Here is a 144,179-nt window from a genome sequence, read left to right on the forward strand (position 1 = left end):
GACAGTATATTATTGAAGTAAAGTACCTTGACATCACATAAAAGAAATGAGGTAGCTTAAACTGCAACTTTCTCCAATACATCTTATTCAAAGCAGAATATTTCAGTAAAATATATAAAAATATACACTATAACTGTAATGCTTTTTTGTAAAGCAGTATTGTCAAAAAGATCTGAGCTAACTAATTAATCTTAGAGGTAATGGCTGAGATGACTCTATTCACTGTTTATAATACTGGATTCACTTTCAGAATAGTTCTAATAATTACCACTACAATTTCAGGAAAGAAACCCAACACCACAGAATTTCTATCCTGTTGTGAATTTTTCTGACTTTTCACGTATACTTCTAGTGTGCTTCAAGAGGATTTTACCACGTGGCTATTAGTATAATTTCTGAGTTTCACAGTCAAATCCACAAGGCTCAAACAGTAAATTCACCTCTTGTGTTGTTGTAATGTAGTTTCCCATGAAGTAGCTGCCCTACTGTCATATTTAGCAAAACCCCAACCAAAGAAAAAAAACAAGCCAAAAAAAAAAGAAAGAGAGGCTAGAGATGATCACAGTTGTTTCACAAGAGACCTATCAATGTTTTGAGTGTAGAGTCACAATCATTTCCAAATTTACTTCACTTTAGTTTTCACAGAAGTAATTTGTGCATGGCAAAGCACTAGAGTCTCTGGCAAACACTGATGGGTTCTTTTGAAGATAGCTCGCTATGTGATGGTGTATGTTTTCTTCAGAAAATAACCTGTGATGGAGTTGGAACAACTAAATCTGTTGCAAATACATTGTTTTATGAAGAGACAGTAAGTATGTATTGAAGCATTCAGAAGAGGGATATGCAAGCCCTTCTCATCCGGCAGTGTGTTATGACAGCCCTAAAGAGAAGAAGTGTGAATACCAGTAAGCTGTTTTCTAGATGATAGTTTAGAAGTACGACTGTCATTCAAGGAGAAAGATTAAAGCTTTCAGAACAGGATTTTCTAACTGATGTGGTAAATTCCCACAGAGCATGCAAATTCCCATGTTTCATCCAGGGAGCATTGTCAATGAATCATCAGGAAACTTGACTTCAGCAGAAATAAGGAGAAAAAATTTTTTGAGGAGTCTACTGATGAAGAATTAATGTACAGAGCTCCCCATCTACATGTTATGGAGCAATTTCTTGAGCAAGCCTCTCATCTTCTACATTAACTGTCACCAAGTCTAGCAATCAGCTTTGCATGATTTAAGTTCAGGCCTGTTGGGAAGTGATCAGGCTATATAAGAATTTTTAATGTTTTTAGCTATTACTTACATCATCATATAATTAATAATCTTATTTTAAAGATTTAGTTTCATGCATTTTTTGTTTGTACTTATCTGAGGGTCATTGTTAGCCAAATTAGGATAGTGGCATAGCTGGTGCCCTAGTTCAGGTTTCTCTGGTTTTAAACTTCTGTTGGTGGCAGTTAAACAATGGGTATCCTTTGCAAAAGAACATGATTTTATTTCTAATTCTTAAGACTGTCACTTAAAACCACGGCTTGTTATGTTCTAAAGTCTTTTCTCAAGTTTCACCTGTCTCAAAATGTAAAAATAAATGAAACTGAAGAAATGTTAGTATGTATCCATTGGTTTGTGCCATTTTCAGGTTTCTGGTAAGTAGATGCACAACCTGGTGAGTATAAAAGAGCTGGAGATACCATTGGACTCCTGAGTCATAAAGATTCATCATATGTGCTTGTTTCAATAAATGCACCAGTTCCCATCAAATTTTATATTTTTTTTGTAGTTCATATATAGACAATTTCTTGGGTTTAAGTGTATTTTGAGGCTTTAACCTTCATTTGTTCCATTAGCATTTCCTGCTGATAGAACAGAATTTTTGAAAGAATATTGAACCACAATTTTCAAAAGAAACTGAAGCTGATGGCAGTGCTGCCCTAAGACAAATACTTATATTAGTGTATGCTGCCAGCTTGTTCCTGTCCAAGTAGTCCTGGCATGTTAAAATCATAGCAGACTGCTTTGTCATAGTCAGGGCAGTCCTATGATAATACTCTATGGATCTTCTTTTATTTATATTAAATGATATGTGAAGATATGTTGAGGCTAATTGGCTTCCTTTGAGAAATAGGTTCAGATGATTAAAGGAAGGTGTAAATTATTAAAAATACAAAGATTTTAGGTAGATCTAACAGCCAGGAATAACTCATTTCATCTGAAGTGTTAAAAGCACATAACAGCTTTTAACCTGAGTGATTATTCTCTTGAGGTTTCTGTTTGGAAGAATATATTCTTTCCAAAAGACCTTGCTAATAATAATGTGTCATTAGATCTGCACCTCAACACAGAGATGCAGGTTAAAAAGTTATTAGCATTACTTCCATGCACCCCTTAATGAAGGAAAGATGCATAGATATGCTGAAGGCTACAGAATTCAGGTTCAGTCTGTATAATCATGAAGAAACTCTGTCAAATCAAAAACAGTGTTTATCTGCCGGAAACACACTCTTCTCCACAGATCGTTGATTACTCTTTTCTAATGAGAGCTGGGAAAAAATACTGTTTTCTTCACTGAAAGTTTAAATAAAAGCAGTAAATGTCTTAATTCAAATCCATTTATGGTGGTCCTTTCTGATTCCTTACTTTTCACTACCAAGGATGCTTGTGGGAGAATATGATCTTGCCATGACCTCAGTGTGGATATGAACATCTGCTATTTGATGCTGGACATTTAGCAAGGGCTAAGTTCATAGGCATCATCTGTGGAAGGCTGAAATCAGCATGCAGAGAGCCCCTGTATGGTAACAGTGGAGGCAGAGTTACCATATTAAAAAATGTAATTTAAAATCATGTGAGATTCACCTAAGATCTTAGTGTTCTGCACCTGCTTGCTTTCCTATAATGAAAATACAGAGGTAGTCTGAGATAATTATCTTATTTAAATGAATACCATTTTTCAATCACTTTAAATGTGTGTTTTTCTAGTGGCTTTCTGTAAAAATGAGAAAATTATCCTAAAGAAGGTTGTTTATAAGGTGCTTTAAATGAACGTAGTGCCTAATAAAATAAAAGAGCAGGATGTTTAAGTCTATTGGTCTTTCTGCACGGGAGTATTACTGCTGTTTATATTTGTCTGCTTTGACTTCTGTTAATGTGTACCATCCATGTCTTTCACTGATATTCAGTATATTGCTGCTTTCACAATACCTATTAATGCTTTGCCAAATGTACCTTTCTCTTGTAGCTAACATTTTTTACAGATAATTTCATTGATCAGACTTTTTAAATTAGTTGCTGGTTTGATTGGGTTTTTTTAGGTTGCCGCCTAAATCATCTAATGGTCTCCTCTGCAAAAATGGAAGATAGCTAGGAATACATTTGAACATAGTTCTACACTTTATAGCACCTTACGACAAGAATGTGCTATGTTACTTTTTACACGCTGGTATTATATAGGTGCAAAGGGAATTTAAACCATGCATGTATGTATAAAACATATTATGAAGAACAGAACTCAAATGACTGTCAAACAGTGTAGGTGTCGGGACCTCAGCAGGAGCCTTTGCTCTACAAAGCTGCTCCTATTGAGCTTTACTAATGCTATGCATACTGAAGGACCTGTGCTTACAAAATCCCTTTCTTCTAAAGCAGTAAATTATGAATGACTTGGGCCTTGGCAGAGCTGTGAGGAAATGTGACCAGGGACAGCTTTTCATTGCCAGCCCATAACCAGAACAACCTTGATGAGCCCGGTTGTATCCTCCAAAGCCTCATAAACTAGAAATTGCCTCTCCATGACTCAGTCAGTTTCAAATAATGAGATACCTGACAGTTTTCGTCCATTGGTCTCCATGTACAATGTCCTGGTGAGCTTAGGACATTGGCTCGGTTTGTTATACAAGTTAAGGTAACTCTCTTCAGCAGTCCTAGAACTAGTACTGTTATCTCTATAGCATCTTCATCCTACTGTTATTCTACAGCACCTTCATATGTGAAGGCCCTGCAAAGTGACTGTCCTCTTGTGCACCCTCAGAAATATTCTCAGCAATTCTGCTGTAATAGTCCTCTACAGCCAGATGCTGAGCTTTGAGAATTATAGTCCTTTTACACACCTTAGAGTGGCCGGAGTAAGGGACAAGAATTTAACAGGAGATATGGCATAAACAAGATGATAGATGGGAGAATTATGTTTGAATGTTGAATGCACGGAATTTTAGTAGGTGAGTAAATGTCTTCACAGATAGATTTGCAGGTGTCAGAAGATCTGAGAAAAGCACATCCCGAACTTTCAAGGTTAGTCTGACAATACCACTTGTTAGTGAGTACTGGTTTAAACTCTCTATTATTCACTTCCTTTTATATGTACACGTGCTTGTGTACTTGCTGAATTTAGGTGAAGGCGACATGGTGTCAGAAATCCCAACTAGATTATTTACCTTGCATGTGTCAGAATCACAGAGTCGTTGAGGTTGGAAAGGACCTCTCGAGATCATCTAGTCCAATCTCTATTTTTTAAAAAACAAAGTTACTAAGTTTTATAAATGTAAAAGTTGCAAACATTTCCAAAGAACAAAGTCTTTAGAACATGGAATTTACAGACACTTTCACAGAACTCATGTTTTTCTGTTGCCCTTTGTTGCATCCTGTTGAACAAGGGTTGTGATTCACAGACTGAAAATTAGCAAGCAGCAATTTTTCAGGTAGTATTTGAGTCAGTGTGGAACACTTTTTTTTTTTTTTTTTTGCTAGGAGCAATCTATGTCAAAGAAAAAATAATTTACATGGTTGCAAAATCAGAAGGGTTTGAAGAGAAAAAAGATGATTTCTGTGCTAACTAGTTCTATTTTTTAATCTAGTGTTAAAAAGTCAAAACTGAAGGTTTCCCATCTATAAATTCAATTTAAAATATCAGAATGAAAGGCATTCCTCCATAATCATTACTTTTGAACACTCGGTAATATATATTGGCTGAAAAAATACAGAGAGCACAAATAATTATTTCAGCAGATCACTACATTACTGAAACTCCAAAAGGTTCAAATTAAAGTGTTTGAAAGCCATCCTGTAGGCTAATTGTGTTTCCTCAAGCCCCAAGGCAACTCATGATGTCTCCATGGCAACTGTTCTTTACTTTTTTTATTTAGAAAAGTGTTTATGCTTCATACTTCACATATTATTGGGTATAAAGAAAACCTAATACTGGAGAAGTTTAACAGTCAGCAGCTTTTCCTTTTGCAGTATTTCTCTTAGTGCAGATATCACAGTTGTGTTTCTGATCTTAACTAGATTTTTATAATCAAGTGATCACTTGATTACACTGGAAAATACTTATTTGATAACAAAGAAAATGATGTCATATTTTCTTACATTATTGTAGTGGCAATTCAGCAGATTCTAACTGCCATTTATTTGTGTGCCATTTTCATATTAATTTAGCAGAGGTATCACAGCTGATGATAGTGATTAACATCAATACCAAATCTGAGCATAACGAACCAGATTCTTTTTGGTTTTTCAGTCCATACCATATGATTAGTACCTGGCTATTTTACTGACTATAAACTGGTGCAGAATTAGGGGTAATACACTGAAATTGAAAAAGGAACCCAAATTACTGAGAGTGAATAGGAACCTGCAAAATCTCTGCCCGATGTTCAGGCTAGCATATTCAGGAGATGAACAGCTAGAGTATATTTGCCTTCCAAAATGAACTTGCTAAATGACTGCAGACAACTTATTTCACTCTGTAACTCAGTTCCTGCATCTGCAGGTGGTATTAATGATTAGTTTTTTCAAAACACTGCAACATCTGCACTTTTGAAAAGAGATTAATTATAGCTCAAAGCTTTTCACTCACAGTCAATATTAACCAACTTGCTTTCTGGAAATATTTTGCCATTGTCATTTCTTGCCCATTAGTGTTTATTTATGTTAATGATAACAGGACTCTGTGGCCATTTCAGTCACCTGCACAGCTTTTGTAGTTGCAGTCATTCTAGAGAGCTACTCAGCAATTTGAGTTCTGGCTTCCTGCTCGTTTTTGTCAATGCAGTACTTTTGCGAGGGCTACCTAATTGTATTTCTTCATATTTGACAAAGGTGTGGTTGGAGAGCTTTTGGGCAGCTGTTACTACCTGTACTTTTACTTCACAGGTAAAATTTGTGCCAACATAGCTCATATCATGTGGGGTTAAAGTGATTGGGAAGGATTCTATCTTCTGTGTGTGGTCTTCTGGAAGGGACCGTGAACTGAATAAAGAGGGAACTGAGAGTGACTCCTCGTCTTGTAATGGTTCTGGAGCTCATAACAGGACTCAATTCAAAAATCAGTTTGGGGAAGCAGTGGCAGTGAGACCTGTGAGTAGTTCTGCGCAAACATCTGTCAAGGATGTTTTAGATATGGTTGATTCTCTTGTATAAATGAGGGTGGGCAAGAGATCTCTTTGACCTGTTGGGGTCCCCTCCACACCTATTTCTTCAGTTTTATGGTACTTTTCAATAAGGTATAATTTTTTTTCTTTCAAATTTTTTCTTTTTGATTTTTAAAATTCTTGCTTTAGTATTTTAGTATTTACTGAGAGCTTTTTTTTTTTCTTTCAGTGATTTGAGTTTAAATTTGCTGTGAGTATAACTCCACTTAATGGCAGGCTTAAATGTAAACACTTATTTAGATGCTTTATCGAATTGAAGCCTGTCCTCTCAGTGTCCCATTCTGCCTTCTTCACCCTCTCCCTGAGAAATATGAGACCAGCATGGTGATGACTAATCCTGCTGCTATTGTGGTAGTGTTTAAATGCATCAGTGAGGAATATTTTTAAGAACATTTCCTATTGTTTGAATTAATCTTTAATAAATCAGGGAACAGCAAAACTGCTGTGTGACCTTGACCAAAAATAACACACTTCAGATACCCAATATAGAGGAAGCAGTTCCCAAACAGCTTAGAGAGTATAAATTGTTGACCCAGAGTAATCATCCAGTAATGATCACATATATAAAGAATTTCTAATTTGTTTTTATGGAAAATATACAAACAACACCCTTCTTCTAACTGTCATAGTAATAATTAATTTATCAGTAGCAGCTTGATAATAACAAACTGCATTCTGTATTCTAGCTTGTACTAATAAGAAACTTCTGTCTCCTGTGCTAGTCCTAGAGAAGGATAGCAGAAATCAGAATTAGATATGCATTGTGTATGCCTGAATGCCACTTGATTACAATACTTCCATTAAAGCAGCTAAACAACTTGCTTGTGGCTTTTCTTTGCATATATAGCACAGTTATAAATGTGTACGTTTCTGTGAAACTGAACACAAACTAGTTGTTAAACAGTTGGCAGGAGAGAAAAGTGTTGGCTTAAAACATGTTTATTGTAGTCTTTTTTGATTTGTATTTCTAATAGCAGTAATAAGCAAGAACGTACTATAGAGTGTATGTGTACCATTCATAATGGCATTGCTTTTTCTAAAACCTAGTAGCAATAGCCTGGGTGGTATTTACTTAATGTTTGCATTTAATAGCACCAAAAATTAGCTCTAATGTTCTAGGAATATTACAATTATGTAATAAAAAACAGTCCCTGCTTGAGACTCTCAGATGATCTATTTAATCTAATCATGATTTGTTCATATGCCTTATTTATTACAAGTGATTTTTCTTATATTTGACATCTCTATCTCTAAAGTCTTCCTCTACATCAGGAGCATTCAGTGCTAAGGCTTGAGCTTTTGTTTTTATCAAAAAAATAAAGCATGATCTGCTGTAGGAGCTTTTGGGCCTCCTAAAGAAGCCCAAAGAGAACAGGGAATTGCACATTATTTGTCAGATGGATAGCTGTAGAGATCATGTTACTAACTATACCCCTCCTGAAGACTCATTTCTGCAGACACAAAACCTGGTAGAAAAAAATCTGGCTGCTTTCTGGTGCATTCTCAGTGCTCCTATGGCACAGGAGAATCTGCCTTCAGACTGAATAGTAATATCCCTTTTAGATATTTTTAGCAATCCTAATGGAGTCTACATCTATAGAAATGCTGGGGTTTGGCCCTTATATTATACAGGATATTTCCAAAAAGAAAGAAAAAATGAAACAGAAATTAAAATGAAAAGCATTCAAGAATGCGTAATCCTCTCCTAATAACAATTTTAACTCCTTTGGCGAAAGTCCAGTCTCAGAAACACAGACGTTGACTTCAGTAAGCATTTTGAGCATGGCTCTTACATTGTGTTGAGCCCTCTAGGCTTAATTTGAAATGAATAAAAGTTGAATAGTCAGTGGAAATCTCTCTTTCTTAAGTAATATTTGTATCAGGTAGGATGTTTCAAATTAAGAATTTAGATACCAATTAAAACATAAATATGCAGGGCACAAGCAGCAATCATCATTGACCAATAATGTAAATATAAAATGATGGGATTGGGGTTAGACATACTGAATAAATTAAAATGATCCTAAATAAGAATATAACCTCCTTTTTTCCTAAGCAAAAACTTATGTAAAATAGAAACAAACAAACAAACAGTTAATCAGCATTCATTTGGTAATAGTCATCATCTGGAGGTCTTTGTATAATTTGTTTACAGCCCCAGGTGCCCTTAACTGTTAAAAGTCTCAAAGTCAGTTTAAAAAAAAACTCAACAAAAACCGTAAACCATGTTGTCAGTAATGTCTAACATAGGTTGGTGTTTTTATTTTTTTACAGAGCTTGAATATAAACAAAAATCAGAAAGTTTTGCTGGCACAAACATCAAAATAGTAGATCTCACATGCAGTATCTACTTCATTATATTGACTAGTGCTATATTGACCTGATTTATTGGTACAGCACTAAATTTTGGGGTAGTAATTGTGGGAGGGTTGTAAAAGATGGAAACAAAGGAAAATACAGAAAATGGAGAACAAGGGGGTACAATTTCTTTTCTTCATCATGTTATTAGTTTTCCATTCTTTTTGTCCATGTACTAAAATGATGAGATAATTTGTATGATTGCCATTAATTCACTTAACTTTAAAATAAAAAAGACTCGTTAATGTTAGGTATAAGAGGAAGTTTATGGAAGAAACATCTGGGTGTTAGCTTGAAAGAAGAACCCCTGCTGGACCTTCAGTTTTATTGCTTCTACCCCGTATAATTAATGGGTGCAGAAATACCATGTAACAGGGATTGCAACCAAAGATAAGGAAGGAGCAGTAGGAATAGATGAACTCGTAGAAAAAAAATCTAGTTTCTATAAAAAGACCTTAATTAAAAAAAAGAGTAGGGAAGGGGGAGGAAAGGAAACACAGAACTCACAGAAACAGATTGCTTTTTATGGCTGTATTTTTAGCACTTTTCAAGGGTGACAATTACTGTGGAAAAAGAGCTTTTCTAATACTTTTTCCAATATTGAGTATGGTACAGTCTGTGTGTGAGTACAAATATACATAGATACAACGCTAATATTGAAAGATTTTTAGCATGGATTCAGTTGTGTAGTACATATATTAATTCCTATTTAAACTTTATCTGATCTCATCTTTTAAAGCTAAATTTCTTTATAAAGGTAATGGAAAATAACCTGTATTGTTTTTTCATTACTTACAAATATCATCTGCTAATTTAAATCTACCTGGTTGGTTATTCTGTAGCATAGAGGCACATAAAAGCAGATGTGATTATCAGAGAAATAAGCACGTTCCTCTTGGGTAAAGAAAGAAGGGTATTCCTTCTGATACGCCTGAGGATGTAATGAAGTATGAGAAGACCCAGTCAATCCCACATTCCTTTGATGGTGCTGCATCATCCTGATGTGGGTCAGGGTTCAAGGACCACAGCAGAGTCCCCAACACATGATTTGCACTTTTTACTTCTGATACGTTCTTCTTTGGTATTGTAGATATATTGATTACAACTGATGATATTAAGAAAACATTCCTTCTGCTCACCAGCATGGGCATAAGCCACACATGCACATGCGCTCACATGTACACACACTTACTGTATGTATTGCAGTTAAATGGAGTAATTAATCAACTTCATTGTATCCAAGAAAGATGGAAAGTCTAACATTATTATGGTTTCTTAGCATCAGAGACCATGGAAGCTAAGAAAATTTTCCAGGAGGAACAGACTGGAGAAATTTTGATGCAGGTTCATCTTTAGAACCAATACAGACTGCAGATGTGAGAAACTAAAGGAGCATTTCATAAACACCATTTTTAGTTTATTAGGTAGAGTAGTTTGATTTTGGCATCCTGAAAAAACAGATGAGATACTCTGCTCCATTTTCCTTTCTGTATATATTTATATGGCTCTGCTTTTTTGTTTCATTTGTTTTGGAGCTTTTGGCAATCTTCCTTGACGACCCATTAAAGTTGTCAGGATTTTTTCTACATCATTGCCTTTAATTCTAGTCCTGTCTCATTTTTTCCATCATATTCTCCTCTCCTCTCCTCTCCTCTCCTCTCCTCTCCTCTCCTCTCCTCTCCTCTCCTCTCCTCTCCTCTCCTCTCCTCTCCTCTCCTCTCCTCTCCTCTCCTCTCCTCTCCTCTCCTCTCCTCTCCTCTCCTCTCCTCTCCTCTCCTCTCCTCTCCTCTCCTCTCCTCTCCTCTCCTCTCCTCTCCTCTCCTCTCCTCTCCTCTCCTCTCCTCTCCTCTCCTCTCCTCTCCTCTCCTCTCCTCTCCTCTCTGTCTCTCTTGTTGTCTTTTTTTTTTTCTTTTTTTTTTTCCCCAGCTCTCTTGATGCTTTGCCTTCTGATTCATTATTGGTAGTAATTTTTTTCTCTATATAATGACGAATCACAGGCATGATTTACATGATATGTGCTTTCTTCAAATACAGACATTCCAAATTGTGGGCAGGAGCTTCTGAGTAATGTGGTATAAGAGTATCTGTTGAATCCCTGGAGTTTCAGCAGAACATTGATTACTACTCTGATAATGTTGTTCAGAGTTTAAAAGACTGTCAGTGATGTAGAAACGAAAAGATAAGTGGTAAGACCGTTCTGAATTTGATATGAGGAGAAAGCACACTGGAACAAAATAAAATCCCTTAATAGCAAAGCCTTGTAAAAATAAACAAGGCTTAAAGCTGGGGGTGTATTATGGCATGTGTTGCAGAAGCTCAACACTTAGATATTTTTACTCACGATCTCTTGAATAACTGGGAAATACACCAAATAGATACTGTTTATGTATAATATAGACAGAGAGATAGATTTAAAATGTCTCGAGCAACAGGAGCTGTTTAAAAATCATGCCCCTGAAATTGTTGCACTTAGATGGGACAAGATTTTCAGAAGTGATGAGTAACCTTGAGTGTCTATGTTCTTGTGTTGCAAAGGACGTTTGCTAAGCCCTTGCTGCAAATTATATTTATCTCTTCCACTAAGTATATTCCCAGCTGGGCACCAAAAATGGAAGCACACTGAATCAGTAAAAACTATTAATTTTGCTTTAAAAGGAATTCTGATAGAATTCTCATCCTCTTCACCTGGGGGCTTCTGATGCAGAAAGGTCAAGAAGATAGGAGGTTTTATAATGAGAGAACAAGACTAGTAAGAAGAATCGTTAGCAGTATTAATTACTACTTCTTCTGTGGTGTCCATGGACTGGCTTGGCAGGATATGGGCAAAATGTTTCCACTTAATAATGTGTTATCAATAGGATAAATGGACAAGAAGGTTCTGCGGTATAGTCTTCATATGATTGCAATGTAACTTGTCTGAAAACACAAGTGAGTTAATTGTAGAATGACTGCTTAGTAGTAACAGAGCTGTTTTCATTAGATTGCATGATAAGTAACATTTGCTAACTCAGGAATGCTAAGCCTGTGGGAAAGTTGTTAATTTGTTGTTGAACACTGTCATTCCAGTCTCTGATGGCCTGAGGCAACAGAATATAGATGTTGAATGGTTAAAAATGTGAGGTGGCAAGAATTGCCTGTGGTTCATGATGGATCTGACAGGGACTATTAATACTTTCCTTTGCTTCCATCTAGTCATTCTACTTCTATTCTGACATCCATGAGTGCAACATATCCTTCTAAAAAGGGTGGCTTGCACACTACCAAATTAATAACACCAAGTTAATAATATCCTTAAACAAGGATTTATTTTTTTAATACTGTTCAGGTCCTTGTATTTTATGTATAAAAATAAATGAACAGATATGCACCATGTTAAGCAAATTGTTGACTTAGTATTTTCTAAACTGAAGTATATATTAAACTAGGTATTCTTTTTTCTCACTGTAGTCAATGGCAATATTCCCAGTAGTGTTAGTGAGTGCAAGAATAGGCCAGAAAGCTGTTTTCGCTTGAGTTAAATGAGGGTACAATATTCTTTCAAGAAGTTGGAGCCTATTTTAAAAAAAATTGTGTTTGGGTTTTTTTTGGGTTTTTTGATGTGGTTTTTTTTGGTTTGGTTTGGTTATTTTTTTATGAGAGCAACATGCAGTCATTGTTTGCATGAAAAATGCATTAAAACTTGACTAAAATGTTTTAATGAGTCACGGAGGGACTGTACTAATGCCTTCATCTGTTAGATTATATGCAAAATGAAGGACTGTATCATTCAAGCTCAGTGCTCTGAAATAGGATGTAAATCTCTAACAGGGACTGTTCACTGCAATTAGGAAGCAGCAACAGTTGTTTGAAAGACAGAGACTCCATGTTAGTCTAGATTAAAGGCCTTCTAGCAAAGATAATGGAAAGCTTCTTTCAGAAGCTAGATGGAGTCAGTAGCACTTTGTGGTTTTTCAGTTTCTCGGCAGGTGGTCAGAAGGTGTCCAAAAACTAAGTAAGAAAGAAGAGCTTTGATTCTGCCATTTCAGACTTGCCATTTCAGTTACGACTGTGACAAGGTTACAGCACAGCCTGAGAGCACCACGGAATCCACTGTGAGAGCTCCACGCCCATGGGATACATAAAACTATGCAAACAGAAAAGCCAAATTTTATTAGACAGTCACAAATTCAAAAATCATAGGTCATGTGAATATCGCATGAAAATCACTTGAAGTCTAGAAGTGACTAATATGGATGTGTATTAAATTATTACTCTCCGATTTCTAAACACACAAAGTTCTTTAGGTACCTTCTCAGAAAGTAAGTGAAAGCCGAGATATTCATTCAGTATCTTGGTTCTACCTTGATTTTAAGGAAAAATGCTGAACATGTAACACTGGTGAAAAATTGTGGTGTTTTGTGCCACTAATGAAAACGCACATACCTGGAGAAAACCTTCCATGTGTGTGCAGTCAAAGGAGTTACAGGAAGGCAAAGGATAAAATTGCTTGTAAAAGGATGAATGAAGTAAGATTATTTTAGAGATGCGAAATAGACCTACACAGTAGTTATCTTAGTATTTCGCAGGTTATGTCCTGCGGTTTTCATTTTATTGGCTTAAGGGAAATAAATTTAGCTTTTATTTCCAGAATAAAAATCATGGCACAGAAGAGGAATGTCCAGAGCAGGTAGCGCAAAAGAAAATGTTAGGGACCAAAAGCATGATACTCAGATTGTATTCATTTGTCTGAAGTGATGCTGGAATTCATTCATCCAGTTCAGCAAAACCCAAATCTTTGTCGTTCAGAGATGTAGTACAAGGCTTTTTTCAGAGACGTGGGGAATGGCACGAGGATGCGTGATGCAAGTAGGTCACCTTCCCTGACTTGATTTGTCCAGTGTCCTCTACATAATCAGTAGCGATGTCCATCACTAATGACGCCAAGAGGTTGAAAATGGATTTATAACTGATGTAATTAAAAAAGATAACATTAAAGAGAACTTGTTTATAGGATTACCTAACAAATAAAGGTTATGATTAATAGTTAAAGATAGACCAAAGGAAATACTACAAAGCCCTGAGGTCTCTGTATTGCTGGTACTTACTGGAAATGGGGCATTACTTTGTGTCCCTGCTGTTGTTGTGACTCGTGCATTCTGCCAGAATGCTAGTCCCCTTCAGTGATGCCACGTAAACATATATGTTGTGGGAGCACTCAGATACTTCAGATTTGAAAGATCAAAAATGTTACCTCTATTATTACCTTTATCATTAATAGCTAATCCTAGACAGATTCATCACTCTTTGGGAAAAAATGAGTGAAGAGGAAATCTGCTGATGTTCTGAGTGCCCAGCTTTGGAGTCTTCACAGTGGGTTCTTATTCAGTGATATTTGTCCCAGTGTACAGGAAATCCCGATGTAAATGGAACTGTAGCAAGCTGAAACTTTCTGTTTGTAGATCTAGAGGAAAAATAAAAGAAAACAAAACACCCATGTACAGTACAAGGGATGGATGTACTTTTTTTTTTTTTTTAAAAAAAAAAAGAACAGCCTACCATAACCCTGGCCACTTTATCGGTTTTTGGGTGAGTATCTCAGAGTGACTCAGATTAAAAGGACTAGGCATGTTGGATCCATGGTTCATGACTATTAATGGCCACTGATGGTGCAGGCTGATATGCACATATTCTTGTCCCCTGAAAAATGATCCAGAGTTAGGTGGTTCTTGGCCATACCATAAAAGTTAAAATCACAGTCTCAGTCATTTCTCCATGTGCAGGTAAGTAGCCAGTGTCTCTTCCTATTTGTGTTATCCAAACCTCACTCTCTCACTCACTTTCCAGATGTTTTCAGAGCTAGTGCTCTGAAAGAAGTCAGGCATTTTTGTAATGCCTAACATAGTAGGCCTCTCAGAATTACCAGAACATAAGCACTGAATAAAAATAATAATAATCATGTGAAGTTAGAAATATCCTGAAGCTTTTTGATCTCTTACTAAATGAGGACACAGCTGTAAATGAAATTGTCAGTTCTTTTGAGCATGGGCCAGGCTATACATAGTAAGTGAGCATTAGTTAACTGCTGCTTTTAGAAGTAAATCTGATTTCTGTTCATATTTCTGTTGTTGAGAGGTGTGCTTTTCAAGTATCTATGCAGATCACTGGAGAACATCTGATGTAAGTAGTAAAATGGATCAGAATAACATTTCTTCAAAGATAGATACGCAGTCCCTGGTTTCTGTTGAAGTAGCTTTGTGACAATAAGGCAGTTTTGCCAGCTGACAGGCAACAGAAATTTAGTGACTTCAACAATGCTATACTTAATAATTATTCTTCTTCCTTAGCTGTACAACATGGGTCAGGTAGCTGAAAACCCAGACCAGTTGGCTGGCTGACTTCCCAGGCTCTCTTTTTCATGTTGTTGAAAAGTAAACAAAGTAGCTAGGGTTATCTTAAGTGAATTAATAAAATGCCTGCACAGCTGAATGTTTTTGACAGGTTTCTTTCCACAATCTAATTGCAGCAAAATTGGAGTAAGCAGAATGACACTAAGGGAAATTGGACAATAGTTTCCTTTCTAGATACCTTCCTTTGGCCATCAGTAAAGGGATGAAGAATTTTTTACATTGGAGAAAAATAAAATCTTTGTATCAAAGACAATCTGTATTTAAGACATTGCAGCATAAGGGAAAAAATTGCAAAAAAAAAGGTCTCACACAGCTTTCCCAGCAGCTTTGAGGCACTGAGAGTGTTGTAAAGGCTTTAAAGGCTCATCAGAGAAGAATAAATACCTCCTCCACCTACTCTAGTCTGGTGGTTCTTTCCACAAGTTCTCCAAAAGGGAACACTGAGTTCTCTGCTGACTCCCTGCAGAGCATCCCTGGCATTATGCTGCTTTTGAGCTGTCACATTTGGCATAGAAACTGTGTCAGTAGGTGGAAGGAGATCAAGAAGAGACCAAGCATATTTTTTAGGCTCTTCAAATATGTACCAGTCCTCTGAGTTTGTCTGACATACAGCCCTGGGCAGCGCAAAGATGATGTGTGTTTCTGCTACTGTTCTACTGTCCTTTTCCTTTGGTAAGCATATCAGAATGAAGAATTGGTCTCAAAAGTTTTATGAGTGTCAGATATGTGTGGTTAGCTGCAGGAAAAAAAGATTGACACTAGTGAAGGTAGAAACTGAGAAGTCTGGGAAAAATTCTGGAGTAAAAAAGCTGTGCTGACAGACTGAAGTTGTAATGGCAGATGCAGCTGGGATTGTTGTGGTACCCTACAAAACTCAACATTGCACATAGGTTTGAGTTGAATTGGCCTTTATCCCACCTACCTGCAGTGGATAAACAATACTTGATTTTACCCCTCAATTAGCAACTTAGCAACTGTATGTCCTTTCATTGAGAAAAAGAGATAAAAGACTCTACTTGCAGCCCCGATCTCCACAGAATGATACTTTTCTTATGTCATTCAATAAATGTGGTAATCTTTCACTTGGAAGCAAATTTTTGTAGGTTCAGGAATTTGGAAATCTGTGAAATTCTATGTATGAGCAGGATTAGATGGTAATGATTTAATTGATGGTTGAGCATGCGGACAAACTATGCATCCAGGATCTTTTCAGTAATTATATCTTTGCATGGAGCGACAGGTTTTTGCAATTTAGGTCTCAGACAGTAATTACAAACCAGATGCTATTTTAGGCGCAGTCTGCAGTACACCCATGGTACTTATTTTGAAATTCAAAACAAACACAAAGACACTGTTGGAGCACTTAAGGCAGAAAGATGAATTAAAGTCACTTAAGGTAATGTGGCATCATGCACAGATACATGAATTGCTATAAGAGTACTATATGAATTATAATAATCTTTATTTGGGTTCACTGTCATGGAGTATGACAGTGGTTTTGGTGGAATTATTATTTTTAAGTTTTGTGTTGAATCTTATGGGTCAAAAAGCTCAGGTTTCATTTGCAGACTCTTGCATAAAAATCACTGTCTGTCATATTAGAGGGCTTGGAAGAGTCAGGGTGAATTGTTTCCTGATGAAAACTGACACACTGTGAAAGCCATTCCTGTAACAGTATGTTAGGAGAGTCTGGATAAGAGACATGGTGCAGTTTAGGAACAAGATAATGTCATACTCTACCTCTGCTCCCCACACTCCTGCCATATTCAAAGCAGACTGCATTCTCTGGAATAATGAAGGATGTGTGGTAATCAGTTGTGTATTAGAATGCTGCCTTGTTTGTTGAGGCAGCAGGAAGGCTATGGTACATCAGGCTGGGAGTTCCTCAAAGAGAAAGGCGGGTCTCCTGGCTGCAGGTAGTAACTTGGGTGTGCTTCTCTGTGCCTGCTTTTCCCAAAGAGTTTCTATATTTATGTAAATTTATGTTGCAGATTTCATGATTCATCACACCTTGTATTGTGTCTGTGTCCAGAGTAATTTCTTTAGAGGGAGGATAGTGAACACTTAACACAGCATCTGGGCTTGTTCGGAACTCTATTTTGAGGAAATAACCTGCTCCATGATGCTTAATATTGCAAACCCACACCCATAGTTTTTGAATTGGCACCTGAATGAATATGTTAATATTATTTTCTCTGTGCTCCTGCACTCCATATATAAAACAGATGATATATCAAGGTACTTTCATCCTTCCTTTACAGAAGATCATTTTGTACCTATTGCTTTGAGTACAGGACAAGTAAAGTGAAACCTGTGTTGTGGAGAGTCATGCAGGAGAATTCTCTCAGAATGTGCTATAGAAATTTGTTATGAACTTAAAAGGCAGATTGTTTCTGTGCTGTTGAGGCTGATCGTAGAGTCAGCTCATGTGGGACTGGCTTTAAATGTCTTTCTTTCTATTGGCTTACTCTACATGGGAGAGAATTGAGGGGAAGCTAATCCAACATGCCAGCTGCTAAGGGGGTAGGAAGATTTTCTTTCACTCCTGTATCTGGCTTCACTGTCATCTGCTCTGAATGATGTGGAAAGAAACTACCAAGATGCATTTTTCTTTATAGTAATATGTTTCTATCTGTAAAACAGAGGACTAAGTGACAGGAGATGTGAGCAAAGGTCTGATACTATATTTATGTTCCTAGAAGAAACCAATTTAGGAGCGAAGGGCAGTGGTGACTGTAAGGTGGTTTAATGTTTCTCATATTATACAGGAGCTATAGTTGTGTCCTGAGCAAAACAGACTCGGCCTTCCTGACTTGGGATTTCCCTGGTTCTGTTTGCCATGGTTTACTATGTATCTGAATATTTCTCTGATGTACCTATGGGGTGTTCTCTTTGTATGGCATATGAACATGCATATTGTACATATGCTGTTTCCATGCATGTTTTCAAGAAGTTATTCAGAAGGGTTTACCTAAAAGGATGTATGATGGGATCTTGACAGCAGAAAATGAGCTAATTCTTCTAGTTCTGTGAGTAGCTAGCAATCATTAGTACTAAATGCATGATGTTTTGCATTCCTCACATATTGAAGGGCTGCTGACTCATCTTACCCCCTGAAATGCGCTTTTTACTCTAACATCCCAAACAAATCATGGTTTAGAGATTTCAGGGTTTTTGCTTTGTCTCATGTTATTACCCTTTTTGAAATAGTTCATAGAAGGTGCAGGATGTGGCAAAGTGGAAAGGAACTTAATATAGAGCAGTAAATCCAAATCTACTTTCTTTAGAGGTCCTTTCTCTTAAGGACAGTAACATTAGAAGTTTGCTGTGCCTTTGGTTTAAATAAAACTTCCAGAAGGTGTTTCTTAATGAATCGTTGTTATTTGCGCAGTTGGATAGAGTGTTGTCAGTTCACCTGAATCCTATGGTAAAACATTTTCTCAACACAGCTCTCTTGCCTGTCCATTTGCTTTCTGTGTTCCTGAACATTACTTTTGGACAAGTGTCAGAATGCTCTGACATTTCAGGCTATGTTATGCCCTGAAACATTTTATTAATACACTTTTTCAAACTGCACGTGTATTGACAAATGTTTGATGTCTTTAGGAACAGACATGAGTAGCTATTGATTTTGTGATTTGTTGTCACCTTGGATTTTGCAGCATTCATCAAAAGTGTTTCAGGCCTGGCTATTACTATTAACTCATTAAATTGCAGTCTGGCATTCTGTAGCAGCCCCTATGTCCCTACACTTTTTGCCTATTACCTGAAGACAAAATACACACCTTTCTAATGAAAATGTTACTGCTGTGAGGTAATAGCAGACAAAACATGAGTAAAGGTTGAAACAGCTCATTTCCAGGCTTGTCTGTTGGACCTGGTCTCACTGGTAAAACTGCAGGAGAAATCAATGTGTTCAGGGAAGTTTTCTTATACATGAAGATTGAGAATGATTGAAGCCATCTGTCTACTAAAAATCACTGAGGGGAAGATGATTGGGAAATATTCTGAGGAAAGAATAGGAGAAGAAGAAAAGACAGATATCAGAAGTGAAAAAAAAAAGTAAAAACAGTTAGACAATTAAAATGAAAATCTATTAGGCATCCATCTAGGTGCAACTTAGATGTTATTTTAACTTGCAATGGAATTTCCAAGGCAAAATATCTTAGATGTTGTCTGAAAAGCTCCAGAACTTTTGAAGGTGTAGCTGAAATGTGCTGTTCTGCCTTAGCAGGGTGATAGCAGAAAAGGGAGTGGGAGAGAATGGCACTCCAGTTCTCAGATTGAAGGAAACAAAAAAGCGATTCAGCAGAGCCCCGCTCCCAAATCTAGGATGTCCCTGATGAAAGGAAGGAATTTCTTTTTTGAGTGAGCTCAACCTATTATTTGGCAGTGACTGGAACAATGAATTTTAATTTTAAGTGGATTTAAAATAAGAGTAGGAGGAAATAACTTCCTGTCCATTCTCACAGAGAGGGGATTCAGTTCCAGTGTCATACTCCTTCCATTTCAATGCTCTTTAACTTTTCAAGCAGATCAAGCAGTAGAGAAAGAGAAGTCATCTTGGGACATTTACTAACAACTGGATAAAGATGCAAGAAATGAAATAATTTAGGAAAATATGACAGAAAGCCTTAGCTCCTGCTACCAATAACAAGAAAACCATCCACAGTAGTAAAATATTTGTTCCCAATTACTGTTGTTGGAACTGCGTGGTACTGAACAGAGAATAACCACCATCCCAGGTGTACAGTAGGCTTCTGCTAGTTTTGACGCATAGTACCACTTTAGGGAGTCTTTTACTGCTTACAATGGCCTAAACTTATTTTATTTATTGACCAAAAGTGTATCTGTTTTTAACTGGTGCAGCAATAAGACTTACAGATGTTTGCAGTTCATGTAGCTCCCAAATTCCTTTTCCATTAGATTCAAAAGATTTATTTATTTATAAGATTTTGGTAACAAAATTCAAAATTAAGCAGAATATCTTAAAAAAGTTATTTGAACTTCACAATTATGTGTGTTGTTTCATGGCCCAAGCTAGACACTGGTGAGATTCCTCAAGGGTAACTGAGGAGAGGGGACCAGGGCCAGACTTAGCAAAGACTTTTTGTATACTTAATGTTCTTTTCCTGAAACATGCTATATATTAAAACACTTTGAACTGAAAGTAAAATGATGTCATGTTTGGAGAGCTGAGGTTTTGAAGTGAGGAAATACCAGTAGTGTGATCAAAAGATTGTTTTCTGGAAGACGGAAGAGGTATTTCTACTAGAACAGTAAATATTTGAAATTGAGTTTCACTAAGATACAAGAACTGATTGATGAGTTTGGAATTGTTTTTTAGGCTAAGTTATGTCATTATCCATCAAATGTTATTTAGTGATTTATTTTTTTATTTTATGTTGTGAACTATCACCTTTTTTTTTTTTAAAGCAGAAGTCATTCAAAAGGTTCAAAACCACTGCATTTTTAAAAAGTGTTTTTTAAAATTATATTTTTTTGTGTGTCCTAATGTAGCTGAACTCTATTAATCTATTGTTTTAAGAATGTTTTTGTGTCAGTAAACAAATTATATGGCTTCACTAAGGGCAAATCGTGCCTGATGAGTTTGGTGCCCTTCTACGATGGGGTTACAGTGCTGGTGAATAAGGAAATAGCAACTGCTGTCATCTACTTGGACTTGTGCAAAGCTTTTGACACTGTCCCGCACAACATCCTTGCCTCTAATTTGGAAAAACATGGATTTGATGGATGGACCATTCGGTGGATAAGGAATTGGCGGGATGGTCACACTCAAAGAGTTGTGATGAACAGCTCGATGTCCAAGTGGAGAGTGGTGATCAGTGGTGTTCCTCAGGGGGGTCAGTGTTGGGACTGGCACTGTTTAAAATCTTTGTTGACATGGACAATGGGATCGAGTGCACCCTCAGCAAGTTTGCTGACATGAAGCTGTGTGGTGCCGTCAACAGGCTGGAGGGAAGGGATGTGCCATCCAGAGGGACCTGGACAGGCTGGAGAGGTGGGCCTGTGTGAACCTCATGGAGTTCAGCAAGGCCAAGTGCAAGGTCCTGCACATGGGTCGGGGCAATCCCAAGCAGAAATGCAGGCTGGGTGATGAGTGGATTGAGAGCAGCCCTGGGGAGAAGGACTTGGGGGTATTAGTGGATGGAAAACTGACTGTGAGCCAGCAATGTGTGCTCACAGCCCAGAAAGCCAACTGTGTCCTGGGCTGCATCAAGAGAAGTGTGGCCAGCAGGTTGAGGGAGGGGATTCTCCCCCTCCACTCCACTCTCGTGAGACCACACCTGCAGTGCTGTGTCCAGCTCTGGGGCCCCTGACATCAGAAGGACATGGACCTGCTTGCACAGGTCTAGAGGAGGCCATGAAGATGATCGGGGGCTGGAGTACCTCCCTGATGAGGACAGGCTGAGAGAGTTGGGGTTGTTCAGCCTGGAGAAGAGAAGGCTCCAGGGAGACCTTACAGTGGCCTTCCAGTACTTAAAGGGGCTACAGGAAAGATGGGGAGGGACTCTTGACAAAGGGAGTGTAGGGATAGAATGAGGGGTAACTTTTAAACTGACTGAGGGTAGATTTAGATTAGCTATAAGGAAGAAATTCTTCCCTGTGAGGGTGGTGAGACCCTGGCACAGGTTGCCCAGAGAAGCTGTGGCTGCCCCCTCCCTGGAAGGGTTCAAGGCCAGGTTGAACGGGGCTTTGGGCAACCTGGGCTAGTGGAAGGTGTCCCTGCCCATGGCAGGGGGGTTGGAACTAGATGATCTTTAAGGTCCCTTCCAACCCAAACCATTCTGTGATTCTGTGATTCTATGGTTATAGTAACATTAGAAACAGAATTCTGCCTGCTAAACTGAAAATTACAAAACTTTATAAATGTTCAGTATATAATTTTGTTGTTATTTTTAAGAATGGTTTCCCCAACAAAGATATTTTTTACTGACAGTTTTTCCTTTGGGTAAGGATCTAACACTAACTGGCTTATTGACTTTTTTCACACTTGTAAATGATTTTTTTAATATTAAAGGTGCTTTAGTTAGGCTGTTTGACCCAGACTGCTTGTTCAGACACATCTTACATTATGGAACGTTTACAAATTTCCCTACTTGTGCTTGTATTGGAACATAAATTCACTGAATGTTATTTGCAAGTTATTCAGTGGTTTAAGGCCATGACCTTTCGGATGGTGTGGTGGACCAGACTGAAGTGTGTGGTTAATTAATTTGGAAATGATAAATGCATAAGTATAGCCAGCGAATTATTTGATGCTGTTTAAAGGGCAATATTAGAATACCATCCAGGGTGATAAAAGCAGTGGCTTGAAATAGACTTTGTTCTTGTCACTATGAAGCGACAATTTTGGCTCTCAGTGCTGAGTGCTGGAACTCCCTATTTGCACAACCAATGCAGGGGAAGAGAACCCCAATCAATCCACTGATTTCTGTTTCAAGGCAGAGAGGTAGATTTTTATTTTTCTTAGAATTTACACTACAAGCCTTATAAAAATTTTCATATTGTTTATATTAGAAACGTCTATTAGGACCCACCATGACAAGTTTAAGTGACAATATTGTCAGACATGAATGGAATTAGTTTGCAGTTCAAAACACTACATGATTTCCTTCCCTGGAATGGTTGCTTTTGGAGTTACAAAGTTTGCCAACCTGATTGTATCTTTAGACGCAGAGGTTAGTCCCTATTCTGCACCTCTGCCCCTTTCTGGGTTACTGATTTCTTACTGTACCAGCCCGTGTCTTCAGCTCTTTAGGGAATCACTCTGCACTCACACTCCTGTCACTTCAGGTGCTTTTTAGACAGTTGCATGTCCTCACTAGGCATTCCCCCTGTGGGAAGTCATAGTCAGCTGCTAGTAAAGCTTGCTATTAACAAGGTATCTCCCTTAATTTTCATCTCACTGGATATTAGCTGTGCAGGATCACTAGGCTCCTCGGGTTTAATGTTATGTGGGATGTTTTATTTGCTATTGATGAGACTTTTTCAGTGAGGATTCTCAACCTTTGGCTTCTCACTGTCAGTTTATTAACAGGCTTCTGCAATCAGTCTTACAGCTGTCCCAGTCTTAATGGAGTTTTGTTTCAAGTCTGTAGGCTACGTATAAAGACTTAAAGGGTGATTCTGCTGGAAAAGTGTCTTGAAAGGAGAGATGTGTGGGCCTGTTTTGACAGAGGAAAAGGCTTTTGCTTGCTTTTTAATAAAGAAATAGAAACATGCAAAACAGTATTTTTGGAAGACATTAAAAACAGTTTTGAAGTTCATACACCTCCTCTGCTGTAGTATAGTTTATAGTGATTTATGTGACAGAAAGGGATAATTAGTGCTATGTTCATTGCCAGGGATAAAATGCCTATCTATGTGTTCTTTGTTAATTTTCCATCTCTCTTGTTATTGTAGCACACCAGCGGTCTGGAGCACCATTTACAGGTACCTGTATGTGATGCAGAAAAACAGGAGTCTACATAGGGCCTAAAGGTGTTAACACTATTAAAGACAGTATCAATTTCAAAACTACAGGCCTGTTCTCATTTCTTTTCCATGCATCTGTGATATCAAATAGTCCCAAGAAGAAAACAGAACTATATTAAATTCTTTCCTAGTTGCGTGAAATTATTGTTTTGTGCCACATTTTGTATGTCAGCAGCCCTTTATTAATGTGGTATGTGCAAGGAGGCTAGATCTTCTAAATGAGAAGAGACTGAGCTTATGCCTAAAGAGAGAGAGAAACTCTTACTTAATTAGATGTCATGCACACCTAGAACCCTTGCTGACAGATACGTAATTTCAGTAGGTGTGAAAAAAGACAAGAAAAAAGGACAAGAATATTGCCTTTTTAGGTGCAGTTTGTGTGGTCATACCAGATACATCTGTGCTTTCTTTTCCATTTGTTTCTGGGCTCTGCCAGGGGACCCCTGGGAATTTCCCTGAGCTATGTGTCAGGTGTTGACAGAAGGATTGCTAATTTTGCTAGCCTGCCATGCTAAATTTTGGTAATTTAACACACTGTCACTTGGTAGAAGCACTTCTGTAGCTTCTTGATTTTCTTCTTAATATTAAATATATGAGAGATTCGTGTTTGGTATCTCTAAAAATCTTTCTGTAATGATGATTGTGGCCATGGGATAAACCAAGGAGGTTTCAGTATCCAAACCCCCCAAATTATGTTTGAGTGTTGTAAAGTAACTGTCATGCTTTGTCTCTCTGGTTTCATTTATTTTACCAAAACACAACATCTATGGAGAAAAATTGAGTTAAAACATTTCCAAAGTGTTTGCTGACTTTCTGGATAATGAATTGAACTTTAATACATTAAATACAAAATAGTAATAAATTACAATTGCACAATTTCTTACAGAGTTTTTATTAAGATCAAAACTTATTTGTTCAGACTAGATTTATATAAATAAATCACAGTACATTTTTACTTGTGTTCAGAAGATTGTAATACATATTATAAAATTAAGAAATTTTTTGTCCCTCAAACCATCACTGCAAAAGGAATCATGCATTATTTCTACTAAACAAACAAAATGCCCACCTAATTGAGAGAGCCTTGATACAGGTATGGCTCTACTCTCCAAAATTAGACATGAAACATAGAGATACCAGGACTATTTATTGAACAAGAAATAATAAAGTATAGTACAATGTTCATGTGTTATTAAAAACAAAAGTATACCAAAACAACACACCTCTCTTCACACACCTTTGCAATGGGTATTAAAAATGACAGCTGGCCAGCATGCAACTGAGTAAAACATTCCAGTTTTACAATGTCTACGTTTGAGCAAAAGAAGGAGGAACTAAAAAACCCAGACAAAACAAACATACAAAGGAACAGCCCAGATGCTTACAAGTCCTCATGTCCTCTTCCCCTCTGTGCCATATGTGCTGTGTTCGGTCAGCAGTTGAGGTATGCCCTGATGATACCTTTCCTGAATAGTGTCCATCACTGCATCTGGATTAGTACACTTCACGGGCCTTCAAGGAGATGGAGGTCCTTTCAGAGAACTGCAGGAGCCTGGAGAACTTCCAGCTGTAGTTCCTTGTCCAACCCACTGTATCAGAAATTAACTGTAAATGCAGCTCTTGAAACTACTCAGCCTTGAATGTGCAGTGCCCTTACAAGATAATTCACACCTTGCACAGCTTGGTTCATGTATTGTAAGGCTGTCACTTCAGAACAGAATTATGGTTGCAAGCAAGGCCTTGCACTAATTACAGCAAGATTCAAGGTGACACTGTTATGAAGTGTGTCCTGCTGCCATTTTCCCCAGCACAGAGGGCTTCTATTATATTCTACAGTATTGTGGATTACTTTCTTCACATCTTTTTTCCTTCTAGATAACAAAGCCATTGTTTTCTCACTTGATACTGAGATGTAATCATTTGACAATGCACTGTTCTAAAGGGAAGAAAGCATTTAATTGACGACACTTCAGACTGAGTCACCTAGTCTATGTTTTTTCACTTCTTTCTGTTCAAACAAAATGCATTAATAGTAATTTCAGATAGATTTCTAACTGGGTCAAACAGATTTTTCAACTGAATTTCCAGTCTCTCTCTTCCTTTCCAACTATTGTATGTTACTTTTAAACTAAAAGAGAGTCTGCAGCTATTTTTTTTTCAATGGCAAATAGGCCCCCTCAGTGCTCGAATGTTGCCAAGTGATAAACATGTAAATATGTGTTTTGTACCCCTGACTTTGGGCGCTCATGTTAATATAGCTACATGTCATGTTTGGTGTTTAAAAACAAGCAAATTAAACCAAACCAAACCAAAAAACCCAACAACAAAACCAACAAAAACCCCCTCCTCCAACAACCATCCCCTCAAGCCAAGAAGGGTGGACTAAAATAAACTCTTATTTTTCATTCTTTTGCATTGCCCTTTGCTGTTGTTTCACTTTGTATTGAACCAGCAGTTCCCCTACTGGTAGTTAAATTGGGCCTCTTTATAACAAGTTTCTCATATGTACTGCTTTGGTGTTTATGGATCTACTGGCATAGAAAGCTGAAATGTGCATTGACTGGTAGGAACAGTTTGAGCACTAGGTCTTTTATACTACATGTTTTCTTTCTGTTCTTGTGGTCCCTGCTTCCCCAGGGATGGGAGAATTGATTGAGATGCGTGTGTGTTTGTCCACTGCCAGGATTATTTACAGAGAAAAATGAAACAAAAGAGAACAGAAATGCTTTTAATGTCTTGTGATTTCAGTGGAAACAGATAAAGAAATATTTGAGCACTCAACTGCAAAAGGGTTGTAGTGTGAGTATTTTGGCATGGGAATATCACACAACTGCCCGTTGTACTCTGCCTCGGTGTCAGTAGTTTGGAAGGCTTTCCCATTGACACTCACTGTTTTTTTCAAATAACAACATCTGAAATGGTGGCTTGTTATGGAAAACTAAAAGTAACATTTTAATAGCACATTGTTAATGAGTGAAGTGGGATTAAAATCTTGCTGAGATGCATTTCTAAGGGATTGCCTTTTCTATTTTAGAATTATGATACTTATTGTACAGCATAATTATGCATTCACAGGAAACAAGAAAACAAATGAAGGCTGCAGCTTTGAAATTATTCTTGTGAGCCTTCTACTAATTTACCTCTGAGAATCAGTTCAGAAAAGAAAGATAGAACAGTACTGGGATTATAGTTTTCTCTGGGTTTCCAGGTGATTTTGTAGCAGTATGTCCTCTGTTCCTTCCAATATGATGTTGTATTGTTGTACTACAGTCCAAAGACAGCAGCAGTCTACTGGTCCACCAGAACCATAATGTGAAAATATTTCAGGTCTAGGGAATGACATTGGTTAAGTGGAGTATAAAGGTGAAGAGTGAAGTATCCAAATATAGAAAATAGCTATCATTCCATATATGCACTGCTATAATAAGGCAGATATTTGTAAAAAGCACATAGTAACAGTTTGCAAGTCATGAGTCAGCAAGAATTAGGGGAATTTAATAAAAAATTAGGTTTTCTTCCTCATCCCTAAGCCTTTGAGGTGTGCTGGATTCCACTTTAAATGCTCACTGAACAGAGATTTCTTCTTTTTTTTTTTTTTTTTTTTAATAGAGCTGCATTCAAAATCATTCTCTTGATGCCAGACTCTTAAGCATTAAATAAACTGAGTATGGTAATAAAATAAATAACCACTGGCAATTATGATACTACTTTTCAGTTGATGTCCCCTTGAGTTGCTAGAGTCAAATCTTGGCAAGGCTTCTGCACTCTGCCGAGGACACAGAATGAGCCTGCTGAAGAGGTGTTTTCCTTTTTACAGCAGTTACTGTTGCTAACATTGCAGTGGGAAAGCGCGCAGCTGCCAGCTCTGCGTTCCAGGCAGGGATGCATGTATAATGATTTGTCCTGGAAATCAAAGAACTCTACTCCAAAGGAAGAGGTCCTCCTTCTCTGCTCATGCTCATCTCCCCATGTTGACTCCTGGGAGATGAGCTTGGGTAAAGAGTGCAGGATTTTGCCTGAAGTGAGGATCATGCATGAACAGATATGAACATCGTATTGTATCACTGGCCTGCTGATACAAAGCTTCAATTGAAAGTGTAGTGAACTAGTTTTGCCAGGGCAACTTTGTATTTTTCATTCTGGAAATGCGCAGTTACCATCTGAAATTTTGCTTGGGCAGGTTTTGAAGAGTTGTTTAGTTTGCCTTGTGTATGGTAGCTGTATTCTCCATAGCATGGCATGAGATTTTTGAAATCTATTGTACTTTACAGGACTTCTGCTTCATAGCTGCAGCACACATTTACAACAGACCCAAGATTTCCTGCAAGTGCCAAGCTGTACTTTACCCACTAGCAATTCTGATTTTCTGGAAAATCCTCATTGATAGGTTATAAAACTAACTTTTTCAGATTTTGGATCAAAATTTTAAATATTTTCTTCAATCTGTGCATGCATATTTGTGTCAACAAAATTGCAAATCCAAAATGTGAGAATTCAACACATGCAAGACATGAAGTGATGTGTGTGCACATAAGCTTATCTGAACTATATATAAAGACCAGGGCTCCCTATCTGTAAGTACATAGCAGGCAACTAGATTGTATAAAATACCCATATTTTGGATTTGTGTTTTTTAAATAAAAATCCCCGTGTAAAAACTTCAATCAAATTCTCTCTAGAAAAGTTTGAAGGAAGAGAGAACTCCATACATGGCTAAATAAGTGGCAAAAATTTACCCCAGGGGCTCTTGTTCCAGGGCGTAGATTTCAGCATGTGAAAGAGTTCAGTGGTTGGTTTTTTTTTTTTTTAATGGTCAGAATTTTTCAGCATTTACAATATACCATCATGTAAAATAGCCCTATTAATTCTACTACAAGTAATAAAGAAAGTCTTCACAGGCACTATATGTTAGGAACAGCATTTTAAAATGACATTGTGTGTGTGTGTGTGCACATGCATGCACATGTGTGTGCTTGTTTGTATGATAAAGCATAGCCACCTGTGATATGCTTTCAATTTTTGCAGCATCATGGACACAACTAAGAAACATTGACTGGAAAATCATCTACAAAGGTTGAGGACTAACAGCCTCCATGTTATACAGATGGTTATCTTCTTTCTAAAGAACATACTGTCATTACAAATACCATATGTATCTTGTTCTCACCCAACAGAACTTTTTTTCAGTTTTTCAGATCTGAAGGATTTCTGCAAAGAACCATATTAATTTGTTATCATGTAAGGGTAAGGAGGCACCAACTGAGACTGAGGACACAACTTGTCATCAAAAAAATAAATGTCTGATGACAATCATTCTTGAAAAAAAATGATTTAGAAAGCTATCCATTCAAAATACTGCACCTTTTTCACAAATACAAGAACTCTATTAGTTGCTTCTCAAATTTGTTGGTTTTCATTGCCATCACGTTGCTTGTAAAACCTGGGTTATTCTAATGAACAGAGATTACGACTTGAATTTGGGTAATGCTTACGACCATACAAATAATCTATCAGTAGCAATAGTGTCAGCTGGAGAATTAATGCCACAAGTGGATAACATTACGCTACTTGAAACCAATAGTTCTTCACAGAGTAGAAGACTGAGGGTCCTATTCAGCAAATATTCAGGGTCCTATGGATGTGGCCACAGAGGTTCCAGAAGCTCCCACTGAGTCTAATCCTGATTCAGGAACCAAAATGATATGCTGTGTATATATTTCTCTGCACAGCCTGGATGCGCTGGACACCCTCCCCCACTTGATTCCTGGGAAGGAAAAAAAATATGTCTGTTTAGCTCAGTGACATGAAAAGCAATCCATAGTAATGAAATCTAAAGAAGTTAGCCAGGCATGTATGAAAAGAACAGGATGCCTGTAAAAAGGGAAGAGCTGTCAAAACCTAATTGTGGGCTCTGGCTGCAATAAAATCTATCAAAGAGGGAAGACAGGTTGGATATAAGGATGTAGACAACTTCTGCTAAGAGACACTTCTTGTATTCAGGGAAATGGTAACCGTTACACTACTCCTCACATGCTTTGTCATTCCTATCAGTGCTTGGCTACAACTGAGAGCTTGGTGATGTGTTTTCTAAACCCAGCTCCCAAATGCCCAGGTAGGCATTTCAAGGGTGGCACTTCAGCCAGTAGCTAGCTTGTCATTGAGGGCACAAACATATAGGCAGAGCTCCCCCACTTAACTCAATCTTCTTTCATAGCCTACTTGCATTTTGGCAGTGCCCATGCTCTGAAAAGGCATGGTGCCTTCCCACTGCAACAGAGCCTGTGAGCACTCAAAGGTCTCCCTGCTGAAACTGCGCTGCTGTGGTCCCCAGGCACCATTAAACAGACATAGGACAAGACTGTGGTATTTTTGCCATTTTGAGCATCTTCCTATTGCCTGACAATTATTTATGGAACTACCTAGGGTTAGTGCTTACAACCAAGTAGGTAGAGTCCTCAGTTGCATTCTGATAACACGGCTGCACTCTGATGCATAAAGTATACTCAGAGAGGCTGCAAACTGCCTGCCTCTGCATGTTAAGTGCTTACGGCATCATTTGTGGCTTGATATGAATACTACGGTCTTTTGTGTCTTTCAGCATTGGGAGTAACATCGTGGCTGTTCATAAACATAGTAGTTCCTTTTCACTGGGATTACTGCCTGACTTTAGCCAGCGACAGAAACAATAAAAGTAAGTCATGGTAACTCTTAGGAAGCAATTTAGTTAGGTCTTTGATGAATTCTTGTGTCTCATGAATCAGGATTAGTATTCCCTGTATTGGGGAGAGGATTAGACAGAGGGATTAAAAGGACATCTTTACCCCACTGGACTCTGTGGAATAGCCCCTGAGGATATGGCTAAGAAAGAGTTCAACAGGAATGCCAAATTTCTGCTGAATAGGTTAAAAGGGTGAGGAAGCCTCTTCGGCAGCCATCCAAGCGCAGAAGACCTGCATAACATTTCTGCTGAATAGGGCCCTAAAGACAAAAAACAAAACAAAACAAAACAAAAAAAACATAGGAACCTTGAAAAGCTTTTCGGATTGTGTCGCTTCTTATCAGGGCCTCAGATCTCCAGAAACACTTAAACATTTTTTTTCAGTGTGGTTAGGCATCCTTTGAGATGTGGTAGTGGTATGGATGATATATTGTTACAAGAGAAGAAGTAAAATTTAGTTACTATATATAAAAAGAATAGGTCTTGGTTGTTCTGAAACAAGGTCCATTCCTTTATATCAATTATCAGTGAAAGTTACCCAAGATCTTATTGAAAAAACAAAACCAAACCCTTAATTCAGTGTATAATGTTTGGTGTGTTCATGTATATATTAAAGACATTAATTACTTTCTGTCTCCCTAAAATTGAAAGGAGCAGACTTAACTTGCATGTTATATTTGACTTTTAATATCAGTGTTTCCGAGCCCTTTTCTAGGATTTAGTGCATGCATGTGGATCTTGGTTTTGTTCATAAAATGTTATCCAACTTCTAATGCCATATGGAGGAATATTCACAATTACAGTAATGGGGAAGCAAGAAATAAAAGTCTTACCTCTGCAAGAGGATGCCAGTGAGCAATGGGTTTCCGAGGGTATGAGAGCATTTCATTCCAGTGGTCCCGACCTAGACTTTCTGCATCGTTGCCTACTTGACATACTCCAATGACCTCATTGTGACCTACACTGTGAAAATGTTCCATATTTTTTTCTTAAAATTTTACCTTTAGAACCATACCATATATATATTTCATTAGAAACATTAATCATGGATTTTTAGAATTAATTCTTGCCTGAAAAATATAATGAACTATAAAATATGTAGGTTTGCTATTTGCATTTCCCACTAATCAGAATAATTTCATATTTTCCCCATTATAGCATACACTGTGTGTCTGTGTGCATTTGTTTCTTGTTTTTGCATGAAGAATGTAAAAAGTTCTTTGCTTGTGTTCTGTAATTAGTTGCAAACACAAGTAAACACTAAGCCATAATTTTAGAAACAGAGGCATGTGTCTAAGGGGTTAGCGTAATTGTGCACGAACAGAACATCAGTGCGTGGACTGGCTGATTATATGTTCAGTTACTTCAGTGCTGGCAAATATATATGCAGCTTAGTTATGTCAGTTATGGATGCAAATCTAGATTTTAAAATTTAGAAAGAAAATTCTGCCTGACAATACAAGAAATTTTAGCTTTCTACCAAAGTCAACATGACATTAATTTCCCATTTATTGGGGAAAAAGGTAACTTTGTTTCTGGATGCAAATCTACTGTGCAAGATTTTATAAGCCAATAGATGACGTTATTTTACAGCTACAGGTATCTCACCGGTCATAATCCATAACAGCTATCGACAAGTTAATTTGGTCAATGTTTTCTGGAGGGACGTCAAAGACTATGGCTTCATTGTAAACGGGATTAAGGGTATTCCTCTTGGTGGAAGTTTTTCTTTTCTTTAGTCGCCTTCCTTCACACATTAAAGAAACCTTCACGTAGGGATCTGTGTGAATCATAAGAACAACGTTGGTTTTCTTTTGTTGTTTTTAAGCAAACATAAATGGAAAGTGAAGGGAGCAGCCTTCTTGTATGCCCATACCTGCTTGCGGCATTAGTCGCTTGGACCTGACTGGAATTTGAGCTTCTTTATTACCATGGAATGCCTGGGAGGCAGTGGAGCTTTGAAAGCTTTGCCTGGTTCACTGCTTATAATGAGCAATTTAGGTTCAAGAAGCTCCTTGCTGTGTACCAACTTCTCAAAGGGTATTAAAATATCCACTGAACCGTGTTATACATGACTGTTTTATACAGCAACCTGTGTATCAGCCTATTTATAACAGCCTAATTACTTGTACATATTTGTAGGACAGACAGAAGATAACAGTATTTTACATGGTGGAATTTACTGATGTATGGTTAAATATAATTCAAAGTGTAACAATTAGTGGCTTATACTTCTCAAGAGAATTATAATTATTCTTGAACTCCTGAATGTAATAAAAAACCCTATTTCTTTGTAGCTCCTTTCTGGGAGCTCTACAACTCCCTGCTAGCACTTACATCTATCTATGAACTCCTATTTAAATTAGTTTTTTGTTTTCATCATCAAATTTTGAAAGGGTTGCTGAAAGGAGTCTGGGATGATCACTGTTTTGTCCATATGCCAACAACAGCAGAATTGGCTCAGAGGCTCTTGGAGACCGTCAGAGAGGGTCGGTCTGCCTCTGTGCCATAGCCGTAACAAATAGTCTGCTGTACAAACAAATTCCCAGTGTTATGAACGCAGTTTGGCCGACTCAGAATCACAGAATCATCTAGGTTGGAAAGGACCTTGAAGATCATCTAGTCCAACTGTTAACGTAGCACTGACAGTTCCCAACTACACCGTATCCCTCAGCGCCCTAACTCATGCTATTCTGAATCACAGTGGCTTTAGAAATAATAATCTTGCAGTCTTTTTAAGAGCAGATTATTTTAAACTGTTGGTTGCAACCGAGTAAACTAAAATATATTATTTATTTCTCAGAAAATCCTGTACTCAAGTAACTCAAGAACTCTCAGTATAAGAACCCTCTTCTCAAAAATCATTCTGGGATTTGACAGTGCTGAATTCTGTGTCTCAGGAGGGAAATGGGACAGAAATCCACATTGAGCATTAAATTCATTCCTACCTGATGCTCCTGTGATATCCATTGCCTTTAAATTTCTTGCCTTTATTATTGTAATAGTTAGTCTACCAGCTGTTGGAAGGTAGCAGAGTGAAAACATCAGGTCACCAAGATCCACGTTATCCTGTTCCAAGGAAAGAGAGGTAATGTGAAGCAATAATAACAATTTTCCCTACCCATAACAGGAGCTAAAGATAAAAATATACCTTTGGGGATCTACAGTTATACAAGCAAAAGCTGAATTCTCATTCTGAAACATATCTGAAAAAACAGACATCCATCTGCATGGAAGATTCAAGTTGCTACAGTTGTTGCTAGACCACCAAAGTTCTCAAGCATAAATGTGGTTATAGTTTCTAGCACTCAGTCCTTGGAGATGAAACACATTTATGTGCTGAGGTACAGAATGAGACACTGATATGCCTTTTTTCTATTTTATGTTTTGTAGTGATTTGTGTGTATCATTGACAAGCTGCAACAGACCTCTGTGCCTTTCCTTCTGGTCTGCAGAAGTATACCCATAGAGAATTTCACCCAAAAAAACATTGGTTGCGCGGGGCAAAGTTTTATGCAACTCTCAAGCTTGCATAAACTCAGGTGTGATAGGTATGGTCACGATAGTAATGGGGCAGTCTCCACTAGAAGTAGAGGAAGGACACTACTTCCTGTGCATTGTGCAGACAAGCTCACTCAAGAATGCTTATCCACCTGTTTCATTGATAGAATGATTTGCAACCCTTTCCTGTGTCAATGGCATCAGGGTTTCAGAAAAGTAGAAAATGAGCAAACCCTCTTTACATCTATAAAGCATTGGTCTTTTTTATTATTTTTTTTTTTAGAAAATCCAGCTCTTTTATGAAAAATATGGTGAATAAGTATAGTATTAAATGATTTCCGGGATCTGAGTTTCATTTTTTTGACTGAGCAGTGAACTGATACTTTCATAGACCTGTCTCCTGTAACCTAATATTTAATTCTTGACTAAAAAAAATTATCCTGGTGAGCAAATTCAAAGCTAAGTTTTAGGTTTTATAGGGAAGGGAAATACAGCTGTTGTGGAATATAGGTATCTTGCCCACTTAGTTTTGTGCAATAGTTTCTCTCCTTTCCCAGGTTGGCTACTTCCATGTCACCCACCAAAAAATCAAGGGTGGTGGATGACAATAGGTGAGTGAAAATACTTTGAAACAGCACGTAAGAGATTAGTGTTTGTCTATGAGCTAGCTGCTGTATAGACCAATGCCCAGAACCTATGCTGTCCCTTTACACAGCTTCATGAATTAGCAGGGAAGACATGCAGGACAGAATGAAATGCTGTCATGGAGCTGTAGAAAAACGTTATGTCAAAAGGGTTTGCTAGAGGTCACTTGATCCAACCCCTTGCTCAAGAGAGGCATCTTCGCTTTAGTTCTCAGCTCATGCAAGAAAAAAAAAGATCATGTACATTCATTCAGAAATATGTCCTTTCCTTGTGCAGTTATTGGAGAAAGATGCTGTCAAAGAAGGACAAAGGTGATATTATGGGCCCTTTGTCAGTAATAACTAGCTTTTAACCCTGACTTGACTTCATCAACTATTATCTTTTCCATTCTAAAGATCAGTGTTTCACGGTAGCTGTAAAGCTAATAAAGGTTGTGACAGTATCATGATCACTGATATGACTCACCCTGTTTAGTGTCTCTTGATGGCTCATACTTAGAGGCAGACCTGCTGCAACAAACCCTGTGTCACTGACTCACTTCAGCTGTGGGAGGATCAAAGTGCTGTTTGAGAAGGTGATGCTGTAAGAAGTCCTGCAGGCTAAAGTGATGTCAGCACATACAGGAGAAATTTCTCTTGACTAACACCTGCACTTAACATTACAGGAGGAATAACCGATCTCTGAAATTTTCCCAGCGGTCAGCTAGACCTTGATACCTATAACCTGGGGAACAGGAAGCCAAGATTTCACTTATCCTTCCCATTGTGAGGAAGAACAACTTTCAGCATTTAAATGTGCTTCCCCAGCTCTGAGGTGCTGATATTCGTAGCTGTGGAATTCTCTCTCATGCTGCAACTCTGAAGGGAGCAGAATTTCTTAAGCCACTTAAAGAAATTATTGAGTGAAGCCACCTTTTGGCAATTTGGGGAATTTGTCAGTCTGGCAAATTTTGATTAAGAGGTTATTTTTCATGAATTGGTCACAAACTTTTAAGAGAAGATACCATTGTTGAATCACTCATGTTTTCCCTGACCATAAAGAAGCCCATCAGGCACCTGTTGTTTTAACTGTGTATCTTGGTATTAGATACCGTCAACCATGGCAAAGTCATTCTGTACTCAGCTCCCGCGCTCCACATGGTGACTACGTAATTCATTATGTGATACTGTAAAGGCTTTACTGTTACTACCAAATACAAGAGTTTCCATTCCAGAGTTGATCACCCTGAATGAACATTTAAAACCTTTTATCAATTCTTATCAAGAAGTTAATAGGTAAATGAATTACTATACAATTGTTTTAGATACAAACACCAATAAAAATGTTAACCGTCTGCATAAATGAACTGGTTAGGAAAGAATGGATCACGTGTGTTGAATGCAGTATTAGGAATTATGCCATAATATATTTATCCACAAGCTTTGCCTTACGTTTGAAAAATAATCGTCACCTACACTGTGACGTATTTTTTAGCAAATGCTGCAATGACAATAATACTTTGTTAGTGGTTTTTCAAAAATTGCACTGGGCATTATACAGGAAAAACATTGTTAAACTGGAAACAGAGCCTGTAATTTCTTCAGTCTTCGCCAGTTGTAGAAGTTGTAGGTGTTGTAGCAATACATCACAGATGACTGTGAGATTCAGCTTGTTTGTAAGCCAATGCTAGTAGTAACCTAACCGTGGCAGTCTCAGAATATAGTTGAAGGAAAGCTTGCAGGCAGCAGCAGGAAAGAGAAACTTTTTGGCATGCAAATCCTTCTCTTAGTCTGAAAAAGAAGGCCTGTCTTCTCACACTTTTGTTTTGATTTGTAGGGAATTAACTACTGCTCCATAATACTGGTTACTTGTAAATGTTTTCTTAATTTTGGAAAGCTAGATTTTCTAAGAGTGAGACTTTCCCAGTGCCCTGGCTATTCCACCCTGCTTACCCCTATTTTCTGTAATCGAAGGGCAATATTTTTAATTGTTCCAAACATTTAAATTTTGCTGCTGTGGCTTCAAGGTTCAATTTAATGGAAGAATGTTCTTCAAAGAGTACCACAAACCATGACTGCACCACAGAATTTGCATGTGTGTGTTCATCTGTCTGGGTAACTGCAGGGGAACAGGCAACATGCCCTGACTGGAAATCAGTGGTGTCACAGGCATGACCATTACATCCAGAAAACACAGGGCCTTACTATAAATTCAGTTTCTTAACACAACCAAGGTCTATGTAATAGAGCACAGAGAGGATTATTGCACATCATCACTAGTTTAAAATCACTGAGCCACATGGCTTAAGCCATGGCTTGTCACTAAAGGTGTACTGTATTATCAAGAAATAGCTTTAAGGACCATAATTAACAAGCATAGAGGGTAAGATCTTCTGCAAGGATTATGCTTCTGTTTGAATTGAATACTTATGCGTTACTATGTATGCTTGACAAAATGTGGCAATATAAATATTACACTGCCAGAGACATTTTGAAATTCCTGCTTAGGAAAGATTTCATAATATTGTAGGTTAGCAAGTCATGCATCTTGTACGTTCCAAATTTGGTTCTAACTTTATTTAGTGTGGTAGTAACACCATACTGTGCATGTAACAGTTCAACCAGGACAACCCTACTATAACCAGACCAAAAGGCTGGTTAATAGTATGAATAACTTAAAAGAAAATATTCAGAAGATAAATAAATTACAATAATAATTTATTTATATGAGTATGGCATATATTATTTTTCTCTCGGTCCTATTCAGCAGGAAGCATATTGTAAGAACTGAATAAACATGCTGTAATAAACATACCTAAGGTCCAAACTTCTCTCCCATTATCCTCAAAAACCATCTACATTCAGAGGAAGAAAGCACCGCCTCCATTTTTAATCTATAACCTACTTATTCCTGTATTCTAAAAAAGGTAGAACAAGATTGGTGTCTGCTTTGCTCTTCCAGTGTCCCAGGCTTCAGCTTCAGGCTTGGGGTGATGGCTGAGTGCCTTGATGTTGTTAGCTGTGGCTTACAGTGAGCCGCACAACCTATCTGTTTCTGATCATCCCGCCTAGATTTGTCTCTGAGCCCTTGTTCTGTCCTTTATTCAACAGGGCAAGAGCATAAAGTTTCTTCCTTAAAAAATTTCCCAGTGTTACCTGGGAGAGTTAGATGCATTCAGTACTGGGTAAGCAGTCAGCTGAAGAGTTCAAACCAGAGGTGTAAATCACAATGTTTGCCTGAAAACTGTACCTTCACACAGGGAACGAATCCCTTACTGGAACCTCAAGACAAGGAAGACCCTTTAATTGCTGTTAGGAACATGGAAATACGAACTCCCTCACATTATGCTTCCTCCTTGTTCTATTGTGGAAATACTTGATATATCATAAAAATCATATTATTTGAATTAATTTTCACTGGCTTCTACTGAAAGGTTTATTGTTCCTGCTTTTCCCAGAAAACTTTTCCGGTTTCCCCCCTGTAAAATTAACATAAAATTAATATATCTTTTAAAATGCTGAATTCCAATACTAATGTTAATAGCTTGTTAGTCTATAGTCACACAGTATTTATAGATTTTAATATTATTAATTCCGTTAGAGATTAGCCTGCAGGATAAATCATTCCCTAGTACTATGTCAACAGCTCCATGATGGTGCTTAGGTGAGTGTAATTCAGCATATTAAACAGGCAGATGTGTAATCTTAAAGAAGACTGTGACAACGGGCCCTTAAATGGTTCAGCTTTGATTCCTTGGAGGCTGCGTTAAGAAGCTCAGGCTGGATCAAACCTTCTCAGTGAAACCTGTATGTTACCTGGTAGTTAGTGAGTTTCTGACAAATCGGGATGACATTTGGGATCAGATTTCTCCTCTCCCTTCTCATAAATACATTTGGGTGCAGAGAATGGGTATGTAACATCATGCAAAACAGGCAGCAAGGGATGGAAGGAAACAAGACAAATTATAGGTTACAACTTCTGCTTTTGCCTCTGGTCTAGAAGATACACTGTCCTTGAGTTAGGCAGTCATAAGTTTTATGCCCATTTCTTCTGAAACTTGCATTTTGTATTTCTGGAGCAGACAAGCTGTGGTAGGCCTTCTATTAGAGTGCCTGTGCCACTCTAATTAAAGCATATGTCTCAATTATACCAGGTTGCTCAGTTCCCCACCTATAAAAAGACAGACACTGCTTTTTTACTTTTCTGTATGTTGCAAAAATAATGCTAATTATGGATTGTAGGTGCTAAGAGGTATTTTTATGCATCTCATCAACTTACCATTAATGGGAGCACTTACAGGCAGTGATGCCCTTGCTTATTTCTTTAAAAGTTGCTAATTGTTGAAAGAGGTTTTCAAGGCACTAGTGATTTTAGAGATTTTTTAAATTCTTATTGCTATGTCAGAGCTGTGCAGCTCAGGCAATGGTAACTTTGCATACTATCTCCTTTAGCAGTTTTACATGTCTACAAAGGTCACTGGAAAACTGAAGAATAGCAGAAGTTGCAGAAACACAGCTTTTGAAACACAGAAAGGATTGATTATCAGTATTCAATTCTCTCTTTTTTCTCCCCTTCTAGCTGAGGAGTATTAGTTGTATTTTAAACAAAAAAAAAATATATTCCTAGTTATTTAATAGTCTTTCCTGGAATTAATGGAATTATACTTCTGCAATGCAAGGCAAATTTCACTGTACATCATTCTAATATTTGATAATGTGGGGTTTTGAATTTTGAAAGGATTTATTTTACAGGAGGTTTACTCTGCTAAGATGAGGATAATTTAAGTATACTAGATATATGTGTTAAGTCTAAATGAATTAAAAATACTTTAAGATATGTTATCTGCTTTTTGGGATATACTTTTATTAAATTGTTCATCTGTGTTGAGAAGTCTGGATTCAGATCTGAGTGAGCTAAGATACTAATTCAGTTCAGGTGTGTGTCCAGAACACAAATATTATGCAAATACCATATAAACAATTTGAGACTCTAACCTGTTTGGGAATGATAGCAAATCTAAAGTATCTGACATGATGAATTCATGAAGTTAGCTCTAGTTTTTTGATTATTTCATCGCAGAATTATTTTGAGTTATATATATGAGAAATGTATATTGAGAAAAACTCTTTAGAAATGTTTAACTGAATTTGCACATGACTATAAGAGTGCCAGCTGCTTTCTCATTACACATTTTAAGATGAATAGAGAAGATATGACTGGAAAATTGTATTTTCCTAACATCTTAAATCAAAGAAGTAAACTCTAGTAAAGTAGGTATTTATTAATGCCTCAATCAAACTATATCTACAGAGATATGATTAAGTAAAGTTTGTGGAAAATGGGAATGGCTTATTTTCTTACAATTATTCTTTCGATACATCAATGTCAGGCTATATTTCATGTTTTAAGTTAATTTGCAAATTGTATTATTTTCTCAGTGTGACTCATTTTTTGCATTTCATTGTCTTTATTTCTTTTATTCATGGTTTTCTTAAAAAATGAAAGCAAATAAGTACAGGAGCTTTTAGAACTTGGTATGCAAAAATGAGTCTGATTTCAATTATTAGGAAAGAATGTTAAAAAAAAAAAATCTGTTTGCATGTAATCCACTCTGGATTTTATACTGCTTTGGGTACACAATATAATTTTCATGTCAAGTCACAGACTGGCTATCAGCTTTTATGCCTATACAGCTATACAAAGTGTATATATAGAAGCTAGTCTGATGGGATGCACAAAAAGGCAGGATAAGAAAGTGCAGCTTTGAATCCCTCGTACTCTCTCCATGGGCTTGTCTGTGGCATAGCATTTGCTACTTGGCACACATGGATAAAAATGCTGGACCTGAGGGATTCTTGCATGACTAATACAGTGAAAAGTATCATCAGCTAAAGAATCCAAGCAAAAAACCCTTACAAGGGGGAAAGAAAGCACTTAGGTGAGCCAGCCAACAGAAAGTGTTGCGTGTTCTAATTTAAAACAAAAATAAATCCTCTGACAGCTAAGTTCAACTTTGCTGCTTAACTATGTAGCTTGATTTTTCTCTATTAGGATTTATATTAGTAATGCCAAGATGATACCACAACAGAGTTTCTACCACCTTTTCTCTGAGGAATTCTGGAGCACCTTATAGTCAGACAGACATCTTGCCCAGCAGACCAACTCTGAATACCACAACTTTGTGCTGTACTTTGCAGGGACTGAAAGAAGTAGGAACCCTTCCTGCAGGCTGGGTTGTACAGAGCCACTGTGATTATCAGCTCAGGGAGTTGATAATCATAGTCTATCAAATTGGGTGCTATTTACATCGGTAGATATTGTACATGTCTTTGTTAGTCAATCACATACAGTTGTAAGTTCTTAACTGTTATAATTGTAGTTGTACTCTGTAATGAGTACAACTTCTTATTTTAACTTACTCATAGTTTTGCCTAGCATCTTGGCAACTTCTATATAAAGACAGTATCAAAAGTAAAGCATCCAGCAGATAGCATATCCTCCGTTTCCACTTCAGAGCCTGAAGATCTTTTGATATGGATTTTTTTTTCTTTTGTTTCCATCATCCTTGTGTCATGAGTACTTTTCTTTAAGACAGATTACTGTAGTCCACATAAGGAGGGTCCTCCAGACATGACTTTGTGTTGTGCCAGTCAGTCAAGATATCTTAGAATGTGTGTAGCTGGAGTCAAAGCATAAGCCTTTCGCCTTCATATGTTTCAGAACAAATCCAGTTAACGTCTTTGAGAAGAACATACACGTAACTTCCTCTTGCCACAATGTCCTTAGTAAGTCAAGGACAGAGGCCTTTTCCTGTAGGCAATCACTGTACTTACCTCTCTAAAGACACAACATCCCATTGTCACAATTTATATGCTATAAATAGGATGGCAGTGATTAACTGAAACTGCCTTTCTAACTGGTTAGCTGCATATTGTCCTCAGTTACATGAATGCACTTACAGAATATATTTGTTCTTACTGAGTCATTTAAGACTTTATTGATAAATTATTCTGTAATAAGATCCTTACTTTAAAAAAGCTTCCATTCAGTAAAGATAAACTTCTTACACATATTTATTTTTAAACATGTGCTTAAATCATATGGATTTTACTGGCTTTGAATCCTTTACATAGATTTTCAATTCCCAACAACTAAAGTGTTTTGCTGAATCTGGGCCTAAGGGTGAATCTAATGAATTATCCAGTAACTATCAAGATAGAGATAATGTCTTAATTTGTTCCAAACTAAACTGATGAACTGGGGAGATAGTCTGGATTGAGCTAACGGAAATTAGTAGAGACATGATTGGAAAAGCTTGAGTACTTGTCCTGTTTATGTGTGTGTGGCCACAGGAAAACAGAAATGAGGCATTCTGAAAATGAAACTTCTGTAGAAAGTTAATGTAAATAATTTTTAACTTCCTCATCAGTTATTAAGAGGGGGAAAGAGTGTGTACAGAGTTGTTTCTGAAGGCTTGCTCTATGGCATTGTTGGTCAGAGAAAGAAGTTAATTAAAGTTTATTTTCTTCTTGCAAGTTAAACTGTTCCCCTGAAAACTACTCTGTTTTCTTGAATTGTTACTGCTTTTTGCAATTCTTCTATGACTTGTTGCTTTCTATAAAATATAAAGTTCAGTATAGAGTTAATAATACAAAAATGTCTGCCCCGACTTTGTCTTTGCAATGCAAAGGCATTGCAGGCTGCCTTTTATCATTTTGATTGTCACTGGAAGGCAGGGGGTGCATGTGTGTGTGTAGAATAGGGAATGCTTGAGAGCTAGAGAAAATAATTGCATCTTCCTGATCTAGTATTTAAAAATTAAAATGCCATAACCTGTAAGATGTCAGTTTACAAGCAAGGTGCTGTGGGCACACTTTTTTCCAGTATATCCCACTTCAGTGTATCCCACCTTGCCAGTGTTTACAGGTTGCCACCTTTGGTATTGTGCTTCAAATGTCTTTTGAAAGGGAAGGTGGGTTTGATTTCACAATGCTAAAGCTTTAAAGGAGAGTACTTTAGCACAGAGCTGACTCCAACCTTTCCCTCTGCAGAGATGGCAGTGGTGCTTTAGAATTGTTGACAATCTTGGGAACAGCAATGAAATGTAAATTTTTCTATACAGGAATGGACATTTGGAGGGCAACTGTTTTCTTGAAAGGAAACGTAAGGGAGAGCTTCAGCTGCGAAACAGAAAAGTTTTGATGTTAGGTAGAGATGGTAAAAATGTAAGGACAAGTAGGTCAGACAGACAGGGGATGCCTCACAGAAGGCAGTTTCACAAAACAATCTAACAGTGCAATCTGGAAAAATGGACAGCAGTTTCCCAAAGTGAGGACCAAAGCTTTTAATGAATGTCCATCAATATCTGTCATGTTAAACCCAATAATTTTTTTAACAGGCTGTAATCAATTTGGAATAGACTTCAATTTTTTGTGAAATACTGAGATTGAAAAAACAAAGAACAGAGGTTAATGACATTGTAGGGTGCAGTATTTTACCATACAAGCTAATCTGGGTGGACAACCTTTCTGACTTAAAAGAAAACTCTTGGTGAACATCATGCAGATAGAAAGAGATGAGAAAATAAACCCTCATGGTTTCAAGGCTAAATGCTAGCTTGTTGTAAGAAGGGGAGGCTAAATTACGTGTTAAGTGTTCACTATCTCTAAGCAAACGTGAGCTTGAAGAAAATGAAGAAGCAAATACATTCTAATGCATAAAATTATTTCTACCATGAATTATTTGCCAGTTACCTCTTTCTTCCATTCTGACATAAGGTGAAAGTAATGCTTAATTATCTCAATATCCCACTAATAATGAAAATCTCAAATACATCCAAGAAAAATTGCAAGGGAGGAAGCTGGTTTTAAAAATAAGTTAACTAATCAAAATGTTTTAATCCAAAATGTCTTGCCTGTTAATTTTTTTTTTCCTAGTGTGTTAAAATGAAAATGTCAATTTGAAGTAAATCTGTATGCAAATTAATGGATTGGCCTTTTACTCTACCTTGAGTTACAATGGCTGCATGTGAACTTACAGCTCCACTAAAATAGAGAAACATACTCTATCTTCGAACCCCACTCAACTCTCTGTTCATGCACAGGGACTGGAAGCAATCAGTATGTCAGGGCTCCAAGGGCATTAACAGGCCTTACTGGCCCTGACCACCCCTAGGGCTTCCCCCCACCCTGCCCACGGCCCAGGTCCCCATTCCAGCCCTGCCCGGCCATGGGCCCCACTGTGCCAGGCCCCGCCATGGGCCCACATCCCGGCCTGGCTTGACCCATCCCCAGGGAGCTGGCTGATGCCAGGGGCTGCCCCCTGGCTCCCTGGCCTGCCCCGCTCCCTGGCTGGGGTGGTGGGATGGGACCTGCCTGGCGAGGTCCTGCCCAGCAGCACCAGGGTCCCCCACTGCTCCTGGCGTCCCAGCCCATGGGGAGCTGCCAGCCCTGGTGCCCTGCTGACACAGTCTTGATTAAGGATAAAGTCTCACAGAGTGGCCATTCTGTATAAAAGAATGCTAATATAGACATGCTGCTGAAATGAGATGATATTAAAGCTTTGGACACTACTAGCAGTTCCTCACCTCTGCTGAGCACTGAATGACATTCTCAGTGCAGGCATTTTGTGTTGTGTACAGCAGCCATCTCTTATATCATGCATTCTGAGCACATCATTCTGAAAAGGAGAGAAACTAAGTATCTGGGTAGTGCTGAAAAAAGATGAAGAGTCACAGTATCAGGAAAAAACTGTGTGCTTTCCCATCTGCGTAAGCACCTATAGTGTTGTGTGGATGTATTCATTATATTTGCATTAGGTGTTCTGTAGTGACTTCCTTGCTACTCAGGCTTAGCACAGGTTGTACACAAAATGGGTAATAAAGGCCATAAATCTGAATCTACTTTTAGTCTATGTAAACATTAGCTCTACAATTTTGGTTTTGAAGAAGTTGATATGAAAAAGAGAATGGTCCAAATAATAGTGTACTTGAAAAATAGAAAACTAATGTCAAACTCTATGTTGCAGTAGCATGTCTTTCTTGCCATTCCAGAGCTTTTATCTGAGATATGTTTAATTGCTTGGTTTTTTTTAAATCAGATATCTCTTGTTGGATTTTGCCATCTGCTGCATAATTTCATCCCATATCTAATTTAAGTAGAGAAGATATGGTGGTCTGCTCTACACGTACCTGTGTACGTGCCCTGGGAAGGCCAGGAGGGGTTCATTCTGTTCAGGGCTCTAGCATAATGCATGCAGAAGCTGGAGAAGCACATGTGTATTGTTCATTGTAAACAGACAGCAAAGAAGCACTCCGCCCCTAGATTTTGACCACTTGAATATAATGAGCTCCTTTCACAGACTGCTAAAATAACTATTAGTGAAGAGTGTATTGCCATTAATCTAAACTCTGTCTAATCATTTAAAAATTCTTGTGATATCTGGAAATCAAATCCAAGTTCAATGAAATCCCTCATGTGCCCTTTCTCTCTCTCTTTCTGATCTTTCTTGGCTTCTCATCCCACTAAAAAGTAATAAAAGAATTATTACCTCTGTTAATAAGGTATATCTAAGGCAGACTTCTCAAAAGTAATAAACTCAAAAGTATAATTTGTGCAGTTCCCTTTAAGTTCAGTGCCCATTTAGCAGGAAGGGAAAGAAGCATGGTTTTATGAATCTATTTCTCATTTTTTTCTATGATTTGCACAGAGATTTTCTTCATCCTGATTTAGATGAAGGTTATTTTTTCTTTCAGATAGGTACCTTTCCTGGGTTTCCTTGTGATTTTAAAGCCAAGGATCAAGTATCTTTCTACTGAAGTTTCTCCACGTGCTTTGTTTCTCTAGAGACGATTATGTTGTGTCGTGTCATGTCATGTACCTCCTCAGGTCAGGAACCACTGAGAATATTTCATGGTTTTTTTGGTAAAAAGTAACTTTTTTTTCTAGAACTCCCCAGTGTTGAAATCCTGTTACCTTTGAAGTTGACTTGATTATTATTAAGTGGTGCAACTAAATACAAAAAGTGGGCTTGTGATCTGTCACCTGTATAAACAATAACACTGGTGCCCTGCCAGACTCAAATGCACCATCCACAGAAAGTATCAATGTAAGAGAAACTGTAAAAAGGGATCATTATGGCTTAAAAACATGTCTGAGAGCATTCCACATAACCTTCCATTAGACTGAATGCACAACTAAATTTCACAACATGCATTTTACTAGTAACACTTCTCTATAAAATCACCCACTTTTAACATTAGAAAATCAATTTCCATAGAAGTTTCATTTACTTCTTAGTAAATTATTTAAATGGGTCATATAGGAAAGAAAATCACTGCAAATTTCAAAACAAAGCAGCCAAGGTAAAGAGACTACTTCACTAATAAGCAATATTCTGTTAATGGATTGGGTGAAAAGGTGTGCAGTTGTACTGTGTTGACTGTCCTTGCACAGCAATTCCGTTTTAATTGCAAGTTAAATGGAGGAATATAATCATGGACACTAAGGTTAATCCAACAAAACACATGTATTAAATATGTCAAAATAGACAAACCCCCTAAATCTTATTTTATACCTTAGAATCTCTCTGGTTTTCAAATACAAAATGAATTAAAATAATAGAAGGAAGAAGGAAGAATGAGCATGACAATAAAATTAATGATAACAAGACAGCATCGTTCCAGAAAAGGAAGACTGCTTTCATCCTTTATTTCTCAAACCATGCTACAAGGAAAACTTCACATTTGAATCAGGAGAGGAGTTGGGGGTTTGGTGGTTCTTTTTCCAGGGTGGAGGTGGAAACATGGGAGAGAAAGTAGGCTCTTCTGTTTCCTCCCAGAGATGCTACTGACAATTTTCATAACAGACTGCTATGTAAAATTTGCCAACCGCATAACATGCTGATATGCTGTTGGTATCTAACACTCTGAGGGCAAGCCTCCCTGGCACCTCCTGAATCAATGCTGTGGAATCTGTGGTGGCATCTAACAACAACAGGTTACTTTTACCACTTCTGTTTGGCAATACCAGGAACATTTCAGTGTTTCTCAGTATCTTAATTGCTGATGCCACCCAAAAGCTCATGCAAATCCAGCTACCTTCTTTTCTTCAGAGACAGTTCTGGACTATCACCATTAGGACACTTAGGCTATGCAGATCTGGTGAAGGAGAATTTATGTTGTTGCTGTGTATCATTCATCTACCTTGCAAATAAATAATATTTTCATCTTGAAGCTGCTAGGCAGTTTACCAATCCAATACTACATCTACTTAGGAGCTGTACAGAAAAAACATCTTTAAAATAAAAGACTGTGAGGAAGCTGAAGGAAGGGGAAGGAGGAGGACAGAAATCCATTTTAGAAAATGCAGACTCTGAAATCAAGTGTATCATCCAGGTGTCTACAGCATGAGCAGGGGAAGATGTGATTGTGCAGAGTGTGATAACAGTTCTTTTTCTGTAATACTTGTTCTCTATCAGATATGCTTGTGCCTCCCGATTATATTTAGAGGTGTACTGCAGGCAATTTTAGGACCACTTTAGTGAGCATGTTTTCTCTATTAAAGAATGCACAGAGGGTAGTGTAAGATGCAAGATAAAGAGAGCACTAAATATAGAAGTGCCTTAGTGCTTTAAGTCCATAAAAGTGAGTCAACAGAACTTCCTCCTCTTAGATGACTTTTCTTCTAACTTGTTTTACTTTACACATGCTACATGTGAAATGTACCTAGAGAGGAAAATTATTTTTTTCTGTGGCTTGTTTTAGTCTCTTCCTCATGGCATCATGTGCATTCGTGTGAGGAGAGTCTGGTGAGCTGCCCAGACTTTTACCTTGTTATGTTTATATTCCAAATAACTAGTGTTATTAAGTACATACTAGCCTCTGGGTAGGAAAAAAAGCATTTTCAGAAAGACTGTGAGTGATTTAGTAAACAGTATCTCACAGTCACTTAGATGCCTTCTCAAATTTTCAGTTTAGTTGCTTATAATTTAAATAATTTCATAGTTTTGAAATGAGATCAAAGTTGTGAGTTGATGTCCTAAATGGTGAGTTCACTTTAGAACACTGTTACTTTGAGAATGATCAATGTTTCTGAGTACTCAACTGGACACCTTAAAAGGGCCTGGCTTCAGTTTTTTGGAAGAAAGTATGATTTTGAAAGAATTTAGTGTAGTTATCTCTGACCATCCTGACTCATAACTTTGGGAGCAAGACTGTCTGAAAAGAAGGATAGTATCCTTTTATTTTGTGCTGCTTTAGCACTAAAAGGCTTCCTGAAATAAATTATTTTTGAGAAGAACATGAGAGTGGCTGGATGGAGGTGAAGAGAGTGAGCATCTTCTGCTATATCTACTGGTTTGTTTTTAAAAAAATACCTATATTCTGATGAAAAAAGAATTACGGTTATAGATAGGATGAAAAGCTTTTTATATGTTGTTTTATAATAAAAGCTTTGTGTTGAATGAAGTGTTTGTCATGGCTTTCCCAAGAATGCTGACACTATATACTGAGTATAGTGAAGAATTTGGAAAAGGAGCTGGCAAATGAGAAATGCTACTGAGCTACTGAAAGAAAGGGGTCAGGAGTCCTCACTGCAGAAGCGTTGAGGGAGATGAATCTATACTGTTTTCATTCTGTTAGGACTGCTGCAGCCAGTCAAAAGTTGAAGTTGTGGATGTAGAACTCAGGTAATTTCTGATGGAGAGATTTCTGTCTGCTTTCTCCAGCACCAGATTTGATAGCTCACTCATATTTTAGCCATCAAATTTTGGGGGAGGGAGAGGAGAAGATTCAAAACTTTGTTGAGCAGGTCATTGTCATGTATTTATTTTGCAGAGAGGAACAAAAGTATGGTAATTTGCTTGTTCTGCTGTTCTAGTGAATTTTCTGATGTACATCTCAAGTTATTTGTTTACATTATTTCATGTGGCTTTTTGTACTGATTACAAGATACCGTTTCCAAACTACAGCAAGAGGATATGCATGAAATCTGAGCTTCAGTGGGAATTCTTTCCCTGGCTTTACAGTAGAGTCAAGATCTCATCCTGAGTACTACTCATTTCTACCTGCATAAAATGTTGCGGTCCCAATAGAGTGAAGTTTATTGTTAGATTAGCATTTACTGTAAGATTCTGTGCTCAGTAAATACAGACATTGAAAGGTTTTCATTATTTTAAAGTGATTCCTTTCTTCCTGATGATCATAAATAACTCTCTAGGGGGCTTGAAACCAAAGTCTGCTGTTTTCTTCCCATCTTTTTTGTACACACTTTTGTGTCCCTTTACTGCATACATATTTATTTTATTGTTGAGGTTGTGGAGAAGAGTTATCCTAATGTAGATCAGATGGTTGATTAAACCACAGCTGGCTTTTAAAAATATTTATAAAACCCCAGCATGCTTTTAAAAAGAAAACACATAAAGAGTTCTATGAATTCTGAAAACAAATATAAAAAATACAGAATGGGTAATTGTTCTTTTGCTCTTCTGTGTTAACTTTCATAGTGTTTGGCTAGCAGTGTTGATATGAATAGAAAATACTAGGTATTGGATGATATGGCTAATCTCCTATTCACTGCTCCTTTTAAAATAATTTTACTGCAGGAAATGGAAGAGAAAATGTTAGGTAGGAGGAGCGGTGGATTTAAGCCACTCGTATTGTTGCTGTTAGTAATTGGTTGCCTGGCAAGCAAGGTTATGTTTTCTGATGTTATGATAAACTGCTATTTTTAAGATCCCGGATTTGGCCCAAGAATCTGAGTGGGGAATTTTATCCCAATAGTTCATATAATCAACTGTGAAAACCTCCAGCTGTCAGTTGTTTTCTGCTTCCCTGCCCATCACAAGCAAGATGCCATCACTAGTCAGAAATCTTCTTCCAGATGCTGTATGTAGCTTTAATTCTGAGTTTGATGAAAGGAGTAGTGAATGATTAAGCACTCACTAAGGTAAGCTGTAGCTTGTGACTACTGTTTTCTTGAGTAAATAGAGCAAGGTGTTTAATCAAGCAATGCAGTGCCAGAAACATGTAGCTATACAAATCTCAAATGTCACGATACCATAGATGTTCCTAATGCAGTTGTGTCATTTGAGCCTGTCACTTCACCAAAGTACATGGTGTGAAATACTCATTCTAATTTTCTGCTAGGGAGCCATAGGAAGGCTCAGACACTACAAAAGACTGTATGCTTCATTTACCCCTGTGAATACCTCCAGTGACTTCAGTGAAACTAACTACAGAAGTTACTATATCCATAATTCTAGAATTTGAGTGTGCATTGCAAACTGCCTTTCGGTGTTTGTAAGGACTGGTGGAGAATTGAGAGGTCTGCATGTGTTTGTCATTTAATCCTACCCAGGCAAGCACAAAGTGATGTTGCAGTAGCCTGTTGGATTTTTTCAGGAAACACTACACTTTATATGTTGTTCCTGATACACATACCTTTCTCAATGTTTAGAGAAATGTGTATGCATGAGGAGAAATTAAATGAAAGAGTGATATAAATTGAAGATCTCTTCTGTAAAAAGGTAGCAAACTCAGGACTGATAAATCTTGATGAAAAAGCTTTTTCAGGTTATAGGCTCTCAGTTTTGCTATTGTTTCTTTAGCTCCACTGTCAGAAAAATAGCTCACTTACCATGAAAAAGTGATGCCTTTGTATCCCTATTCCCTCAGATAGTTTGGCTGCCAACTAATCTATTTTTTACAACGTGAAAGAATGGAAGAGCATAGCTATGTATCTTTCTGCAATGATCTGAGCAAGGTTCTCTACAGAGCCTCGGAAGTGGCCCCTCATGCTCTGAAGGGCTGGGGATTGAAGAGAGAAAAGCTGTCACATGCATCTCTCAAGCCTCCTAAGGACAATTAGGGCCTTTACAATATCTGGAATTATTCTTGTGGACCATATAACCAAATCTTAGCAAAATGTATGGTGTGTCTTAAAGTTTCTACTCTCATTTATGGCAGTTCAGTTGTCTCACCTTTTATTTCTTTCAAACTACATGATGAGCTGTTAAAGTCTCCTAGACCAGGAGAAAAGCTAGAAAACTATAGATGCATATATAGGACATAGTGTTCCCACAATATGTCTTTCTCCACCAGTAAACTCAAACTTTTGTTTGTAAACTCAAAAAGCTGCAACTTTTAATGTTTCCCCCCCTCCAAAGGCAGTGGGGAGGTCTAAGAGAGCCCTCATGATTATTTAGCAAATGGTATAGCCTTATCTTAATTTTGGTAAGCTCTAGAATTCAGCCTGTAAGCACAAAAAACATGCCTCCAAAGCACTACAGTTATGATCCAGTAATTTCTTCCTTCTGTACAGATGATGTTTTGTCCTCTGTAACAGGACTCTGGAAAGATCCTGGAATCCTGAATGGTTAAAGTGTGAGACAGGTTACATCCTCTGACAAGAACTTGAAAGGGGACAGACAAATCTTTTGGTGAGAAGAGCCTGTATATAGTGACACTTTCTTTTCTACCTAATTAGCTGGGGCACAGGTGTACTAGAAAAGATGAAGTCAAGACTGTACCCCAGCAAGCACACATTTTAGGTAGTGTTAGGATGCCAGCCTGTTGGGCATGGTGTGTAGGAGGTACTTCCCAAGTAGCTAGGCTATCCCCTGCACAAATATCCACTATGTCTTGGTAAGAGTTCGGAGCACAGTTACTGTTAATCCCTAAATAAATAATACACAATAACAAAAAAGTCTACTTACTGCTTAAATATAAGACCATAGGAAAATAACATGAGAACTGGGTAAACAGACTGTACACAGAAGAAAATTGTAAAACTCTGAAATACCCTGTTTGGTGGAGAAAGATGCCTGATGGCTGCGATATCTTGTGGGGATTAAAGACTAAAAATGTCTTGAGGCTTTTCACAAAAGCACAGTATGTTCAGAGGGAAGAATACTTTCAAGTTTGGCTCCAAATATTGAAACTAAATTTAAAGAGTAGGATTTTTCAGAAATTTTGATGAATCCATAAGCTATTGAAATACTTTCCGTGACCTCTGCTAGAAAAAAATACAAAGTAAGCATTCCCAAAACCATTCGATAATTAAATGAATGTTTGAAGTAATTTTTTTCCCTGCCTGGCTAAATACATGTTTAAATTGAAAGTTATATAACCCTGTAGAAAAAAAGCTATGGCACAGTCTAATCTTGAATTATGTGCAGAATGGTTGTGGCCAAGATCACCTTAATACAGCTATTTTAGCCTTAACGCTGTGCGAGTGCTCTTTGCTCATCTTGAAGAATTGCTGCCTATGAATTGTAAAATACTAGAGCAATTTTTTTGTGTTTGCGGCTACCACTAACAATTTTGGATAGTATAATTGAAGGACAGGCTTGGCTGACCAGGATCACATTTTCGCTTTTCTTTGTGTACAGTGTGTATGTTATTGTGAGCTGTTTCACTGAAGGCTATTTCCAAGAGCCTTGTTTAGAGAGAGGTTTCTGGAAAAAAAGAATTGGCAGAGGAGGGTGAGAAGAAAGGAGAAGGGCGATGTGTAGAACAGGGATAGTTACAGACCCTTCCACTAATCTAGAAAAACAGGAATTTAGGATTGGGTCTAACCTTTTTTAGCATGTGGCTAATGTGTGGAGGAAAATGTTCTTCATACACTCTTGCTGTTCTGGGGCTGTTGCGCCAGGGAAGTATGGATGACAGAAAGACAAAAGAGAGAGCTCAAGAATATGCAGCATTGATGGACAGGGGAAGAACCAGTGTGGAAACCAGAATTTTAATTTCGGAAGGAATTTTGAGTTATTTCCATTTTGAAGCAGAATATCCCTTACTTGACTTGAAACATTTTGCTTTGATAAAAAACAGGATTTTTGTTCCTATTTCAACTATCAAAATATTTAAAAATATTGCAATAGAAAGCCATTCCAAATGAGAAATCAAACATCTTATTCTGAAATTTCAGTCTTCTCAAAATGTCGACTTAAAAAAATTTTTTTTCTTTTAAAGTCTTTAACTGAAATGGTCCCATTTCTGCTGCATTTATTTTTTTGTCTGCTTTAGCTTTGACTTTGTTTCTTTTTGTTTGCTTGTATGTATGTTTTTTGTAGAGAAATATCCAGACTGAAAAACTCACTTGGAAACTCTCATGGCCATACTCCAGGTTCTGTAAACTTCAATTGGTAAATACACATATACACAATTCTCTGAATTATCATTTTCTTAAACTAGTCCCAAAATCCCAGTAAATGTTAGCTGAGGCTTCTGTGATATTACAAGATCCATCCTGTTTCTGACCATGCCTGCGGAGCTACCAGGCTTTTGGTAATAACTTTTCAGTGAATAGTCACCATTATTTTTCAGCCAAGTTTGGAGTGCTTGTACTTGGACTGGACTTGGGACCAGCCTAGCTGCATTTCAAACCATTGCTCTTCAAGGCATTTGACTTTTTCTTACTTCAGACCCTTCCCAAGTTTTATTTAATATTCTCACAGTTACCCAATTGTTCCAAACAGAATTAGGCATCTTGTGTCTTTAAGTTTTCTGAAAACATGTCAATATTTTATCTCTGCCCTATATAATTGTACATAACTGTATCTGTCCTTTGTTTAGCCATGCTGAGTGCTGTCTCCTAATCATTTAAACATATGTGATTTCTGACAAATCTTCTCCTACAAAGTAATTAGCAAAATCATTAGACTAAAAAAGAAAACACAAAAAGACAAGAGGAAAAACCCAGTTTTGAAAATTAACCCATTGAAATATGTGGTTATTAAAAAATGTAAAAACTGTCGGAAAAACAGTCTGCAGCTGTTCTCCACTGTACAATGACTACTATATCTGTTGTGCTGCTGCTGAAGGCTACTTTGTTTTTCATTCTTACTGTGGTGATCCTTAAAAATCTAAGGATTAAATATCTATGACTTTTTGGCATCTTTTTGCTATGAAATGATTCATTACACATGGACTTTTATTTTTTCTGTACATTTGATTAAGAAGAGTGACCTTTGTGACTTAGGAGAAGATGAATATCCACTGATCTGCCTCATGAGGCAATTAGGCTTTCTGTATTTTTTTGAGTACTTCTGGGTTTCATTGTGATTTTTTGTTTTTTTTGAGATGAGTCTTGACTCTTGTGTTTACTGCCTTGTTTTGTCTAGCCATGAAATAATTGTTGTTGCTCTTTAAGACATACAGGTTTGCAAATCTATCTCTTCTAGAGACATTTGCATATGCAAATCAATTAAATAAGTACATGTCCACATCAACAACTGATTGCCTCCCTGATGCCAAAGCCTACTCATTTTAAACAAATGGAATATCAAGTTAATACCAGATATGTTTTCTGTATTACAAAAAAAATCAGCTAGTGTTTCCCATTTACTGCTACAGCCCTAAAAAGTAGATATGTTGCTTAACATTGACGGTTTGGATTCAAATTCATACATAGACCCAGAGATTTGGTTTGTTTCTGTTCCTTCTCAAAGTGTTGACTCAAAAATTTTTGTTAACCATTTTAAACACTTTAAATGCTTTTCTGAGATCTTGCTCAATGTCATTGCTCTCCTAAACACAGCAACTTGCCAGAACAGGAATTTTAGAAATACTAGCTAAAACATCTTGACAAGCTAAACATTTTTTAAAAGGGGAGTAGGTGGACTGAGTTGACTTACTGCCAGCTACAGTATCTGTACACTGTCGAAGAAGATAAGCAGTGCTGCATAGAGTGGATTAAGGCTGGTGCCAGGAATCTGCAGATTCTGGACCTGGTCTCACTTCTGCTATTAAGTAGCATCATGTCTTGAGCAAGTCACATCCTTTTTGTCCGAGTCTGTTCCACTGTCCATGAATTGGGGACAGTATTTACCTACTTCTTTCAAAGAAGGAAGTTTATTTTCTTTAAGTTTTGAGGATGTAAACCCTAAGGATTATGATCTGCATGTGCATTTGGCACACATTAAATTGCTCACAACCTTTTAGCAGGAATGGTTCTGAGCAATGCATCCTTTCAGGGAGTTGTTTTCAGTTTGAGGACAGAATAGTTTGGAACTGCAAAAAATCTGGTAGGTTTGGTCAGGTTTCAAAATTGTAAGACTTTTATGCTTTCCATAAACAACTGACTGAAATAATTTAGTCTCTTTTTGTCTCTCTTCCTCACGTACTGTGTTGGCATTAACATCTCTGAAACGGGGAACTTGAAACTTCCTTCTGGTGATGTTACGATTCCAGTTGCATCTCAGTTATACAACATAAATGGCTAAAAATATGAATTCTCAAATCTTTCTTTCTTGGGCAAACTTGAGAACAACAGCAGTGAACAATTAGCAATTCTGGATTACAGAATTTCAAGTACTTAATAACTGTCCTACTTTTTAACTCTCTCTTTGTCAAAACACTAGCACGTATACCAGCATGCAACTTAAATTCATTATTTTTTAAAAAAAATATGGTTTTGTTTACTGCTTCTGTGCAAAAAGAATTCAGCATTATCTGACAGACCGTTGTATTCTTGACCACTACATATACTCTAAAAGAGCTTGAAGATTCTGCTTTGCAACTTTTAGCATGTGCTGGCTCGTTCTGGATGTCAGAGTAAACAACTTGACGTATAGCTTGTGTTTCTTTATAGCTTCGAATTATCCATAACTATCTTTTGGATTTTCAGCAAACCATGTACATTCTCTAAAGTCTCTGACACGTTACTTCTCAACTTCTCCATGTTATTACCCAGGGTTTTCTTTCTGTAATCTCTTCTCTCTTTCTTTCAGAAATGTTTTTCTTTTACATTTCCACTCTCCTTTTGTACCCTGATATATTGTTTTATAACTCTGGGGGCTGGATGCTACCCTCTTCAATGCTCAGCTAGAAACAAAAGCAGAAGTAGTTCAAAATAGCCATATTCAAACCAGAGTAACCTTTTGAATCCTTTCTAGTACTCTGAGTGATTGCAGACAAAGAATAAACCATGGTTTGAATCTGACTAACTGCTTTCACCTGTATCAGAGTTTCAATTTCCTTCACACCTTTGAAGGAGGTACATACAGGAAAGAGCCTCAAAGGAACCACGAGATAAGGATAATGGTAGCAGTCAATATGGTAGCTACAATTTATAGAATATAAGGTGCATAATCACTGCAAATCTTGTTGTAAATATCCTTTGAGAATAGAATGTTATAGAAAGATTCACGAAAACAGTTTAGTCTGGGATGTTCAGCCACGGTGAGATGAGAGAAAGGTGCCAATGGGGTGTTATGAATAAGATTTTTTTTAATGTGCAAATATAAGCTTAGACATTCAGAAAAAGAACAGTTTTCATTGTACCATGCCTAGATCTCAAGTATAACTATATCTGACAACTGAAAAGATAGCATCAGTGTCAAAGGCTATATATATTATAAGACCAAAGTCCCAAATTTGCCTCCTAAGATGAGTAGTCATTTTGGAAAATGCTGGCTCAGCTAAGAATGGAAATTTACATTGTTCTTTCTTACTCTGATTATCTCCCTGCTATAAGTGAAGGTGACTTTTAAATACTCCTTTTGTCTAGAAAAATCACCTGCTTAGCAAGTGACAAAGGCTGAGCTTTTTGAGAATCCAAACAGCCAGTATGAACCAGAGCTAGATTTCCAGTTCACAGAAGTCCTTCTCTCTGCCCTGTAGCTGCCTGGTGATGTTTAACAAACAGTTACTGAGATTTTCCTTTCTGGGTACACAACAAGTTATGCAAGTGGATACTTAGCATCTTCTGAAAGAAAAGGTTCTCCTTTATCTGAAATGGACTGACAGCTTCCTGTCCATCATAGTTATTTTATTTTGTGACAAAGCCATGTATCTTTGCCTGATCACATTTGAGTTTGAACATGGCAACCAAGGAAATATTAACAAACTCTTTTCTCTTCAAAACACGCCATCAGTCTGTGAACATTACAAAAACAAACAAAAGAACCCCACCCCAAACCCTGAATGTTTTAGAGGCTACTAAACAAAACACACCAACTACTAAAACACAGTCTAAAAATAAAGAGCATCTTTTTTTCTTGATGAGCCAGAAACCAGTGTAATCTGTCTGGTAGATATACAAAAAGCTTATCTAGTTCATTTCATGTTCATCTAAAGCTGATCTACTTAATTATTTCTTCCATTAAACAGCCCTTCCATTAAACTGCTGCTTTTTTCTGGTTGGAAAAAGTGTCAGTGTTACAGGAGAGAGATTTTATGCTCAGAGGACCTGGGATTAGAAGATCATTTTTATATTGGAGATCTGTGTTTGGAGGCAGATTACTTTTGAGCATGGAGAAAATTTTTATGCTGACATGCATCTGTGTTATGAAATAATTCCAAACTCTGGGATGGTAGCAGATGTTATAGTTCACAGAATCAAAATGTTGGTTTTGGATAAAAAAATCTTCCAGTGTTATTAGAAAACAGAAGAAAGCACATAGCCTAATAGGTTAATTTAATGGCATTGTTTGCAGTAAAGCTGACATTTCGGGCATAATCTCCATTGCTCACTTGAAGTAGGCCATTTTGCAGGGCAGAGAAGGATTTGATACATTCTTTTATATTACTGTGTCAAATTGGATTAGAACATAATAAAATGGAGGATGTAAAATAAAGGCCTTTGGGAGTGCTGGTTATGCAGTGTAGTAAGACACACAAGGAATTAAAATGAATGTACTCTTCAGAAGACAAACTTGTCATGTGTAGTTGTGTGGACCTTCCCTCTTCCTAGTATGTTTCCTTGGTTTATCCCTCCTGTGCTGCACTCTTTGTTGATCTACACTGAGTGATTTTCCTTCAGTAAGTTTGCCCAGCATTTGTCTGGTTTGTAATTATTATTATTTGGACATTAACAGGACATTCAAAGATAAAATGATTGAAAACTTGCTACAGTTAATACAGTTTCTGCAACCATACACTGACCAACAGTGCTCAAAACTTTGCTAAAATTTGTTTCAGAGATTCACTACTACTGCATGTTGGCCTGGTTTGGAGTGCAGCCACAGGAGTATTCACTTCAGCAGCTTCACCGAGTAGCCCGTAGGATTCAGCTTCTGCTGTCAGTCTGCAAGATATCTAAACTACACAGACCAGAAAATGTGCTGAAGCTTGGTTTCTTAAATGATGCTTGGGGGGTTTCTCATAACTTTTTGGAGTATGCTCTAACCTTTGAAATTTTGGAAATATTAATTAGTAAGCTGAGTTACTCCACACTTTCATTTATCTGATACTCTTATCTCAGGACTCACATTAGCCAAAATTGGATTGTGTCTTCTATGTACTGAGTCATTTGCTTTGAAAAGATCTCTGTTAGCTGAAAACCCAGTGACAAGTCTAGATGGCAGGTCATGTGTTCTGTTTGGATAAACAGGGTTACACTTCACACAGGTATTAATATTAGTAGAAATTAATAAATGACTCATGTTACAGTCTGGAATTTAATTTTAGAGATTACAGAAAATCTGAATACAAACTAAATGCCACATCGCTTTTGAAATTTGGAAGGGGAAGTGATTAAAAAGAATGTACCAGAGTCGATCTTTTGCTTAAATTAAAGCATGGAGAAAGGACTAGTACATATCCAGTGTGCATGTGCATTCAACTCTCAGTTGATTCTAAAACTGAAAAGTTGAGCTTGGGACACTTAATGCTGTACGAAGACAGGCTTTCACTTGGAATCACTGTCATCTGCTCTGTCAGATTCTTACTTTTCCCTTGCAGTTGAAGAGCAGTAACTTTTCATAGAAAAGCCAGGTTCATCCTTCTCTGACACTGAGTGTCCATGCCCCTGCCTGCACCTTGAGTGAGGTAACTGCTAGTGCTGCTGCTGCAGTTCCATCCTAGTGTGGAAGAGGATTGTGCAGTGGGTGCACAGCACGTTCCACACATGAATATGTAGCGCTGACTTAGAACGCTGAGAAATCGCCTTAAAACAAGGACAGTATCAATTTGCAAAAAGAAATTCCAAACAAAAAAATGGGTTTAATCAGTTTGGTCTGTAATATGGGCATGCTACCTGACCACAGAGGTGAGAGTCTGAATTCAGATAAGTATTTGTCTCAGAACATCCTTTACTTTTCAACAGCTTCTTACACTCAGCTTAGCATATGCTTAAATGCTTTCCTGAACTGAGATCTAACAAACTTGCACTTTGATCTTACTGTTAATGATGTTTGGTCTAAAATATGCATTCTATTTGAGTATGGTTTGACACAGCAAATGAAATATTTACTGACTCTTGGCACTAGTACCTTCACCTTTGTGGATTTCTGTAATGTATCATTCTCATTGAAGGTCTGTTCTCCATAGGATGTGCATGATTCATTTCTAATGGCATTACAAGGAGGTTAGCTCATGCTTTGAGAAGAAAGCTCTTTCTTTTCTAAAAGTAATTTTTGTGGCTTTGTACCTAATCACTAATTGGATTCCTGCATAGAATTTGATACCAGACACTTTGGGATAATGGAAATACAGACTTATAAGTTTTCCATTTCCCTATGTAACAAAGTGATGCCAAACAAAGAGTTAAACCAATTAAGCATGTTTCATTGCTTTCATGGAAAGCACTGCCTGGATTCTGTTTGCCTGGATTATATATGTGGTGTTATCTCACTTTATGAGAATATAGTCTTTTGAAGGACTGAAGATCACTATATAGGAAATCTTGACTCTGCAGTTCTGGCTGATTAGTATGCTGTAATTTATGTAGCAGATCATGCAAAGCACAGAAAGACAGGCAAAATAAAAAAAGTAGTATTTCCTTAAGTAAATTTTAGATTAAGCAAGATTAAGAGAAAAACATTCTCCAGCTTTTCTACCCTATCAGCAGGGCAACGACTAAACCCACTATCTCCTACATAAGACATTCTTTAATTTATCCAAAGAACAAGAAATTAGGACTGAAAATGTACTGTCAATTTCCTTGGATTAAGGTCAAATCTTGAGAAAGAAAGAGAATATTTTCCTTCATAAATTTATCAGTCAATTTCAGTTATAACCAGATTAAGGAAATAAAATCAGAAACAAAAAAACTTCAGAAAGAAAAATTAGAATACTTACATTGGTGACATATTCAATATCCTTCCAAATATTACATTCCCTGGGAAAATCTGCCAAATCTAAAAAATTATCCACTATCACTTGGCCAATCAAGTCATGCCTGGAGAATCTGTCAAAGTCATACACAGAGAAATGGAGTTTCCTTGCGTTCAGATCATTGTATGGGACAGTAAATAAAAAAACTTCATCAAATACTGGGTTTAGGGTTTTTCTGTGCACTTTAGTCTGGTGTTTTGTTTTCCTATCAGGAAGTAGATATATCTTCACGTATGGATCTGAAGTTCCAGAGAAGTCCTTTGCTGGCAGGTTGATGGCCTTGTGTATCTTCACTATCAGCTGTTCTAAATCACAATCATATTTCAGAATAAAGTTCAGTTTTCCACATGCCTTGCTATTACTCCTCCGGCCATCGTCTGTGTCCACTGATCTTTGTTTATATAGCTCTGGCTTAATGCGGCCAATCCCCGTCAGTTGCTCCTGTTTCTGAACCTGCTGGATGTTGAAGTCGGGGTTGGAGAGGTTGAGCTGTCTTCGTATTGAATTATGCCTTAAGTGAAAACAAAGGAATTGAAACAAATTGTGTTGAAGATGGTAAGAATCTGGTCGCACACACTAAAGATTCTGTTCTCACTTGACATATTTTTGTAATGTAAAATGGGGTCAGACTTTTACTCACATAAAGTGATAAAGCATGATGCCCAACAGCTGTAAGAGCTCACCTTAAGCATTAGACTGCTACTATCACATAATTTTCTGTTCCTATGTCCCAAGCTAGTGGTATGCACTCTCAAAACCTGGCTGAAGAAATGCAAATTAATGGCCATTGCAAATCCAAAGGGTCTGCCTTATTAGCAAGTATCATGTGATATGATAAGAACTGTAGCTGTTCTTATCAGTTACCATTTTCAACTGAATCCTCTGGATTAATGCCTATGAAATTAGTTATATTATGTAAATGGCAGCAGGATCTGGCCTATTATGCCAGCTGAGCTTGCTGATTTATGGTTCTAAGGTAAAGCTGGACAAAGGAGGATACTTACTGACATCTCTGCATTTTAATTACTTGTTGATCTCTACAACTACTTCACTTACAAGTGAGCTGTTCTGATCTGAAATGGTTTGTTGACCACCCCACCAGCAATTGTTTTTTTCTCTCATACCTGATGTAATAAACTCTGTTTACTTTGGTTGAAAAGCTCCTTTAGTTTCATTACTCCAAGGAAAGAAAGTTGCTTTTAGCTTTGGTCCAGTGAAATGTATTACCTGGAGTCACTCAGTTATTGTGATTGAAATTTCCACTTCACGAGATGGTAACAGAAATCAAATTTGCAAAACCTGTCGGGGTAGCGGGATGTGAAAGTTGGATTAGGTAAAATCCTAATCTTGTATGACTTGGATTCCACCTTTTTGTCCTATTCATATACAGCAATCATTCAGTGTATTGGAGTGCCACGAGCTGTGGTTGAACATACTTTTATATACTATCCTTTTTTTCCTCTTGTTGCATAACAAATACATAATTTTATAGGTATACATTAGTCATTTCCATGATAAAATATTATCATGTCACAAAAAAAGATTTTTATTGTTCAGCCCTTAAGCTCCTTATCACAGTGAGAGGTGCAGAATATCCTGGGAGGGAATAAAAAGGAGGGCACTGGGGAGTCAGCTTATCAAGGATTGTAGCAGGGGCAGGTGCCTGCTCTCTGTGGCCACAGAGGAAAGCCACAGCTGGCTACCCCGTCATGCCAGCAAGCAGCAGAGACAAAGGTGAACAAACAAAGGATGCAGAGCAAGGAAGATGGGCCCCTCTGCTCAGTGAAAGAGTCCTCTGGAGAAGAAGCTGGTAAAAGTAAGGGGCAATGAAAGAGAGGAGTACAGAGCAAAGCCTCTATCACCCATGGTATAGGGTAGGGGTGGGACCTGGACAGGTCATGCCCTCGTGGACACAGCCAGTGTTACACTTGCTGAAGAGAGCTGGCCTGGGAACAGTTGCCAGAAGCACTCAGGATGCTGAGGCAAATTCTTTTAGCGATTGGGATTGCTGCTGCTTCTTGTGAGATGACTATGCTGTGGTGATACTGTGCATTTGTTGTTTGGTTATCAGAATTGCTGCCCTGTTGTAGCAGAGAAAGCCTGTATGTGACTCAATACTTTCACAATATTGAAGACACATGAGAGCTCTTGGTGTTAGATGTCAGATATGAATCTTCTGTTGTTAATCTCATGACATGCTTATTTCCCAGCAGTTTGAAAGCACAGCAGCACCAGCCCTGTGCTGTACTTCTGGGCTATTAGTCCTTAGTTGGAATTCAGCCTTGCAAGTGGTAGGCTGCAAGCTTCGGTATCTATATAATTATGGCTCTGACCTGCCCATATATTCCTACAATGTAAGACCATTCTTATGCAAATCCAAGGAGGAAGGGCACCCGAAGTTTATGCTGCATAGCGCTCATAATATACTGAGGATTTCTCAAATTCTTTCTGAGATGTTTTGGACAACTGACAATTACTGAACTGGCTGCTAGCTGCTGTCATCTTACCCATGTTCAGGTGTGCTTGAAGCCAAGAATCTTGGCTTAACTTGCTCTCCCAGATGGTCAGAAGTGAGGCTAGCAAAGAGCAATCAGACTAGTGCTGTACCTTCTCCAGCTGAAGTGCATCTGCTTTGACTCAGAAATTTACTGGCTCTTCACATGCTGATCCTTTTATCGCCTGTCCCTGCACACTCTCACACTCCCTCTTTCCTCTTCCCTCCTGTACTGATTCTCCAGTTCCCCTGGAGACCTCACTGACTCTTGTTCAGTCACTTCTCCCCTCACAGTCATGACTGTGGCTAAAATCTATGATTTTTAATCCTATTTCTAATTCTTGCAAGTGTTTCATTAGCTTGCCCTACTTTTCTTCTTTGGCTGTTTTAAAAATCTTTGAGGAGATATTACTGAGTGTTTAGCATCAGTGCTAAGTACAAATGAATATGCTTTACAAGCTAAATCTAGGCTCTTCTGGTGCTTTAAGCGACACACAGTGCTCTGCCTTGTCCAGCTTCTGAGGGAGAGGCACAAATGAGACAGTAGTTGATAGAAGAGTGTAATAGCATTGTGATCCTGTCCTTTTAACCAAAGAGGTTTGTGCAGCTCAAAGAATAACTTTTGTGTGATTTTTTTTAAAAAAGAATGTGTCAAGTAAATTATGCATTTTTAATAGATTAGTGTACTGGATAATCAAGCTGTGCTCTTTTGACTGTATCTGTATTCATTAATATCAGAGAGAAATTGGAGTTACTGACCGAGCAGAAGAAGTTGGTTCAGTGATCTGACGATGCATTCGCACATTGTGTACGCAGTTCTCCTTCGTTCCTGCCTGAGCATCTAATGGAATATCAGGGGAGGTGTGGCTGATCTTCATGGAGGACTCTGGATAGGCTGTAGGCTGACCAAGATAATCCTCACTGTAGTCATGGTCATTGGTCTCTGTATCTGTGTAGTTCAGTGATTCTTGTTTGTTGTCTTTGTTCCCAAATGGCAGACCACGCTCTCGCCAAGGGATCCAACAAAGCTTCCAGGAGACGAACAGAGAGACACCAAACAGAGCAAGACCACAGGCTGTGACAACTAAGGAGAGCAAGCTTATTGAGATATCTGCAAACAAGAAAAACACACGCATGTCACATCTTTGTGCTCTTTGGAGCTCTGCACCTCCAGGGCATACAATATGGGAAGTAGATATCTCTGGATTGCAGATCTGCAAAAATTAAATTCTGGACCCAGAACAACAACTTATAATGACAACATACATGACTGACAACATACATGACTGACAACAGTCATATAATAAAAACATATTCTTTTTTTTCCCCCCAAGAAAAAAATGTAATCTTGTTTGGAATTCAGTATAAGGCTTATCTTCATAGAACTTGGTTTATATTTTCCCTCCATGGGTGGGATGAAGGGTCATTCTAAATATGAAAAGGGCTTGTTCACTGTTCACTCAACTTTCTACTGACAAAAGAGCAGTGCCTGCAGTACATTTTGTCTTTTCTTTATTTTCCTTTTATGTAGTGCAGTTTCCTCCACCTCCTTTACCAGATCTTACTGTCTTCTCTTCCAGAGACTGTATTATACTTAAACACCATGAAAATATGCACACATGCATATACGTGATATGAATTTTTTTTAGGTATTCAACTGAAATATCTTGTTTCATTGTTTTAATTCCCTTCTTTCTAATCTTAAGACTCATTCTTATCTCTGCAAATTATTTTGGACTATCAATACACGGCTTGCTATTCATAATTTAGTTTAGATACCAGTATCTCTTTGAAACTGAGATTTTTCTATTTTTTAACTCCAAAGGCTCTTTTTCTGTTTTCAAACAGAAGTTGAGTTTTTGGTTGTTTTTCCCCACATTCCTATCATTATCCTACTCCATAATCATATCAACACAAATAAGTTACAACTGGGAGAGGCTTTTTCTCTGTTTTGCTTTGTTTTAAGTTGCACGTTGGGAAAATGACTCAGTGGAACAGCTGTTTTTATGGTTACAGTGTTTTTGAAACGAGTTTCTCTGTGGATTATACACTACATCATGCCTTAAACACAATTAGTAAAAATTCTATTTTACTGCCTCAAATTATAAACACAACCTGATCAAAGCAATTTTTCACACTGCGTATAGGTTCAGAATGTCAGGGTGCATCTCTCTAGCTAACAGCTAGCCTGAATTTTCAAAGGATGGCATGAGGTTGAAACGTACTGCTCCTACTAGGACAATTATTTAAGAATGAGAATTCAGATGAAACAGCCTCAGTCAATCTGAAAAAAAAAAAAAAAAAGAGTATTTTTTTAAAAAGTGGAAAAGTCAATACCTTCTACCCCTGCTGTGAGTCTCATTCTCACTAGCCAGACAGATTAAATTTCCACAGAGGGGAGAGTGACACTACAATCAGTTTCACGCAGGAGCTGTCCAGTTTATTTTGCATGCTGAAAACCAATTTTAAACAATTTTAGTCATCATGGCCCTTTCTGTCCTTCTCCCAGTCATATGAAGGCAAAGCTCATTAACAGTGGGGACAGCACAGCAGCTGTTTGGAATTATAGCAAAGAGTTTCAGAGGAGAAATTAATTAAAGAAATTCCTCCTGTGCATAAAAGGCAATTGGGGAGAAAGTAGAATGGTGGTTCTTGATATTTTTGGAATATTTACTGTTAAACAAGTCTGGTAGTGGAGGCAGAGAACAGCCTCACTATTTGATTAAAAAGCAGAGGAACTGGCATGCAGTAGTGAAAGAACACCTTTAGAATAAAGCAACTTGTCTTGGATTTCCTGGAGGAGAAGGAAAGAAATCATCAGAAGTCTGCAAAAGGGTCACTTTTTCAAAGAACTGATTCAAGTAAATGATCCAGCATTGAAAGAAATGAGGAACTGAGAGCTGTCAGAACCAGCCAGAAGATTACAAGGTGAGAACTGGAGACTGCCCAATGCCAAGGATGTGTGAAGGTGAGGAACAATTTGAAACGTAGACCAACAGTTCCCTACCTTGAGAGTGACTTTAGCAGAGGACAGAGTCATCTAGAGAACTGAAATAATGAGAAAAAATACATGAGAGCAGTATGAACTACTTTTCATTTGGAGAGTTTGAAGGGCTTTCATAATATACCTCTGCATTTAATAACATAGCACCCTTATCTCACAGCTTACTTTCAGAGAAGCTGGGTGATAAACAGTTCAGGTAACTTGCCAAATCGCAGAATAAGAAGGGATTATTTTTCATCACCTTGGTTTACTTCTTTCTGACTCCTTAGGAACCATTTTTGTGTGAAATTTTTGTTTCTGTGAGTGGAAAAAGGAGAATCATGCATCTGTCTTACTTCTATGAAAGACAGTGGGGCTAAACAGCAGTGGTCAAACCCGTTACCTTTCACTGGACAGTAGTTTTCATATACTACACTTCCGGCTGGCAATTTTCAGCAACTGGGCAGATCCCCTGTGAATAGCTGGGGGGAGTGCAGTCCTGAGTGAAGAGACTTTTGGCTGCATCCTGGAGCTGCTTTTATATTAACCATTTGTGCTGTTACATACTGTATTTTTGGTATAATTTTTATTCCATCTTTCCAGATGTCTCAGTTTTTCTAAGCCTGTTTATCTGCATTCCCATGTGGTAGCAGTACTCATCTGATGCCAGCGATTTCCTCTGCTTTGTAATGAGAGCAGGGTAAATCTCTACTTGTTTGTCCTTACAAAAATCAGAGATCTGCAGCACAGAGAGTGTTCCTCAAAAATCCAGCTGCTTCTCAATTCACTCTGCTTTCACAAGAATTAGAGCAATGTGTTTTCAGAGCAGCATCTAACGTAAGTCTAAACTGCAACTGTGAATCAAAGTGCAGGCAAGCACTATAGGCAAGGCTGAGCAGTTTACAGGCAGGCATGGGCTTTGGGAGCAGTGAGGAAAGGTGCTGACCATTTCAGAAGGAACAGAGTTTTTGAGTAGCATTGCAACATATAAATTCAGTGTGTACATTTTTGCCATGTTTTAGATGATCACCTGCGCTCACTTTCAGCATTTGGCCAGTTCCATTAGTGACTAGCTAATATATCTACTCTCTGTACCTACTCTGCATTGATACGAGCTTGCGATGCTCTGCAATGGAGAATCTCACGAACACAAGGCAGGCCCCTGTGCCACTGATCTCTTCCTTGGTGCAACCACGATGCCAGCCAAGTGTCTTGAGGTATTGCTATGAATCCAAGTCAAAATTTCATAACTATAGCTTCTTGATCATGGCTGCAGTGACCTGAGCTTGCAAAATCCAGCATGTCAGAATATCTGGACAGTATTATAGCATGTTGATAATGGGTAATTTGTTCCATAGAAAGTAAGCCTAGATTTTTTATTAAAAACATGTACTTTTAAAATCAATGCAATTGCATATACTTACAGTTAATTTTTATCTGCAATGTGCTTTCACACACCAGTAAAGGATGCCTTTTGACAGACAAAATAAGAAGACTGATCTTCAGGGTGGCCCCAGATTAAACACTCAAGACTAGGGAGCTTCATCTAATTTTTTGTCTATTAAGACTATAACATCATTGTTAGATGACTTGGAAGTCACAGACGTTATTTCCATGCAGTTGTAACAACTCAGGTGCTCAGCCATCATTTGCAGTAAGGCCACGGACACATAGGCTTTCTAAATATCTTGCTCATGGCATGTCTTACAGATATTTTGATGTACTAATCAATTTTTGAGCAGGTATTCATGTTTGAATCCTTTTTACTCTACTGACTTTCAATTTCTTAACTATCTGCTATGCTTATCAGCATAATTAGCGCAGTTGTTCATTTTTTGGTAGCAGTCACCAGGTTAAAAACAATGCAGAAATAGCAAATGAAACAGAATTTTCTACCTATGGAGTACATCATCAGTTATTATCACAGACTGGAGAAATGAGCATGGTCTTTCTCTCTGTGACAGATTTTATTACAATCAGTTCTGTGGCAGCTTTATCAAAAAGACTCAGTTTGGTTATGGAGTCATTGCTAGATCTTTTTAAAATTTTTAACTTGCATTTTAAAGTAGATCTGTTATACAAAAAAGAAAAATCCCACTCTATGTCAAGAGAATCTACGATAGGAATATAAATTCTCTTTTCTGTTAAATTCTATTAAAAAGAATCACCAAATTGTTGTGGAAGGGACCCTCCACATGATCTCGTTCAAGACCCTGCTCAAGCAAGGTCACCTACAGTAGGCTGCTCAACACCATGCCCAGACAAAATTTCTCCAAAGATGGAGACTCCACAGCCTCTGTGGGCAGCCTATTGCAATGTTTGACCACACTCAAATAGGATAGTAACATAATTTTATTTTGGTAGGGATGAGATGCTAAGTGGGTAACATTTTTTTGGATCACAATACAAAAATATCAATAAAGCTCTAACTGCACTTTGTAGATTATCTAGTAAAAAAGGCAATAAAATTGTGCCTCTATGGCACAGGTTTTTAGTATGTATCTACTGAACATAAGCTTTTATATTGGCTTTGAATGAAATCATAGATTGTTCCAAAATAATTTGAGTTAGTGTTGAATTTATACATACATATTGCATATTTCTTGTTCAGTATTGAAGGCTGTAAGACCAGAGATAAATGTATAATGGTTCCATTTAAATTCTGACAGCACAAAACTGCATGCCTGTGACTTGTTTTTTTCTGGCATAAATGGTGGTGCCCTACCCTCTAAAACTGATGTTGAAAAAACTTACCAAAAATTAGACGTGAAATACAGAAATAATAGTGGTGGTTTTGTCTGTTCATGTGTGAAACAAGGGATGAAATACATTTTTTTCCTTCTTGCTTTCATTAAGTTACCATTTGGATTGCTAAATATTATACAAAATCAAATATATAAATTAGCCAACAATGGGAGAGATCAATAGCTAACGCAATCAATGCATGTGTCCAGATATGCAATTGCAGTTACAGAGGCAAAAGGCACAAACTAAACTGTTCGCAATCATCTGACTCTAAGAACAAACATATGAAGAAGGAAAAACAGCCAGGAATTTCTGATCAACCAGGCATAGACAGGACACTTGATCAAAAGAACTGCTGATCAATAATATAATTATTTGGCTAATGAAGTTGTTGGTTACCTGGATGTGACTGGTTTCTATCAAATGAACTCCTTTTCCACCAAACTGTAATCTGGTTTAACTTAAGCTGAAAGAGTTTTACTGGAAATCTTAACTGGGAGAGTTCTTTTAACAAGTTCTTACTGAAATAAAACAAGCTTTCTTCTCTATGTTTATCTACTTTTCTCTTTTTATTAAAATGAGTATTCAGATATTCCAGCATTATTGTAATATACACAATGATCTATTATGTGAAGTTTGGCTAGCAAGAAGTGAAATAAATCTTAACAATATAAATCTTACAATACAGATATTTTTAGTCCAATACAAGTAATCTTTTCTGATTTTAAAAAGCAACAAATTTCAAAAGGCATTCAATTAAAATGGTAAAATTAACTTGTTCTGAGTAATCACGTTACTAAACTTCAGGATGTATTGGGGCAGATCAGTCTTTGTGAATACGAATCTGTCCAAATTCAATGGCAATTTCAAGATTTTATTTCCTGAGGAAATAAAATGTTCCTCCTTTCATTAAGTTTTGTTGCTTAGGGGGAGATTTTAAAGAAGTGGTTAGACATCTAACTTCTTGAAAAACAATGGAAACATCAGTGCCTATTGCTTAAATCCTAGCTGTGCTTTTGAAAACCTAATTTCTTTCTTTCATGCAAATATATCTATGGAGGGTAAGCCATAATTCAGCCCAGTAGTTGTACTGTAAAAACAACTTTTTTTAACCCGAGAAGTCTAAGACCCTAACTTTTCCAGAGAAATGTTGCTAGGATGAAGTATCTGAAGTACTGAAGCAGTCTTAACCTAATATTGCAGTGTAGTTTTGTTTGTGCTTCATAAGTTTTTCTTAATTAGCATAGCTGGCACTTGTTCAGGATGAAAAGTGCTTCTTGCAAAGAATCCTGAGACAAAGGAATAATCCTCAGCTTATATATTCTTCTCTGAAATATTCCTGAACACAGTTAATTATACTTAATACTGTGTTTAGAAACTTTCTGGGAAATTCTTTAAAGTAAGGCAGCTGAAAACCAAAGGAATGAATCTTGTATTAAAATCATTTTATTACACATACATACTCCAGCTCTTTTGTCTGACCCTGAAATTTATGCATGTGGACCAACAAAACAGGCCTAAGTGAGATCAGTGTCAGGGCTCCATATAATAATAACATTTTCCATGATCTAAAAATGTGTTTGTAACTGGGCTTCACTAGTATTTGAGGCTGTTGTTAGCTTTTAGTGACTTTTTTTCAAGCTATGTGTTCTACATTTTATAGGTAGGCCTTAGGGTATGTAAAGCTCTTGTGTTGGTTAAGAAACTCTTCTAATCCTGAGTGACTTGCATATACTTTTATTCCTAAATAGTGTTACAATTCCAGTTTCTCAGTGTATGCTTTCTCTTCATTTGCTTTGCCTGGGTTACAAGTTTTTGTAATGTTTTCCAGGTACTGCTTAAAATTAACTAAGTTTCATAAATTAACTAGATCAATGAAATATAATACTTAATTATCAATTTTCAATTAGTTCAAATGCACATAAATTCCATAGCACAATTTCATTATGAAACCAGAATTACTAAATGGCCATACAAAATACAACTAAGAGTGCATGATCAACAGAGATTTGTTTGCTCAGAATATCTGTCCAGCAGCAATTGTTGTGATATAATTCAAAACTGACACAAGATTGAGTTAATAGTTTATTGGTAAAATCACAAAAATAGAGCTTGAAACAAAAATAAATTAAAGCAAATTGTTCATGGACATTCAAAAACAGGAAAAAAGGACTCAAAACATTTTTTTCAGCAGAAAGATTTTAGTTTTGCTTATTAAGAATAAAATTTATGTAAGCAGACTGTTTTGTTTGTAATTCAGGTAAGGTGATTTCATCCTGAGATAATTTTGATTGCAATTAATAAACTGCATGTGAACACAACACTCAAAAGTATACTTGCTGAAGAAAATTAATCAGTCTCCATGACAAAGCTTAACATCTGTAATCCAGTAAATTAAACTCATTCCAAGAAGAATTTATTCTTGTTTGTACATCTATTTCCTCTTAATATATTTAGTCTACATTAATGCAAATTTTCTTGACAACTTAGCTGACATGTAATATTCTTCTAGAGTTTGTAAGTGACAAAAAATGTCTTTACTAATCAGACTAATCAGGCTGAATGAGCAGGGATTCTTAAAGACACAGTTGAGAGGAGTCATATGTTCAAGGGCTTGCATTTTTGTTTCTGACGTCTTGCAGTAGTATCTACTGACAAAGAATTACATTGTTCCTCTTGCAAAAACTAAAGCCTCTGTTTCACAAGCAACATGGATGCTAACAAAGCATAGTAGAAAATAAAATTTGTCTGTCATGACTGCGTATACACAACTGTAATAAGATTTACTCAGGTTCCCATGCCTCAGACTTGGTTCTTTTGGGTTATTACCATATTCTCTTTGAATACATACTTCGCACAGCTGACAAAATATGAAAATTTAATGCATTCATTTGGTCTTCTAATATCCAGTGAAAAGTATTATACAGTATAATCTGGGGAAAAAAGGCATAAATAATAATAGAAGAGAGGACACAAATTTTAAAGATATCATGCCAGGTTGTCAGGTACTCTGTGTAACATGACATGGAGATAGCTTAAATGGCTCCATTTCATCTGGTTAGGCAGAATCAGTTAGGGTGCTACATTTGCAGGACAGGACATGTAGCTGGAGCAAATGAGTATGAAGTCTTCTAAAAGCCATTTGGCACTTGAGACGCGTTTGTAGCTTGTTAGCTAAAAGAGCAAGCTGGTGATATGCTGAGTGGGAAAGAAATTTTGGGGGTATACATTTATACTGCAAATTCATATGACCATCAGGCCTGTTAGGTCCTTCATAGTGCAAAACCCGAGTAGCTGTGCTTTGTAAGAGTTACAGTTCCCATGACTGTAGTTAAGAGCTGTAATGCATATTTCCACCCACCTACTTTCTCAGCTACTTCTTGGGATATGTTAAATAGAATCAAATTAATTATTTGCTTGGAATAAATAATATGATACACTTAAGACTTTTTCTTGTAGGATCATTCACAAAGTGAACTGAGTTGCTAATTAATAATTTGCAAATGTTTATCCTGGGTTTTCTAGGGGATGGAAAATAGGAGTTCATAGGGTTACTGAAGAATTTAACTTCTCATCTAGTCGTAGAAAGTGACTAGTCACATTTGGCAAATACTGTGTATGTTCCCTCATTGGCAGATTGCAAGGTTTCAATAGAGAAATAAATGATGAAGAATGAATATAGAACAACCATGCTTTCTAGTAGGAATTTTTGGACAAATTGTGTGTGTTAAAAAGTATGAAACTTTCAGGACTTGTGAACATTTTCATGAATAAGCCATCAGAGCATGCATTAATCTTGAATGTTATGACCCCATGAATAATAATGAAGAGAAATTGCCATTTATTTCAGCAATATATAGCCAGTAGCAGGAAGTCCCCAGGTTATGGAAGAAGAGCAAAAAGCTTATTTGAACCATGCCAATAAGCTTTAAATTCCATTATAGTCCTTGAAAGCCCAGTAAGTTGCAATAAATTGTAAAGAAGTGTTTGAGAGCACTAAAAGAAATGACAGAGAAGCATTTAATTTCCCACTTGTATAAAACTGTGCAGTAATATTGTACCAAAGTGCTCAAAACAATAGTTACAGAGATGTTATACAAAATAATAATGAAGTAGCAACATTTTCTGAAATTTTTTAACAAATTCCTTTTAATTTTGATCCCCTTTAGGGCACAATCTTCCCAGGGGAAAACAAAACAAAACAAAAAATCAAAGTACTTACCAAATGTTTTATTGAATGACTTTATTTTGGTGGGCAAATTTGTGGAATTAAATTACTTTAAAGGACCACGGGAGGCATGGACAGACCACTGAAGTGTTTAAAGAGCTGTTTGAGCTTTAGCAAAATTTAAGTTTCACATTCATATCTAAAGACATGTATATGTAAATATATATATACACATCTGTAACGTATCAATATGATGTAATATGATGAAAAAATACTTTCACAGAACTAGCCATAATAATTAATAGGAGTTGCGTCGCTCATATAGTTCTAGAACAAATCTATATAACATTTTTCTTTCAAATTTCTATTTTCTTTTCTACTGGAAGCATTGAATTTCATCTACCAGTTGGCTACTTGTCCTTTTAATTTTCTTAAGTCCAGTGGAAACCATTAGCCTTTGTGATTTTGAATAATCTAAAAAATTATCTATTTTGAACCTTACTTCCTTAATTTTAGGGGTTTTTTTAGGAAATAAATATGTAAGAGATAAGAAGACAGCATTGCTCTTCTGGGCAATTTATGTAGAATAAAAGTGCAAGCTTCTCTTTAAAGTCAGATTGCTTGGAATGGAAATGAGGTCAATTATTTCATTAGCTTCCTTTTCAGAATCAAGTACTCTAAGCCTGTATTATGGGAGTTTGGCACATCACAGTGGTTCAATATTTACAATCCTTGCTTTACATTTACAGAAGAGCCAAAATTCATTTGCTTTCTGTATACTGGCAGATCATAAAAAGGTTGCCACAAGTGTTGAAACCTCACAAGGGACTTCAGGAAAGTTGCCTGCATAGACTGATATGGATAAAGAAGAAATTTATTACTTATTTGACCTTCATGAACCTAATGAGATGTTTATATCTATTTTTCAGTTTGGCTGGTCTTTTTTTTTTTTTTTTTTTTTTTCCTTTCCTGAATGACTGCACTCTAATCCCTATGTAATATCTAGACTAGAACGATACTTTACAATATTTTCAAACTGCTCTGGTAGGACTTCTTCACATTAACTGATTGTCCTGGACTCATTGCACAGTGTTTGTCCTGAAAAGTAAACTATCACAAACCACTAGCATCTTAATGTAATGCTCACACCAACTTTTTTTAAAGAAAGTATTTCAGAAAATCAGTCACAGTGAATGTATTATGTATCTGTTGCTCTTTGTGAACTTAGGATTCCCATTTTATAAAACGAAGCTTTTTGGTCTGATCCATATGTATTAGGGTGTGATGGAAGTCTTACTGACAGGGCTATTTACAACTAGGAAAAGGAATGAATTAGTAATATACAATCAGATGAACTTTACTAGGAATGCACTGTTAGAAAAAATATACAGAATACACTTACTTCCCATTCACACACACCCCTGCATCTCTAGAGAGCAAAAGAAACATGTTCAAGGCTTCTACAGACTTGTGAGTAATTCTGGAAATCCTGCCTGTCTAAAATACTGTCTAAGAAAAAACTGTAGAACAGACATGAAAACAGAGAAACTAAGAGCAGAAAATCAAGAGAAAGCTAAAGTAAAACAGCTTAATGTAACAGCTAAAGAATAGAATTAAGAAACAGATTTGATAAAAAAATTATCATTCAGACTGCTCTTCTGCTTTTTCATTCCTAGTAAGTGATTATTTTAAAGCTGAGATGCTCTTGGAAGCCTTCCTAATTTTGGCAAATCCAAATACAAAGAACTTCAACTTGCTTATTTTTGTGAAACATATACTAAATAATGTATAATTTGAGTAAGAATTGAACATACCTGCATTTCTGCCTTCCTGGGTGTAACTGTACAGTCATGCAAGACATTCCTTATATTAAAAAGAATCTGTAAAAAGAACTACTAGCAACAACTCTTTGAAGTTTTCTTATGAACTACACAATTTCATTTTGTACTTAGTTGTGAACGTAAAATTGAAACTGGACAGCTTGAGGGTTTTTTCTTCTTGTGCTTGACTAGTTTTATGGAGAGAAAAGCTGATATGCTGTAATTATGACCAACAAAGCGAATATTAAACACCAGGTAGTAGTGACAGATGCCCACCCATCCCAGATTAATGGACCCACCCAGATCAATATTTGTTACCGAGAAGAAAGCAGTAGAGTCTAATCCTGTTGTTCCAGTGAGTGTACCCAAACTGTGCACCGGGTTACAGAAATGAATGCACTGAAGTTTTGATACTGAGAAGGATGGTAATAGTCTTCATGCCCAACAGTTACTTTCTGAGGGTTGTCAGTATTCTTACTCCCTGTCATGCAGGAGGCATTGAAATTTGTGGCTTTCTCACTGAATAGCAATCTGGCAGGCAGCTTGCTGTAATACAGTTGACTGTAGGGATAAATTTAGAGCTTTGTACAGTTGCTGATCTAAGCACTTTTGTTGAGCTATAACAGATTTAAAAAAGAAAAAAATCAAGAATAGAACAGAACAGTGCATTTTGGCATCAGTGAAGTAACCATGGGATTGCTACTCTTCAAAATCTAGATGTCAGAGTTCACAGATGTGAAGCAAACTGTTGTCAGTCTCTGGTGAAGATTAATGTATTAATGTGCCCTTAAATTCCTGCAGTAAAACTGGGCAGTTATACCTGGAGAGATGTGTCTCTCCCACATGGTCAAAGGGGCATACTCAACAGATCAGTTACTGTGAAAGGTCAGGAGTTTCTGAGAACCTGGGATTCACAGGGAAAACAAATCTTTAGAAGGAGACAGGTGGGGGACAAGGGACAAAGATGGAAGCTTGATATAACCCTACGTGCTGCTAACTTCTAAATTTGCCAATCCCTCTTGTACCTTCCTGTCCACAATACCCATAGCTGTGTACTATAGAAACAATCAGATTATAATAAAATATAAATGCCAAAGAACAGTATCAATAACTAGTTCATTAAGGCTAGAAATCCTGGCAACTGTTAAGATGTTTCGGCTTTTATGGAAAACAGCTTATTTTTGCCCTTACACCTATATGTAAAAACAGAGACATTTTCTAACAAACACAATCCTTCAGAAAGCCTTGCTGACTCAGAAGTTAATTTGTTTTTCATTCATCTTGACATAAAGGTCAAGATACTAACGCTTCAGCATTTCAGGGTTCTAAGGCTGATAGTAACTTAATTGAATACATTAGCTTTGCATCTGTCTGGAGGTTTCAAAAGTTGCAAGGGGCCTCATGGTGCATTCTGCACCTAAGAAAAGCAGGAAGTATGTTTTTATTTTAGATATTTAAGAAACACTGTGAGCCTTTTTGCACCAATAATGAAACATCCACTTGTGAGCACCAGAGACTTTAAGGTCTCAGAAGCTCCTATATTTCATACAAGTAGTTATTTATAGCAATGACTGCCTGTGGAACCCTATTTACCAGTATCAACTACTGTGAAGAAGTGTGTTACTTCAATGCCTCTGACAATGTTCAGCGATTAAAAAATTAACAGTTAATATTTTAAAAGTCTCCTTAAGATTTTGATCTACTTACCTCAATGATAATGAACAGGAGTAGTTCATACACTCCATTTTTCAAACACTGCAGACTCAGGCAGATGGCTCCACACTGATTTACATTGGTTTGTATGTTCAAAGGTTTTTCCTTTGCTTTCTGTTCTTCCCCCTCACTCCATCCCTCCCCTCCGATACACATACTCACATGTGTACATCCCAAATCTAAGATGTATCAGCATGTATGGAAAGCTAAGATTCTGCAGTATATATTAAATTCATAGAAAGTGACCACTGACATAAGCTTAAGAAATGATGTTGCCTCTAGGGCTTTGGTGTTTCCAAAAATTACTTAAGTTCTGATGAGTAAAATAGATATTAAGAGGGAAAACAACTCTCAGATGTGTAAGGCTGGAGCCACATTGTACTGTAGGGACCTCACTCCGTTTTGACTGAGTTGTGATGAGTTGTGTGAAAAAGCATTGCCAAATGCAAGCTTCCCTCCTTGATCACACAGGTACTGAGTCACCACCCCTGGAGGTACGTGTAGATGTGGAGCTTAGGGACATGGTTTAGCGGTGGACTTGGCAGTGTTAGGTTTACAGTTGGACTCGATGATCTTAAGGGTCTTTTCCAACCTAAATGATTTTATGAAAATGTCATCAGTTGGTGACTCATCACACTGACCTCAGAATTACAAAAATAAATTCTCTGTGCACCTATGATACCCTGATCTTTACTAGCACGTAGATACAGGCTTAGTGTATGCCCAGGAGTGTAACTGTTCAGAAGTGATTAAGATAAGGGGTTGTCTGAAACCCTTCTTGTCAAAGTTTTCAGGCTACCTCTCTGATGCAGGATGCATTCATCATTAATGTCCCTCATCTAACAGTATGCCTCCCACCCTCTTCAAGGATGACGAGAAGGTCCATTCAAAATAAATATTTCCCTCTAGTAATTTCAAATATATGAATGGGAAAGGAAATGCAAATCCAGATTTTTAAGAGAAAGATGTTATTTAGAAGATTTTTAAGAGAAATTTGCAAGCTATCTTTTCTTAGATTTTGTCTTTAATTAACAGCTTAGTGACCTCTGGGACATAAATGACAGCCTTCTGTCCTTATTTAACTAATTAGTAATGTTACCATTGTTGATAGGATGCGTAAATTATTTTTTTTTAAAATCAAGGTTTATTCATGAAAGCTGCTAGAAAGCATTAAAATTTTGCATGTGTTCCTTCCCAGTGTCTGGGCATGCACAGTTAAAACCATTGGGAGTAAATCTGGATCTGACAACTGTTAATGGAATGTAAACAGTGCAACAAATGTGTTTAGAAACCCTAATGGATATTTGAAGAATTGTTTGTAGTATTTTTCTATCCACACTATCAAGTAGCTTGTAGAACAAAGCTGTTAAATTAAAACAATTATTAAAATGTTTGTCACTAAGTAGCTTTTTCTCTCCTTTTATAAATGTCAAAGTTATTTAAATGTCTTTTTACAAATAGGCAACAGAAACCAAGATGCAGCACAGTTGCTCAAGGTGAAATTAAGTAAATCAGTTGAAAAGTTAAAAATGGAACCTGGATCTTCTCACTTCTAATTTTGACTCTAGCAACTTTCCAGTTGCTTCTAGTGAAACAGCATGCAACTAAATAGAAAGGATGCAGGGAGTTTAATAAGCATTGCTTAGCACACAAGCAAGATTTTGACCACTAAACAGATGGTATGGCTTCTTCAAATAATCTAGTTATAAATGAGTTAATTAAATAATTGAGTTCTGAGAAAGCTGTCATCTCTCTGAATGCACCTGCTTTCTGTGGGACAGCAGGCATATTGCCAACATGTAAAGCACCAACTGACACAATGAACAGACATTTGCAGAAAGAAAGTGGTACAGACAACTGAAAAGCCGTGTCACCATACTCCGCAGCATAAAGGGACTGCTGAGCATCAATTCCTAGGTTGCAAAACAAAAGAATTTTTTTTTTCAGATTAGATCCCAAGAAGTCTGAAATGCCACAAAAAGCAATTATGATCAACATCTGTAATAAAAATAAACACAGATTTTGATAAATGTAACAATGCTGGAAGATCCAAGGAGAAAATCCAAGCAACGGTATTTATGTACAATCCTAACTAGTTACTACAGTAAAGATTTGTAGTAGTCTTCCATACCCCATGTAATATATCCCATCTTCTTGTGGCATGTACATGTACGTGTAACTGCTATCAAAGTTAACAGCCTCTTTTAACTTGGAATGCTGCAGATTTCAATCTTGCTATGCTTTCTTCTAAGGCAAACTCTGCAGTATTTCTTTTATAATCTTTTATTATCTAAACACCATTTTATATATTATACAAGAACTTTAATCTGACAATTAATTGAATGCAGAATAGCAAAATAATTAACTGGATTAAAAGTAAGCTCCAAGATAGTTTGAATGCGCTGGAATCAGTCCATGATATTTAGGCTTGTCCTTTCACTTGCAGTAGGTAAAACAAATGCAAATCAAATAGTCTCTGTTTTCATCCTGCATTCTGACAGAAGATACTTCTAATATTTTAGATGTACAATTATTGTCATTATTTGACATCCAGACTCTTGGGGAGATTTTGTCCTTGCTGCAAGTAAGAATCTACACTCTCATTCTACTGGATTTGCATTTTCTTTAATTAAGTTAATTTAGCTAGATCTGTATCTTATCTCCTGAAATTATTTTCTCCAGAAAAATTAGAACAGCTGGTTTCTTAATATGAGGAACTCAGTAGTATCCTCTGTTTTAACAAGGACAGCAAGGACACTTAAGATTAGCTGTTCCTTGAACAGTCCACTATGAAATGAAAAGAGCAGGTGCTTGAAAAAGAGACCAATGCTCCAACATCCAAACCCCGGGTGATATCAGGAGACAATGTAGCTTTCCATTCCTGCGAGGAAAATTTTGCAGACTCCTGTCCTTTATCTGTACTAAGGGCTTCACTTTTTTTGCTACCCTAGACTGCTTCTTGGCAAAGCTCTTTTTTTTTAATTGAGGTTTCTAGACAGTCCATGTTAATTCTGGAGCTTTGGCTCTTTAAATAGAAAATATTGCCAGGCTAAACTGGCAGATGAATTCATGTGAGCAGTGCTTCTACCTTTTAACCTAGAATATGAGCAGGAAATATATTCAAGAATCACTGTACAGTTCCATATGCAGAAAACAATTGCCCAGTCTTACAGACAGCATAACAATTTGTTTCAGCACCTTTAGTCAGAGTCTTCCTAAATAACACAGGATGTGTCCACGTGAGTGATTTAACATTGGAAGAGGGAGGGGGAGGATTCTTTTTGCTGCATCTTTGCCTCGGATCTATACTTGGAGCCTGGCAGTACTCACTTGAGTGAGACACACCACTGGTGGGTGTGTTTGAAGCAGTTTTCCTCCTGGTGAAACCAACATTGAAGCTAAACTCCAGGGTTTGCAATGTGGACGCGGGGTCCTCCCGCAGTTAGTGCTCTCAGCTTGCCTGATGCGTGCCTTGAACTAGCAACTGGCTCAAGTTCCACTGCTGGTAGCAGCACAACGGGGACATTCGGTCCTGTATCTAGAATGGTGTGCAGCAAATCAAACTCCTCTCGTGCCACACAAGTTGGTAATGTAGATTTACTTGTGTCCTTATGCACAAGTTACTCTCCCTGAAGTTAGTAAGGTGTCAAGTACAGGAGGACTATAAATTTGGAACATGAATTATGTTAAAATCTTCATCTTTTTCTATTCTGAAAAAAAAATCCCTCACCACAAAGATCCCCTTATTTTGAATTGTATTTTTGTAAGCAATTAACTCCCCAATTTTCAGATCCAAACAACAAAAGAGTAATGTATTGTGCACTTTAGAATAAATACAGTATAGCAATTACAGTTAATTGCATATGAGATTCTCAATGAGACCTAGGATGAAACAAAGGTGACAAGCAATTTACTAGACTACACTTTCAGTGCCAAAATCAATTAGGACATTCCAAATCCTGTAAACATTAATAGTAATTAGTAAGCTATGTGTCACTGTGCATCTTTGACTGATGTCCAGCATGTACTGTCTTGTGTTTAGCTACAGGGAAGACTTACTAACAAATCTTTTAAGAGACATTCTACAGCATACATTTACAGAGGGAGAACAAAATATCCGCAGTTATATATACTGCTGCTGCCACCGCCAGCAGCTTGAGTGTGTTTAGACCAGCCTCTGGATGTCACTGATAGCATAAATATGGACTAATAATGAATTACTAGGCAATGCTAACTAAAACAGAATGAGGCTGAATACGAAGCTGTGTTTATAGCACTGAGCTTATTATTCAGTTTGGCTCACTATTAGATGATGTTAGTATCAGGGGATTACAGATCCCTTCAGGGGTTATTCTGCAGTGAAATACCACCAGTTGCACAGCATCTTACTTCTAAAACATAATTTCAAATGTATTAGGTTCACTCAAGCAATAAATAAGAAAAAGAGGATAAACAACCTTACCAGAGAGAGAAATTATAATCATGGTATATGGCATCGGTTTTTTTAAGACTAGTTCAATTATAACCAGTGACATACCGTCCATGCTATACTCCATGTTATATGTCTCCTCAGGTGGGTGTACATAAACAAATGGCATGTAGAGAATGGACCATCGTAACGTTCTTCTCGCAGACTCATGTCTGCTCTTCCTCTGGCCTGTTCCAAGGGGACAACAACTGCTCTCCTTACCTCCCTCTCACAATTACAAAGGGAGTGTAAAGAAGAAAATGTTGGCAGCAGCCCCTTGTTCCCAGAAACCATAATACCACAGCAGTGGGATACTTAAGAAAACAGTGTGGAAACACTAAGCCACAGCTTTCATGTCTACTCTCCTCCCCCAAGAATTGCTCAGCTGAATTGCTCTCAGGTCTGGGGAATTCCTTGGGTTTTGAACAACTCCCAAGAATTCTGCTACTTCTCAGGGAAAACCAAACATACATAACAGAGTAAACTGATGGCAAATTTCTAGCCACTGTTTTTCCATCTTCTGGTCTCTACATTTTTTATTCCTGGCCAGAAAAAAAATGCAACTAAAAATAGTTATTGGGGTTTCTTCTCAGCTCCCCAGAGACAGCTACAACCCACTTTCCTTGCTGACTGGAATGCACTGATGGGATGTGCTAATTTTTCAGCTACTTCAGCTGAATGATTTTAGGATAATTTTTTGAACACTTGGTACTTTTTTCTTTGTCATCCAACATCCTTAGGTAGATAAGGCACCCACCAATTTTCACTGCTTATCCTGGTCCCACATGGCCCCCCAGATAAATAAAGAAAATGAGATTAAAAAAAGAAATCACACTTCTGATAGTTTGACTTTATGATGAAAAAATATACCTAAAACTATATTACATGAACATTATTTTAAATCTTCTCTTTAGAATCAGGTGCTTGTATACATTCTTCCCTCAGGAAATGTCTGTGATCCTGTTTCCTTTAAATTAACACTATTCCCACCATTGGGTTGACATTAAACAACCTGTATTTGCCTCAGTTAGCAAAATTACCTTTCACACTGTAAATTTCTAACTTTTGCTGACAGTTCATAGCATTGAGGGGAAAACTGACCACATTCTTAAGGAAGACTTTGTTAATTCTTGTAATTACGCTTGTTATAGCATACATTCATTATTCAAGTAAGACAAAATGGAATAAATGAGATGAAATCATTCAAAATGGATCACTGTAACACTGGGATAAGTATTTTGGACAGAAACAGTCATTTCTTATTTTATGCAATCACAAACTACAAGCTTGGATGGTAAAAAATATGTGAAGGGCTTATATATCAAATTTGCACTCAGTTTCAGTAGGGTATGAGTAGTTTCACCCGTGTATGTTTCTTTGAAAATTTTACTCAGAGATTATTCTGAGTGAAAGTAGTACTACAGAAGTCATAAGGTCAGATTTAGCGGCTCTGGTTTAGCTGATTTTGAAATCTGACTGAGAGCAGGATTAAGTTTTGCCCCAAAATTATAAACACTCAGAAAAATGTAGGAAAAAGAGAATTTTTTGAATGACTAAAAAGTGAATGTTAAGAAGACAGAAAACATTTCACTTGTAAGCATAAGATTATATTTACTTAAGAAAAAAACTGACAAAAAGGAAGAAAAAGGGAAGGGCAAAGGAAGAAGGGCAAAGGACCATACACTTTAAAGAGCTGCACTTCCAAAACTCCAGACTTGTGAAAGTTGGGCTGTTAGTGGGTTGCCGAGTAGAGTTACCCCACTGGTAAACAATTTCTCTAGAGGACATTCAGCTAAGGGGTGAGTGTTTTGTTTTATAAATTTCCTAAACATGAGCAAAACATGCATTTTGAGCTATACTGAAATTAATAAAGAAATATATATCCTTAATAACAAGTAAATTGAGTCAGTAACAATACACTGTTTAATCCCAAGCGGGGGGGGGGGGGGGAACTGGAGGATGGGGGCACGCTAAAAAGTCCTCTCCCTCCAAGAAACATATGTGTATTATGCATTTCTGCTACAATAATGTGAACAGGATTACCACTGTAGTAGTCCTTTCAGTTTCAGTCTCAAATGGTATCATGCTGAGATGTGCATTTGTAGTCTAACCCAGGCCATGAAAGTAAATGTTTGAAACTCTTATGACAAAAAAGGGCCCATAAATGCAAAATGCAGGGATATGCAAAAGATAACTAAAAGTCACCCTGTTAGTACTGTTGCACAGTCAGATGCAGGCTAGAGTATGGGGTGGGATTTAGGTTTGAAAACATAAATCTAAGCTTGCAAACATATCATGAATAAATTCCATAGCTAAACATTCAGATTAAGCCCAGCACAGAAATAGATGTTTTGAAATCCTCCTTATGCTTTTATTTATTCCCATTTGAATGTGTATGCTACCAAATCTCTGCCTCTCAATTATGGCTTCCTTGCTGGTAACAGAGGCACATTTCTATTTGCTAACCTACACAGGAGGAAAATATATTCTGTTTATTATTTATAAGAGTAAAGTGCTGAGAGGCCCCAACAAAGCAGAGGCTCTTGTTGCCTGTTCACTACGAGAACAGAGAGTGCCATATTCAGGAAGACTATTTCCCACTTAAGGCCCTGGGCCCACCGTTTTCTCTTGGCTGCTTTTTAGGCAGTTTTCTGCTCAGTGCTTTACTGACATCATGCTTGAGACATGCCCTGCTTTCTCTGCTGATTATGGACAGGGGATTAGCTGGAATTTTAACTGCTATCAGTACTGAAAAGGCAACTGAAAGGACAGGGGAAAAGCAGCACTGAGATTTCTCCAAGATAACACCCCAAGTGACTGGCACAGTTAAGAAAGAGCCTTAGTTTTCATAGTTCCCAATTCGTAATCTATTCCAGTCAACTAAACCATACTACTGTCTCTAAACAACATCCCTGAATCAAACAAGTTTGTATTAACATATTGTAGAGTAGTATTTGATTCGCAGGATTTACAGCCAGACACCTCCTATGCTGTTTTGTGTGTCCATAGTCCTCCTTAGCTGGGGCTGAGGCCTCCCATTACCTTGAACCAAGCGCGTCAGCCTCGTTCCTTTCTCTGAATTGCTGAGTCAGGAAATTCTCTGTGAAAGCTTGCGCTTTTTTCCTTCTTTTTTCCAAAGACTAATAGGTAAAAGAATAAGCAACATTAGGGTTTTTAAACTCAACTATATTATCTCAGAAGTACTTAAGGACTTAGCAGCCATTTGCTGTCATTTACTGGGAACAGTACTGCTTGAAACATTGTAAAAGGGGTCCTTCCTTGTTAATCAAGGGCTAGTTATGCAACACTTCTGTATCTAACATTTTTTCGTCTCCTAAGAAAACTATTTTTATTTATTAGCAACATTTCCAGATTTAATAACCCTGGCATGTGCTATTCATTTACAATGAATGCAAGATCTTAGGTGAATACGCACTTTGAGGTGATGTTTCTTTTAACATCAATGATGTTATGATTGCAGAAAATACACTGGAATGGCTGCCAACCATGTTTCAAACTGCCAGGACTGCTACAGAAAAGTAAGAATTGTTCCTCTTTTACAGCTTTGGACATTTTATACTGTTGGAGTCCAAGGACTTGTGTATTTCCCAGATGCAGCTGGCTGTTCTTGCTGTCATACATTCCACTACATTTCTTTACTGATTGCTTTATCACATCTAGTTTGCTCATATATCTTTGAGATAGCATTTTAAGGCACTAATTTTACAGCTTTTTAATCTGCCTTGCTTACTGAGAAAATAAAAAGGGATTTTTGCATGGTAAATGTACTAGGTCTTGATGCAGCAGTGATGATTCGAGAAAGGGAAATAGCAGAGGGTGGAGGGACTGCACAATTTCTTTGCTCTTCCATCTACTATACAGCATACGTCATACTAGATAGTGTTAACAGGGTTGGGGAGAAGGAACAGAGAACAGAGAGAGAAAGCGAAGGGAAGAGAGGGGGCTGAACTCCTTTCTGTACACTGTTAAATTTACTCTTGGCAAAAACATCTCACAAAGTCAGCAAGATTGTCCTGAGAGAAAATCCAGTGTGGGAGACAATTAGGGATGCTGCTCAAGAAAAAAGGGCCTGGTGAAATAAAAGGCAGTACTGATTCGGAGTTTAGAATTCCCTAATTCCCCTCCCCTCGTCCCTGGCTCTCATGATTTTGAATGAAACATTAATACTGCTTCAGATGCTTCTTTCCTCCAAGGCCAATCAGCTGCTCGGCAGGGCGTGAAGCGGTTGTTCATTTGAACAGCTAACGAGGGAGTGGAAGGACAGAGCTAATTCTAAGGCTTTTCAAGCACTGCTGAAGCTCACATTTGCCTTGACACACAGGGAATGACTTGAAGAGCCTCTCTCTGCTTTCGAATAAGAGAAGTGGTGCTGTATTAGTTCTGCGTAACAAGCTGGGCTTGTCAGAAGAGATAGTTTTTCTTGATACGACCATAAACATAGTTTTAAGATTGGAGTAGACACCTCATCCTGCTTAGTACCACGGCCAAAACTACCACTAGAAATCTTTCCCATAAAGAGGGGTACAGAAAAAAAGGAGGTAAAACAGCCAAACCACTGAAAACTTCAAATCCCAAGACTTCCATTTTGACAAATTTCTGTTCCTTCTTCCCTCGGTGCACAGAGTCTTTAGGATGAGAAGTGAATTCGGAAATTGAATTTTAGATGTTCCTGAAGGTGAAAAATTGCTTCTACCCGATTTGGGAAGGAAAAAAGGTTGAGGTGGCTGAAGGTGTTGCTGGTTCTGTTGCTATTAAGGTCTGTTCTAGTTTCCAGCTCCCAAGAAAAACAGAAAAGAAGGAAGAAAAATACATCAAAGGAAGAAAGAGCAGTTTTTGTTCACAGTGCTGGGTCTCACTTGTAACACGATACCACAGAAGGACAGATACAGTAATTACTATCAAATTGCTGTGGCAAACCTATACCTGTGCACAGCTATTTTGGGCACTGCTTTTAGCTATTTTATCGTCACTGGCTCATAGCAGCAGTATGAAAGAAATCACCTTGACTCGTCAAATCACTCTTTATAACATAACGACAACAGAACAAGAGACAGGTAAAGAATGAATAAGGTAGGCAGGAACAAGACATTAACTTGAGAATGAGAGCAGATATAAAAACGTTACACCTTCTGCAGTTAACAGAAGCTGGCAGGAACAGTGATGCTGCTGCATAGGAAAGAGCCCAGGTGACAGGTTTTCTTTATGAGGTGAAGCCACAATGGCCAAGGTTTCTCTTTCCTGCTTAGCCACAGCCCTACTGTCAGTGTCAAATCATGCGTTCTCAGACAGCCTTACCAAACCGTGAACCCTCAAAAAAAAAAAAAAAAAAAAAAAAAAGCAATGAGGATCTAATCAGACCCCATGACATGCAAAGCATTTGGAAAGATCTGCTTTTATCTTTTTCTACAGAGAACTCTCCAAAGAAGCTCAAAAGGCTTTTAAATTCAGGAAAAGGGCAAATTTTAGTGTAATATAAAACAAATATAAATTCTTACAACAGAGGTATAACAAGGTATATCCACAACTTTTCCTGTCTACTATGTCCTTGTAGGTAGGTCCTCAAAATCCCAGGCTTCATTAACACTGATTTCCAAGTGGCAGTGAATCTGCTTGGTGCTCTTTGCCCCTTAGGAACGCAAGTGATGTCTCTCCCTTCAGAGGTCTGGCTGCCTGTTCTGCTCCTCATGTCCATCTCCTGAGCAGCACAAGCGACAGGCTTCATACTCATAGCTGCTGCACCATGAGGTTTCACCCCTCTTTCTTTTGGAACAGCTATAAATTTAGAACAAACAAAATCCAATTAAAAAAAAAAAATAGGTCAAGCCCTTACCTTTCTGTTTACCAGCCAAGCCTAATTTCTGGTCTCCATATTTGTTTTTTGACTCATCAATCATCATTAATATTTGTCAATTTAAAAAAAAAAAAAAAAAAAAAAAGATGAAAAGTTTAAGTTAGACTTTTGTTACTCTGGATGCCTTAGTGGCATCTGCAGAAATAGGAGCCTTTCCTGATGGCATGATCTACTGCAGAAGAGAGGACAATCATAGAATTAAACAAAATTGGAGCTATTAGTTTAGATTTGTGTCTTATATTACCCCAAGCAAATTGGTAAAACTTAAAAAAAATAGTACTGATAAGAGAATTTTCTGTTCAGAGCTTTCCGTATTTTTTTAAGTAATACCAGATCTGTTTTCTCTTGTATTTGGTTGCTAATGGACTAAAAGCTCTTTTCAGCAGGTGAGAATTGCCATAATGCCACTGCTACATATCCTACATCAGCCCTACTATGGGGAATAGAACAGCACTCAGCGAGAGCAAACTCAATACCTGCTTTATTTCCCTGTAGCCAGGCTCAGGAAACACACGCTTCCTTTACGCTGTGCAGAGAGACCTTCGCATAATGAATACCTGAGATCACCCTATTTATGGTAGGCTTCCCTAAAATAATAGGCTAACTAGGCATTGAGTTTATCTATTAAACTTCTTTAGGGGAAAAAAAATATTATCTTTTAAATGGGTAAAATGTCTGCTACAAATGGACACAGAAGATTTTAAGACTGTTGGTCTCATTGATCATTTTCTAATTAGCATTGTACATTCTGTATATTATAGTAGGATAATTCTTACTGAATTACAACATCTAATTATTTATATAATTTGATAGATGTGAGAAACACCTTTTGTAATATCTTAATATGTCTTTGTGAAACCATTAACTCCATAGACATGAACCTTTTGCAAATTACAAAGTAGAAAGTTTTAAAATGGAACTCTAAAGAGAACTTTATACAGCTGTGGCCAGATGCCCAATGAGATAATCTGTGTGTAAAATGGGTCAAACATTATAATTGATTGATTAAACAGCACTATAATTACATTCTGAAATTACACTAAATGCAAGGAGAAAACAAACTGTACTGTTGAGGTCAGAGACTTAAACACAGATGAATTAAAGATATTAGAAATATGGGCAGTAAATAAAAGGAGATGCTGCTTGAGAAATGGAGTAGGAGCACCCAGATGAAAAAACATCTGAAACACAGGTATATAAACACACAATCTAGAAAACCAATGGAGAAACCAGACACAAAGTAACCTGGGTGGGAATGATGATGACTGGTTTACAAGAAGAAATTTTAAAAGACAAATATTTAGTGTTTCGTATACACACAAAAAACATCCATCACGTAAGGAAGGGAAATATTTGGGGTGCTTCACAGACAGTAAGATAGAATTAAGAAATTTTGAACAAACTTTCTGATGGAAATGTAGCAAACTGAGGAAACATATTTCCAAGGGAAGTCAGTAAGGCGTTCTTTTTGTGTGCATGTAAAACTAAACTAGAAGAGAAAAAAGTGAGAAAGTATACTGGAAGGAATGATCCTATTTCAAATCCTAATTCTTAATATTTTACATGCCCTTTGAAAGTTTTAACTCCAAAATCATTAGTGCCTGACTTTTTTGGTTAGTATTGTGGATTTACATCAATAATCTAAAACCTTATTCTGACAGATTATGTATTCTTGGAATCTTCCAATGTTTATCTTTGGTAGACACACATCAACTGTAAATTGGCTCAAGACATACAGACGTATAGGCCAGTTTCAACTGCAGCCACTGAATTTCTGAATTCCCACTAACTATAGGAAGTTTACAAAATAAAATCCTGTAGCAGACATGTCTGCTGAAGGAAACCAAACTGATTTTATTTGGCTGATGAATATCTAAAATTCCCGAAAAATGCAGCTGAATGTATCAAGCAACTTAAACCACACCAGATTCAGTGTGATTACAATAGCTAATGTAACAAATGTGCAAACCACCAGCTGTTATATATAACATTTTCTTTATGTGACAGCATTTTTTCTGTACTCTCCAGATAAATGGATCAATTATTCACTACTTAACAGTACTACCGAACATGCAAAAAAGATTTATCTTGTAAGATGATGAACTTTAGGAATCACAGATTTTACAAGTTGCAACTGACAGCATTTTAATGAAAAATCCTTCCTTCTGTAATTAATTGTTCTAAATTCTTATCCCTTGAACTAAAATTTTGTTAGCAATATGAAAGGGACATACAGCTTTAGACCAAAATAATCTCTCTTTATCTCTTTGGTCTAAACAAAGCCAGAAAAGAGCTTAAATTAATGACAAAATGTAGCAAAAGATGCACAATACAATGTTCTTAAGTACAGCTTTGCACTAAACCAACAACGATCATTATTTTTACTGGGGGAAGAACTAAAACCTAGAAGTGTGGTTTCAAACATAAATACATAAATTACAGTTTATGTCCAACCTCTACTTGCTACACACCCAAGATGCTATAGTGCAGCACAGCCTCAAGACTGAATTTAACCAGATCAGCTGTTATGACAGCAGTAATTTTGGACTTACATTTCCAGGTCTCTGAACTGTTGGTGTACTTAAACTCTCACAAATTTGGAAAGGAAATTTCCAGAAAGCTATCTGCTGTGGCCGATCATTTGTACTTGGGTCACTAAATGTATGGATCATTGAAAAATGGCGTTATTGTAACACAGGTTCATATTTATTGAAGAATTAATGACCTATAAATCTATCACAGTAACACCTCTACTTAAGTGATCAGAGCTTTGTGCCTCCAAATGTAAACTGTTATACCTGCAGAAAGTTTATGGATATTTCTTAGGAAACTATAATTAGCAAATTCTTTCCCCTCTCCTTCCCTGTCTAGGAGGAATGTGCAAATCCCATTGAAATAAAGAGTTATGACAAATGCAGTGATAAAGTTTTAGTGGCAACTACAGTCATATGTACAAGGGCTAAATTTAGCCTACTGTTTTTCATCAGCAAAACTGGCATTTAAGATAAGAATTCAGGTGTAAGAAAAACGGTATGCTATTTAGCCATGCTTATTTTTAAAAGGTTGATGTTTTTGTCATTACTCTTTAGCTATTTTCAGTGATATATATTTTTGTTACTCAGAGTTCAAAATAACAATTTTCTTTAGTGTTCACCACACATTTGGAAAAGACTTGCATAAACTGTGGGATGACTGTAGAGATAACTGACTTCTAACTCAACTGGTATGTTATTCTAGTTTTTAGGAATACTTCACAAATCTGCTTGCGATGACTTCAGTAAAGAAGTATTATTTTTATATATACAATGAATATAGTATATGAGTAAACTTACTTTTTTTCATTAAATACAAAGGGACACTTTGGTTCTCAAAACCCAAAGCAACTTGGGCCTCACGCTTCATTCAGTTGACATCATGTCAGTGAATATGATTCATTCTTGTTCTCTGTCTTGCAAAGAGTTTTGCTCTAGCATGACATACAGAATACTATCAATTTGGAGTGGCAGCATTTTACACTCATTTTGTAGGGGGAAAGTGAAATTAAAATACAGAAAGCAATGGCTCATATTGAGTAAAATAAAAATAAAAAACATACTGAAAGTTATTTCACCCACTCAAATCTTTTTCATGTCTTTACAACTTCTAAATGCTTTTTGCATTTATCTAGATAAATCTAGACGTACTTAGCATCTTGATGAAACTCTGCAGCCTGATACGTTCCTGAAAGTTTGCGGGGGGGTGGTGGATAAATCAATAAGTCATTTGAGTTACAAAAATTTAAAAATACCCTCTTAAGAAATTAAGCCACTTTCTGAAGACAGGTTTTGTTTTTAAACACAGTTCTGAATTAAAGGGAAGCTTGCTGGGATACTATTTAATTGCAAGTATTAGCTTCCTAGGAAATGACCAGTCTATCGGAATGATACTCTCCACAGAAAACCTTGGCTCTCACATTCCACCTGTGGGCTGGGAGGCCACACTTACATCAGTCCATTTTGTTTCTTTGTGCTTTTCTCTCTCCTGAAATTGGAAGTATACATTAAGAAATAAAGTACTGATTCATAAGATTCTTAAATTCTACTGCAAGATCATAACTGCACCTTCTCATACATTGTGTCATCCATCACATTTCCATGCCCACATTTTTTAGTTTCTTGACTGTCAACTATCTTTACCTCCATTAAGTACTAAAATCTAACTTTCTGTCACTGTACAGTATCAATCTCATCCTTATGACCTGTAGCATACTTTATGCCCAATGGCCATCGCTATACCCACAATATTCACCATGTAGTCTGTTTTAGCATCTATTGGTCAATTTTAAAGCACGTAATTAAGAATATTTTAGGACCTTACTGGCTCATCCTCAAGATGTGCAATCTAACACAACAGAAAAGGAGAGCAAACTTTACTTTTTATTTCTGTTCATTTTTCCACTACGAAATTAATGAAATTCATTATGATTAATGACCTAGAGTTTTTTTATATCCTTCATCTTTGTAAGCATCTTTTTTATCCAGTCCTCAGGTTCACAACAGCTTCCTCTGACCTTTTTTAATATTTCATTCCAAGTTTTTAAGGGTTGCCTACTTTTTAACTAAAGGAAGAAAAATTCAATCTGTAGAATTGTGCTAAGCAGATGAAGTTTTGTGTAAGACAATCTCAGTGTGCAACTCTTTTCTTTATATAACTTAATTTTACTGATATTCAGCAAATGCCAGGAAACATATAACTATGCATTAAGCACTTTGTTGCTATATCTAGCAGTCACTGGAAAGTATGCAGGCAGCACAAGTTGCTGCAAAGTTGGCAAAACACTACAACAAAAGGCTGTGCAGAAATTCATCAGGTCTACAAAGAGCAATGGCAGCCTACCACTCCCATCTCTGGGAAGCTGTTGTTTTTAAAAACAAAGGCTCACTACAGGACAAAACAAACAAAAAAATCCAGTAAGACCCAGAATGACCTACACCCAAGAACTACAACGATAACTAGTGGCAAAACATCTGAAATGCAACTCTGAAGCAGTCAAATCAGCTACAATGGAAGTGGAATTGACAGTCATGTACCAGGTAGACTGAGAACCAGGCACTAGCTCCAGCCACCAAAAGACTTTTTCCTCTCTTCTATGCCAAACTCTAAACTATTCTAGATCAAAACCATGTAACTCTTCATCTTGATTCCCACACCCCACCCTCCCCCCCCAAGTGTCCATCTTTTTAAAAGTCCAAAGTCACATTGTACAAAAACATACACACCCTTTCTGGCAGGCTTGATTCATGCCACACCAAGGTTTTCAGTTAAGAAGTTGCAAGGTAAATCTATTAGAGAAATGGACCACACGAAAATGCAACTTTCTTTGGTCTTAATTCCTCTTTTAATAGTCAGTCTCTCCATTAAGATTTTCTGCCTTCATGAGATTTTGGGGTTTTTTTTTGGTGGTGGATTTTTTTTCTTTCGGGTTTTTTTTTTTAAACATCAGTATAATTCTTCTAGTCAAGCAACTTCCATCCCTCATCTACAATATTTGTTTTATCTGGTGTCATGGGGTGATATTACACGATCTTGAGTGACTGTTTCCAAATGCCCATATGCCTAACACAGTATTAACTCGAATATCTTTAAGAGGTCCATATGATTCTCCCTCATGAATGTATTACATACTTGGTGTGCTTAGACTTAGCAAATTACCCTCATAAAACCCTTCTATGATCTAGAAGTGTTATCAAAATTTTACAAATAGGGAATGGAAGAATGGAACAGACAAAGATCCAGCTTATTAAGGTATCTAAATGCTTAAGGATGCCTACTGGGATTTTCAAGGGTGCTCTGACATGTAACTCTTATTGAACTACTTGAAGATTTTTCAGTAAATGCCTAATTTGCATTTTTAGTTTTCTGAAAACCTTTAAAATCTGACTCACCCACGTCACCCTTTAAATCCAGTGGACCCGCACGTTAAACCTGAAACTCATTAGCCCTTAAACTTACGCTCTAAGCACTGTGCAGTACTTCCCATAATAGGACAAATGACTTGAAAAATAAAGATGCTGTGCATACCACAAGCATCCAGTGCCCTCCTGTCCCCCTCCCTCCTGCCCTCCCGGTCTGAGTCCCACACCAAATACTGAGACAGCCGGGAGCCCCACAGCCAACTGCATCAGATGTCAGGCAAGAAACGAGCGGATCTCCAGGGATCTGGCTGCTCAGTGCCACGACTGAGGGGCACCAGGAGGGTGAGCTTGTAGACAAACCCTGGTAGCAGGCTCAGCAACCCCTCAGCTCCCTCCCTCCCTCAATTAGGGTTTCCTTCTTCCAATACCTAGTGCACCTGTACAGCTCCCCTACCACTCACGTGACAGCGCCCACATACACAAACGGCTAAAACCAAATGTGCTGTAAAATCACCTGTAACCACCAGCTATTTGGGTTTAGGCAAGTAGCCACTTTACTGCAGAAAAACTTCTATAAGCATGGGGAAATGCTTTAATTCCTGTACAAAAGCTAATCATGTATGTTTTCTAGCTGCACTTTTCTCAACTCTCACAAAGTTGCACACGTTTTTAGACAACTCTTTTGGCTGGCCTAAAAGGAAGATACTCAGTTTGGCTAATGCACATCACTTTCACACAGCAGGGGGAAGTTATAACAAGGATACCTTCATCTTTTGCCTAGTTCTGCCAAGAAGATGCTGTCTTTCAGCCCAGGTTTTCTTCACGTCCCTACGTTTAAACCACTAGTAGCTGAAAAGTGAATGGATCAGCAATCAGGGCTTTTTAATGGCATTTCGCCACTGTTAGGTCAATGAAACTCACTATGTAAATCACGCTGGATTTGGTTATGGACTACCCTTTGACTGTGAATTGTATTACTTCTTTTTGGAAGTCATGTACGCTGTCTTCTTACAGCCCATGCCATCACATCCAAGGACCAGCTAAACAAACCACACGGGCAGCCGGTTTACCGGGACAATATATGTATTTTAATCAAAGAAATATAAGATAAGGTAAATTAATAAATTCCTGACACTGCTACCCTACAGAAGTGGTTTCCAAGTCAGGGCTTATGGATAACATGTTGCCTGATAGACCCTCTGAGACTGGCTGCAGCTGCAAAAAATAAAAATGTTAAAATTGAGGCCAATAGGAAGACGCTGCCTGCAGCATAATTGCTCACTGTTGCTGCACATTGGCTGGCGAAGGTTAGGGACCGCTGCTCTGTGTAATTGAGCAGGTTTGCAACAATACTGGAAGGCTGTTGTATAATAATGGTTTAAGCAAATCAGGCAGAAATAAATACAGCTTTCTTTTTTTTTTTTTTTTTAATCTTTAGGTAGAGGTGATAAATTTTTACTGAGAATACCATGTTTTAAAAACGCTTCCAAACAGATGCCAGGTACTCTTTTTGCCCAAGGCTGATAGAAAAAAAGCAGGTAGCTTCTGAAAGAAATCTGAAAAGCTGTTATCCAAGTAGCTGAGGTTAAAGCCTCCATATGCATTTCAAGTAATTTAGTATTCAAAGTGAGCACTGATTTAAGTAGACATTTTTGGAATCATCACCTGATATACAAATATGTGATTGATCCCTTGGTAAATGAAAATTACAGAAAATCACAGGTGTCTGTCACAAAAATTACTGCTTATATGAACAAAGCAATTAAGTCTGCCTATATGAACAAAACAATTAAATTTGCCTAATTTTAAAGAATCCTTATCAAACATTGCATGAATCACTTTCATTTGAATATTTTTAAGTGCGTGAAAAGACAGAATGGCTGCAAATAGCTTTGGATACAAGCGAACTGAATGTCGGATTATTCCTTATTCATTTATTGTGATAGCAGATCTTTTTTTACCCCCATTTTTTTTTCTTAGTTTTACTTGTTTCCTCCAGGCCTTTTAGCGTATCCAAGCATCTGTCAGTAAGTTGCACTCTAAGTGTTACTTCAGACTCACCAAATTACAGAAAAATATTTAAGAACAGAGTGTCATTAGACTGCCCTATGCTAAATGAACTAATTTATTTCAGAGAATATTAAAGAAATTAATACTGTGCAGTGCTGATCTAACAGCAAGGCTTTCCAATACTGCAAACATTTATCAACTTCTCTTTTAACTCTCTAAATTTCTCCTCATACTGAGCAAACTCGACTTGATGATGTAAAAATAAATAAATATAATAAACTCCTACTTCACATTGCAATTTGCCTTTCCCTTACATCCAGAGATGTACAGAACATCATCAATCTTCCAACATTTTTGCGCAGATGGAGCTCAGCTTCCTTATTAAAAAGCTTCCTTAAGTTAAAGTTTTTAAGTCAGAGTGTTATCGTAAGATATGAAAAGGCAACCATAATCCAGACACAGACCCGCTCAAGAGTACACCCTATCAGACCTACAACCCCCACATCTGCTACAGAAATGCAAGAAATAGTCTTTTTAGCTTGCGAAATACAGAACTGGAAAGTTAGGTTAAATTGTGTTGCATTTAAACTGAGCTCCAACCTTCCCCGTTTTCGCAATGAAAGCCAGCCTGGCGGCGGGGGCCGGGGCAGCACCAGCCGAGCCCCCCGGGCGTCTGACACTGCAGCTCGCTCCGGAGGAGGCACCGCCGGGCCGGGAGGCTCCGACCCGCCCCGGGGCCGGGCGGGGCCGAGGCAGGCGAAGGGGGGGGGACGCGCTGGCCAGCTGAGGCAGAAAGTTGCCCGCCAGCCCGCCCGCACCCCGCGCCGCCGGCACTGGCACCGGGGCGGCGACCCCCGGCTCCGGCGGGGAGCGCTGCCCCACGCGGGGCTCGCCTGGAACGGGGACCCGGCGGCACCGGGCGGAGCGGCGGGCAGCCGAGCCCAGAGCAGCGTCCTCCCCCGGCCAGACCGGGACAGATCCCCCCAGCCCCGGGCTCGTGGGAGCACGCACCCCCGCCACCCCCCACCCCGATTCCTCCCTCCCCGGCCGCTCGCACCCCGGGGCAGCCCCCGCCGTGCCGGCAGGCCTCGCCCCGCGGTACCCGGCCTCCGAGGGATGCTCGGGGACGTCCGCCCTCCTCCCGTAGCCAGGGGACGGGGCGGGGAACGGGGGGGCCGCCGGTGCGGGCGCCCAGCCCCGCAGCCCTGACGGCAGCGGCGGCCGTACCTGAGTCGGTGAGGCGGGGCCGCGCTCTGTCCCGCAGGTAGTAGATGAAATCCCGGCAGTTCTCGTTCTCCACCGCCCCGACGGAGCACAGCTCGGCCAGCAGCTGCAGCGCTTTCTGGCAGATCTCGTCCTCCCTGGCGCCGGGCATCGCCCCCCAGCATCCTCGGGAGCGGAGCGGAGCCCTGCGGTCAGGCGCCGCGCCGCTGCCCGCCGCCCGCCTGCAGCCGCCCGCGCCGCCGGGCCGCCGCCCGCATCCCCCGCCAGCGGCGCCCGCCCCGCCGGGCCGGGCCGGGCCGGGCCGCCCGCCGCTCCCCCCCGCTCCGCCGCTCCCCCCCTCTCCGCCGCTGCCGGCGTCGTCCCGCCGCCTCCTGCGCGCCGCTGCCGGGGGCGGGGGGGTCCCACCAGTTGAACGCGAGGGCGGGGAGGGCCGGCGCCGCGACCGCCCAGTCGCGCTGGCGCAGCTCTGCCCCGCGGCGGGAGCGGGCGGGGGCCGGCCGTGCTGTGCCCCGGGCCCGCCGTGCCCCCCCCCCCCCCCCCGGCCCGCGTCCCGCCGGGGGCCCCGCTCGGATCCGCGGCCGTGCCCGAGAACTTTGGGAAGCGGCGGAGGGTCCGGCGGAGGAGGGTCCTGAACGCGGGTCCTGGTGGGCAGCTCCTCGCCTTCCTCCTCTCCATCACTGGCCGGGCCCAATCCTCCGCTCCGCGCGTCACCTGAACGAACAGTTTGTTAAATACCGTGTGCTTTGTGTGCCCCCCTGCCTGCTCCTGCTCAGAAATTGTTCCCTTCGCTCGGCTAATTGTCCTGAAATCGCTCCCTATCAATAATGCGTGCCCTCACTGTCGGGAACCTAGCGGAGGGGAAAATGTCCGAAATTCACTCTGGCGTCCTTCAGCGGGCCTGGGCGGTGGCTTAGAAAGAGTTAAAGCAGGGATGAGAAGTGTCAGCACCTGAGAACCGGCCATAGCAGGAGGGGAAGGCAGGAGAGCCCTCGCTGGAGGAGGGGGAGCTGAAACGCCGTCTGCCATGGAACATGTTTATCCTGACGAGTAGGAGATTTGTCAGGTGCTGCTTCGCTTTCTGGATTTGTAGGCAGGGAGGCTGGTGGGTGTCATGAGGGGAAAAGCTGAGAACTGGCTGCTCCGTTTAACTTAATTTTCTCTCTCTCTCTCTCCCTTTTATAATAGTTTAAGCAAATATCAGAGGCCATGATGAGCTTGGAAAGTTCGGAGTGTGGATGTTCAGCCTACTGTTTAAAGACTGGTGATAACGGTTCTAGAAATAGCGTAGACAGCAGCATCTTCTAGTAGAAGCTTGCTTTCTTTTTTAGGGAAACAAGTGTATCGTTGAAATAAGATTTATTCTGCGAATGGAGTGGATGTTAGCAACAAAAGTTGTTTACTAGTATAACTTGTTATCTCCTAGTGCTCTGGCAGCATTGCTTATGTCTCAAATGCATTACTTTTTTTCCCTCACTTTTATAAGAAAAATTATGCCTGTAAAACATGACTGTATAAGCCAGGTATAATTCCATCAGTAAACAAGCAACTCTTTCATGCTGGCTTGTTATTAGGAATTAATAATAGATAATGAAATGGTACGTAGCTGTTATAGTTGTTGAGGTCATATCTTTGAAGCCCAGAGATTTCTATGATGTAAGTATATGTTTTCACATCTAAGCATAGGGAAACTTCCTACTAGTCTCAATAAATGCTGCACAAATATTTATCTTGGTGCTGGAAATACCAACGTGATTGGCTTGCTTCCCCAGGCATGCAGGGAGGGGGTGAAGAGAGACAATTCTAAAGAGGAACTGTCAGTCACAGATCTTTCTCTGAAACGAAGGACTAGGCTTTTGCAGTACTGCTGCTCTTCCTACTTCAGTGAAGAACAGGTAAAACGTAAAGGACTTGGTAGAACCAGAGATACCAGAATCCCTTTTGGGGAAAAAGAGCTTCAGGAGAGCTAGTGAATTATTCATATGTACGTAAGCTCTCTAGGGGTAGAAACTTTTTCATCTGTAAAACAAAATCAAGTCCTGGCCAGTGCTGACAATATGTAATAAAGAGGAGGAAAGACAGAGGAGCTATCAGAGACCGCTGAGAGAGACATCAGTGCAGTCCAAGTAGTCCAGCGATCATGTGTGACAAGATTCTGAATTACTGTACAATTTGTGCATTGTGACTCATTGAGGCAGATTATTTGGCTATGTTTTGGTAGTTTGGCCCTGACCTAGATGGCTGTGCTGTTCTATAGCTTGTACTCTGTCCAGGATAGACAAATACATCAACTGCAAAGTGATATTAATGCATTTACTAGAGTGTGGTTTTTATCCTGTGGGACCACAAGCCCATCACTGGCCTGGGATTCTAGCTTGCCCCGGAGTGACAGCCTGGTGATGAACTGGTAATTTCTTTACCTTTCTCCTATAACTAAAATATCTTGCTTCATTTTTTAAATAGCAGCCATTTGAAGGTGCTGAGATGTTTGTAATGCAGATGGTGAGAGCTGGAAATTTTTCAGTCTGGTGGAGGAAAGACCATGAAATTGTTTGGACATCACTGCTAGTAAACAAAGGCATCTATTCTCAAAAGCTCTGAGCAAGTACTAAGTGCACTGCATAAGCAAATGCCCATGTCTCTTTCTGGAGATAACAGCAGTAAATGTAATCTGCTGTGTCTCAAAGCAAATGCAACTTTTCCTTCCCGTGGTTGTTTGTGAAAACTGGGTTATGTCTGCCATTTTGTCATCATCAGTTGCATGTTTCTGTTCTTGCAGGCACCTCTAGTTGTGATGAGTTTACTCTTGTGTCAGCTGCAGATTTTGCCCGTTCAGGGGATTGTGTTATGTTTGAGATCCCTAGTGAATGCTGTGCTAATTAACTTTGGTCCTAGAAGGGCATTGCATGATGCAGGGGGACAGTCCTGTTAACCTTCTCCTGAGAGTTACGACTTGTACTGACCATATGTCTATTTTTTTCTGTTTAGCTCAGAGCTGCCCTCACACAATACAATGTACTCAGAAGTTAGGAAAAAAAATCCCCAAGCCTGCTACACACGGAGTCAGAATAAGTTTAACTGTTTGACCTACAACAGTTCTGTCATCATCAATTGACATGTTCTTCTTTCTTTTCTTGAAATAAAGCTTTTCCCCAGTGTTCTGGCAGTAACACAAGGGTTGCTTGGCAATGAAATCATCTTCAAAGCTAAGGCGTTCATGAAACGAATGCCTTTCTGGAAGAAACTAAGGCAACTTGCATCAGAATTTTTATTATGGCTATGCTGCAACCAGAACTTATCAAATATTTGTATCAAGTGTTTATAATTGTTTGACATTGACCACAAATAGGTGTATATAGCTCACCATGTTAATACTTTTTTTTTAAGAAAAGGGAAGGAAGAAGCCCTGTGTATGTCACGAAATCAAGGAAATGCAGAGTAGAAAACTTACTAAATGCAACATGACAATCAGGGGGTTTTTTAGTGTTGGCTTTTTTTTTTTTTTTCAAAAGTCAAAGTGGATGAACTATGTGATTAAAGAGTAGGACGAAAAGGCAGAGATCAGGGAGGACATTTCTCTAAAGGCAGTCACCTGAAGTCCAGCCTGGAGAAGGAAAATGTCATTGTAAGACCAAAGATTGATAGATCTATCAAGTCTTTCTGTTATTGGCTGTACCAGACTCTCTTCCTCACTCTCCCTCATATATGCATATACTCTTTACCCTCTGTTCTTAATAGTTATATATTTTTATGCTACTGAAGAGCAGAAAATGCTTGGGTGAACGTATAAGAAATAGAAATGCGGGTAACTGAGTTTTTGCGAGATGGTGCTTTTCCGGGCAGCTTCATTCTTGAGATGCATTAGTATTCTTCACAGAAGGCTTTAGGAATGCTTTTAGGGGGAGGGTAGTTAGAAAATAGGTATGCCCCCATCTGGGTTTTTTTACTCATCATTGAATGCTAGAGGTCATACGGAAACAGGTTAGTGTTAACTGAAGAGAAGTTGATGTCATCATTTTGAGAATGTCTTATAGAGCTTCGATAGCTGTTCTTGGGTGCAGCTAATGATATGGAGATGTTTAAAGACTTTGAGATCCATATTAAATACTGTGATGAAGGAACATGAGAAGGGATGGTGGTGTATTTACATCATGGTATTTATAAAAACTGAAGGCTTTTTATGTGGAATCACATGTCATTTATTGACATCTGTTCAGATTTTTAAAACATTGTGCATAAAACCGGTGTTGAACACTGGATAGCACAAAGCTTTGTTCTTTCCTCTGCAGGAGGCCTGTAAGCTGTTCCTATGTCAGAATTAGTAAAATGCCATTACGGAGTTTTCTGAATGATGGTAGGTAGGTTGCTTTCTCACAGCAGGTCCTAAAGGAAGAGCAAAATGTCTATCCAGCATTAAGCAGAAAAAAGTATGTCAAATCTCTTAGATACCATCAAGCGTCCCTAGAAGCCGTACTGTATTAGAGGATTAGCAATATGCATCTGACAGCCAATGTCCTGATGCCACTGGGGCCCAGCTACATTTTATGAAGTGGGTTGAAGGGGTGTAGATAATGAGTGAGTTGTTTGAAAGAAGGTTATGAGAAAAAGCAAGACAGGTACTTTAAGTCTACTGTAGCTCATCAGTGGGATTTTTTGGGGAGCTTTGTTTCATTGTTTTTTTCCCCATGTTGCCATTGGATAAAGCTTTACTGCCTAGGGAAGAGAAAGACATGCCAGCTCCAAATAGAAGATACTGCCCAGAAGACTGTAAACAGTGTTACATGAATACAAGCTATTTCAGATGATGGATCATTTTCAACTTTTATGACCTTTTTATAGCAGATAACCATTTTTTTCTTGATCTTCATACCCCTCACGTTGTTAATAGAGGGGACTCTGGGTGCTGTAGCTTGTCATCTGCTACTTTCATCTATTTTAAAGAAAGCTTCCTCAAAACTAGAGAAAACACATCTTCTCTTCTGATTTGACTTTAATTCTAATTTGACAATCTTTTCCTTGACAGCTTTTGCAACCACTACTGGGAAAAAAAAAAAAAGTTTACTGAATAATTCAGTCTTGAGAGTGAATTGAGCTTGAGGAGAACTGTTGAATTCCCAAGTCTGTGGTCTGCGGTTTTTGTTATTGACTGCTCACATGGATTTAAAGTCCTGTCTCCACAGTCAGTGTTTTTTATCTCCCCTTTGGATGCTGCAATTTTGTCTAGCTTTCTGTCCCTTAATGCCAGCTCTCTTATCTTGTGAATAAACATATGAAGAACCTTCAAAGGGCCTTCCTACTACTAAGGGGAGCCATAGTTAGTGTGCTACACCGAGCTCCTTTCTAGCTGAAGTTCTGCGTATATCTATGCAACTATAAATCAGAATTTGACCCTGGACCTGAATGTTGAAGACAGTCCAATAAAAGTTCATGGAGTCAGCACACTGAATATGAAGCCATCTTTTCTGACTTCTAAGGTCTGGTGTTTTTTTCCTGTTCTATGGGATATTATTCTTGAGACTTTTCCTTCATGCTTGCCCATTAATTGATGCTGCTTTTATTACAAATAATACATGAAGGCATGGTGTGAAAGGAGGGGACTGATATCCCAGACATTAATAATCAAGCAAACACCTTAGTTTTACCTTGCAAGTAAAGGATGGTCCAATAACCAAATCATAACCCATGATGTCTTTCTTTTACTGCTAAAGCGTGTTCCCTAAACTGCACTGTAACTGTAGCGAGGTTGGAGGCACAATTCTGTCTTGGTCTCTAATAGCTAGAGTTATTCTCAGATAAAGAGCAAAAGTGTTGACCTTTACATTGCTTGGTGGACCATTGTTTAGAAAAAGGGAATATGCTGAAAGGAGTTGTCCTACGTTAACCTGGACAACCATGGCACTGTTCTTTTCTGAGGCACTGTTCCTAGTGTCCTCCCCTCATGTGCTGAAGCATCCAAATCCTTAAGGAAGATGAAAGCTTGATATCTGAAAAGAATCTCCTGAAAATGGGGTATCTTACTCATTCCAGATATACCAATGAAGTTTGTTATTTATATTAACATGCTGATGGGAGCCAGACGATAACAAGGTAGGAGTTGGTCCTGTACTTTATGCATCGATGGTCAAGAAGCAAAAAAAATATAAATCTATATCATTTGAGTATTTGTAAATTCATAAAAAATAGAGTCTATTTTCTGCAAGGTGGAATGATGTTGTGATAAATGTCACTGAACGTAGCTTGTACAGAAAAAAAAGTCTAGCTAATATTCAGGATTGTATATAAAACCTGAACCAGGCTTAGCTAACCTTAAAGCCACGGAATAAAGTAAATGTTATTACCTCTAAAGCATTTTTTTTCTTAGTTGGAGAAGCAGAATCATCTGCGACAAAAATTAGTCTGAAAATTGGTATCATACTGTCTAGTAGAACCTTTATATAATTAACTCTTATTGATGGTCTCACTCAGTGGTACAGTTCATATGAGTAAATATGTAAGAGCTCAATCATAATGTGGACTACAGGAAAGCTCTGCTAATGTATTTCCACTCAGCTGCTTACAGCTGCATGTTACTATTTCCTAACCAAAAGAAGGAATAAAAATATTTTGTGGTTTTATGGCTTATAGCTTGATGAATTTGTAAGAGAATGCCAAGTAGCTTTCGGTGAGGAGGATGTAGTCCCTTACCTTTGAACCTTAAAAGGTTACAGAACCTTCGACTAAACAAGAAGAAAAAAAAGTCAAACACCCAAAAGAAAACCCTTTTTTGATATCTAGTAATTTAATGCTTTGTAAATTATAGGTATCACTAATGTTTCTGTAGTCATGGCTTTCTTTGAAATGTAGTTAGATTTAGAAAACGTTTTTAATTAAGTGATAGATCAGATGGAATCTGCTTGCAAGTGAAATAAATCCACAAGTCCCCTTGTGGATTGATGAAAACTTTTATTCCTTTTAGATCTAACCTTAGTTCTGGTTAACATATAATCAGATAAGATAGAGTCCATCTAGAAGGCAGTATTGGTTAAAAATAGTCAATTAATTGCCTCAAGAATATACTTTCCGCTAGGTATTCTTGAAGTAGGGAGTGTAGAAACAGTAACTGAATAATAGAGTAAATTAATTAATGTGGTTTTGAGGATTCACTTTGACAAAAATTTCAACTTTTGTATTACAAAAATCTGAAAAGTCCAGATGGCCTCATTTGGCACGTTTTGTTTCGGATCTGTGGTCTCTAGCTAACACACTCCTGAGCAGTGGTGGATTGATGTTGTCTCTGGTAAAGAACGTACAAGGCTAGAGAGGGCCGAGTGTTGATCCGTTCCTCTTCAGGTCTGTTGTAGAGCAACATTTTCTTGCTGAAGTTGTTCCTGTCGCTTTATTGCAAGCAGGAAAACTTCATGATGATTTATTTTTAGTCTCATTGGAGTTCTTCATTTTTTTGACATGCATTTGCTTTCTTTTTATATTTTATTGGACATACCTAAAAAGGGCACCGGCCTGGGCATGCTCCCGTTAACTGTTAAGTGGATCACTGACTCCTAAACATGCAACAGTCTCTCGGTCAGGGTGGGGAACATACTACTGCTCTCCCTGTGTGTATAACTTAAGCATGTGGGTTATTAAATTGTGACTGTCTCTAGTAAGGGACAGTATTTTGTTAAACTTTTCCTTTTTCCTGAGTATTCAATGACCCTTTTCAAAGTGTGTGTGGCCCATGAGTTGACGGTGTGTGTGGCAGTGTAGGGACTTAAAAACCTCTTTTCACTTTTGACGCAACATTATGCTGAATTTTAGAAAAGGTTTTGTCTTATATATCCAGTTTTCTTCTTTTTGGAAGTTTCGTTGGCTTGACTCTTTTTGTAATACCTCTGGAGCATGTGACACATCCATCACTGTTCTGGGCTCAAGGCAGAGTTTGGGTGTGTAATCCCTTTTCCCACAAGTGTGAATTCAAATGAGAGTTGAAGTACATGCATGTACATTGCTTCAAGCACCAAAATACTTTTGGTTTTAATTAAATGGGACAATCCATGTCCCTAAAGTTGGGTGCTTCCCAAGTATCACTCTGAATCAGGCATGCCTACAGTAATGCTCCTGGACTGCTTGTTTGAGTAAAGATGGTAGGATCCATTCCTCAAATCTCTGGCTAAAGACAAAACCTTTATCCTGAAACTACCCAGCTTTTATAACAGCTAACTTGGTCAAAGCCTTGTTACTGAGCAAACAAGTGACAGAAATAGCAGTGTTCAATTTCCTCTTCTCTTTTGCTTAATTCACTTGAAAAGGGAGATTAAGGAATCCCAGCTGAACACGACGTTTTGGCCGCAGTGTAACTTGTGGTACCTCAATGCAATCGCTGTTGGCCTTCTGCTCTTGTGCAATCACAGAACCCAGTGCTTGGCATAAATCTGTAAGAGCGCGCGAGTTTTATGGGTAGCTTGGACATCTCCCTTCCCAACAGACTAACAAACAACTTCTTTCTTCTATTGCAGTTGAAACATTGGGTGAATAAATGAGCTGTACTGCTGTATGAGATACTTTCGAGGGAAAACCAGGTAAGCTGTTTCTTTGGCACAGGCATAACTTAAACTTATGACTGAGGCCCCATATGTAAATGAGTTTTTTTGAGACTTAATGGCAACACAGTGATAAACACTTTGATCAGAAGAGTAGTGGTGAGGTTTTTTTATATATCTCTTTGTGATGCTGAGGCAATAGACTGCAGTATGCTTTACTGGTTGTAATAATTACAACATATACCTTAGAACAGTTTTTCTTCCACCCTCTCATCATCTCCCCAAACAGTTAAGAGCTATTTTTCCTTCTCTGAGGATGTTCTGAGGAAGCTGATGCTATGTGGTAGGTCCTGGCCACCTGCTTTACTTGCTCATGTGAATGTTTTCTTGAGTCATACTCCCAAAATACATTGTTGCCTAAATCTAGGGAAGACTGGCAATTGGTCGCAGCTGAACTTGCATATTATACCAGAATTTGTGTTTAAAATAGACTCTTAAAAATGATCAGCGTCTGGAAAACATATGGGTTGTTTGCTAAGAAACAAAGGGTGGTAAGCACCTAGTTTGCTGTGTGAGAAGGGTTTTCTCTTGCTGTTAATTAGTACAGGAAGAAAAATCCACAGTAGACCACTACATAGGAAGTTGAGATTCATTGTTTCATACTTTTCTTGTTAAGTATTGAAGCTGTGACAGAAATGTTCTCCATCATATGTCAGCTACTGTTAGCTGCTTCTTCAGGCACTGTGAATTTTCAGTTCTTTTCAAGAGAGCAATATCTTTTCAGCCAGAAGGGTTAAGGTTGCTTTAGCAAGGCGGAGGACACAGGGTGTCTGTAAGTGGGCTGTTAAGTTGTCTGTGAGCCAGAACCTGTGGGCAAAAATCTTTTCTGTGAAGAATTGTCTCCTAGTCTTGCCTCTTTGGAATGTGATCTAAGTGAGATGCTGTTACACTGAAGTTCTGTCATTTTGTCTACTATGTCTTTTGATTTTATCCTCCTGGAAAAGTGTCTGTCTTTGGGAGAGGATTCTAAATGGTATTCCAGGTGGATGATGGGGTCCACCTTTCAGTCTGGAGGAAAAAGGAGGAAAATAAAATATTGTGCTGGTCCCAGCATTCCCCTGGGATGTCTCTGCAGTGGTACTTGCAATGGGCTGACTCCAGCAAGCTCCTTGGTCGGTAACTGAGCTATTTTGAATTTTACTGAGGCGTGTGCCTTTCCCCATGGACTATGTGTGAAAGTAGATGGCCCCTTTCCCCCATATTAGAAAGTGGACGGTAAAGAATGCATTATCCACCCTGTACTTGTGCTGTTTGGAATAACTGACTAGAGCAGTACTTGGAAAACAAACTTAGGATCATAGGGAAAAACAGAGTGAGTCAACAGTGTGAAGCTACTGCAAAAAGAGGCAAATGAGATTCTGCAGTTTATGACCAGGAATATTCCATGGAAGACAAGGGACATAATTATCCTGATTTGAAATTGCTGAGGCTTCATCTAATGTAAGTTTTGGATACTGCAATTTCAGATTTAGACAAGCTGAGGAGTCTCCAGAAAAGAGAAAAAGAAGGTCTGAGAAAACAGTGTTTTGTAAGCATGACTTGTGAGCAAATGCTAAAAGAAATAGGAGTTTTTATAAGCTTTTTCTAAAGAAAGAGAATGATCTTTTGACCATGGAAAAGTTTGCTAGGTTTTCTGGCTTCTTTAAATAGAAGATGAGTATGATTACATAGAGAAATGGGACAAAATATAATCAACTCAACAAATACTAAAGAAAATGCAATTTTCTATGCAACAGAAGGCTATCCAACTGGATAAGGAAGAAATTTTTGTCTTTAATGCAAATTATGCGAAAGCAATTTGTCTTGATGTTTTAGAAGTGGTTTAGTTTAGCAAAAATTTATTTTGGTTTAATTTTTTTTTTGAGTAAATAAGCATACCTTTGCAGTTGCTCTTGAATATATATTAAGCTTAGACAAAACATAAAAGCTTGTCTTATTTGTTTCAAAAGCAGCCCGTCTCAGACTGTTTAACATCCAGTGCAGCTCCCACCAAATTAATTGTGAAGACTGTGATGACTATCTTTACGCTGTATTACAGCCTTTACTCATAAAATTGGGTAAAAGCAAAGTAATCTGTATGTGTGCCTGTATTTGATGTTGTTTGGTGCCATAGGAACATTTCAGTAGATTGCAGCTGTTGGTTCTGAGATTTGTTTGTCTGTGTGTGGTCTGCAGATTTTAGTTCAAGATGGATCTCATCTAGTCCTCTGGACCATAGGTTTTCATTTATAAATGCAGTTCAAAGCTGACCAATGAACCACTCATGGTTTCAAACGCCCACTGGGGTTGGAGAGCATTTAGTGGGTAGCTGGAGCATATTTCACTTCCCTCAGAAACAAATATCTTTCATTCACATCAACTTTGAACTGTCCTAGTGTACAGTAAACATGGATAATTAGGGGATTCACTTCAGTACTGCACTGTTGCGTTGAACCAAAGGATTAGGAGATTAAACCTTTACAGTTCCTTCTTCTGAATCACACAGTGGACAGTCTTATCACACTTTTTCTTTTGTTTTTACTTCAAGAATACAAAATTATCAAACCAGGCAGATGTGCCTACTTTTCAGTGTATACTTTATCACAGTATAAATGTGAGCAATTTAAGGAATGTGTGATATGATTTTTTTTATTGATAGTTCTCCTCACTGAACTTTTAAAGGTGACTTAAATTTCTCTACTTTACTTAACAAAGAGGTTATTGGTAATAACTTCGCTTTTTCTTGACAGACATGCCAAATATCAAGGGTACGGAAATTTAATCTTAATATTGATAGCAACAAGACATTTTTAAGATATTAATCAAAAGGACCTTTGAACTTTTTCTTCTGGCCAGCAACTTGATACTCATAAAACAAGGAGAAATTCTGATGAAAGGTAAGTACCATGCTTTTTCCAAGTGTGCATCTGTCTGTCACAGGAGTTCTTTAACATTTGATCAAAGTATCTAAAACCATATGGTAAAGACCTCAAAAATTAACAGGTTAAGATTTGTATTTGGTTATGTCTCACAACAAGCTGTATTCATGTGAATGTAGAAACAGAGTCTTCTGACTCAGTTTGCTGCTTCTCATGCTGGGAACTAACATTGCTTAATAAAGGTTACTTAATTTACTGTAACCTTACATAATTGGAGTGTAACTTCTTAAGCTGACAGTTTCTGACCTTAAAGTTGTATTTATAGTTTGTATCTGAATCCAAACTTTCCTTCTGTTTATTATGGTACAACCAGAGTTGGATGAGAAATGTCTTTGTGTTTTTTGAAATTTTGAGGAATTTCATGATTACTTCTGTTCCAGTGTGGACAGAAAACATGCTTTTTTCAGAGTGTTTTGGGTTTTTTTGTTTTTTGCTAATAAAAATGAGACCGTCTTCATTTAGCCAAAGACTTTGGCAGTTGGAAGACATCTTGAGAAGAGAGCACCCCAAATCAATTGCCCGATACCTCCTTCTACGTGAGTTTCCATCCAGATGAGAGGAAGGAAGAAAGATCTACTTTTAAAGTTTTTTTCTTCCCTCCTCTCTCAGAAAGGTTATTTTTCTTAACATTCCTAAACCAGACAAACAGATTGGCATTTCCTTACAGAAACTTGTTCAATTAAATCATTCCTGGCAATTTGTGTTGCATTCTCTCAGAGGCTTTGGCAGAGTAAGGGGTGAGTGGGGCTTCTCTATTCTAGCCCCAGCTGCTGGATTTGGGTTGACGAGCAAGGTTCTCCTTCCTCCCTTGAGACATAAGATGACTTCCCATTTCTCTATCTTTTTGATGTTGTTTCTTTGTGGTGTTTTTTATTTTTCTCTCTTGTGCAGCTCGTAAAATCTTTACTTAAAGACCTGAGGGGTTGATTATCTGCTTTCCCCAGGAGTCTGAACTCTTCCGTCCTAGACTCCTTGTTGCCATTAGGTCAGCAGGGCTCATACGAGCTTGCTTACTGCAGATTGGCTTCATCCAGTGCATCCAGCTATTTTTCCCTCAAACCATGTGGAGAAGGAGAAATGATCCATAGCCAGCTATAGTCTTTGTTTTTCCCCTGCTGTTATGTTTCTGTTCATACACAGGCTTTTCAATTTCACAAAGCCAGCTTTACATGAAAGCTGAAATGTAATTGCATCCTCCTGAGTAAAATGGACAATTTCTGTGCCAACTGCGTTTTTAAAGAAAAAGATTACAGCATTGACTCTGCTGCCTGCTTTCTTTCCTGATGAATCCCTTTGCTGATGTAAAGGGATTAAATATTCTAAAACACCAGCCAGACCAATTCTTTATAATTTCATAAGTGCGCAGAATAACACCTTCATCACTTTTGTCAGGGGAAGAAGTAAAACATAACAGGTGGGCCTCTCCCAATACACCTTGTTTTACTTTAGCAAATACTAATGAGGATTCAGTTCAGTATACATCTTGCATACTGTTCCTCCTAGCTGTCTGTGTTAACTTAAACTTTAATTTCCTTGTGGAATTTGTGGCTTTTTGATATACATTGTAGATCTAAGACAACATAATAAATATTGTGCACTTTGCAGTTTTTTGTTTGTTTGTTTGCTTTAAACTGAAGACCTTAAGTGTGATAATATTTGTTTATGTCATGGAAAAAAAAATTTTAATAAGGGTGCATGATTGCACACAAAGCAGTTTCAAATATCTTTTTCCTCCCTTTTTTATAGTTTCTAGCGTTCTTTGTATCATTCATAATACTTTTATACGGCCTCAGGAAATGGTTGGCTTTTAGAGTTGAATTTAGATACAGTATTTTGTCTTTCATTGTTCACATTTTGTAAGGTTTCCAGGCTTACTCATGCATTTTATGCTTGCCTATGGACAGTCATAAAGCAGTTTACTTATAGTTATGTTGTGAGCATAACAATGCCGATATGTCTCATGTTCTTTGAATAGTGTACAGACTTCTCTTTTCCCAGCCAGATGATGTTGCAGACTTACCTGAAAGAATACTCAATAGCAAGATTATGCAATGTAGTTCTTGTTCACAAAAATGTGCTTCTCCATCTCAGGTCTGCACAATCCTTCCCTTAACATTGGAATTTATTCTTTGAAAGCCATCTCTGATAGCCCTCAGAGTGGTCCAAACCACCTTAATGAATAGAGGTTAGGAAAAATGGTACTCTAGCTGCCTTGAAAAAGGTTGTATTTGCAAAAGTGGGAGAGGTTCCTAAACTCAGGATGACCTGGACTCAAGAGTTTGGGCTGTCTGGGGTGAAATAGTTCCACTTGGGACACACACCTAAGATAACTGGAACTATAGGTAAACTCTAAGACTGGTAGTCTCCTTCAGGAGGTGCTGAAGGGCTGATTCCCATTAATGTCTGATTCAGCAGATGTTCTGTATCACAGGATAAAGGGGGTGACAAGCTGCTTCTCTTTCAGTTACTGTCACAGCTACATCCATCCTAGCTACTGACTACAGCTACTGCTGGAGAGACTCCATGGTGCCACATCATTGACTTTTTGAACACTGTATGTTCATCTCAAGCAAGGAACACAGCAATAACCAGACAAGCCCTAAGGAAGTAATAGAGCCTATGTCTATAAAATAAGATTAAGTTCTGAAAGATGCTGAGCGTCAACTCTGAATAAAATCAGTAAGAACAGAGACTATACAGGGCAACACAAAGCAATGCAGAGGAAGTACTGTAAGTCTAAAAGCATTAGAAGTACAAAATAAACTCTTATGAAATTAAAAACAGTGAGATGTATATAACTACACTCCAGTAAACTGCATTATAAACCAATGTGAGCACTGGTACTTAGAGGCTTTGGGGCGGAGAAGGTGGGTAGATCAGAAGAACTGTACTTGCCAAGCGAAAAAACTAAAACATCATAATAGTGTAATATCCTCATGTGGGGTCAGATAAAAGAGTGAAACTTTAGAATGGGAATTGTCATCTGTGTATCTGCTTCTGTATGTGGAAATCTAATGGATTCTGAAAGAATTCTTAACGTGCACTTGTTAAGGAGATTCTTTAACTCCTATTTTTTCCCACTAATAATAATAGAAATTTTCTTGCTGAGATATAAGGTGCCACAAATGCTGTGGTTTTGGGCTTTTTTTCTTATTAAGAAGCACAAAAAGGTCTATAGTGCATTTTTAGAGAACAGCTGGGTCTTTATAGTATGTTTTCTTACCATTAACTTTTCTAAATCATGAGGGATGTAACCATAACCACTAACCTGATATTAGCCAAATTAAAGCTAACTTACTCTGCAGTCTCTACCTGAACAAAAGCATTCAACAGTCATCTTCATGAGTTCACAGAATCCTAAGATTAAGGGCAATTCTCATGTATTGTATAACCATCTGCAGATCTTAATGCCAGCCATCTTTTGGCAGTGTCCTCTGCCTAAAAGGAAAAATTGTTCAAAGCTGTTGTGGGAGAGGATGGAGTTTTTTCTATCTTCTAAGGCAAGACTTGCCCTTCTTCCTCCTTAGCACAAGTCGGTAACTATTTCAACCTCACAAAGTCTGCCTTTCAAGAGATGATTACAAATTGTAGAGGGGTAGTACCTGAAATCTGAAGCCAATGTTTTTTCTACCATCTATACCACGTAAAATATATTAAGATGTCTGTTAAATGGTAAAAGCAAGAGCACTTTATTGAAGGCTATTGATGATTACTTGCTTTTTGAAGCACTGATATTTTTTGTGTGTTTTTGTGTACAGCATTACTTGAGTCTAAAGTTTCAATCTTTTATGGCAGGTGTTTCTACCAGGCCTTTAGACCTTTCCCAGCCTAGTTGATCTTTGAGAAGGCAGAGCCTATGCTGTTAGACAAATGCTAATCAAACAGGCCCTACACCTTCTTAGCACTCAAGGAGCAATACCAGCACTCTGTGGGCTCTTATTTCCTAAGATTTAATCCTACCCTAAATCCAGTCTTATCTCTTGCATAAACTAGTATCTGTCTGAAAGAGAGTGGTAGCTTAATTCCCTCTACCTCCTCCAGCCCTCATTTTATCCCTGTGAGGTTTTAAAGAGTCACCATTAACTTCAGCTTTCCAGCTATCCATTCCCAACTTTAACCCAGCCTAACCTCTCCTCTGGATTGTTGCCAGAGGCTCTGTACCTGCTTTAGCAGGAGTAGTAACTCCTTTACAGTTTCTTCCATGTCTCTTCATTTTAAATTGTTCATGATTCATGACTAGTTTCACCTCTAGAGTTTCTCTTTTCCTGACCAGTCACAGCCTAAGCTGTACCCATGAGTCTCATACCTGCTTTAGGAGTGACATTACATTTCTTCTGTTCAAGCTCTTATTTTAGCCACGTGAGCAAGTCAAGATCTATCACTCAGCTGTATAAGCTCTTCTTTTTCAAGCTCTATCCTTAACCTAAATCCCATCTTTCAGCAATGCAGTGGGACTTGACATATCTTACAGCTGGTGGGAGCATGTTTAAACCTCTGTCCCACAGTCCTCACATCACCCTGAAGGCTCTCAACCTGCAGCATTCATCTCATTCCTGCTTCTCTACTTTCCTGAAAGCTAACTAAATGTAGTCGTATGGCTAGTTAGTACTTGCCTTAACTGACAGCTCATTTAGCCCTGCTTCCTCCAACTGTCATTTTGGGAGCATCTGCAGAACTGGAGGTAGTGCTGAATCTTGAAGGGCTGGTAGGGCTGAAGTGAGTGCTATGGACAGGAGAGGAAGACACAGCCCAGTCTGCAGGATTTGGGAGAGGGTAAAATACGTGATGAATTTTTGAGGACCTACGGGGCTAAAATGGGGCAGGTATAAGTCGTATGTCTGGTATAGCTTCTAACCTTATTAATACATTTTTATCATCCTTTTGCTTGTGATCTCACTTGTCTTCAGTGATCTAATGCCCACTTCATAGGCTCTCCTTTCTTGAGCAGTCCCTAACTACAGTCTAAGCCATGACCATTGGGCTATTATTTGTCTTCCCATGCTAGAAACTCTTTTAAAGATCTAGTGCTAAAGACTTTTTTCCCCTTATCCCTGAATATATCCCTGACCATATGACTCGCACTTCCCATTTAAATTATAAATCATTAACTTGTGCTTTCAGTATAATGTATCAGATGGAAGAAAGCTATATCACTTAGGTTGGAACTGGAATTAGAGTTACATTTTGGAATATTGTTCTCTGGAAGATGTCCAGCTGCAGCAATGAGTCTAGATTAAACGTGTTCCAAATTCCTATACAAAGATAGCTTTTTTCTCATTTATCATTGCTAGCATCCATCATCAATTTAGGTGTTTAGCCCTTGCTTTCCCGATCATAGTTTTGTCTGAGCCTTATTTCAAGTAATAAACCTAGCCCAGTGATACCAAACTGATTCTCTAGGTAGCCAGCCAAGTAATTTTTATCCAAAATAGAGGACTGATCCAATAACAATCCTAGGTTTACAGCCCCTCCTATGCTAATCCATAACCTTAGTACTGAACAGTCCAGCTGCTCCTGTCCTCTTCCTTACCTTGAGGCAGTTGTGTATGGAGTACTGAATTCAGTTCTTTACTATGTTTTCTGGAACTCAAACCTTTTCCTTGACTACCTAGCCTAGCAATATATAACTGTTACTTTTGATGCTGTGTTTACTTCGGTAAATAAATAAATTGAGTTTATAACTAAGCAGTACAAATCATAACTCAAATTTTAATTGAAAAGCATGCAGAAACAGTGTATTTACATATGCAGCTCAATATATATATACACATTTTTACACTTAGAGATGACTATCTTTTTAACAGAAAGCTATCATGTATACTAATAGGACTAATAAAAAGAAGTATTTTTTTGTGTGTAGCCTATCCCTGTGCAACTACATGACATTTTCAGAGCATAAGGAAAAAGGCTCGATCCCTCCACCCCCTCCCTTCCCTTAGATTTCTCCAAGAAGCTTCTCTCTTTAAGATGAGCACAGGGAGTACTTTGTGTGCTGTGCTCTCGAAAAATATGTCAACCTGCTATGATCTCTACATGGCAGCTGATCTCTTAGAAAATCTGGCTTTAATCCAAGTGAGCCAGCATATATGTATGTAGTACAGCCTTCCTCAGTGGACACATGATGAGCTTATTAAAAAAGCTGTATACACACTGTGATTTTTCATATAAATTAAATTCAGTACATTTTCACTGATGCATTCAGAAATACTTCTCAAGAAGGGATGTTTCTAGGCAGCTGCTCAAATATGTTTCTTCAACCATTTGAATGGTAGAATTTTAAAAATATTTAACCCTTTTGATGATGAAGTATATATGGAATATAAAGTATATTCCATCTTGCAAAAACTAAGATTACTAATTTTGCAAAAGACTCACTGTGAGTTAAGTGCAATATTCTAGCTGTAAATAGTAGAATTTAGCTGGGAAGGTTAATGTTCTCAGAGTAGACTGGGAACATAAACCCCAGATTAGAATTAATATATATACACAGTTGGTAATACAACTTCTGTAATATATCTTTTCATATCATATCATATCATAGAATGGTTTGGGTTGGAAGGGACCTTAAAGATCATCTAGTCCCAACCCCCCTGCCACAGGTAGGGACACCTTCCACTAGACCAAGTTGCCCAAAGCCCCGTCCAACCTGGTCTTGAACCCTTCCAGGGAGGGGGCAGCCACAGCTTCTCTGGGCAACCTGTGCCAGGGCCTCACCACCCTCACAGGGAAGAATTTCTTCCTTATATCTAACCTGAATCTACCCTCTTTCAGTTTAAAACCATTACACCTTGTCCTATCCCTACACCCCCTGATTCAGAGTCCCTCCCCAGCTTTCCTGTAGCCTCTTTAAGTACTGGAAGGCCACTGTAAGGTCTCCCTGGAGCCTTCTCTTCTCCAGGCTGAACAACCCCAACTCTCTCAGCCTGTCCTCACAGGGGGGTGCTCCAGCCCCCTGATCATCTTCATGGCCTGCTCTGGACCCACTCCAACAGGTCCATGTCCTTCTGATGTCTGGGGCCCCAGAGCTGGACACAGCACTGCAGGTGTGGTCTCACGAGAGCAGAATGGAGGGGGAGAATCCCCTCCCTCGACCTGCTGGCCACACTTCTCTTGATGCAGCCCAGGACACGGTTGGCTTTCTGGGCTGCGAGTGCACATTGCTGGCTCACAGTCAGTTTTCCATCCACTAATACCCCCAAGTCCTTCTCCCCAGGGCTGCTCTCAATCCACTCATCACTCAGCCTCTATTCGTGCTTGGGATTGCCCCGACCCATGTGCAGGACCTTGCACTTGGCCTTGTTGAACTTCATGAGGTTCACACGGACCCACCTCTCCAGGTTCCTCTGGATTGCACATCCCTTCCCTCCAGCCTGTCAACCACACCACACAGCTTGGTGTTGGCAAACTTGCTGAGGGTGCCTCGATCCCACTGTCCATGTCAGCAACAAAGATTTTAAACAACGCTGGTCCCAACATCAACCCCTGAGGAATGGCACTCGTCACCACTCTCCACTTGGACATCGAGCCATTGACCACAACTCTTTGAGTGTGACCATCCAGCCAATTCCTTATCCACCGAATGGTCCATCCCTCAAATCCATACCTCTCCAATTTAGAGACAAGGATGTCATGTGGGACAGTGTCAAATGATTTGCACAAGTCCAGATAGTTTCCCATTCCAAAGTAAATGCTCTATATCAAGTGGCATAGACTTGGCTAACTGCATACACATGGTTATTGTCAACTTTTAACCCTTTTCTAAAGGGGATGATGAGAACCATAAAAGAAGACTGGAAATACCTAAGTTTCCTGGAGTGCTACAGGTGTTCTGAGTGCTAAGGCCTTGCCAGCATCCTGCTGCCTTAAAAGGTGACCAGGCTGGTGGCTGAAGACAATGATGTTCAGTGATATTAAGATAAGGAGTTGCACCCAGCAGCTGTGAATCCCTGAAGAGTTTCTGCTACAGGCATCCTGTGCTATCCTGGGATAAATTAGAGATAACATAGCAAATTCCATAGTACAGTTCACTACGGGTAAATAAGGTCCTTTACTTCCCTTAGATTGAGATTGGCATGCAGCTGCAAACATATCTCACCTGTTTATTGGTAAATCATGAAGGGCATGGATGTAAAGAGCTTTGATTATAGTCAAGAAAAAGACCTCACTCTTAGCCAAATTATACTGCAGCTTTTTGATTTATAGCTTTATAACATACTTGTGGTTTTGAATCTGTTACTGTGCTTTCAGTTTGAGGACTTTTGACCACAGACAGATGCTTTGTTGCATGCCAGTAGGAAAAAGAAGAGCCTTTTGTAAAAGCAGGAGTTTTAGTGAGAATTCCATGGCTAAGGTTTGTACTAGTTTGACCTTTCTTTAAACTGTATACAGCAACTCTTTTTTTTTTTATTATTTTTATGAGATAAAAAAGATTGATAACCTTGCTTAGCCTTGTTTCATGCCATGTGATTTTACCTTAATAAAATACCATTTTGCCTTGAGCTTTCTGCTGACTGTGCTATAAGACTTGTACCCCAAAATGTGTTTGTCAGTATGTGTCACATCTTTTCTTATCTAGCTTGTCTATCTCCCTATTTATATAACCTTCTATATCATCAAATGCTTATCAGCACAGGAATTCTGGAAAATGCTCTGTCACGGAGGTAACAGTGCAAGAATCCTGTTTCTGTAATGATGCAGCACACCTGTGTCAGGTTATACCACACAGCTGTGAGTGCTAAGAATCTCATAATTAGGGGAGGCTGTGCTTCCAAGTATAATTAAGAGTGAGCACAGGAGTGTGAATGCCCAACGTTTCATTTCTGATTTGCTTTATTTTTTCTCTGTGTAATGAGAGAGTTCACAGTAGCAGGGACATGCTATATAAATTTCTCAGAGAGCCTTCAGGATAGGGAAATACAAAAGTGGTAACTTCAGCACTTTTTCTCTAAAAATACATTTCTGTGAGTAGTGAATTTGTCCTATATGAAATGAAAGACTTTCCTTTATGCAAACAATTGGAAAGGAGAGAATTATGAACCAAATAAGAGTGTAAGGCATGCTAGACTGGTCAAAAGGTAGAATAGGATATAGCAGTATGTATATGTCAACAAAAGGGTGTAAAAACGTAGAATTCTATAGTGGAAAGAAGTCTGATTACAGCTGTCTGTCTGTAAAACTCATCATGAACAGCAGGAAGCGTATGATCCAAGTAGGTGGTGAGTAAAAAAAACCTGAATGACAATTCTGCTGTTGAGCCCGAAGTGGATCGGAGCCCTGCTCGATGGCAGGGGCACTGTGAGCATTCATCAGGCCACTTCAATCTGGGGGTTTTTCGGTTGCTTTCTCTTGTGTAGTATGTTTTGTCAGCTGCAGGATCAAGGGCAATAGAATGACTAGATACCTTTTTCAGTAAGATATCTCTATGACTGTGTATGTTGGGGTTTTGTGTGGTGACTGTTTTTTGGTTTGTTTGTTTTTTTTTTTTTAATTCTATTCTGTTTTCTCTTATTACTGACTGTACTTAATATCCGATCTCTTAGCCATCTTTGAAGATTAAACAAAACAGGTATTGAATGTGTTTGGGGTTTTTGCATTTGTTATTTGCTTTATTGGGGAAGCCCTGGACTTGAATTTTTCTAGGTCTTGTTTTATATGTTTCTTATTGCTGTGTATGTCGTTTTGCTAATCCATTTTACACTACAACCCCCGATTTTGGTGTTACATGCTGATGTTTTTTTTTCCTGTGTTTGTTAGCATTGCACTTAATTTAATGCATCTGTGAGTTTGACCTATAGCTCTGTTGTTGCTGTTTAGCTTCTCTCACTTCTCATTTTCCTCAGAATCATGGGCTCTGTCTCTCACGATCTCATTCAAAACACCTTCACACATTTATATTCTCAAATGCTTTATTAGTCAGCTCCAAAATAACTTTCTCTTCCAGCTTTCTTTTCTGTCTCCTGAAACAAAACTTTTTCTCAGCACATTTTGTGAATTTTTTGCTTAGCCTGTGCCCAGATACATGTTTAGGGTGCAGGGACTTACCAACAGTTGCGAATTTCTTAAAGCGACTTTCCTAGTCCTACAACACAAGTAGTACAGAGCTCTAAAGCTAATCTTGGAAACACCCCAAAAAACCTGTTCACCTACTACACAATTACAAAGTAGAACTGGTATCTAGGGCTTTCATATATTTTGATGATCTCTTGGTTTCCTTTTATTACTCTCAGCTGAGATAGATTAGCCAGGCTGAAATTAGTCCTAACTTACCTCAGGTTTCCTATTTGCATGCTGTTTGCTCACAGCAGCACACTGGAGTCCTGCAGCTCATCATCTCCATCTCTGTATTACTGTGGCATTCTGCTTGAAAGGAGTACCTGGAAGAAAGACAGCAGGAAAACGAGGGTAAGGGACACAAGGAAGTCAAAATGTGTGGAGATGCCTGGGAATGGACGGTAAACTTCAACTGGAGAAACCTCAGTTTCTCCAAGAAAAAGCTAGTTCAGTTTTTACCTAGGATGTTGGAAATGTGTGAGTGGTGCTTGATGGGGAAGTGGGGGAAGGCAGAGAATCTCTAACTGTATGCTTTGCCAAAACAAATCTGCTTTTTGTAGATTAGGAGGGCATTGAAAATATGATTATATGTACTGCCGGCTCCCGTAGGCTTCCCGAGCTTGGCTGAGGAAGAAAGCAGAATCCTTCTGGGGTTCTGGAAGACTAAAATAGAGAACTGCTGATACAATGTAAATGTTTGCTTCAAAAAATTGCTGATGGACTGTGAAAGGATGGATTTCAGATCATAGGAAGTTTTGCCCCATGTGTGCTACAGTTAGATTACTGCCCTGATAGTTCGTTAGCTGTAGTATACTATCTGCTTCCCTATGGGAGCCTTTCTTGCCTACATTTTCCTTTCTTTAAAATAAAGATTGGCAATATCTATTACAGTTAATTGCTCTGTTAAAAGGAAGCTTGTGAACTGACACCAGTAGTGAAGTGTTGGTAAATAAACTACCCAAGTTGTTATGTTTCAGACTAACTTCAGTTTTGAGGAGCTGATTGTCTCTGTAGCATTGAGCTACTTTCTTATGGTTTTTATGGCTTTACTTGCTGTGATATGACTTTGATACACTTGTTAAGAGAAGCATATAGAGGTCACTTGTCTCCTTGGAAACCAGAAGATAAAATTACTCTTGTTGTATCTGTTGCCTGTATTGATATAAATAATTTTTTTGTTTCCCAAAGGATAGCTTCCTAGACACTGAGGCATTAACCATTTTGTAATGATTTTCTGTCTTCTGCTAAGGCAAGGGGGTCTTATAGTGGAAGAACAATAGCAGCACTCTTAATTGACCAGCTCAGATACACTGTCTGCCTCAAGCATCTTGCATTCTAATTAGAAATCAAAGCATTACAAAGTGTTCCCTTCGCCTCATACTCCTGATAGTTTGTGGAGTTTCTCTGCCTTTTGTCCAGCCTTCTTTTCAGTGCAAGGTTGTTTCTATGCAAATATTTTAAGTAAAAGCCTTGTAGAATATGTTCTCTATATAAAACTTAAACTGCTAATGGTAAAGAGCTCATTTATAATGTATGTCACTGAGGTAGTTGTTATTCCCATGGAGATACTAATGCTACACTGCAAGAAGAATGAACATGGGAAGGTGCTAAGAGTCTGGTAACTGTAGGTCAGAAACACTTTAGCAGATGTAAAAGAAAAGCTATGTTCTCTTTAAAGGATAGATATGGTGTGACAGGTAATTTTTACTAATAATGTTGTGGTAAAAGCGGCAACTAGATAGGTGCTGTCTTGGGAGTTTTTCGTTTCTAAGCATCTTTATTTACTAGAATATTTCTTGTACACTGCAGTGTTTAACATGGAAAAATTACCATCTGCAGCGATGCTTGGGCTTGATCAGTATTATGACTATTGATCTCATGACTTGTTTTTAGGGATTAAAAAGATGATAGTGTAATAGGACTGTTCTCCAGTATAATATGTACATGTACATACAGTGTAATACATGTACTCTAAGGTAATAGTTCCTGCATTGTAGAAAAATTCATTATTTCATCCTTTGGTCTCTATTTGATTCTTCTCCAGAAGCCATCTATGATATGTCACATAATTAGCAGCAAAGCTCTGAGCTGCGTAACTCCTGATGTCCTTTATACTATCCTTTGCTTTGAGAAGGAAACAACAAGGTTTGTTTCAGTGCTAGGCTTTTAAGAGCAATAGGACAAATCCACTTCCAAGACTCAACAGAGCAGTGTATTGGTGTGGGTTTTGAGAAAATTCCAGGTGAACAAAACTCTGATATAAGTTGATCAGAGGAATCATGTGCTAAGACAGTCTGAAAGTCCTCTTGTTGAACAAACTGGCACTGAATGTGTGTATCTCTGGAGGAGGATGTATTTTGTTTTTTCTTCAAAAAAATTTCTAAACATTTTCTATAGAAATAGCTAGTTTCATTGCCAGGAGTGTGTTGCACTGTTCTAGAACAGTGGCTACGTTTATGCTGTCCCATGTGTCTCTAGAGCTGACTTTATCTCACACATTGCATTTTATTGTGGGCTAAGGCTGTCCAACTGGCAGATCACTCTCTAGTACTGTTAACAATTTTGTAATTAGTATAGCATGACATTGTCTCTTGTGGAAAATGCAGTCTCCAAGGCTGCTATATTCTGTTAAATTGCTGAGCTACTAAAAAATTAAGAAGAATTGCCCTGCTGGTAAAATGTGTGTTTCCTTTTGACTCCTTGTTGTGTGCCCTAGTTTTTATTGGGCTCTCAGAGGCTGTTGGTGATGATGGAGTTGGAGCACACTGCTTCCAGCAATGTTCTGACTCTCCTGATTTTTCCTGCTCAGTAGACTTTCTCCTATCACCGAGCCAGCCGACTGCAGTTCCTCATCAAAGATCTTGTGACTGTGTGCATGAATGATGATTTTGGAAGTTCAGATTTTGCATTGTTGGGTTCTGCTCTAAGCTGGCTGCTGTAGAGCTAGAAGTGGTTTGACTGAAAACAGTCGGGGGATCTGAAATTGAAGTTGAGTGCTTGAGTGAGTTGTGTGGCAGATGTTAGGTGGCAAGAAATTATAACAACATTGGAATAGTTTGCATACATGTTGTTTCTGTGACTTTCCAGCTCAGGACCTGATTTTTGGTTACTTTCATGTTGGTATGTCCTGATAAACACTGTCTGGAGCCTAGGTTTCAGTGCTACATTGATACTCCTGAAGGGAAGCTTACTGTGATCTGAAACAAAAATATGAAGTAAACTACTTGGTGTCAGTGCAAAGCTTGTCAACAGGTTTCTAGGTGTTCAAATGAAGTTATCCATGGAGAAATGGACACTAGTCCCTATTAGCATTTAATGTTCTGCAGGATTTTTCTGTGGTTAACCATTAGTAACTTTGAAAGTGGTAGGAATGTGCATGATGACTAAATTGTGCACAGTGGTGGCCTTTTATCACTTAAATGAAAAAGTTGCTACTGTTACTTTTTCCTGCCTGGTATTATAACAAGGAATAACAAGTTGTGTAGCACTAAAGTAGAAAAAAAAAAAATGTGCCTGTCTAAAACATTTCTTAGTTTTTATTCTTTTAGCCTCATATTACTAGGAGTTTTTTTTTTTAGGGGGCTCTGACATTAAAACCGGCTTGTTTGTCATGTTCTTTGTTTTGCTGAGTTTGGTACTAGGAATCTAGGAATTTTTTTTTATTAAAACATGACTGCTGGAAACACAACCAAAGGGGACCCTCGGGTGTAAGGTAGCAGTCCTGGTAATAGTGTCAGTGTTTAGCTTAATTTCTTTAGCTAAAAGAAAAAAGAAAAGCTTTAAGAGTCTAAAGGAGTCTGGAGGTACTGAGTGTTTTGGAAGAATGTAACAGATTGAACAATTTTACTATGATGAAGAACCTTCTCAAGAAAGTAAAATGATCCTGCATTATGGATGATTGCAGAAGATATCTACAAACATTACTCATTGTCTGTATTGCACTTCCCATTCATTTAAAGTTTTGCTGACTATATCACAAGCTTGTAACACTCATCAAAGCAAAAAACAGTTTAATGCAAAAACCAGTTAATGTCTGTACAAGGGCTAACACGTATTAATGTTTGTAATTTATATTACGAACTTAATATCATATCGTAACATCACTAGTCGGCAGTAAGTCCAAAATGCAAAACACAATGCACCGTTTCAGAGAATTACGCTCTACTGGTTGATATGGCTGCTGTGGTACAAAGAAAGTCTTAAATACATCACTGTGTAAATCTCTGTTTAAAACACGTGGATTTGACTTTCAGTGAATTACTGACAAGTATAGTAGTATATTAGATGAGCAAAACTGAAATAACGAACAGAATTATCCAGATGATAATTCTTTCATTTCTGGAGAATTAATCATAGTGTACACTTCTGATGAAGCTTTGATAAGCATCTTCCATTGGCTAATTTGTTTAATGTGGTAATATAAAGTCCACTTACATATGGGTAAACTTGGATGAAAATTAATAGATAGACTGTCATTAGACCTTTGTTTGTTCCATACCTTGTTAATACAATCTGTGAGATTTTAGTTGTTTGGATTTTGGGTTTTTTTATTTATTCTGTAAGCTGGTCTCTATTTAACTACTGTAAGTATTTTTTAAGAAAACTCCACTAAAACTTTGATGTATAGCCCAACACTCTAAAAAGCAAATGAAACTATCTAGAAGCAGAAAAATAAGACACATACTTGAAAGTCAAAGTTGTTTTCCAAAAGACTCCTGAATTCCTACCAGAAGATATTGTCATGTCTGGATGAAAACTAACAAAATTTGAGCAGCATAATTTTATTAACTAAATGAGTCATCAGTAAATGGCAAATGTTAGGAGCAAGTGCCATAGTTGTCTGGAGATGCTTACTTTTGTGTCCTTGTAGCCAATGTTAAGGGTCTGTATAGCTTGGTGAATGATGCTGGGAATTAACCTCTGTGGGTTTTCTCTTTGAATTTGATCAAATGACTCACTGGGCAAATATGTCCATATTACCTGCGACATGAAAAAACTTAAGAGTCTCTTGATGCTTATTTTATTCCCAGAAGAGTAATAGAAAGGAAACCCTTAATTTGGATATATATGGTGTCAGTAGCAAAGATATCAAAACCTACCAGAACTGGTTTGTAGTGGGGACTGTTTAGTTTATATCTTCTAGCTCTTAGGAAACCGTTGGTATTTATAAAATGATAGATCACATTTTGGCACTCATCTCTAAAGAAATGTCATGGAGATATTTGCGAGAGTAACAAATCCAAAGGCAGCCAATTGCACAGCTGAAGAAAAAGGCTATGGATGCTTAGGAAGACAATGCAACAATAAGCAAAAGTCAGCATGTAAATAGTGTATGGTCCAAATAAAACTGAAGTTGCCATAGACAAAGTCTTACGTGCAGAATTTACAGGGCCCAGAGTAGAGTCTTCTCTTCTTAGGCCTATCTGGAAAGAAAGAGCAAAAGCCCAAAAAGTTGTGTGGTTGTTTGTTTTTGTTTGGCAAGTATTTTGTGAAAAATAGGAGTTTCTCTACAAACTACTATAAAGGCACTTACATGCTTGTATCAATTAGATTTTTCTCTATGGAAATTAGAGAAGATTGTTGGAAGTAGAGATGAGATTTTTTTTTTCTTTAAAAAGCACACAACATTGACTTGTTGTTGCCCTTTTGAGTCAGATGTATAATTACATGTAATTTAATTCAGCTTCCACTGAAATAAAATGTGTATTGTCTCACCCTTTCCCAGTTTCTACTAAAGCATTTTAATCATTCAGGATTGATCTAATGAGCCCTCCCTGGAATAACTAATATCAAAGTGGTTTGGTAAAGACTAATTTAATTTTTCTGACTAATACTGTCAAGTTTTTAGACCTATTAGGAATAATCATCAAAGCTGAATGCGTGTACTGAGGGGAGCTGAGGTTACATAACAAAGCCCTGCTGGCTATGGATAGTCTGATGCTCCTTCATTTCCAGATTAAACTCCTCTTCACCTGTATGCATCTAAGATTTTTACCCACTTTCAGTTTGTGTCTATGGCACTGGTATGAGTATTTAACAGCCAAAAGAAAGCAGAATCAATAATAGAATTAAAAAGTGTTAGAAATGTATTGAAATAATAGTTTGAATTTCAGTTGAAGATAAAGTTTGTGTAATGCAGCTCTACTTTTGTTAAGGTAATTATTTGTAGTTAGCACTTTATTACTTGTGATAGATCTTTGCTTCACAGAGGATCTCTACAGCTAGATGTATTTTAATGAATATGTTTTTCTTTGGCATGCATAGTTATATTAGTTACTAACTGCAGCTTGGCCTCAAATATCTTTATTCCCCCAAGAGGGAACTGGGAAAAGAAGCTGGAAAATAAAAGCGAATGCATGTGTTTTGTTCTAATAACAATGCTTAGTTTTCTTAAGAGTTTGTAAAAATCCTGGAACTATTTACTGCATAATGCTGTGCATTACTTACATGAGTCAAGGTTGCATGAAGCTACTTATCACCAAGGTGGCATTTGCAATATGAAACTTTTAATTGGGATGCTTTGGGTGTTTTATTAGATTAGTCTAACACTTAGTGTTTGCAAAAGCTCTCAAAACCTATCTCAAAAAAAGGTTCCCAGGAGAATGCAAGTGAGCTTACTTTCCAAAGTGCTCGAGGTGAATACAGTTAAGTTAATTAAAATGTAAAATTTGATGCAGAACTTCCCATGTTTCCTGTGTAATAGATATAAATGTGTAGGAAAGGCAGATTGGAAGTCCTTGTTCTGTGGAAAGGTTTTTACTCTGTATAAAACTTGGTAACTGTGATAAACTATTCATAGATTAAAGGGCTCCTGAGCATATGGGTATTTTTAATCTGGCCCTAAGGGATATGCCTGAAGTTTTAATAGTGTCTGAAAGAGATACATTTGTATTATTTCAGCCATCACCTGTTGTTTAGTTTGCATCACTTGATGCTGTACTGTCTGTTAAATTCTAAACTGATCAGTTCTGAAATTTTTATTTTTTAAAACAATGTGTTTACATAATATATTGTTAGGTCACTGGGAAAGTAGAACCCTATCGGGGTGCTTTTTCAAAGAAAGCAACTAATTTCATAATTCTTGCAATTTGTTGTTGCTGCTATAGTGTGACAAGAAGATAATTTATCAACTGTTACATATCCTATTGACCTGTCCCGATTTTACAGAAACTGAAGCAGAGACTATTTGTCAAGCATATTCAGTGCAGTGCACTCTAAGGCTAAAGAAGAATGCTGAACTTTTGCAATTTCTTAGACACATTAGATTGACCTTGCTTGTTCGTTTAAAAAGAAAAGTAAGGATGGTATGTTTGCTGTGTTAGGGTATTGAGGCTGTTTGCTAGAATCTGTTTTTGGGCAATAACAAAAGTGCTAGATTAAGTTGCGATGTAAGAAGCAATGGAAGTGCTGATTCTACTTGTATCTCTTCCCTGCAAAAATACTTATACAACAGATGTGTTCAAGAGGATGTTGGGAAACAGCCAGTGTGCTAACGTATCCAACTTCTTTTGCCTTGCCACATGGAAATAAATGTGGTAACAACTGCTATTATTTTTGCCACGTATCTCCAATCTTCTGGAGTAAGTACGCTTGTGACTTCCTATAATTTATCATGACTAGTCAGAAATCATTAGATAAGAAATGAGATTTGGTCTAAGTAAAATCCAAATAAAAGTGGTGCATTCCTGAAATAAGATAGAAGACATCTAGTAATGCTCTTATATGCATATAAATCAACATCTGATAAACAAATACGAAAAGTAATCAAATATTAGAGCCTTTGCTGAAGAGTCGGGGAAAAGATCTTAAAGACTTGGGTAATTTCCTGTAATTATGTTTTTTGATGAAGAAAAAAGGACCTTCATTACTTTAAGGTATGCTATATATCAAAAGGAAACCTTCCTATGCAGGCAGTCGGATGCGATATGCAGTAAATTGGTAGCAATAGCTGAGAGTCATCAGATTAAAGTGCTGCTCTCCATTACAAGGAAATTAGTCTCTTTTTTTTTCTTTAAGGCAATTTCTGAGCCAAACAGAAATGGCTTCTCAGACATTCAGAGAGCAGAATTTAAGAAATAGCATATGATAGCTATGTTGGCTTCAAAGTACAGGAAGTCCTTGGAAAAATATCTTCTTACCTAATTCCCTTTGGAACTGTTGGCAGCAGCTGTGTGGGATATGAGTTGTAAAACTCTACTGGGAGGTAAGTACTCAGATGCTAGAGTTTTTGCTAACTGAGTTTTCTGTTTCTTTATATTGCTATCAATTCTATCCTTTGTGATCAGTCCTACAACATTGAATCACAGAATGAGCAGAAAGGCTTATTCTGTTAGAAAACCTTAACAATTAGTTTCTAACTGTGTCAGGGTTTTTTGAATAAAGCAGTGCTGTGCTGGACACTGTTGTTATGTATTTTAAGAGCATACATAATTGGAGCACATGTGAGCAAGAAATTGTGTTAGCATTAAAATTTATGAAGAGTAGAACTTTTGGGCCCTAGCTACAAACTTTCTATTTCTGTATGAAGCAATTTATTAAGGGCTGGATGGAGCCTTTTGACTTCATTGCAATTTGAAATGCTTTTCCCTTCCAAGAGGTCTGAGAGGAGGTTGTTCCTCCAGGACACAAACTCTTATTTCCTCTATAGCTCCTGTGTTGAGTATCATTGCTGTGAGATAAAAGGGGTAACTTCCAAAGTGCCGTAAAATTTATCCTGCATGCTTAGCCATGTTTTCTCCCATTCCTCACCACCTCCTCAGCAAACAGTCATGTAGCCACTGCTCTCCACACGTGCACTCAGTCAAGCAAGTGCCGAGTGGGAACAGTCAATATTTCGTAAAATTTCGTAAAATGCTCTTAAGGTGTGTCACCATGAAAAGTGATCACTGCATGCTTTTTCCTTGTTCAAGTCTAATGGTGAGATTCAGCACAAGTCAGAGTTATGATACTGAGGAGATGATGCTACTAGTAATTGAACTGGAAGCTTTAAATTGGGGAGTAAGTAGCACAGAACTATTTACGATTTTGTGGTTAAGACCATCTGGGAGAGGAATAAAGTTCTGTTAAGCTGTGGGAGTAGAAGAGCTCAACAGGTAACAACAGTGCCCAGAGGAAAGCTGACAAATATTGCTCTCCCCTCGCACCTGCATGAGAGAAGCGGCTAAGACTTTCACATTTGGGTGTCTCTAGACTGGGGGAAACTTGCTGGGTTGGAAACTGAATTTTTCTTTTGATAGCTGGTTTGACTAGACTTAATACGTCCAGTGCTGTTTGTCCTCTGCATGAGGCTATGCTGAAATTGAACTATATAGATGTGCAGTATTAATGTGGAACATAATCAAACCTGTCAGTTCAAGGAGCATCTGAATGATGCTTTTAGTTGTGTGGTTTGCTTTTAGGCAGTCCTGTGAGGAGCAGGGAGTTGGACTTGATCCTTATAGTCCTTTCCAGCTTGAGATATTCTCTAACTTCTGTTTGTAATCTTTTTTTTCTGTTTGGCAATGCTGCTTTTCCTGGGGATTTGATACAAAGTTCCTGGGCAATACCGTTACAACAAAGGTGTGGAGCTTTTAAGGTTGTTTTGGTTTCCCTTTAAAATAGTTAATTAAATTGTGGGATTTACTGTTGCAGGATGCAATAGAGGGCAAAACTAAGAGTTCAGAAAGGAATTTGATATGTTTATAGAGGGGAAAAAAAACAAAACAAAACAAAACGGGACTGGAGTGTCTAGTAGCCTGGTCATCTGAGGTTCGAGAAGCTTCCAAAGAGACTTCCAGAAGCAAGTAGGATACGCAGGAAGGACCTACCTTGTTTCTTGTACTTTTTTTCCCTGAAGATGCTCATGGTCTTTGTCAGAGCAGCTGATGAAAATGCCTCAGCACAGATGTATAGCTATTTATCTGTTCCTCTGTCCAGTCTCAGCTGGGCTGCCAGGGTAGGTCTGAATGTCCTCTTTCCAGTAGCAAATTTGAGACTTCAATCTACTGGATTTGGATGTTGCAGGTATAAACAGAAAAAGATGGTGAGGGGAGGAAATAATGGTCATCAGCATCCTTTGTGCCACGCCTTCTAAGGCTATCCTCTCTAGATGAAGCCATCTATCTGGCAGGCTCCAGACATTCTGCGTCCTGCCATCTGCCACAACTGGGAAAGTTAGAACAGTTTGTCCATTGATATGTCTTATTTTGAAACATACTGATGTGTTTACGAGATAATTTGCATAAAATGACGTCCGTGTACAAAACTTGGTAGCTCTGAGCCAGATGCTTTTCAAAATTATTTATATAATATTTGCTGAATAATTTTGGCAAGGGAAGTTCTGTATGATCCACTATGACAGTATTTTGCATTGAAAATTTGAACTATCTGGGTTAGAAGTAAAATCATGCATTGTTCCTCCTTGACAGGATAATGCATAACTCTTAAATTGCAAACATGAGGCAGTGTTGCTTGATTGCTACCATTTTAAGGCTGTTGCTTGCAAATAAGCACAGCATTTCCATATTGTCAGCAGTTAATTCATGATTCTGCACCCCTGACTTCAAAAATGCAGTAATACTAATGTTAATAATTCATCTTATGAAAGAACATTGAAATAGCTATGGAAACACATCTTGCAATGCATACTGCCTATGTAATTTTATTATCACCCTGAATATAAATACATACTTCTATTTGCTCAGAAATAATATAGGTAATGGAGTCTTTTTAGGAAAAAACCCTGCTGCTTTTTTCTTCTCCTATTCTATGTTGTCAGCTTCTTTCTTGTCTTATCCCACACTTCTAAAACCACTTTCTCTTCCTATGCTGCATGTGCAAGAAAGATTTAGGAAATTTTTACCTTTGAGGCTGACTTGCATAGGAATCTTCAGTGTCCATCTTTAGAGGTCAGAGATGACTATCTGCTGGACTATTAAAAGTCATCAAAACACACTTCCAGGTGAGCAATGCTATGTCATCTGGCTAGGAATAATTCAGTAATCCTTATTTTCTGTACATCTTTCCTTGGCTTGTATGCAACCTACTTTTAAGCACTGAAACTGGTGAAGACGCTGGGCCCATGTGTCTCTAAAATGTCAGTTTGTGGAAAAAAAATAAGTTATGGTCAGCAAATACTAAGTGGTGTTAAATGTGTTCTAAGCTGCTTCTGTCTTAAGGTAGTAAAACATCCTCTGAGTCATGTGTGAATTCCCACTTCTGTTGGATAACTATTGTGAAAACTATAACTGTATTTCAAATCATTTTGAATCAGTGATGCTAGTAAGAACATAAAAGCTGCTACCAATGTTAACACAGGCAGGAATTTCAACAGGGAAGATGAGAGAATAACAAACAGAGCATCTTGTTCCAGTCCTTGATTCTGGTTCTCTCAAAACTTATAAAGGCATCTGTTAAATGCTGGATAGAGAGATGAATGCTTTGGAAATGCTATTTTCTTTGTTTTCAAGACATTATCATTATAAATTTCCTGGATACATGTTCTGTTGTCCTGATGGCAGATTTTCAGAGAATGATTGACTGAATTTTTTACTAAAGACTATGCCCAAGGGGAAAATGCTGCTCAATCTTTTGTCTGTTGGATTTTATTAATTTACTTCTATATATTTTTATTAATATTAATTGCTAATATTAACTATAACCTGTACCTCTATTTCAAATAATGCGTTTTTGAAGGTTTAGCAACAATTTGTCTGTTTGTAATGCTGTGCAACTGTAGGATATATGTCCTAGTCTCTTTCTGTTGTGCAACTGGACCCTGGGCTGTATTAATAAGACTAAAGCTGGCACTCTTCCCACCCTTCCCCTCTGTTCAGTGCTTGTAAGACATGTGGAGTGCTTTATCCAGTTTTTGGCTGAGGAGGGGGCTGGAGCTCAGACACACAAGGGAAGGTGGAGGGCAGTCCCTGTGCCCAAGGGGCAGCAGAAGGGCACAGGGGAGCAGTCCCCAGGAAAGGGACCCTCAGGCCCCCCAACCCTTTTCCTTCTCCCAGATGAGGGCATCTTTCAGGCCACAGGCCCCCCAACTCCCAGAACAACCATATTTGACTACATGCATCGCACCACAACAGCCTCCTGATGTCATGTCACACTGCTGTTTGTTCCAGACCCTATAAATACAGGGTCAGCTGGCCTACAGTTCACCAAGCTTCAAGGCCCTCAGATTCCAGAAATGATTGGAAGAAAGGGGTCCCATGGCAGCAAGGCGAGTGGCTGTCCATGTCTGCGTAGGAAGGCAGAGAGGCGGTTGCAGGAGAGGCAGAGGAAGAGGAGGCAGCGTTGGAGGTGGGGCACTGTCAGCTGCATGGTAGCAATGGCCATCACTCATGTGGCTGATGGTGTGGAGTCCATGGAGGTGGATCTGTTGCAAGACCAAGAAGCGATGGAAGTGGATCCACTTCCAGCATGGCTCCCCTGGCACCACTAGGTGTAGTACAGGGCAACCGCCTGTATCAAGACAGCCTGGGGCATGAAGGGATTGAGAGCAGCCCTGCAGAGAAGGAACAGGTTGCCCAGAGAGGTGGTAGATGCCTCATCCCTGGAAGCATTCAAGGCCAGGCTGGGCGGGGCTCTGAGTTGAAGATGTCCCTGCTCATTGCGGTGGGGTGGGCCTAGATGACCTTTAAAGGTCCCTTCCAACCCAAACCGTTCTATGTTTCTATGATAAAGGATGGTTCTGTGAGTCTATGATTCTAAAAACCAGCCAGAAAGCTTTTAGCTCTAAAACTTAAATACAACCCAAAGCTCTGCTAACAAGGATAGGTGGGATTTGCTGCTGTTCTTTCTCAGACGGCATGAAGTAGGACATCTGAGAGGGGTTCCCAGCTGAGTATTATCCTGAATTTGTTGCATCTTGGAGTGCTTCCAGTCATAGGAGAATGGCCAGGATCATGCTGAGTGTGCACTGTAGTCTGGTAAACTCAACAACTTTGGGACTTTAATCAGCGGTGCTGGGTCGGACAAGGCCTCATGGCTGGTCCAAATCATTTGGAAGAAATCACAACACCAATTTCAAATCTCTTCAGTGGTTCTTTTATTTTTTTTTTCCCCTTCTCTTCTATTTACCCAGTTCACCGAGGTCACTGCTTTGAAAGCAGGTTTGTCTTATTAGAATGAATTAATAATACAGTTGCTTGTTGCTGTGTTTAAAGGAGTCTGATGTATAGTAACAGAAGGATCATCTGATTCTAAACCTGGATAGCTTAAAAATAGATGTGGATGACTGATTCTATTGTAGCAATATAATATCAAAAGACATTAGCTGAAGAAAGGACAAATAACCTAAAATATTGACTGCATCTTGTAAAACTCTTGGTGAAACTGATGGCTTTTTTGGTGCAAGCTTAGTTTAGCGTAATGTTCTGTGCTCTAAAAGGCAAAGATGTTCAGGATGACAAACTTATTTAATAGCATGTATTGTTGTGCTAGCTCTGCTGGAGAAGAGTCAAACAGCAAAAATGTTCACCAACAGTCTTGCAAAAGAAGTTTTTTAAACTAGATGAATAGTGACCACCTAACATCTCCCAGAAAGATTATCCACAACAAAACTAATCTCACTAGATTGCTAACAGCTACTGCTGGAAGATAGGCTTTGGGACTTGAAGAGGGTCCATTGTGTTTTGATAGGTAGCTTAAAAAGGCAACCAAAAGAAATCGGAATAAAACTGCAATACCATATCAAAGTTTCATAAAGCAAAATGAGGATATAAAGGAGAGTCTAGAAATATTCTAATTCTTCCAAACCTTCATTTAAGTGTTCGCTAGCTTCTCTGAAAATTCTGGAGTTAGCAAAGGAGACATAGCCATTAAGCTAAGAACAAAGCTGTGTTATTTCAATTCATGTTCCTATAAATAGCATACCCACATTACAGTATACTGAAAGGTTTAGTACTTAAATGACTCACAAAATATTAGTAAATTTACCTTGAGTTGTACTTTTTCAAGACTCCTATATAGTATTAATTATGCAGATACCATAGTAATGGTTTATAAGGCAATATGTGTTTGCTGATTAGTTACTAAAAAACCCCAACAGTTTTAGGGAAAATACTGTCTAATAACAAGCCAGAACTTTTGGAACATAAATAATAACTTCTTACTATTGTGGGGGTTTTTTAAACTCAAGACTTTATCTACTAAATGCATACCTGTAGAGGCTCAAAGGAAAGGTAAAAAGCTCTGGAAAACTACCCAATTCCCAAGAAGTAAATGAAAACAATGTTTTGGAAAATGGGCTATGTTTGGTGGAGAGAGAACTGACCTGGGGAAGACTGGAAATAAGTTTGTTTTAAAACTTCCTGCACATAACATCTGCTTAAACACAAAAATTTTCCTTTGCTTAGTTTTGCAAGAATCTCTTTAACTAACCCAGCTCCTGCTCTTAATAACCAGCACTGTTATGTTATCAGAGACTGGGACTGTTACATACTGTCACAGGATATTAATGTATATTTAAAAGATGGAGTACATTGTTAACTGGAAATGTTGCTTAGTTTCTCTCAAAGGACAGACTTTGCTTCAAGTTATTGTACAGTTGTAACAAAGTTAACTGAAAGTTAACTAGCAAGGAGAGAAATTTTTCTACCTACGCTTTAGCGGCTTTTATGCTTTTTAAATTATTTACACTACATGAATATTCCAATGCAAGGAAAGCCTGCTTATGAGCATATGGATGGGAAAGATAGATGCTAGAAGAAAGAAAATTTTATACACTGTCTCATGATTATAATTATTCAAAGGACAATGTTTTCACATAGAATAGATTTTAATAAAGACTTTAAAACTAAGCCAGATAATAAGCAAAAATTAACAGAGGTAATAATCAGATGGCAAACAAATCCTGTGAGCTTCCTTTTTTGTAAAAAATAATAGGAAGACTGAAAATGTGGTCAGGATGTCTGGCCCAACATTTTTGAACAGTACTGTTCAAATAGTGTCCATCAAGGGTGTTTGTTTACTGTGGAAATCCTTTACAAAAATTATCAAAAAAACCAGATACTGTTTTTGCTGGATATGCTGCAAGTTCACTGTAGTTGTCTTGGTATTTAACTCAGGGCAGATACAGTTTATCTTATCAGCCAGTTCTTTCATTCTGGGTCAGAGCCCATCATCTGATGCGCAGGCATGCAATTTCTGCAGCACACGATGTGCTCACTGAGGGAGAAAGAACTGTGGGAAATGTCACCCCTCCGAGGTGGCTGAGGAAAAGGGGAGCCTGGGGGAGCTGAACCCTTGCTGCCATAAGGTACTGTTGGGGCATTTCAAATTAGTGGTATTCTAGATTTTTAGAACTCCCAAATGATATATTCTGTGTGAGTAAAGTATCAGTTGCTTTCTATATCCCATTTTGCAATGGTTGCGAGGGCTAGAACTGATGACTAATGCCATATAAAATGAACCCACTTTTGTCTCTCAAAATCTCATGACTTTAAACCCATGTTTGAGACTTGGCTTGTGCACATCATTGTTTTCAGTCCTGCAAGAGATCTAGTTAGACTGAAAATACTGCTGTCTGGTGCTAGGGTCCTGATTGGCAAAGCTTTGTTTGAATCACTTTGTTTTACCTGTGTGGTACAGATTGCAACATGAAGTTTTAAAATCAGGGATTCTTTAAGTTGATGGATTTTTTGGGGTTTTTTTTTTGTGTTTCGTTTTTTTTTTTCCCTGGTAAGAAAACCCATTGCAGTATTTCTGAAATCTCCACTTCGTCTGTGTCTCCACAGGATCTTTGTTCTCTGTTCCTGCTGGCCCTGTGGAGCATGGTGCCTTCTGGTGGGGGCTGGTTAGTGCTTCTATGAGAGAAGAAAGCCACTGGCTTGGATAAAAATGAGGCATGTGCATTAAGCGAATTTTTATAAGAAGTAAAAAAAAAATGCATTAAATTCCAGCAAAGTTTGTGACTATAAATATTGACTTTTGTCATCTGCTAAGTTCTTTAGCCCTTGCTAAGCACCCAGGCACTTGTACCAGCACCATTCAATACGCTGAATATTTTCTTGTTAGATGCTGAGTAACGAAAAAGAAGAAAATGTGTAAAAGTTAGTCTTGCTTAAACTAAGGGATTGGATCAGATTAAAGGTCCCTTTCAACAAAATTATTCTGTGATTTTTGCTGTTGGTTGGATACATTAACTGAAAGATATGCTGACTGTAATAATCTGTGCATCCACAGGCTTTCTGTAGTATTTCAGGGACTTCTTGTATGCTCTCTGAGAGGCATCTAAAATCTATCAACAAGCAAAGATTACTTACCAGGGCCTTTTACACACTAATGCAAAATACTTCGTTGAGAATTCTAAAGCCAGTTCAAAGTATAATCAAACCAGTTCTGCCACAGATCTTCTCAGATCATTTGCTTGCTTAATCATAGGCATCTATACTCTGCAGCTCCATCTCTAATGCATTGCACTGCCTGTGAGTGTCCGGATGAAGCTACTCATGAACGATCATCCATCCAGCAGTCAGACAGGGCTTCTTAAAAATTATTATGCTCTTTGTTTAGGGATAGAAACAGGCATGAAGCTCTTTGCCTTAGTCTGCATTGCACTGTTTTAATTTCTGTAAGTTGAGTCCAGGAGGGCTGGCATGAGCCTTTGTGTCATGCAAGATAGTCCTCTTGTTTTTTGGTTGTTTTTTTTTAAGCTGCTCTGTGATGCAAAGGCACTGCTTAGTGAGTTTCACTGGTGAAAAATGTGCTGTGAAGCTGGCTCCCTTTCCATGCTGTGCAGAAGAGTGTGCACTTCGTCTAATGCCTCATCTTAATGACTGTCTGAGCGAGGCTGCTGTGGCCAGCCCTTAGGGAATCCTTCAGTAGGAATATCTGGTCATGATTTGCAGAGCTGAGACTCCTATATGATATTGCAGTGATGTAAAGTAATTGGTAATGTTTACACAATGCTACCAGCACTCTGAAAGTAGTAGTCCTTGGTGTAAGAATGAGAAATAACAGAGAAGAACAGGTAATCGCCTGCTAAGCTGTCATTTGGCAGTTGGAAAGCATACTAAAACTTATAAATATTTAAGAGACACTGTAAAACCAGATAATGCTATAAAATACTTTGGTTTGATGTTGTGAAAGTAGTACCACATGTTTGAAATCTCCTGGCACTCCCAACGGTAACAAGTGTTCCTTTCTGTAGTTATGGTAGTACAAAGACTGTACTTTTATGTTTTGTCATTTTAAGTTATGATCCTCTTTTTAGGAGATTGATATACACAAATAGAAAAAATATGCGAAGCTGCATCATTCTTTTATACTAGATAAGCACTTTAGTGCTATAGGCAAGAAAGAATACAGGTAAAATAACTTATGTTTTAAATAACTTATGTTTTAATAGTTAATTATTTCCTGTCACTTCTGCCAGGCTGTGCTGAGAGTTGAGGTATAAGCTTTGGGAAGTAGCTCCTGCTGTGAAGAAAGAGACCTAATTGGTATCTGACATAGTTCTGAAAGAAAGAAATTAGCACCGGTAAAATGACGATTGTGTTATCCTCACCACATGGCAGTTTGGGATGTGCAGCTTTTCATAAAGGTTATCCAGATGCATGATCAAACTAGAAAAAGGTGTATTTCATTTCTGAATGTGTGTACAGTGATTCTGGAGAAAGAAAGATTTTTGTGAATTAAGTTTAGCACTATGTGATGATGTGTTTCTGGTTGTGAAATCCCTGTGTCTTACATTATAAAAAATAGTAGCCAGTGGTAGACTCAAATTGAAATTTTTTTGACTGTAAATGACAAATATTTTTCAACATGTAATTTTTGTTAAACATGAAATCTACAGGAAGCAAACTTTCAGGGAATATTACATTTATTTTAGAATCACTAGTTTTTAGTTTACTTTTACTCATCTCCCTATTTTGAGAAGCATTATAAAAAGGAACAGAGTATCAAATACAACTGGGTATGTAATCCTTTCCAGGTGTGTAAACCTAGATACCTTCTTGTCTGATACAGCAAGTCACACTCACTTTTTCTTCTTGGCAAGCATCCCTATTTTCAGAGGTTTTTGTTGTTTTGCTTTTCGTGCAGAAGGACACCTGTTTGTTCTCCAGTGTGCAGTACCCACCACAAGTGTCATTTCCCAGAGCAGCGTTGGGCTGTCACTCCATGGGAGGGGAGCAAAATGAGTTTGCTGTGTGGGATTCTTGGATGTGCCTTTTCCTCAGCAGAACTGTCACTGGTAGTTTAGAGGTGAAAAGGACCAACAGTGTACTTATTATCCCTCCACTTCACCCACATCAACAGATGGAGCTTGGTCTTTGGGAACTCTGTGTTTGCACCATAGCTTGGATTCAGCTGGTTGCTGAATTAGCCGTTGGTGCAGGCATGAGAGCTGCCGACTCCTTCCCACGCCTGCCATTGTTCCCCTTGCTCAAGCAAAGGGCACTTGCTCTGTTCTTAGCTAAATAACTGGCTGCTCCTCTGCCTCAGCCTGGTCATTCCCTGGCAGCATTGCTTCCCTTAAATCCCAGAAACCATCTATTTAGCAGTTTGTTTGGATGTAATTTGAGTTCTTTGAGAGGACTCTTCCTTTGCTCTGGTAGCTTCATTTTCATGGTTGTGCAGCTTGCATTTAGTCTTACACATGTTCCCTCTCTTCCAATGTCTTTATACTGTAAGTTTTGACACCAGTTTAGACCAACATTCTGAATTTTAAGTCATGAATTTGAGATTTTGTTGTAAATCGAAGAACCTAGCCTGTGAGTGGTTTTGGATTTCAATAAACTAGTTTAAAAAGAGTTAACAAGTGGGTTGAGCTTCCCTCTTGTGGCTACACCATGTAACTAAACACATTCTATAAAACATCTGAGCTTCATTCTCAAAATTTTTTTCATAGAGGAAAAACTCCTTTGTGACTTCCCTTGAGTTAAGCGTGCTTACCATTTGTTGGTTTTGAAGGCCTCGGCTGTTGTTCTGTTACAGGCGTGCCCTATAAGTTGTAGTTAGTGTTCAGTTACAGTTCATGTATACTTTACATGAAATGAAAAAAACCTAAGATAAGCTAAGAAGATTAAGGGTGACAAGCAACAGGTGGTAATAAGTAGAAAATTTTATTTTCTCCTTCTGATATTTGGGAAAAAATCCCACTTACCTTGCTGACGTGTCTGATCTCAGGGCTCCTCTCTGCCAACTCACTTCGCTCAAGGAAGTGATTTGGTATGAATGAATAAGCCGTTGATCATTTCTATATTGATAATAGCATCTACCCTTAATTTTTCCAGTTGCATATTTGCTGTAGTAGAAAGATGTTTTTATTAAATTTTTTAAATGCTGCACCCTAAACGACCTCTGTTATTAACTGTTTATGATAGTCACCACAGTGTTATATTTGGGCATATTCCTCCAGGAGGGAGGTCTGCCATTAGGTGTGTTGGCCGCGCAAATGGGACACTTACTGCCAGTGTGGAAGTCTGCAGTTACCTGGTAGGGAGTAAAGTCCTGATGGTGGAACAGTTAGTACCCTAAGCAGTTCATAACTAGAAACTACTTCTCAAATCTTGTGGTGTTATAGAAATTAATGCAATGATTTTGATTTGAGATTATATTTACTGCTGTCTTTGGTACCGTGTTGTTAACCTTGCAAGACCATGTGTAACTTCTTCCTCTTGTCACTTGGTTGTTGTCTAGAGTAGCTTCAGCCTTTGCAATAGCAACAGATCCTATTCCTCCAGCTGGAAAGGAATCTTTATTAATTTTCAGGAGATAGTACAGTGATTAGAAAGTCTTACATGGAGCTTTTGCTGTCCTTTCTGCTATGTTGTATCTGATCACTTGGGCAGGACCATGCTGCATGCATTTGGAGGATGTAATAATGTATATAGTAAATAGAGTATTTTCAGAGAATTGAAAAATCCAGCTGACAGCAGTAACAATGAACCCCAACTGAAGGTTAAAAGCCTCTTGAAAACATCATACTTAATGGAATTGGACTGTAAACAGAAAAAAGTGTGATTTTTCTCTTATTAATCGTTAAGGTTCAAGGAAATTTTTTACGTTAATAACCACTTTCCTGGTTTAGCTGTAATACAGGTGGTAAAGTAGAAGTCCACAATAGAAGTGATGCTTAGCTGAAAGCATGCTAAGATTGTTTGCACAGTGGGGAAATTGCATGAAGATGTCACAAGATAATTTGTCTTAATACCTAATAAATTTATAGATGTAAATTAAAGGATTGTAATTGCTCACCTTGAAGAAATTTTTTGTAGAAAAATAGCTACAGTATGTAGAATATTTTAATAAGTAAATTAAAAAAAAAATTAAGTTAATATTGTGGAGGTAGTGTGTTTTTCTCCACGTTATTCTACTTCATTCTGTAACCCAACACTTTACTATATCATTTCAGTTAATCAATAGGAAAATCAACCTATGATCTTAATCAATATTAGTAAGCAGATGTAATTTGTTGGTTAGTATAGAATACTTGATCCCTTGGGAGTATAGTGGGTAATTATTCATAGACCAAAAATTGTCTTATAGCATGAACTTCTTTTATCTTTTTGAAACCACATTCAAAGAAAAGCATTTCTGGCAATTTGTAGGATATTTAAAAATGCACCGCAACCAGAAAGGAGAGGCAAAATCAGAATCACAGTGTGGATCCTGGGGACAGGAGTTACAGCTACTTCCTGAGATAAGTATTGTGGTTTTTTCTTGGCAAGATGTTGATCCCATATCTGAAAATACTCCCTGTTATGTTAGCTTGGAATTAGATGTTTTCATTTTCTGAAACACTTGATTCTAAAATGTTTATTTAAAGTAAATATTTGGCATCTCTTATTAAATCCATGCATTTTCTCATTTAATAATTAATATTTTTGACCAACAGCATAATGTCAGTAGTCAGTATTTAACATTGACAACTTTATTAGGTTAACATAATTTGGTATGTATGCTTTTCCTTATTCCATTGCAATATAACCTGAAAGGTCTGTGTCAGTCTTTGGAGGATGAAGAGACTAAGGATGATGTTTATAGGATAAACGAAGTATTAGTAATTGTTTATCTTATAAGTGGATTAGAGAAAGCAGTTTTAATGGTGCTTTATTTTAAGGCTGTTTAATATGGTGAAGAAGAGGTGCATGTGTGTGTGAGCATCATTAAAATTCATGCTCTTTCTATTGCTTTTGGGGTAGACTTAATGCTTTTCTGACTGTGGAACTGCAAGTGTCGTTGAGTCTCTCTGAGGAATTGTCTTTTTTCTTTCTGATGTATCAGAGTGCATGGTGTAAAACCAAGGGCAAGGTTATACTGGTAAGGTCCTCTGTTACATCCTTTTGCTTTGGTGGGAGGCAAACAGGTTCCTTGGTAAGCTGTGGCTTTGGGTCACACTGAAAGAGCCATGTTCTCTCCCAGCATGTGTCTGCTGGTAGTGACAGGGTGAATGTTTTATTATATTTTTAGTGGGTTTAGGTTACTTGGTTTCATAAAATGTAACTATGATATCTAATTTTTTGGCAAGTGTTCATGATGCCCAAAATGGGTCTGCTTTTCTCTTTTTGAAGTAGAAAATAACCAAATGGCATCTTGGGTCCTGTCATAAATGTTATCTTGGTATCTCTAGTTTAGTATGGGTGACTTTTAAAAAGATTACTGTTGCATATAGATTATACAGAGCATGGCCAGATGCTAAAATTTAAGGATTTAATTCTTACCTATTATGTGTCATGAAATGATCAGATTTCTGATCAGCTATGTGTTTAACTATGACTTTTATTTTTTTCCTTTGTTACTTCAGCCTTTTATAGAGAGAAATGTATGTCACAACATTGTGATTAATAGCTGAGTTATTAAAGCTGTGGCAAGGATTAAGGGTGATTTTGCTCTCAGTGTTGAAAAACAATGTCTCTTCAGAATTGCAGCACTGGTTTGATGGATATTAAATGTATTTTCTGAAAATAATAATTGACATCTAAATTTATAATTTGATGTGTAAGCTAAGTCATCAGAGGAGATTAGATATAGCCATAAATCACTGCGATATCAATTATATACTATATTTAAAGATACTTCTGAGGCTTGTTATTGAACTTTGGCTTTATTATAGCTGGGACCACATCTCACACGACTGCACACTGAAATTCTATCCTCTGGTTATTTTATAAAAATCCTCTTAGCCAGTTGACTGGCAGGCTTTCATATGTCCATATAGTCTGGTTTTTGAGGACTGGTAGACAAGAATTGTTTCTTTCAGTTGTTCCTCATTCTTCCAGCCTCCTGTGATTCTCTTTTGTGCTGTGAGAGGCTAATAATTCATCTGTCATCATTCAGTTACTTAGATTTTCAAGTCACAAAGGGTTTTTAAAGTCCTGAGATTCCCTGAAAGAATATCGAATGCAGCTACAGCTAGAGAGTCCTCTGGTACTGTAAAATTTCTGGTTCTGTAAAAGGGAAGAGCCTTGAAATGGGTTCTTTTTAGATGTCAAGAACTATAATTTCTCTCCTCTAGATACTGGTGATCTTCAGGGGATCTCTGCTCCAGCTCTGCAGGTCTCCAGAGTCTCTCAGGTCATTTTAGAGAGAGAAGACAGAGAAGTGATGGGATAGCTGATAAAAGGGTCAGGCTGCATCACAGAAAACAAAAAGGAATTAGAGTAAAGAGCAAATCAGTAGATTTAAGGATGAAAAGCTAAATTCCATGATAAAGGAGATAATGTAGGCATCTGGGAGAAGAATACATACAGAGATATGATATTAGGGTGAAAATGAAGAGAATATCAAACAAATGAAATGAAATCAGATCAAATGAAGGATGTTTAAAGAAATCACCTGAAAATTGGGAGAAGAAAACTAAAAGAAGGTGGTACCATGTTAGGCATCAAAATGAGCTGTAGGAACCTGGGTGCATAAATTTATCCTTTAAAATAAAGGAATTAAAACTATTAAAAAACCCGGATAGTAATGTTTTATAACACTCTGAAAAGTGAAAAATGGATACCTTATAGTTCAGTCTGCATGTTTTCTTGAACTAGCGACCTCATTGCTTATGCTTTCCTGTAAGCTCTTTGCTTAATGCTATCATGTTTACAACTCATTGCAAAAAGGATGACCTCTTTTGTTACATCTTGTATATATTCTTAAAAGTTCTGTGTAGCTGCAGTTTTTCCCCTTGCCAGTTTGTTCTTTTTGTCTTCTAAATATAGCTTTTATTCCCTTGAACATACATTACTGGCCTGACATACTGTCAATAGTAAGAAATATATTGGTACATAAAGAAACCATTGAGACTTAGAAAACCACTAATGTTTCTTAGGTTAATTGTGTGAGAGTATGAGTGAGCAAAATATAGTGGCTAGTCTAAAGGAATGTTTTTAGGAATCCATTTTTTCTTTGTATTCTGAATAACCCTGCAGTAAATGTTTTTTGCTTCAGATACAGTGGTCTTTTATTTTTCTGTCTTAAGCCATTGACTCTTTTCTGCTGATGAACATTTTTGTGTTTAGTAAGTCGTCTTTGTAAAAATCGTGTGATTGCTTTGAATGTAATCAATTTGTATAAAATGTTAACCAATTAATTATATTAGCATTTTCTCATTTGTAGTCGTATTTTAGAGATGATCCCTAAGTTTTATTAATAAATTAAATATTGGTTAGCTATTAGAACTGCTGCTTGCACAGGCAAACCTTTTAAGCTTTTGAAGTTGATGCCTTGGTATTTCTCTACTGCTATGCGTAGACTACTTCAGTACACAAACTAGTTTGGAGAACTTTACCCCAGGATGCAGTTTGCAGCAGAGGCCTATCTGCTCAATGTAGAGCTGAATATACCTTAACCAAAAACTGCAGATGATGAGCTGACATTGCAAGTGCTCTTTGGCAATTAATAGAAGTCAGCAGATGTTTCTGAACAGTAGTAATCATTTGAATATTGATACTGATAGGTCTAGAAGGCAGCTTTGAAGTGAGGTAGACATCTCCTGAAACTAAGTGGTAATACAATCTTAGTCTCTATTAGAATATTAGACATTCTATAGGAATATTATAAAAAGTGTGATTCTTACAGGCCTAATTATGCTCACAGCTAGAACTGTTTTCTCTGAAGTCAATTCTTTACTGGTTGAAATAAAAACAGCACTTTGAAAATCTCAGTAAGGATGTTAATAAATTCAGTTTCTAAAGACATTTCAGCTTGGGACAACCTTTCCTTTTGTGAAAAAGAACCATGCTAAATATCACTTTGCTGCCTTCTTTGAATTAGGGCTGCTGTCTACAGCAGAGAAGGTTAGATAGCAGGTATCAGAATAAGAAGCATTATGTTTAGATTCAGATATGTAGATTCTGAGAGGCTAATGTGAACTGGGCATCTTTTCTAGTAACCATCCATGAGTCAGCATGCACTCCGATTTAAAGTAACTGCTTCCATTGCTTCTGAGAAAGTTTTGGCTTTGTTTTCCCATTTTGATTGTGTTGATAGCATGTGCATGTATGAGAGTGTATTTCTGACTTCTGAGAGTTTGAGGATAAACAGGAGGGATTTTGGTCGTATTAGTCTGTGACAGAACTTGTTCACTCTTCTCAAAGAGAAATTTGGCAAAAACCCTGTTCTTTCAGTTATGTTCTCTTTTAAAAAATAGCAAAAGAGTTCTTTGGTGAAAAGCTTATCCAGCTGTTTATGAAATACACTAGAATATTTTTCCAGGGATGAGTTTGGAATTGGATAGGTCCCTGTATACCTCATTGAACTAAGCATACATTTTCTTCCTTGTGATGAAATTACATCAAATGTCAGTTCTGCTCTTTTGTTCAAGTATTAGCTAGGGCTGCTTGCAAAGATGCAGGGGGTTTCGTGCTATTCCTCTGAAATGGCATGAAACACACGGAGTGCTTGTGGATGGGGTTGGATAAGGAGCTTTGGAGGCAGAAATCCTCTGCTTATCCAGAGAGCACATGGTGGAAGCAGTCTAAGCTCCTGATGGCCCACGTAAAATTTTGATCTGGAGAGCTTAGTAAAAGCGATAGTTCATTTGGATTCATCTTTGCACTCAGTCAGCATGTAGCCTTTGTAGGGAAATTTGAGATTGCACATTTGATTAGAACCAGAAATCTGACAGCTAAGAACTGAACTGAAAACATGAGTACTGCTCAGGTAGCCAGCCAGAATGCTTTCAGATAATGGCTTTCAGGTTAGTGGAGTTAGTGATGAAGGCTACGTTTCAGTTGTTGGCTAAGCAGTAAAATATGTGAAGTTACTTAAGTACTCATCTGATGATGAAAGCTTTTAGGGGCAGTCAGAAAGTTTAAAAACACAACTCACTCCTTAATAGGTTGAATTTATGCCTGAAAACTAAATTAATTTTTCAGCTCTTGGAGAGTCAGTTCATTCTGCAGCCTTCCTTGCCATCAGTGGGGACTACAAGGGTCACTTTCCCTGAACATGTTATGAAGCTTAGAAGCGTTTTGAATACCTTGTGGTTTTTACTTCCCCATTGCATTTATCTGAAATTTGCAAAGGATTTACAAGTCATTGAAGTTACGCAGTTTCAATGCATAAATCTGACTTCCTTAGGAGATCTGGCTAAGAAATAAATTTGCCTATCCCTTAAGAGGGAAAAGTTAAATGGGAAAAAGATTCCCTTTTGTAACAGTTTAACAGAAAGTACCAACTGAGCCTGATTAATTTAAATAGCAGTAGAAATTATTGTTACTGCAACAAATACCATTGCTGATGTAGAGCCTCATTTGTTTAAAGCTATCCAAAGGTTTGTACAAATTCAGAAGTACAAATTTCTTTATTCAGAAATCTAAAAACAGTCACTGTGTTAATCAGTATGTTATGAAGGTACAAACAGAGGTATATGCCAAAGAACAGTTGGAAAGAGCTGCATTGTTGTGTACTGAGGGTTACTCTAATCCAAGAAATGACACCTTATTTATTGCTCTCTATATATTTGGTGATAGTGGTCATTGGGAGAAGATTTCTTTTAGGCAGTTATGGAATCCTTTAAGGAATATCAGTAAAGCTTATTTTGTGAATTTCTATTTTAAATATGATAAAGAATTAGTTCTTCCTGAGACAATTTTCTTTCTAATAATGACAGCTCAAATGGGAAGTTAAAGTGAAATAGAATTATTCCAATTCCTGTACCCATAAAGACTGTAACTAAATTAGCTAAATTATCTCTTTTCTAAAAAGAATTCCTGTAGATTTCTGATGGAAGTGCTGTATGGCTTTGTGATCCTTAAAATGCTGGGTTTATAGAAGGCTATTTCTGACTTTTTTTTTTCTTTAATGGTAACAGGCAGAATAATCCTGTTGCTGAAAAACCAATGTAATAGAAGAAACCCGTCTCTTAATATGGCTCCAGCCTCTGACAAAAATGGCAAAACCATCTGACAACTGCACGTTTCTGTTGAATCATGTACAGAAGCCCAGTGAACTTTGATAACTGGAGACAGGGGTCTAGAGCAGTTGGGAAATGTTAGTAAAGGACCACTGGCAGTTTTGCTTTTAACCCCACGTCTCAGGCTGTGAATGTGGAGTAGGACCCGCGCCAGGTGGAAAGTGCCTGTATGATTTTGCTAGAGGACGGGTGCATGCTCTGTAATTAGATTACTGAATCTCTGGCTGTTTGCATTGATTTTCAAAGCAAAGACTGGTCTCTAAACTTAGAATAGTTGAATGGGCTCTGAATCTGAAAACTGCTGACTGCTTCTCTTTCATAAACAATATGTCTTTTCTTTGGGCTTTTTAAAAATCCCCTTAGTTTTGCCCATATGTTATCTGAATCTTCCTAAAATGCTAAGAGCTTTGCATGGTTGTCTCTTTTGCTTCTGCAGTGATGTTTTCAGCCTGGGATTGAGCTTTTAAAGAATACTCTTTTGAAGGACTAAGCCTTGGTGTCTTGCCAAGATTTTTTTAATCGAAACTCTCTTCATCAGATATGTGTATTTCCTTAAAAAAAAAAAGGCAGAGCAATAACTACAACGTGATATTGGTGGAATATACTTTAAATGTATGATTAGTTTGTATGCACTTGAAATTTAATTTTACAGTTTTCTCCTTCCCCATAAGTTCCCTACTGTGGCTTGATTGTTACTGGCAGTGAATATCTACAATAATCTCAAAGACATCCGGTTCCTTTAGTTTTATTAACTTGAAGCAGATAGAAGCAGATGAGAGACATAGCTATGTCTCAGATATTTGCAATCTTCAGAAATATTAGTTATGTCTTACACGAATGGTTCAACCTTTTGTTCACATGCTGTTTAGCTTTCTTAATGTTTGCGGGAAAAACACTTAAACCTGTGTTCCTGGTATAAACTGTGAAAATAACCTAATATTAAAATCACATGGAGTTGGAGAGCTAAAGTGGGAGAAGGTAAAGGTCCAGGAGGAATCTTACTATTGGGCTTTCTGTAAGATAGAAAGAGAAGAGAAACATCATCAGTTCCTCTGAGAGAAGTAGCTGGACTCCAGCAGAGTCATGTGCAACACAAATAGGCTTTTTATTGTGGCATTCTTTTATAATTTTAAGGATCTCTAAAGGACTTGTGTTTGCATGATCGTTTCAGGTTGAGGATGTTTTAACCCTGTGATTGCTTATAGTTATCTCCTTGAATGAAGCACCACCTTGCATGATAGTCCCAAGTTTGGGGAAAGGTCAGGCCAGCTGAATGCATGTTCTGTGTGTAAGGATTAACTGCCAAAATTTAAGTGTGTGAATATATGGTAGATATTTTGTCTGCCAA

General features: G+C 38.0%; 1 protein-coding gene across 3 annotated transcripts; it reads right to left on the reverse strand.

The window, feature by feature from the left end:
• Nucleotides 1–24,794: 24,794 nt before the first annotated feature.
• SYT9 (synaptotagmin 9) lies at nucleotides 24,795–95,201 on the reverse strand. 3 transcript variants are annotated; one of them, XM_074842046.1, is made up of 8 exons: nucleotides 94,959–95,201; nucleotides 62,818–63,169; nucleotides 59,529–60,075; nucleotides 33,331–33,451; nucleotides 31,991–32,162; nucleotides 31,216–31,345; nucleotides 30,486–30,642; nucleotides 24,795–29,428 (listed from the first exon to the last, which is right to left on the reverse strand). In XM_074842046.1, exons 1-7 carry the CDS (start codon nucleotides 95,104–95,106, stop codon nucleotides 30,535–30,537), a joined length of 1,578 nt encoding a protein of 525 aa, XP_074698147.1. In that variant the 5' UTR covers nucleotides 95,107–95,201; the 3' UTR covers nucleotides 24,795–29,428; nucleotides 30,486–30,534. The 3 variants fall into 3 exon arrangements, 2 of the variants coding, with proteins under 2 accessions (XP_074698147.1, XP_074698148.1); XM_074842047.1 differs by lacking the exon at nucleotides 30,486–30,642; XR_012625393.1 differs by lacking the exon at nucleotides 30,486–30,642 and having other exon boundaries at nucleotides 29,381–29,428; nucleotides 31,216–31,340.
• Nucleotides 95,202–144,179: the final 48,978 nt, after the last annotated feature.

The sequence above is a fragment of the Strix aluco genome, chromosome 16, assembly GCF_031877795.1.
Source record: "Strix aluco isolate bStrAlu1 chromosome 16, bStrAlu1.hap1, whole genome shotgun sequence".
Taxonomy (NCBI): Eukaryota; Metazoa; Chordata; class Aves; order Strigiformes; family Strigidae; genus Strix; species Strix aluco.

Coding starts and splice junctions, on each gene's coding strand:
- SYT9 (XM_074842046.1), bottom strand. CDS start 95,106: ATGCCCGGCGCCAGGGAGGACGAGATCTGCCAGAAAGCGCTGCAGCTG. Junction 32,163..33,330: donor GGATATCACAGGAGCATCAG/GTAGGAATGAAT, acceptor TGATTCACACAG/ATCCCTACGTGAAGGTTTCT. Junction 30,643..31,215: donor ACTGGCATCCTCTTGCAGAG/GTAAGACTTTTA, acceptor TTTTGTCTTTAG/GGCCCTATTCAGCAGAAATG.